Source organism: Anthonomus grandis, chromosome 2, assembly GCF_022605725.1.
Source record: "Anthonomus grandis grandis chromosome 2, icAntGran1.3, whole genome shotgun sequence".
Lineage (NCBI taxonomy): Eukaryota > Metazoa > Arthropoda > Insecta > Coleoptera > Curculionidae > Anthonomus > Anthonomus grandis.
In genome coordinates this window covers 16,830,619-16,970,422 of record NC_065547.1, presented here as the reverse complement: position 1 = coordinate 16,970,422, position 139,804 = coordinate 16,830,619, and the positions used below count along the sequence as shown (strand labels likewise).

General features: G+C 32.0%; 5 protein-coding genes and 2 long non-coding RNA genes across 16 annotated transcripts in view; 3 read left to right on the top strand and 4 right to left on the bottom strand.

Annotated features, from left to right (window-relative positions):
* Positions 1–11,179, top strand: part of LOC126733631 (uncharacterized) — a 30,317-nt gene extending 19,138 nt beyond the window's left edge. Inside the window, exons 2-3 of one of the 2 annotated variants that reach the window (XR_007659795.1) lie at positions 2,824–2,987; positions 11,054–11,179. This is a non-coding gene — a long non-coding RNA (uncharacterized LOC126733631). Of the gene's footprint in view, positions 1–2,823; positions 2,988–7,494; positions 7,641–11,053 lie in introns of those variants that run through there. The other variant, XR_007659794.1, reaches the window with a different exon arrangement.
* The window catches only part of LOC126733630 (uncharacterized), a 21,373-nt gene extending 6,053 nt beyond the window's left edge, over positions 1–15,320 (bottom strand). Inside the window, exons 1-2 of the long non-coding RNA XR_007659793.1 lie at positions 11,612–15,320; positions 7,421–8,054 (exon numbers count right to left, since the gene is read on the bottom strand). This is a non-coding gene — a long non-coding RNA (uncharacterized LOC126733630). The remainder of the gene's footprint in view (positions 1–7,420; positions 8,055–11,611) is intronic.
* An 11,959-nt stretch (positions 15,321–27,279) lies between these two features.
* Positions 27,280–37,771, top strand: LOC126733616 (uncharacterized). Of its 8 annotated transcripts, XM_050436983.1 has the most exons (6): positions 27,280–27,604; positions 28,287–28,431; positions 29,599–34,475; positions 37,247–37,276; positions 37,340–37,449; positions 37,512–37,771. In XM_050436983.1, exons 3-6 carry the CDS (start codon positions 29,599–29,601, stop codon positions 37,523–37,525), a joined length of 5,031 nt encoding a protein of 1,676 aa, XP_050292940.1. In that variant the 5' UTR covers positions 27,280–27,604; positions 28,287–28,431; the 3' UTR covers positions 37,526–37,771. The 8 variants fall into 8 exon arrangements, with proteins under 8 accessions (XP_050292940.1, XP_050292945.1, XP_050292941.1 ...); XM_050436988.1 differs by lacking the exon at positions 37,340–37,449 and having other exon boundaries at positions 29,599–34,440; positions 37,198–37,276; XM_050436984.1 differs by lacking the exon at positions 37,340–37,449.
* Positions 37,772–38,668: 897 nt separating this feature from the next.
* LOC126733629 (uncharacterized) lies at positions 38,669–40,373 on the bottom strand. The gene is made up of 4 exons (XM_050437021.1): positions 39,281–40,373; positions 39,081–39,222; positions 38,898–38,993; positions 38,669–38,839 (listed from the first exon to the last, which is right to left on the bottom strand). Exons 1-4 carry the CDS (start codon positions 39,341–39,343, stop codon positions 38,730–38,732), a joined length of 411 nt encoding a protein of 136 aa, XP_050292978.1. The 5' UTR covers positions 39,344–40,373; the 3' UTR covers positions 38,669–38,729.
* A 26,728-nt stretch (positions 40,374–67,101) lies between these two features.
* On the bottom strand, positions 67,102–76,835 carry LOC126750588 (spermine synthase). 2 transcript variants are annotated; one of them, XM_050460236.1, is made up of 7 exons: positions 76,415–76,835; positions 76,145–76,256; positions 75,257–75,379; positions 75,117–75,203; positions 68,005–68,162; positions 67,759–67,950; positions 67,102–67,705 (listed from the first exon to the last, which is right to left on the bottom strand). In XM_050460236.1, exons 1-7 carry the CDS (start codon positions 76,694–76,696, stop codon positions 67,538–67,540), a joined length of 1,122 nt encoding a protein of 373 aa, XP_050316193.1. In that variant the 5' UTR covers positions 76,697–76,835; the 3' UTR covers positions 67,102–67,537. The 2 variants fall into 2 exon arrangements, with proteins under 2 accessions (XP_050316193.1, XP_050316192.1); XM_050460235.1 differs by lacking the exon at positions 76,145–76,256 and adding an exon at positions 75,556–75,667 and having other exon boundaries at positions 76,415–76,832.
* Positions 76,836–89,057: 12,222 nt separating this feature from the next.
* On the top strand, positions 89,058–90,006 carry LOC126750266 (ribosomal RNA-processing protein 7 homolog A). Its single transcript, XM_050459825.1, has 2 exons — positions 89,058–89,192; positions 89,252–90,006. Exons 1-2 carry the CDS (start codon positions 89,156–89,158, stop codon positions 89,941–89,943), a joined length of 729 nt encoding a protein of 242 aa, XP_050315782.1. The 5' UTR covers positions 89,058–89,155; the 3' UTR covers positions 89,944–90,006.
* Positions 90,007–96,949: 6,943 nt separating this feature from the next.
* On the bottom strand, positions 96,950–139,576 carry LOC126750518 (tumor protein p53-inducible nuclear protein 2). Its single transcript, XM_050460160.1, has 5 exons — positions 139,554–139,576; positions 127,852–127,953; positions 112,382–112,616; positions 106,972–107,264; positions 96,950–102,330 (listed from the first exon to the last, which is right to left on the bottom strand). Exons 2-5 carry the CDS (start codon positions 127,948–127,950, stop codon positions 102,175–102,177), a joined length of 783 nt encoding a protein of 260 aa, XP_050316117.1. The 5' UTR covers positions 127,951–127,953; positions 139,554–139,576; the 3' UTR covers positions 96,950–102,174.
* Positions 139,577–139,804: the final 228 nt, after the last annotated feature.

Below are 139,804 nucleotides of genomic sequence, written 5' to 3'. Positions count from 1 at the left end.
CCATAGGGCTCTTGATATCTTGATATTTATGATTAATAGTGTTTTACAATTTTCTCCGAATCTGTGATAGCTATAATCAATTAGTTTTAACATTCAAATACCTCGTAACATTCCCTAGAACTTTTGTTTAAGACAAAAATTTGTCAGAGTTATAGTTTATTTAGAAAAAAATAAAAACCATTTTTTCACAATTTTTCATGGCTATACCCCTTTCGATTTTGGAGCAAAAAAAATTTTTTTTTTTCTTGGGTTTTTTTTACTTGAAATTGCCATCATAGGGCTTACATTATGATTTGTCGATTATAATTTTATCAAAAAAAAATGGTACCGTGGGAAAAAACGAGTTTTCTTTTATTTTTTTTCACATTTTTACTAATATCTCGACTTCTATAGCTTCGATTCAATTCGTTGATGGTTTCTATTATTCCTTATTTTTCTCCTGTTAATTCTTTTTATATTTTATTACAATTGCCTTTCGAAATAAAACTAAAAAATTTTAAAAATCGACGTAAATACATAGACTCTTATGGGACCTAATTTTACCTTTATATTGTGCCACTCGTATAAATCGTGGAAATTTTTGTTATTAGACTTTTTTACTAGTTTTTGAATGGTCTTTAACCAGAAAAAAGAAATTTTGAATTCGGAGCATATTTTGAAAAAATTGTCATTTTGACCCCGGATTTTGTTCGAAAATCGAAAAATGCAAAGAAATAGGTTTTCCGTTCATTTTAGAGTTAAATTGGTAATAATCTTTTTTAAAGATACTCTGAAGTAGTACAGGATAGTAAAATAAAAAATTGAAATTTTTCCATAGGGCTCTTGATAATTCGATATTTATGTTTAATAGTTTTTTCCAATTTTCTCCGATTGTATAATAGCTAGAACCGATTCGTTTTAACAGGCGAATACCCCTTAATATAGCGAAGAACTCTTATTTAATACAAAAAGTTGTCAGATTTATAGTTTATTAATAAAAAAATAAAAACCATTTTTTTGAAATTTTTTGTGGGTATACCCCTTTCGATTTTCGACCAAAAAAAAAAATTTTTTTTCTTGGGTTTTTTTAGTGAAAATTGCCAGTTTAGGGCCAAAAATTAGAATTTGTCAATAATTATTTTAAGAAAAAAAATGATACCGTGGGAAAAAACCAATTTTCTTTTGTTTTTCCCACATTTTTACTAATATCTCGGCTTCTATAGCTTCGATTCAATTCGTTGATGGTTTCTTTTATTTCTTATTCTCCTCCTGTCAATTCTTTTGATATTTTATGACTATTATTGTTGAAAATAAAAAGAAAAATTAAAACAAATCGACGTAAAATCCCGTTTGTTCTATTTCAAGAAATAGACCCTTATGGGAACTTCTCTCTGAATTTGGTATTTATGGTTTATTTAGGATACAACTAATAAATTATGACAGATAACTGACACTTAAGTTTCAGCCTAGGTCACGTGACTACCGTAACTTTTTTGCTATTGGACCGATTCTGTTCGAATTTGGTATTCAGGCTTTATTTAGAATACAATTAATATACTTTCACAGATATTTGAAATATAAGACAGTATATTGACACACAACGCGACTATATAACAAATTATGGTTCTTTGAAGCATGATACCCCAACAACTGGTCCTCTCTTTCCTTGGCAGGTAGACGTTAGCCTCACCTAAGTACACCTGATAATTTGCGATTTTTTTTAAGAAATCCTCTAAGGCCCATCACTGACAAGACCTAAAGGTTCCAAACTGGTCCCCACGGACCCAAAGTATAGGAGCGAAGCGACTATACTTGTTTTTTTAAATTCCCTTATGGCTTTTCACAGACAAGACCTAAAGGTTCCAAACTGGTCCCCACGGACCAAAAGTATAGGAGCGAAGCGACTATACTTGTTATATAGGAGCGTCTGCGACTATATTATGCACGCGAGCCCGGGCCCGAAAAATCGTGTTTTTTTGGAAATAAAAATTCATATCTTTGGCTGTATGGTTAGCGAAACGATGAAATTTGGCATAGGGTCTCTCAATACATTGGGAATGATGGATCCGTAAACGAATTTTTTTTCCGGTACCACCAAACGGAGTGGTACTTTCTCAAAGTCAAAAATTCGTAAAAAAATGGGTCAAATTCCTTTCAGACGCGAGAACTCAAATAAAAAGCCTTTAAAAGACTTTAAATTTTTAGGACATAAGGGTCGGTGGGGGCTTAAGAACTGTATACTTTTTGGGCCCGATCGGTATACAGGGTGAGTTGTTATAAGCGAACAAAAGTGACTAAAAAAAAAATTCAAACTTCTCCAGAGGCTAAAAAAAAATTTTTATAAAAAAAGTGTTTCGGCGAAAAGACTTCGTTTTATAAGAGATTTAACATACTTGGAGCTTTTTTTTGTAAAAAATTTATTTTACGAGTTCTGGCATTTTCAGTTTTTTGGAATTTTCCGCCAAACGATACTTATTTTGGGAAATTTTTTTTTTTCAAAAAATAACTTCATCTTTTACCTTTCATATGCCATATAACCGAAATTTTTGGGAACTATACAGGGCGAGCAATAATGTACTTTACCCATGAAGGTCCGACCCGAAAATCACATTTTATTTAATAACTTTTTAGTGGTGGCACCTGGACCATTTATATTCTCAGGGATTAAATACTTTAATAACCCCATTATTTATGTAAAATTACAATCTTCCAACATTAATAGGTTCTGAGCAATTCGAATTTTCGCGTTTAATTCATTTGTCACGTCCCTGTACATGGTGAAAAGATCAAACAACATCTAACGGATCCGAAATTTTGTTTTACAATACATACTAAAATTTCAAGGTTCCAGCGATAGTACAAGTACCCGAAAAATGCGATTTTATGAAAAAAGTCCATTTTTTTGCGTTTTTGCAGGTAATTGGAGGTGTCAACCTAAACTCTGATGAAATGGCTGGTGGGAACAATACTTTGACGCATGGTGGATACAAATTTTTTGCTCGTGACAGGTGGCCGGGACTTGGTCGGGTTTTTTGTAAAATTATGAATGAAAATGAACCGGAAACGATCAGGGAAAGGAAGCACCGAATCAGAAAATGAATGGGCTTTCCGAATCTGTGCATATCAATTGGGGAAATTGTGTATTGCGGCCAGGAAAATTCGGCAAACATTTTGACGTCTTCGAAAAATGCCGTTTTTTTGAAATGTCAGTGTCTTTATACCGGGGTGAGACGAAATGAAATTTGCCCGATTATTTTATTAAAATTATTCGAATATATACACGGGTCAGTCGTAATGATCTATTTAATTTAAAATAAAAATTTAGATATTAGGTGAGTTTTTACTATTTAGTTTATTATTAATAAATGTTAACAATTCTTAAACATTGCTTTTGGGATATAAATAAAAATTTTTTGAAATTATTGATTTTTAAGGTTAGTCGAGTATCATAACTTTTTTGGTATTGGTGCGATTTGGTTGAAATTTGGTACCTAGTACCTATTTCGGATAAGATTAATAAATTTTTACAGATATTTGACATGACTATGTTTTAGGGTCACGTGACTACCTTAACTTTCTTCCTATTTGTCCGATTTGATTGAAATTTGGTATTTGGGGTTTATTTAGGATGCAATTATGAATTTTTCACAGATATTTGACATTTGACTTATAGGTCACGTGACTATTGGTACTTTTTTGCTATTGGTCTGATTGGGTTCAAATTTGGTATTTGGGCTTTATTTAGGATGCAATTATTAATTTTTGACAGATATTTGACATTTGACTTCCGGGTCACGTGACTATTGTAACTTTTTTGCTATGGGTCCGATTGGGTTCAAATTTGGTATTTGGGCTTTATTTAGGATACAATTAATAAATTTTGACAGATAATTGACAAATTATATTTTAAAGTCACGTGACTTTCATAATTCTTTTGCGATTGATCCGATTGGGTTGAAATTTAGTATTTGGGCTTTATTTAGGATGCAAGTAATAAATTCTGACAGGAATTTGACATATTGAATTTTAAAGTCACGTGACTTCCATAACTTTTTTGCTATTGATCCGATTGGGTTCAAATTTGGAATTTGGGGTTTATTTAGGATGCAATTATTGATTTCTTACAAAATTTTAAAATATTAAGTTCTAGGGTCACGTGACTATCAAAATTTCCTATTTGATTGAAATTTGCTATTAGATGATATGTATATATTTGTAGATAATATTTTATATTACCCTATTCCTTTTATGTTAATTAGTTAAATTATTTCTTAAATTTGCCATTCAAAAAAAAAATTAAAAAATCATCTGTTCGAATACATAGGCTTTAAAGGAAACTTATCTTCTTTCATAATATTGTAGCAATATTATAGATTTTGAAAAATTTTGTCATAAAGCTTTTTCATTACTTTTTGAATGGTCTTTAGCCAGAAAAAAGAAATTTTGAATTTGGAGCATGTTTTGAAAAAATTTTCATTTTGGGCCGGATTTTGTTCGAAAATCGAAAAATGCAAAGAAATAGGTTTTCTGTTCATTTTAGAGTCAAATCGATAATAACCTTTTTGAAAGGTATCCTGAAGTAGTACAAGATAGAAAAATAAAAAGTTGAAATTTTTCCATAGGGCTCTTGATAATTCGATATTTATGATTAATAGTTTTTTACAATTTTCTCCGAATCTGTGATAGCAATAATCAATTACTTTTAACATTTGAATACCTCGTAATATTTCCTAGAACTTTTGTTTAGGACAAAAAGTTATCAGAGTTATAGTTTATTAAGAAAAAAATAAAAACCATTTTTTTGAAATTTTTAATGGCTATACCCCTTTCGATTTTGGAGCAAAAAAAAATTTTTTTTTCTTGGGTTTTTTTTAATGAATATTGCCAACTTAGGGCTTACATTATAATTTGTCGGTTATCATTTTAAGAAAAAAAATGCTACCGTGGGAAAAAACGAGTTTTCTTTTATTTTTTTTCACATTTTTACTAATATCTCGAATTCTATAGCTTCGATTCAATTCGTGGATGGTTTCTATCATTCCTTATTCTCCTCCTGTTAATTCTTTTTATATTTTGTTACAATTGCCTTTCGAAATAAAACTGAAAAATTTTAAAAATCGACGTAAAATCCCGGTTGACTTATCCCTATACATAGGCTCTTATAGGACCTAATTTTTTCCTCTATATTATGGCACTCGTATAAATCGTGGAAAATTTTGTCATAAAGCTTTTTTGTTAGTATTTGAATGGTTTTCAACCAGAAAAAAGAAATTTTGAAATCGGAGCATATTTTGAAAAAATGCTCATTTTGAGCCCGGATTTTGCTTCAAAATCGAAAAATGCAAAGAAATAGGTTTTCCGTTTATTTTAGAGTCAAATCGATAATAACCTTTTTTAAAGGTACTTAAAAGTAGTACATGATAGAAGGATAAAAAACTTTAATTTTTCCATAGGACCCTTGATAATTCGATATTTATGTTTCATGGTTTTTCTTTATTTTCTCCGATTTTATGATAGCTAGAACCGATTCGTTTTAACGCACGGATACCTCGTAATATTCCCGAGAACTTTTATTTAAGACAAAAAGTTGTCAGAGTTATAGTTTATTAAGAAAAAAATAAAAACCGTTTTTTCGAAATTTTTCATGGCTATACCCCTTTCGATTTTGGAGCAAAAAAAAATTTTTTTTTCTTGGGTTTTTTTTTACTGGAAATTGCCAACTTAGGGCTTACATTATAATTTGTCGGTTATCATTTTAAGAAAAAAAAATGATACCGTGGGAAAAAACCAGTTTTCTTTTGTTTTTCCCACATTTTTACTAATATCTCGGCTTCTATAGCTTCGATTCAATTCGTTGATGGTTTCTTTTATTTCTTATTCTCCTCCTGTCAATTCTTTTGATATTTTATGACTATTACTGTTGAAAATAAAAAGAAAAATTAAAACAAATCGACGTAAAATCCCGTTTGTTCTATTTCAATAAATAGACCCTTATGGGAACTTCTCTCTAATTTTGGTATTTATGGTTTATTTAGGATACAACTAATAAATTATGACAGATAACTGACATTTGAGTTTCAGCCCAGGTCACGTGACTACCGTAACTTTTTTGCTATTGGTCCGATTCTGTTGGAATTTGGTATTCAGGCTTAATTTAGAATACAATTAATATATTTTGACAGATATTTGAAATATAAGACAGTATATCGACACACAACGCGACTATATAACAAATTATGGTTCTTTGAAGCATGATACCCCAACCACTGGTCATCTCTTTCCTTGGCATATAAACGTTGGTACACCTGATAATTTTTGTTTTGTTTTAAGAAATCCTCTAAGGCCCATCACTGACAGGACTTAGAGGTTCCAAACTGGTCCCCACGGACCAAAAGTATAGGAGCGAAGCGACTATACTTGTTATATAGGAGCGTCTGCGACTATATTATGCACGCCACCTCGGGTCCGAAAAATCGTGTTTTTTTGGAAATAAAAATTCATATCTTTGGCTGTATGGCTAGCGAAACGATGAAATTTGGCATACGGTCTCTCAATACATTGGGAATGATGGATCCGTAAACGAATTTTTTTTCGGGTACCACCAAACGGAGCGGTACTGTCTCAAATTCAAAAATTCGTAAAAAAACGGGTCAAATTCCTTTCAGACGCGAGAACTCAAATAAAAAGCCTTTAAAAAACTTTAAATTTTTAGGACATAAGGGTCGGTGGGGGCTTAAGAACTGTATACTTTTTGGGCCAGATCGGTATACAGGGTGAGTTGTTATAAGCGAACAAAAGTGACTAAAAAAAAAATTCAAACTTCTCCAGAGGCTAAAAAAAAATTTTTATAAAAAAAGTGTTTCGGCGAAAAGACTTCGTTTTATAAGAGATTTAACATACTTGGAGCTTTTTTTTGTAAAAAATTTATTTTACGAGTTCTGGCATTTTCAGTTTTTTGGAATTTTCTGCCAAACGATACTTATTTTGGGAATTTTTTTTTTTTCAAAAAATAACTTCATCTTTTACCTTTCATATGCTATATAACCGAAATTTTTGGGAACCATACAGGGCGAGCAATAATGAACTTTACCCATGAAGGTCCGACCCGAAAATCACATTTTATTTAATAACTTTTTAGTGGTGGCACCTGGACCATTTATATTCTCATGGATTAAATACTTTAATAACCCCATTATTTGTGTAAAATTACAATCTTCCAACTTTAATAGGTTCTGAGCAATTCGAATTTTCGCGTTTAATTCATTTGTCACGTCCCTGTACATGGTGAAAAGATCAGACATCATCTAAAAGATCCGAAATTTTGTTTTACAACACATACTAAAATTTCAGGGTTCCAGCGATAGTACAAGTACCCGAAAAATGCGATTTTATGAAAAAAGTCCATTTTTTTGCGTTTTTGCAGGTAATTGGAGGTGTCAACCTAAACTCTGATGAAATGGCTAGTGGGAACAATACTTTGACGCATGGTGGATACAAATTTTTTGCTCGTGACAGGTGGCCGGGACTTGGTTTGGTTTTTTGTAAAATTATGAATGAAAATGAACCGGAAACGATCAGGGAAAGGAAGCACCGAATCAGAAAATGAATGGGCTTTCCGAATCTGTGCATATCAATTGGGGAAATTGTGTATTGCGGCCAGGAAAATTCGACAAACATTTTGACGTCTTCGAAAAATGCCGTTTTTTTGAAATGTCAGTGTCTTTATACCGGGGTGAGACGAAATGAAATTTGCCCGATTATTTTATTAAAATTATTCGAATATATACACGGGTCAGTCGTAATTATCTACTTAATTTAAAATAAGAATTTAGATATTAGGTGAGTTTTTACTATTTAGTTTATTATTAATAAATGTTAACAATTCTTAAACATTGCTTTTGGGATATAAATAAAAATTTTTTGAAATTATTGATTTTTAAGGTTAGTCGAGTATCATAACTTTTTTGGTATTGGTGCGATTTGGTTGAAATTTGGTACCTAGTACCTATTTCGGATAAGATTAATAAATTTTTACAGATATTTGACATGACTATGTTTTAGGGTCACGTGACTACCTTAACTTTCTTCCTATTTATCCGATTTGATTGAAATTTGGTATTTGGGGTTTATTTAGGATGCAATTATTAATTTTTCACAGATATTTGACATTTGACTTCCAGGTCACGTGACTATTGTAACTTTTTTGCTATTGGTCTGATTGGGTTCAAATTTGGTATTTGGGCTTTATTTAGGATGCAATTATTAATTTTTGACAGATATTTGACATTTCACTTCCGGGTCACATGACTATTGTAACTTTTTTGCTATGAGTCCGATTGGATTCAAATTTGGTATTTGTGCTTTATTTAGGATGCAATTAATAAATTTTAACAGATAATTGTCAAATTATATTTTAAAGTCACGTGACTTTGATAATTCTTTTGCTATTGATCCGATTGGGTTGAAATTTGGTATTTAGAGTTTTATTAGGATGCCATTATTGAATTTTTACAAATTTTTAAAATATTGCGTTTTTAAGTCACGTGACTATCAAAATTTCTTTCGTATTCGCCCGATTTGATTGAAATTTCCTATCGGATTATATGTATATATTTATAGATAATATTTTGTAGTACCCTATTGCTTTTAACTTAATTGTTTCTTAGATTTGCCTTTGAAAAACAAATTAAAAAATCATCGGTTGGATATGCTTTAAAGGGAACTTATCTTCTTTCATAATAGTGTAGCATTATTATAGATTTTAAAAATTTTTGTCATAAAGCTTTTTCATTACTTTTTGAATGGTCTTTAGCCGGAAAAAATAAATTTTGAATTTGGAGCATGTTTTGAAAAATTTTCATTTTGGGCCGGATTTTGTTTGAAAATCGATAAATGCAAATAAATAGATTTTCTGTTCATTTTAGAGTCAAATCGATAATAACCTTTTTGAAAGGTATCCTAAAGTAGTACAAGATAGAAAAATAAAAAGTTGAAATTTTTCCATAGGGCTCTTGATAATTCGATATTTATGATTAATAGTTTTTTACAATTTTCTCCAAATCTGTGGTAGCTATATACAATTAGTTTTAACATTCGAATACCTCGTACCATTCCCTAGAACTTTTGTTTAAGACAAAAAGTTGTCAGAGTTATAGTTTAGTTAGAAAAAAATAAAAACCATTTTTTCGAAATTTTTCATGGCTATACCCCTTTCGATTTTCGACCAAAAAAAAAATTTTTTTTCTTGGGTTTTTTTTACTTAAAATTGCCAACTTAGGGCTTACATTATAATTTGTCAATAAATATTTTAAGAAAAAAAAATTATACCGTGGGAAAAAACCAGTTTCCTTTTGTTTTTCCCACATTTTTAATAATATCTCGGCTTCTATAGCTTCGATTCAATTCATTGATGGTTTCTTTTATTTCTTATTCTCCTACTCTCAATTCTTTTGATATTTTATTACTATTACATTTCAAAATAAAAAGAAAAATTAAAACAAATCGACGTAAAATCCCTGTTTGTTCTATTTCAAGAAATAGACCCTTATGGGAACTTCTCTCTGAATTTGGTATTTATGGTTTATTTAGGATACAACTAATAAATTATAACAGATAACTGACATTTAAGTTTCAGCCTAGGTCACGTGACTACCGTAACTTTTTTGCTATTGGTCCGATTCTGTTCGAATTTGGTATTCAGGCTTTATTTAGAATACAATTAATATACTTTCACAGATATTTGAAATATAAGACAGTATATTGACACACAACGCGACTATATAACAAATTATGGTTCTTTGAAGCATGATACCCCAACAACTGGTCCTCTCTTTCCTTGGCAGATAAACGTTAGCCTCACCTAAGTACACCTGATAATTTGCGATTTTTTTTAAGAAATCCTCTAAGGCCTATCACTGACAAGACCTAAAGGTTCCAAACTGGTCCTCACGGACCAAAAGTATAGGAGCGAAGCGACTATACTTGTTATATAGTCGCAGACTATATTATGCACGCCACGTCGGGCCCGAAAAATCGTGTTTTTTTGGAAATAAAAATTCATATCTTTGGCCGTATGGCTAGCGAAACGATGAAATTTGGCATAGGGTCTCTCAACACATTGGGAATAATGGATCCGTAAACAATTTTTTTTTCCGGTACCACCAAACGAAGCGGTACTGTCTCAAAGTCAAAAATTCGTAAAAAAACCGGTCAAAATTCATTTTTGCACGAGATCTCAATTTTAACGCTGTCAAAAAAATTGAAATTTTTAGGCATAAAAGACTTTATAGTAATTCATGTCTGTATACTTTTTGGGCCCGATCGGTGTACAGGGTGAGTTGTTATAAGCGAACAAAAGTGACTAAAAAAAAAATTCAAACTTCTCCAGAGGCTAAAAAAAAATTTTTATAAAAAAAGTGTTTCAGCGAAAAGACTTCGTTTTATAAGAGATTTGACATACTTGGAGCTTTTTTTTGTAAAAAATTTATTTTACGAGTTCTGGCTTTTTCAGTTTTTTAGGATTTTCCGCCAAACGATACTTATTTTGGGAAAATTTTTTTTTTCAAAAAATAACTTCATCCTTTACCTTTTATATGCCATATAACCGAAATTTTTGGGAACCATACAGGGTGAGCAATAATAAACTTTACCCATGAAGGTCCGACCCGAAAATCACATTTTATTTAATAACTTTTTAGTGGTTGCACCTGGACAATTTATATTCTCAGGCATTAAATACTTTAATAACCCCATTATTTGTGTAAAATTACAATCTTCCAACTTTAATAGGTTCTGAGCAATTCGAATTTTCGCGTTTAATTCATTTGCCGCGTCCCTGTACATGGTGAAAAGATCAGACATCGTCTAAAAGATCCGAAATTTTGTTTTACAACACATACTAAAATTTCAGGGTTCCAGCGATAGTACAAGTACCCGAAAAATGCGATTTTATGAAAAAAGTCCATTTTTTTGCGTTTTTGCAGGTAATTGGAGGTGTCAACCTAAACTCTGATGAAATGGCTAGTGGGAACAATACTTTGACGCATTGTGGTTACAAATTTTTTGCTCGTAACAGGTGGCCGGGACTTGGTTGGGTTTTTTGTAAAATTATGAATGAAAATGAACCGGAAACGATCAGGGAAAGGAAGCACCGAATCAGAAAATGAATGGGCTTTCCGAATCTGTGCATATCAATTGGGGAAATTGTGTATTGCGGCCAGGAAAATTCGGCAAACATTTTGACGTCTTCGAAAAATGCCGTTTTTTTGAAGTCAGTGGTTTTATACCGGGGTGAGGCGAAATGAAATTTGCCCGATTATTTTATTAAAATTATTCGAATATATACACGGGTCAGTCGTAATGATCTATTTAATTTAAAATAAAAATTTAGATATTAGGTGAGTTTTTACTATTTAGTTTATTATTAATAAATGTTAACAATTCTTAAACATTGCTCTTGGGTTATAAATAAAAATTTTTTGAAATTATTGATTTTTAAGGTTAGTCGAGTATCATAACTTTTTTGGTATTGGTGCGATTTGGTTGAAATTTGGTACCTAGTACCTATTTCGGATAAGATTAATAAATTTTTACAGATATTTGACATGACTATGTTTTAAGGTCACGTGACTACCTTAACTTTCTTCCTATTTGTCCGATTTGATTGAAATTTGGTATTTGGGGTTTATTTAGGATGCAATTATGAATTTTTTACAGATATTTGACATTTGACTTCCAGGTCACGTGACTATTGTAACTTTTTTGCTATTGGTCTGATTGGGTTCAAATTTGGTATTTGGGCTTTATTTAGGATGCAATTATTAATTTTTGACAGATATTTGACATTTGACTTCCGGGTCACGTGACTATTGTAACTTTTTTGCTATGAGTCCGATTGGGTTCAAATTTGGTATTTATGCTTTATTTGGGCTTTGTTTAGGATGCAAGTAATAAATTTTGCCAGAAATTTGACATATTGAATTTTAAAGTCACGTGACTTTTATAATTCTTTTGCTATTGATCCGATTGGGTTGAAATTTAGTATTTGGGCTTTATTTAGGATGCAAGTAATAAATTATGACAGAAATTTGACATATTGAATTTTAAAGTCACGTGACTTCCATAACTTTTTTGCTATTAATCCGATTGGGTTCAAATTTGGAATTTGGGGTTTATTTAGGATGCAATTATTGATTTCTTACAAAATTTTAAAATATTAAGTTCTAGGGTCACGTGACTATCAAAATTTCCTATTTGATTAAAATTTGCTATTAGATGATATGTATATATTTGTAGATAATATTTTGTATTACCCTATTCCTTTTATCTTAATTAGTTAAATTATTTGTTAAATTTGCCATTCAAAAAAAAAATTAAAAAATCATCTGTTCGAATACATAGGCTTTAAAGGGAACTTATCTTCTTTCATAATATTGTAGCATTATTATAGATTTTGAAAAATTTTGTCATTAAGCTTTTTCATTACTTTTTGAATGGTCTTTAGCCAGAAAAAAGAAATTTTGAATTTGGAGCATGTTTTGAAAAAATTTTCATTTTGGGCCGGATTTTGTTCGAAAATCGAAAAATGCAAAGAAATAGGTTTTCTGTTCATTTTAGAGTCAAATCGATAATAACCTTTTTGAAAGGTATCCTGAAGTAGTACAAGATAGAAAAATAAAAAGTTGAAATTTTTCCATAGGGCTCTTGATAATTCGATATTTATGATTAATAGTTTTTTACAATTTTCTCCGAATCTGTGATAGCTATAATCAATTAGTTTTAACATTCGAATACCTCGTAATATTCCCTAGAACTTTTGTTTAAGGCAAAAAGTTGTTAGAGTTATAGTTTAGTTAGAAAAAAATAAAAACCATTTTTTCACAATTTTTCATGGCTATACCCCTTTCGATTTTGGAGCAAAAAAAAAATTTTTTTTTCTTGGGTTTTTTTTACTGGAAATTGCCAACTTAGGGCTTGCATTATAATTTGTCAATTATCATTTTAAGAAAAAAAATGGTACCGTGGAAAAAAAACGAGTTTTCTTTTATTTTTTTTCACATTTTTACTAATATCTCGACTTCTATAGCTTCGATTCGATTCGTTGATGGTTTTTTTTATTTCTTATTCTCCTCCTGTCAATTCTTTTGATATTTTATTACTATTATATTTCAAAACAAAAAGGAAAATTAAAACAAATCGACGTAAAATCCCTGTTTGTTCTATTTCAATAAATAGACACTTATGGGAACTTCTCTCTGAATTTGGTATTTATGGTTTCTTTAGGATACAAGGAATAAATTATGACAGATAACTGACATTTGAGTCAGCCTAGGTCACATGACTACCGTAACTTTTTAGCTATTGGTCCGATTCTGTTCGAATTTGGTATTCAGGCTTTATTTAGAATACAATTAATATACTTCGACAGATATTTGAAATATAAGATAGTATACTAACACAACGCGACTATATAACAAATTATGGTTCTTTGAAGCATGATACCCCAACCACTGGTCATCTCTTTCCTTGGCATATAAACGTTGGTACACCTGACAATTTTGGTTTTTTTTTTAAGAAATCCTTTAAGGCCCATCACTGACAAGTCCTAAAGGTTCCAAACTGGTCCCCACGGACCAAAAGTATAGGAGCGAAGCGACTATACTTGTTATATAGGAGCGTCTGCGACTATATTATGCACGCGAGCCCGGGCCCGAAAAATCGTGTTTTTTTGGAAATAAAAATTCATATCTTTGGCTGTATGGTTAGCGAAACGATGAAATTTGGCATAGGGTCTCTCAATACATTGAGAATGATGGATCCGTGAACGATTTTTTTTTCCGGTACCACCAAACGGAGCGGTACTGTCTCAAAGTCAAAAATTCGTAAAAAAACGGGTCAAATTCCTTTCAGACGCGAGAACTCAAATAAAAAGCCTTTAAAAGACTTTAAATTTTTAGGACATAAGGGTCGGTGGGGGCTTAAGAACTGTATACTTTTTGGGCCAGATCGGTATACAGGGTGAGTTATTATAAGCGAACAAAAGTGACTAAAAAAAAAATTCAAACTTCTCCAGAGGCTAAAAAAAAATTTTTATAAAAAAAGTTTTTCGGCGAAAAGACTTCATTTTATAAGAGATTTGACATACTTGGAGCTTTTTTTTGTAAAAAAATTATTTTACGAGTTCTAGCTTTTTCAGTTTTTTGAGATTTCCCGCCAAACGATACTTATTTTGGGAAAAATTTTTTTTTCAAAAAATAACTTCATCCTTTACCTTTCATATGCTATATAACCGAAATTTTTGGGAACCATACAGGGCGAGCAATAATGAACTTTACCCATGAAGGTCCGACCCGAAAATCACATTTTATTTAATAACTTTTTCGTAGTGGCATCTGGACCATTTATATTCTCAGGCATTAAATACTTTAATAACTCGATTATTTGTGTAAAATTACAATCTTCCAACATTAATGGGTTCTGAGCAATTCGAATTTTCGCGTTTAATTCATTTGCCACGTCCCTGTACATGGTGAAAAGATCAGACATCATCTAAAAGATCCGAAATTTTGTTTTACAACACATACTAAAATTTCAGGGTTCCAGCGATAGTACAAGTACCCGAAAAATGCGATTTTATGAAAAAAGTCCATTTTTTTGCGTTTTTGCAGGTAATTGGAGGTGTCAACCTAAACTCTGATGAAATGGCTGGTGGGAACAATACTTTGACGCATGGTGGATACAAATTTTTTGCTCGTGACAGGTGGCCGGGACTTGGTTGGGTTTTTTGTAAAATTATGAATGAAAATGAACCGGAAACGATCAGGGAAAGGAAGCACCGAATCAGAAAATGAATGGGCTTTCCGAATCTGTGCATATCGATTGGGGAAATTGTGTATTGCGGCCAGGAAAATTCGGCAAACATTTTGACGTCTTCGAAAAATGCCGTTTTTTTGAAATGTCAGTGATTTTATACCGGGGTGAGGCGAAATGAAATTTGCCCGATTATTTTATTAAAATTATTCGAATATATACACGGGTCAGTCGTAATGATCTATTTAATTTAAAATAAAAATTTAGATATTAGGTGAGTTTTTACTATTTAGTTTATTATTAATAAATGTTAACAATTCTTAAACATTGCTTTTGGGTTGTAAATAAAATTTTTTTGAAATTATTGATTTTTAAGGTTAGTCGACTATCATAACTTTTTTGCTATTGGTGCGATTTGGTTGAAATTTGGTACCTAGTACCTATTTCGGATAAGATTAATAAATTTTTACAGATATTTGACATGACTATGTTTTAAGGTCACGTGACTATTGGTACTTTTTTGCTATTGGTCTGATTGGGTTCAAATTTGGTATTTGGGCTTTATTTAGGATGCAATTATTAATTTTTGACAGATATTTGACATTTTACTTCCGGGTCACGTGACTATTGGTACTTTTTTGCTATTGGTCTGATTGGGTTCAAATTTGGTATTTGGGCTTTATTTAGGATGCAATTATTAATTTTTGACAGATATTTGACATTTTACTTCCGGGTCACGTGACTATTGTAACTTTTTTGCTATGAGTCCGATTGGGTTCAAATTTGGTATTTATGCTTTATTTAGGACACAATTAATAAATTTTGACAGATAATTGACAAATTATAGTTTAAAGTCACGTGACTTTCATAATTCTTTTGCTATTGATCCGATTGGGTTGAAATTTAGTATTTGAGCTTTATTTAGGATGCAAGTAATAAATTTTGCCAGAAATTTGACATATTGAATTTTAAAGTCACGTGACTTCCATAACTTATTTGCTATTGATCCGATTGGGTTGAAATTTGGTATTTAGAGTTTTATTAGGATGCCATTATTGAATTTTTACAAATTTTTAAAATATTGCGTTTTTAAGTCACGTGACTATCAAAATTTCTTTCGTATTCGCCCGATTTGATTGAAATTTCCTATTAGATTATATGTATATATTTATAGATAATATTTTGTAGTACCCTATTGCTTTTAACTTAATTGTTTCTTAGATTTGCCTTTGAAAAACAAATTAAAAAATCATCGGTTGGATATGCTTTAAAGGGAACTTATCTTCTTTCATAATATTGTAGCATTATTATAGATTTTGAAAATTTTTGTCATTAAGCTTTTTCATTACTTTTTGAATGGTCTTTAGCCGGAAAAAAGAAATTTGGAATTTGGAGCATGTTTTGAAAAAATTTTAATTTTGGGCCCGGTTTTGTTCGAAAATCGATAAATGCAAATAAATAGGTTTTCTGCTCATTTTAGAGTCAAATCGATAATAACCTTTTTGAAAGGTATCCTGAAGTAGTACCTGATAGAAAAATAAAAAAATGAAATTTTTTCATAGGGCTCTTGATAATTCGATATTTATGAATTATAGTTTTTTACAATTTTCTCCGAATCTGTGATAGCTATAATCAACTCGTTTTAACATTCGAATACCTCGTAATATTCCCTAGAACTTTTGTTTTAGACAAAAAGTTGTCAGAGTTATAGTTTAGTTAGAAAAAAATAAAAACCATTTTTTCACAATTTTTCATGGCTATACCCCTTTCGATTTTGGAGCAAAAAAAAAATTTTTTTTTCTTGGGTTTTTTTTACTGGAAATTGCCAACTTAGGGCTTGCATTATAATTTGTCAATTATCATTTTAAGAAAAAAAATGGTACCGTGGAAAAAAAACGAGTTTTCTTTTATTTTTTGTTTCACATTTTTACTAATATCTCGACTTCTATAGCTTCGATTCAATTCGTTGATGGTTTTTATTATTCCTTATTCTCCTCCTGTTAATTCTTTTTATATTTTATTACAATTGCCTTTCGAAATAAAACTGAAAAATTAAAAAAATCGACGTAAAATCCCGGTTGTCTTATCCCTATACATAGGCTCTTATAGAATCTAATTTTTCCCTTTATATTATGGCACTCGTATAAATCGTGGAAGATTTTGTCATAAAGCTTTTTTATTAGTTTTTGAATGGTCTTTAACCAGAAAAAAGAAATTTTGAATTCGGAGCATATTTTGGAAAAATGGTCATTTTGACCCCGGGTTTTGTTCGAAAATCGAAAAATGCAGAGAAATAGGTTTTCCGTTCATTTTAGAGTCAAATTGGTAATAATCTTTTTTAAAGATACTCTGAAGTAGTACAGGTTAGAAAAATAAAAAATTGAAATTTTTTCATAGGGCTCTTGATAATTCGATATTTATGTTTAATAGTTTTTTCTAATTTTCTCCGATTGTATAATAGCTAGAACCGATTCGTTTTGACAGGCGAATACCTCTTAATATAGCGAAGAACTATTATTTAATACAAAAAGTTGTCAGATTTATAGTTTATTTATAAAAAAATAAAAACCATTTTTTCGCAATTTTTCATGGCTATACCCCTTTCGATTTTCGACCAAAAAAAAAAATTTTTTTCTTGGGTTTTTTTAGTGAATATTGCCAGTTTAGGGCTAAATCTAAAATTTGTCAATAATTATTTTAAGAAAAAGAAATGATACCGTGGGAAAAAAACAGTTTTCTTTTATTTTTCCTACATTTTTACTAATATCTCGGCGTCTATAGCTTCGATTCGATTCGTTGATGGTTTCTTTTATTTCTTATTCTCCTCCTGTCAATTCTTTTGATATTTTATTACTATTATATTTCAAAACAAAAAGGAAAATTAAAACAAATCGACGTAATATCCCGTTTGTTCTATTTCAATAAATAGACCCTTATGGGAACTTCTCTCTGAATTTGGTATTTATGGTTTCTTTAGGATACAAGGAATAAATTATGACAGATAACTGACATTTGAGTCAGCCTAGGTCACATGACTACCGTAACTTTTTTGCTATTGGTCCGATTCTGTTCGAATTTGGTATTCAGGCTTTATTTAGAATACAATTAATATACTTCGACAGATATTTGCAATATAAGATAGTATAATAACACAACGCGACTATATAATAAATTATGGTTCTTTGAAGCATGATACCCCAACCACTGGTCATCTCTTTCCTTGGCATATAAACGTTGGTACACTTGATAATTTTTGTGTTTTTTTTTAAGAATTCCTTTATAGCCATTCACAGACAGGTTAAAGGTTCCAAACTGGTCCCCACGGACCAAAAGTATAGGAGCGAAGCGACTATACTTGTTATATAGGAGCGTCTGCGACTATATTAAGCACGCCACCTCGGGTCCGAAAAATCGTGTTTTTTTGGAAATAAAAATTCATATCTTTGGCTGTATGGCTAGCGAAACGATGAAATTTGGCATAGGGTCTCTCAATACATTGGGAATGATGGATCCGTAAACGATTTTTTTTTCGGGTACCACCAAACGGAGCGGTACTGTCTCAAAGTCAAAAATTCGTAAAAAAACGGGTCAAAATTCATTTTTGCACGAGATCTCAATTTTAACGCTGTCAAAAAAATTGAAATTTTTAGGCATAAAAGACTTTATAGTAATTCATGTCTGTATACTTTTTGGGCCCGATCGGTATACAGGGTGAGTTGTTATAAGCGAACAAAAGTGACTAAAAAAAAAATTCAAACTTCTCCAGAGGCTAAAAAAAAATTTTTATAAAAAAAGTGTTTCGGCGAAAAGACTTCATTTTATAGGAGATTTGACATACTTGGAGCTTTTTTTTGTAAAAAATTTATTTTACGAGTTCTGGCATTTTCAGTTTTTTGGAATTTTCCGCCAAACGATACTTATTTTGAAAAAATTTTTTTTTTCAAAAAATAACTTCATCTTTTATCTTCCATATGCCATAAAACCGAAATTTTCGTAAGCCATACAGGGCGAGCAATAATGAACTTTACCCATGAAGGTCCGACCCGAAAATCACATTTTATTTAATAACTTTTTAGTGGTTGCACCTGGACAATTTATATTCTCAGGCATTAAATACTTTAATAACCCCAGTATTTGTGTAAAATTACAATCTTCCAACTTTAATAGGTTCTGAGCAATTCGAATTTTCGCGTTTAATTCATTTGCGGCGTCCCTGTACATGGTGAAAAGATCAAACAACATCTAAAGGATCCGAAATTTTGTTTTACAACACATACTAAAATTTCAGGGTTCCAGCGATAGTACAAGTACCCGAAAAATGCGATTTTATGAAAAAAGTCCATTTTTTTGCGTTTTTGCAGGTAATTGGAGGTGTCAACCTAAACTCTGATGAAATGGCTAGTGGGAACAATACTTTGACGCATGGTGGATTCAAATTTTTTGCTCGTGACAGGTGGCCGGGACTTGGTTGGGTTTTTTGTAAAATTATGAATGAAAATGAACCGGAAACTATCAGGGAAAGGAAGCACCGAATCAGAAAATGAATGGGCTTTCCGAATCTGTGCATATCATTTGGGGAAATTGTGTATTGCGGCCAGGAAAATTCGGCAAACATTTTGACGTCTTCGAAAAATGCCGTTTTTTTGAAAAGTCAGTGGTTTTATACCGGGGTGAGACGAAATGAAATTTGCCCGATTATTTTATTAAAATTATTCGAATATATACACGGGTCAGTCGTAATGATCTATTTAATTTAAAATAAAAATTTAGATATTAGGTGAGTTTTTACTATTTCGTTTATTATTAATAAATGTTAACAATTCTTAAACATTGCTTTTGGGTTATAAATAAAAATTTTTTGAAATTATTGATTTTTAAGGTTAGTCGAGTATCATAACTTTTTTGGTATTGGTGCGATTTGGTTGAAATTTGGTACCTAGTACCTATTTCGGATAAGATTAATAAATTTTTACAGATATTTGACATGACTATGTTTTAAGGTCACGTGACTACCTTAACTTTATTCCTATTTGTCCGATTTGATTGAAATTTGGTATTTGGGGTTTATTTAGGATGCAATTATGAATTTTTCACAGATATTTGACATTTGACTTCCAGGTCACGTGACTATTGTAACTTTTTTGCTATTGGTCTGATTGGGTTTAAATTTGGTATTTGGGCTTTATTTAGAATGCAATTATTAATTTTTGAAAGATATTTGACATTTGACTTCCGGGTCACGTGACTATTGTAACTTTTTTACTATGAGTCCGATTGGGTTCAAATTTGGTATTTAAGCTTTATTTAGGATACAATTAACAAATTTTAACAGATAATTGACAAATTATATTTTAAAGTCACGTGACTTTCATAATTCTTTTGCTATTGATCCGATTGGGTTGAAATTTAGTATTTAGGCTTTATTTAGGATGCAATTGATAAATTTTGCCAGAAATTTGACATATTGAATTTTAAAGTCACGTGACTTCCATAACTTTTTTGCTATTGATCCGATTGGGTTGAAATTTGGTATTTAGAGTTTTATTACGATGCCATTATTGAATTTTTACAAATTTTTAAAATATTGTGTTTTTAAGTCACGTGACTATCAAAATTTCTTTCGTATTCGCTCGATTTGATTGAAATTTCCTATTAGATTATATGTATATATTTATAGATAATATTTTGTATTACCCTATTGCTTTTATCTTAATTAGTTAAATTGTTTCTTAGATTTGCCTTTGAAAAAAAAATTAAAAAATCATCGGTTCAGTATGCTTTAAAGGAAACTTATCTTCTTTCATAATATTTTAGCATTATTATAGATTTTGAAAATTTTTGTCATTAAGCTTTTTCATTACTTTTTGAATGGTCTTTAGCCAGAAAAAAGAAATTTTGAATTTGGAGCATGTTTTGAAAAATTTTCATTTTGGGCCGGATTTTGTTTGAAAATCGATAAATGCAAATAAATAGGTTTTCTGTTCATTTTAGAGTCAAATCGATAATAACCTTTTTGAAAGGTATCCTGAAGTAGTACAAGATAGAAAAATAAAAAATTGAAATTTTTCCATAGGGCTCTTGATATTTCGATATTTATGTTTAATAGTTTTTTACAATTTTCTCCGATTCTGTGATAGCTAGAATCAATTCGTTTTAACATTCGGATACCTCGTAATATTCCCGAAAACTTTTGTTTAAGGCAAAAAGTTGTCAGAGTTATAGTTTATTTAGAAAAAAATAAAAACCATTTTTTCGCAATTTTTCATGGCTATACCCCTTTCGATTTTGGAGCAAAAAAAATTTTTTTTTTCTTGGGTTTTTTTTACTGGAAATTGCCAACTTAGGGCTTACCTTATAATTTGTCAGTTATCATTTTAAGAAAAAAAATGCTACCGTGGGGAAAAACCAGTTTTATTTTGTTTTTTCCCACATTTTTACTAATATCTCGGCTTCTATAGCTTCGATTCAATTCATTGATGGTTTCTTTTATTTCTTATTCTCCTCCTCTCAATTCTTTTGATATTTTATGACTATTATTGTTGAAAATAAAAAGAAAAATTAAAACAAATCGACGTAAAATCCCGTTTGTTCTATTTCAAGAAATAGACCCTTATGGGAACTTCTCTCTGAATTTGGTATTTATGGTTTATTTAGAATACAATTAATATACTTTCACAGATATTTGAAATATAAGACAGTATATTGACACACAACGCGACTATATAACAAATTATGGTTCTTTGAAGCATGATACCCCAACAACTGGTCCTCTCTTTCCTTGGCAGATAAACGTTAGCCTCACCTAAGTACACCTGATAATTTGCGATTTTTTTTAAGAAATCCTCTAAGGCCCATCACTGACAAGACCTAAAGGTTCCAAACTGGTCCCCACGGACCAAAAGTATAGGAGCGAAGCGACTATACTTGTTATATAGGAGCGTCTGCGACTATATTATGCACGCGGGCCCGGGTCCGAAAAATCGTGTTTTTTTGGAAATAAAAATTCATATCTTTGGCTGTATGGTTAGCGAAACGATGAAATTTGGCATAGGGTCTCTCAATACATTGAGAATGATGGATCCGTAAACAATTTTTTTTTCCGGTACCACCAAGCGGAGCGGTACTGTCTCAAAGTCAAAAATTCGTAAAAAAATGGGTCAAAATTCATTTTTGCACGAGATCTCAATTTTAACGCTGTCAAAAAAATTGAAATTTTTAGGCATAAAAGACTTTATAGTAATTCATGTCTGTATACTTTTTGGGCCCGATCGGTATACAGGGTGAGTTGTTATAAGCGAACAAAAGTGACTAAAAAAAAAATTCAAACTTCTCCAGAGGCTAAAAAAAAATTTTTATAAAAAAAGTGTTTCGGCGAAAAGACTTCGTTTTATAAGAAATTTAACATACTTGGAGCTTTTTTTTGTAAAAAATTTATTTTACGAGTTCTGGCATTTTCAGTTTTTTGGAATTTTCTGCCAAACGATACTTATTTTGGGAATTTTTTTTTTTTCAAAAAATAACTTCATCTTTTACCTTTCATATGCCATATAACCGAAATTTTTGGGAACCATACAGGGCGAGCAATAATGAACTTTACCCATCAAGGTCCGACCTGAAAATCACTTTTTATTTAATAACTTTTCAGTGGTAGCACCTGGACCATTTATATTCTCAGGGATTAAATACTTTAATAACCCCATTATTTGTGTAAAATTACAATCTTCCAACTTTAATAGGTTCTGAGCAATTTGAATTTTCGCGTTTAATTCATTTGTCACGTCCCTGTACATGGTGAAAAGATCAAACAACATCTAACGGATCCGAAATTTTGTTTTACAATACATACTAAAATTTCAAGGTTCCAGCGATAGTACAAGTACCCGAAAAATGCGATTTTATGAAAAAAGTCCATTTTTTTGCGTTTTTGCAGGTAATTGGAGGTGTCAACCTAAACTCTGATGAAATGGCTGGTGGGAACAATACTTTGACGCATGGTGGATACAAATTTTTTGCTCGTGACAGGTGGCCGGGACTTGGTTGGGTTTTTTGTAAAATTATGAATGAAAATGAACCGGAAACGATCAGGGAAAGGAAGCACCGAATCAGAAAATGAATGGGCTTTCCGAATCTGTGCATATCAATTGGGGAAATTGTGTATTGCGGCCAGGAAAATTCGGCAAACATTTTGACGTCTTCGAAAAATGCCGTTTTTTTGAAATGTCAGTGTCTTTATACCGGGGTGAGACGAAATGAAATTTGCCCGATTATTTTATTAAAATTATTCGAATATATACACGGGTCAGTCGTAATGATCTACTTAATTTAAAATAAGAATTTAGATATTAGGTGAGTTTTTACTATTTAGTTTATTATTAATAAATGTTAACAATTCTTAAACATTGCTTTTGGGATATAAATAAAATTTTTTTGAAATTATTGATTTTTAAGGTTAGTCGAGTATCATAACTTTTTTGGTATTGGTGCGATTTGGTTGAAATTTGGTACCTAGTACCTATTTCGGATAAGATTAATAAATTTTTACAGATATTTGACATGACTATGTTTTAAGGTCACGTGATTATCAAAACTTTCTTCCTATTTGTCCGATTTGATTGAAATTTGGTATTTGGGGTTTATTTAGGATGCAATTATTAATTTTTCACAGATATTTGACATTTGACTTCCAGGTCACGTGACTATTGTAACTTTTTTGCTATTGGTCTGATTGGGTTCAAATTTGGTATTTGGGCTTTATTTAGGATGCAATTATTAATTTTTCATAGATATTTGACATTTCACTTCCGGGTCACGTGACTATTGTAACTTTTTTGCTATGAGTCCGATTGGATTCAAATTTGGTATTTATGCTTTATTTAGGATACAATTAATAAATTTTGACAGATAATTGACAAATTGAATTTTAAAGTCACGTGACTTCCATAACTTTTTTGCTATTGATTCAATTGGGTTCAAATTTGGAATTTGGAGTTTATTTAGGATGCAATTGTTGATTTTTTACAAAATTTTAAAATATTAAGTTCTAGGGTCACGTGACTATCAAAATTTCCCATTTGATTGAAATTTGCTATAAGATGATATGTATATATTTGTAGATAATACATTGTATATGACCCTATTCCTTTTATCTTAATTAGTTAAATTATTTCTTAAATTTGCCTTTAAAAAAAAAATTAAAAAATCATCGGTTCGAATACATAGGCTTTAAAGGGAACTTATCTTCTTTCATAATATTGTAGCATTATTATAGATTTTGAAAAATTTTGTCATAAAGCTTTTTCATTTCTTTTTGAATGGTCTTTAGCCAGAAAAAATAAATTTTGAATTTGGAGCATGTTTTGAAAAATTTTCATTTTGGGCCGGATTTTGTTCGAAAATCGATAAATGAAAATAAATAGGTTTTCTGTTCATTTTAGAGTCAAATCGATAATAACCTTTATGAAAGGTATCCTGAAGTAGTACAACATAGAATAATAAAAAATTAAAGTTTTTCCATAGGGCTCTTGATATTTCGATATTTATGATTAATAGTTTTTTACAATTTTCTTTGATTCTGTGATAGCTAGAATCAATTCGTTTTAACATTCGGATACCTCGTAATATTCCCGAAAACTTTTGTTTAAGACAAAAAGTTGTCAGAGTTATAGTTTATTAAGAAAAAAATAAAAACCATTTTTTCGCAATTTTTTATGGCTATACCCCTTTTGATTTTGGAGCAAAAAAAAAAAAATTTTTCTTCGGTTTTTTTTTACTGGAATTTATGGAAATTGAAACTTAGGGCTTACATTATAATTTGTCGGTTATCATTTTAAGAAAAAAAATTCTACCGTGGGAAAAAACGAGTTTTCTTTTATCTTTTTTTAAATTTTTACTAATATCTCGACTTCTATAGCTTCGATTCAATTTGTTGATGGTTTCTTTTATTCTTTATTCTCCTCCTGTTAATTCTTTTTATATTTTATTACAATTGCCTTTCGAAATAAAACTGAAAAATTTTAAAAATCGACGTAAATACATAGACTCTTATGGGACCTAATTTTACCTTTATATTGTGGCACTTGTATAAATTGTGGAAATTTTTGTTATAAGGCTTTTTTACTAGTTTTTGAATGGTCTTTAACCAGAAAAAAGAAATTTTGAATTCGGAGCATATTTTGAAAAAATTGTCATTTTGACCCCGGATTTTGTTTGAAAATCGAAAAATGCAAAGAAATAGGTTTTCCGTTCATTTTAGGGTCAAATTGGTAATAATCTTTTTTAAAGATACTCTGAAGTAGTACAGGATAGAAAAATAAAAAATTGAAATTTTTCCATAGGGCTCTTGATAATTCGATATTTATGTTTAATAGTTTTTTACAATTTTCTCCGATTCTGCGATAGCTATAATCAATTCGTTTTAACATTCGAATACCTCGTAACATTCCCTAGAACTTTTGTTTAAGACAAAAAGTTGTCAGAGTTATAGTTTATTAAAAAATAAATAAAAAGCATTTTTTCGAAATTTTTCATGGCTATACCCCTTTCGATTTTGGAGCAAAAAAAATTTTTTTTTCCTTGGGCTTTTATCCCTTAGGATTTTGAGTTTAAGGTTCATATTGAAATTTGGCTGTAACCAATTTTGGAAAAAAAATGCTACCGTGGGAAAAAACGAGTTTTCTTTTATTTTTTTTCACATTTTTACTAATATCTCGACTTCTATAGCTTCGATTCAATTCGTTATTGGTTTCTATTATTCCTTATTCTCCACCTGTTAATTCTTTTTATATTTTATTACAATTGTGGCACTCGTATTTCGGTTACTTTATATTGTGGAACTCGTATAACTCGTGGAAATTTTTGTTATTAGGCTTTTTTACTAGTTTTTGAATGGTTTTTAAACAGAAGAAAAAAATTTTAAAATCAGAGCATATTTTGAAAAAATGCTCATTTTGAGCCCGGGTTTTGCTTCAAAATCGAAAAATACAAAGAAATAGGTTTTCCATTTATTTTAGAGTCAAATCCATAATAACCTTTTTTAAAGGTACTTAAAAGTAGTACAGGATAGACAAATAAAAAATTAAAATTTTTCCATAGGACCCTTGATAATTCGATATTTATGTTTCATGGTTTTTCTTTATTTTCTCCGATTTTATGATAGCTAAAACCGATTCGTTTTAACGTACGAATACCTCGGAATATTCCTCATAACTTTTATAAAAGACAAAATGTTGTTAGTCTTATAGTTTATTTAAAAACAAATAAAAACCGTTTTTTCCAATTTTTTTTGTGGATATACCCCTTTCGATTTTGGAGCAAAAAAAATTTTTTTTTCCTTGGGCTTTTATCCCTCAGGATTTTCAGTTTAAGGTTCACATTAAAATTTGCCTGTAACCAATTTTGGAAAAAAAAATAGTACAGTGGGAAAAAAATAGTTTTTTTTTTTGTTTTTTTCATACTTTTACTAATATATCGGATTCTAAGGCTTTGATTCAATTTGTCGATGGCATCTTTTATTCCTTATTCTGTTAAACCTGTTTTAATTTTATTATAACTGCTTTTCAAAAAAAAGTACAATAAAAAAATCGACGTAAAAACCCGTTTGTTCTATTCTAATACATAAACCCTCATAAGAACTTCTCTCTGAATATTATGGCATTTCTATAAATTATGAACAATGATGTCATAAAGCTTTTTTATTGCTTTTTAAATAGTACTTATTATTAATTAAAAAAAAATTAAAACCAATTTTTCAAAATTTTTCGCGGGTATAGACCCCCTTCGATTTTGGATTAAAAAAATTTTGTTTTGTTGGTTTATTTGGTATTTATGGTTTATTTAGGATACAACTAATAAATTGTTTTGAAAAAAGGTTTTTAGGCTTTATATTTACAAAACTTCTTTATTAGCAATAAATGTTTTTAGTCAAACACTTATGGTTTTTTTCAATTAAATGTATAGTCATGATCCCTGACCATTAACGTTGTTTAGTAGCTCTTGAATAATTACTAACATTTTGTATTTTAACTTTTTTATAAGAAAAGCATTTTCTTCACTAACATTCCCTATGTCGCTTAAATTATAAATAAAAAACAAATTAGACTTGATAAAGGAAATCTAAATTTAAAAAAATGCTTCTATAAAAATATTGCGTTTGACAAGTTTACGTTGATGGTCACCACGAATCTCAAACACCATTGAAAGCAAAAATTGTTAACATCAACTAATATTATAATATTAATATTAAATATTACAATAATAATATTAAATATTATAACATTAATATTATATACAAAAACCCAGAAACCTATTCGTAAAATCCTACAATGAATATAACCCAAACCTAGCAAAAAAAAAGTTCGGCAGTGACGACTACGCTTAAATGTCGCCGTTGCGAATTGCTCCATTAAATCATCGCTACATAGAAGCACCTTAAAACTACAAGGACAAAGTTAACCGTGCTTTTGACAAATAAACGTATATGGAGCGGTATCCGGGGTAACCAGCGTAAATAAACATTCATTTTAGATTCCTTTGTGCATTATAAGCGTTATAAAATTTCTTTCGGGAAATTTTTAAGGTTTATTTTGTGCTTATTTTGAGGAATATTAATTATTTCGAAGTTATATTAATCGGTTTTAGTTATAAGTTTGTTCGTTTGTCATTTTTAGGTAAGTGATTTGGAGGCGTAAGCAGTTGAGTTTTATTGTGCTGGCGATTGCTTCCTTTAAAGTCCTCAAACAAGCAGTTTTTTGACAAATTTGGCTCATTGAATGTTTTAGATTTTATTTCGCCCAGTTAGTTTTATTCTACAAAATCAAAGGTAAGTTTTTATATTAATTTAAGTATATTATCTGTCATAAGTTATATTATCTGTCAATGTGGAAGATTTTGTTCAATTTTTCGGAACAGGATATGTTAATAATTTGATATTTGACACTATAAACGTCAACGTTCTAAAAGTAAACAAGACAATGTGGTTAACAAAAAGTCTTATTTTCATATTGTTATATTTTTATTTACTTAATGGAGGGACAAAATAAAAATATTTTAGATCAATAGAAAAGTCGTTAGCCCATGATAATACCATAGTATATTTCTAATATTATTGTGTTCATAAGTAAATATAAGCATAACAAATTTGTATATGGTCGAATACAACGTAAATTATCGTTTTTTTCTTAAAAACTGGTTCATTCAAGGATTTTTTTCTTTTAATGTAATCGATTTAAGGTAAGCTTGCTAAACAATCAAAAAAAATCTGAAAATCGTTGGGCAGGTGAATTGCTTAATGACCACACAGTAATTTTAATATCCATTTATATTATAAATATGGATAGGTAAAAAAGACAATTTAAACATTCATTTTATATTCCGTTTTTGCATCATAAGAGTAGTTGAAGTTCCTTTGGAATTTCTTAATGTGTCCTTTGTGCTAATTTTGAGGAATATTAGAATATATATCAACAGTTTTTAGTTAGACGTTTATATTCTTTCATTTCTAGATTTTCAAGCACCCAACACTTATTAAACTGATTAGATCTAAAAGTGCTGTGCTCCATTGACAAACCAAGCAAGGTTTTTGGAAAAATTTTACTCATTGCATCCTATAGTATTTGTCTTCCATAGTTCCAATCTACAAAAACAAAGGTAAGTTTTATCCAAATTATATATTATCAATATTATAAATTTTAAACAGCTTTAAAATCCATTATCCTAAATATATGATTACAGATGTAAAAGATGTGCATGCTATAGGTTATATAGGTTAGACTACTTAGGGCTTTAAAGGATCTAAATTAAAGGTATTTTATAACATGTATACTCGAAGGTGTAAATTAATTTTTAATTATATAAAATGTAAAGAAATTTAATGTATAAAACAAAACTAGAAACATTGTTACATACAATTTTTTTTTGTCTAGTGGTGTTTTAAAAGTATTTATGGTAACTTTAAAAGTTATTCCTAAAGCAACAATTAAAACTAATTGTTGTCAATCTACTTGCAGTTATTTACAATAATTACAATAGTTTATTGTGAGTCTAATCTTATAATATAAAGTATTCTTCATGACAATTATGCTAATTTACGTAATGGAAGTTAATTTTTAAATTATTCCTGGGTAACTATTGACATCTTTAAAAAATGCTTTTATTACTCATATGTGTGTATCTTACTGTAAAAAAAACTATTAATAATAGGAAATACTAATTTGTAAATTATAAAATCGCAAAGATCAACACACTGCATTAAAATGACTATTTTAATAACTAAAATAAAATTATGAGACCATTATTGAGGTTTTGTTCGTTTTTACAAGATGGAAATAAATTTAACTTTGAGGAAGACACAAATGAATTCCTCCTCTTCTTACTAATTATGTAATTGTAGGCTAAATATAAAAGGTAGAGCAATATTCAGAATGAAGCTGGAGAATTGTTTTAAATATTGTCAACCTTGCAAAAAGCTAAAGAATTTGGAAAATTCTTGACAAAAAAAACTTTTACAATCTTTTATATCTTATTGAAAGATACTTAATTTTTCAATATTAATTATAAAGCCTAGATACTTTATTTCATTCATCCAGTTTATCGTATTGTTCTATATATTGTAAGTTCTATACATATTTATATATCAATTCTTAATTCTTAATTTTAAATAAAATAAAATAATTCAATTCTTAATAAAACCTAAAATCATAAATCAGAGAAGGTCTTTGAATTCTTATAGAACATCAGGTTGATATAGATTTCAAATTAATTAATTACAAAAATAAAGCTAGGCTAATGATTAAAGTATGTTCAATGGATTTTTAGATGCCAAAAATGAGTAAGAAGTCTGCTAAGACAACAAGACTCCAGAATAAAGAAAAATATATGTCCAGCAAGATGGTAAAGAAAGACAGTGGTGACAAAAAGGAAAATTTAGAAATTCCTGGTAAGCCTATAAATTTGCAACAAAAGTTGCCCAAAGATATGGTTCCAGAGGATAGTACCAGCAAGGTAAAATTTAATGAAATTGTAACACAGTTTAATAAGCGAAAATCATTGACGGTTATTGATGACAATGATGCATTGTCATCAAAAATTGTCACTCAAAAGAAACAAAAAGTTAATGATTCCTTTAAAAAAATATCACCTATAGATAAAATTGAAAAGAAGCCAGAACCTACTAGAACCAATCACCCAACCAAGTTTGAACTAGCATTAAGAGAAGGCCCCACCATTGTATGCAGTTGTTGTTTGCGATTATGGTTTCCCACTTCATGTAAAAAAATAGATCTACAAGTACTAAAAAACAAATTTGGAAACCAATTCACTACACAAATTTGCAATGATGGGGTTTTCTTCTGCAAGTCTTGCTCATTAAATATTTATAAAGGACAATTGCCAAAGTTCTGGTCCGGCAATCATAATATTGTTCACCCTATACCAGTTGAGCTAAAAGATCTGACTATCCTTGAAGAAAGGATGGTGTCGGCCAGGTTACCTTTCATGCAAATCCGACAGGTAGGATATGCACGACAGTGTTACATAACTGGCCAAATAGTCAATGTCCCTATAAATATAGATACTTCGACCAAATTATTGCCTAGAAATGTAGAGGAGACACAAACTATTCAGGTTAAGCTCAAGAGAAAAATGAATTATAAAAATGATTATCTCCTGGAAACCATACGGCCCGCAGTTGTTCTAAAAGCGGCAAAATTTTTGTGTCAACAACCTCTTTACATACAAGAAGGCATAAAGCAATCAGATGATTGGGAAAAAAATATTAATGGCTACTTAAGATCTCAAGTAGAATCCTCTGCACAGATCTTAAATGAAGGCTCAAAAGTGGTGGAACTGGATTCTAAAACAGTGTGTAGTGAAAATTTTGAAGAATTGTTCGATAATGCGTTTTTCGAAACAATGGAAGTGCCCCTAGAATCTAAGAATGACGATAAAAATATTCAAAAAGAATCTTCAATTGAAAAAAACAATTTATACAATTTAGAGGAATTCTTAGATGAAGAAGAAGAGCCTTTAAATCCTGGGGGCCAAGAAACTTTGCTTGACAAATGTAACCTAGAAAATATCTGTTTTGCCCCAGGAGAAGGTAAAACGCCAATACATTTGATGCTTGACCAGTTTAGCGATGAACTCTCATTTCCTACACTTTTCTGTGGACATGCTAAGCAATTTCTTACAAAATTCTCCTATTCTGACCAGACGAAAATACAACTCCAGCACAAAGACAGGCGATTTGCAAGGACAGACTATCTGTTGTATACATTTAAAAAACGTCAACTAATCCAATTATCCAGTGCAATTGCAACATGTCTCAGAAAAAAGAGGAATGAGGATGGAAAATATACAGCTGGACAAGTAAGACAAGCAAATTTTCTAGACCAGCTGATTCGAAGTGACATGGGATTCCATTTTCTTAGTAGAATTGCAGGTTCACCTGCTTATTGGAAGCACGAAAAGACAAAATTACTGTGTATGATTCGCCAATTTGGAATCCCCACACTGTTTTTTACCGTGTCAGCAGCCGAAACAGCATGGCCCGAATTAATCAAGGTATTAGCACAAGTTGTTGATCAAAAAGATGTTACTTTAGAAGAGGCCGCGAGTATGCCCTACTTAGAAAAAACTCGCTTAATTAGAACAGATCCGATAACTTGTGCCAGATACTTTGATTATCGGTTCAAACTGCTATTTAAACATATGAAGAGTCAAAATGGACCCTTTAAACAAAATCCCATAGAGCATCATTATTACCGCATAGAATTTCAACATCGTGGGTCTCCTCATGTTCACGGGTTATTGTGGTTATCCAATGCTCCAAAATTCCAAGAAACACCAGAAAGTTTCAAAGAGTGTGCCGAATTCGCGAACCGGTATATTACTTGTAATAGTGATTTAGAAAGTGTCCGTGATATAATTCAGTTTAATACGCATCATCATTCTAAATCGTGTCAAAAAGAAGTGCGGGGACACAAAGTTTGCAGGTATGGTATCCCATTCCTGCCAATGGATAAATCGGTAATTCTAACGCCAATAAAAATTGACAAAACCAAGGAAGCGGATTTACGTAAGGCCATGTCTGAAAAGTTTTTAATGATAATGCGTAGGCTTAAGGATAAACCAGATTTATCATTTGAAAACTTTTTGGCTGACCTTGGTATGTCTAAGGATGAGTATCTTAATGTTATACAGCACAACATTTTTAAAACCACTTTATTTTTAGAAAGGCTGCCAAAAGATGGTTTTATTAACAACTTTAATGCTGAAATGTTCTCCATGATGAAGAGCAACATGGACATTCAATTAGTTTTTGAGCCATATGGTTGTTGCACCTACATAGTCAACTATATCAATAAGTCCCAAAGAGGTGTGTCTGATATTTTAATGAAGACTATGGAAGAAATTAAAAAAGGTAATTTAGATGTTAAGGGCAAACTTAAATCTCTTGCAGCAGCTTTCTTAAATGCGAGCGAAGTAAGTGCCCAGGAAGCCGCCTACAGCGTGTTACAACTACCGATGCATGACACCTGTACCTCCTATGTATACATACATACAAATCCAATCAGGGAAAGGACAAAAATGTTGAAACCATTAGCACAACTTAAAGAAATGGACAATGACGATCCCAATATTTATTGTGATGGTCTTATAGAACACTATGAACAGCGGCCTGATGAGATGGAAAACATATGTTTGGCTGAGTTTGCGGCCTATTATGATTTCTTTAAGAAACAAGCAGAAACAAAGGCTAATGGTTTACCCTTAAAAGATGGAAGTGGCGTTTTAGTTAAAAGGGGTCATGCTAAAATTTTAGCCTACCGTTGTTATGGACTTCAGCAAGACCCTCTTAACTATTATAGGGAACAAATAATGCTATACATCCCATGGCGAAATGAAGTGGATGAAGTTGAAAATGACAACATTGATCAACAGACCATATACAAAGATCGATACCAAGAGATTGTTGCAAATCGACAAAAGTTCAATGTCTTAGATGAACAGGTAATCGACGAAGCCCTGAAACTTGCCGAAGACCGATCAAATCAATTAGACGATGGTGGATTCGGTGGAGAAATCGATGATGAGTTTATGCCTTATGGACTAGACAACCCCATTTATGATCCATTCAATCACATCATCGATAAGAAAGACGACGAAGCGCCAGTAAAACATATCGCTTTCCCAACGCCTCATCAGATAAGCGATTCAGAGTATGAAGCCCTCATAAGCAAACTGAATCACAAGCAGTATCAGTTCCTTAATGTCGTGCAAGACAGTCTAATTGAAGGGGAAACTTTCTACTGCACACTTAGTGGTCCAGCAGGTACAGGCAAAAGTCACCTGATTACGGCAATAACCCAGTCGTTATTGCGCCATTTCAACTCAATACCGGGAAATAATCCTGAAAGTTTAAAAGTGTTACTTTGTGCGCCTACAGGTAAAGCGGCATTTAATATCGGAGGTATAACCTTACATGCGGCATTATCGTTACCCGTTAGTCAGTATGGTGAAGAACTAATTCCGTTACACCATGACACCGTTAATACTATATATTGTAATTTGTGTGACTTAAAATTAATTATTGTAGATGAATATTCCATGGTTGGCGCCAGATTGTTTGACCATATTAACAGTAGATTGCAGCAAATCTTTAAATCTGACGCCATCTTTGGAAATATTTCAATAATTTTATGCGGCGATAATCGTCAATTACCCCCAGTAAGGGATATGTATATTTTTTGCCCGGTAAAAACAAATCCGTATAAAGAATTATGCGGGACGTATCTGTGGGATCATTTTAAATATTTTGAACTTTCAGAAATAATGAGACAGAGTGAAGATAAGTCTTTTGCAGTTGCCCTCAATAATATGGCGTTTGGTAAAATGACCGACGAAGATGTGCAATTGATCAAGTCCAGGGAAGTCGACAGTATTGACCAAATTCCTGAAGACACTATGCATTTATTTTGCACCAATGCAGAAGTAGATGCATTCAATGAAATGAAACTGTCTACATTTAAAACCGAGCGAGCCGTAAGTCAAGCCAGAGACGTTATCAAAGGGAGTTGCTCAGAACGACTAAAAAATTTATTTCTGGAACACGCAAAAAGCTTAAAAAAGGGGGAGAGTTTTGGCCTAATGTTAAATTTAATATTGCAGGTAGATGCCAAATATATGATTTCAATGAATGTGGACACCAGTGATGGAATAGTCAATGGTGCAACAGGCATCCTACGTCAAATAGACTATGACCGAAATAAAATTCCATTCAGAGTGTGGATGGAGTTCTTCGATTCCAAGTCAGGCCAGGAATGCCGCAAGAGAAACGAATCCCTTAAGAAGTCTATGGGTGTGTTATACACCTGGACGCCCATAGAAAAAGCTGCACGAGCTATTAAAGTTCAAAAAGGCAGCAATGTTCACGTTGAGCGTCTTCAGTTTCCTCTTGTAATCAGTGAAGGAATTACAATCCACAAGAGTCAAGGTGCCACCTACAAACAGGTGGCTGTTCACGTTGGAAATCGCATGACGAGAACCAGTACCTATGTTGCTTGTAGTCGGGCCACAAAGCTTAGTGGCCTCTACATCATTGGTAACTTTAAGGCCCCCAAACCGGTAACCGAAAAGGATGCCGCTTATAAAGAACTGGTAAATATGCAAGAAAACAAACTTATAACATCCAGGTATGACACTCAGTATCTTAATGATTCCAATGTCAAATACCTTATTGCTTATCAAAATGTGCAAAGTCTACCAAAAAATTTTAATTTTATAAAAAATAATCCCATTTTTAAAGACGCACATTTCCTAATTTTTGTTGAAACCTGGTTACTTAAAAAGAAACAAAATTTAAAAATAAATGATTTTGAAGTGTTTGCCAACCTGAATAACGATCAAACTGTAAGTAAACCCTTTGGCATAATTTGTTTCAAGAAAAAAAATGTATCAGCAAAAATAAAGTCAGTGAAAAAATACACCAAAGATTTCTGTGGTATAGTGTTTCAAGCAATCACATTTTACTTGAATGAAATTTATGTCATAGCAGTTTATATTCCCCCAAAATTGAGCATTGCACATGCTAAATTTTGTTTGGAAGAGATTATTGATCAACAAAGTGATATCCTAATCATCGGTGATTTTAATCAAGATATTATCAATCAAAATGAAAATGGTTTGAAAAATTGTTTAATATCTAAAGGTTTAAGTTGCAAATTGAGTGTTGGCGAATCAACTACAAAATCAAAAACTCAAATTGATTGGCTTTTTAGTAATTTTAATAATTTGAGTTACAATATTTACAATACTGTGTATAGTCACCATAAATCACTAGTGGTTAGTATTTATGATAAAGGTTTTATTCCCAAGCAGGTAAAAAACGTTGATAAAAATAAACAATCTACAAAAGGCTCTACTGAACTAAAATTTAATACCAAGCAAATGCAAATTTTACCAACACAAAATTCATTGGGTATCTCTACTTACCAAAGTGTAGAAGATAATAATGACAATATGGTAGTAGATATTAGTTCAGATGACGAAAACAACCCCAACTTATTTACTAAACCGCCTGCTTTATTAAATACCGATATGGTATCATGTTATGCAAATAGCATCGTACAGTCATTTTTATGTTTACCTGAATTTCGCTTATCCATTTCAAAGCGAAATACAGCGCTAAACAGTATTCTAAATGATATTATGCTGACCAAAATTAATTCCACATTAAAAGTTCGACAATTGGTGTCTGGTCGAAATGGTGAAAATTTTGCTGTAAATCAACAAATGGACGCTCAATCATTTTGTCAATCTTTAATCAGAAGATTAGATGCAGATGATTTTAGCGTTTTCATAAAAGCTAATGGTCATGAACTTTTAAATTGTCAAAACTGTAATATTAATATGAATGAAAATGAACAATTAATATACACTCATTTTCTTTATTTTCCTGAAAACTGTGGCAATTTAATTGATTTTAATTCAATGTTAATGCTAAAAGACTCTGATAGATTATGCCCATACTGTAACAATAATCTAAAAACACGCTCAGTGGTTATATGCCATAAATATTTGGTAGTATGTCTTCAGAGAATTGGCCCTCAAGGGAATAAGATAAATACCAAATTTTACAATTTTGCCTCTGAAAGTGTTATTTTGGATGATCAAATATTCCGAGTAAAAAGTGTTGTTAAACATCATGGAAACACTATTGGATCTGGTCATTATACATCTATAGTTAATTATAACGATCAATGGTGGAAATGTGATGATAATCGCATAACTAGAATGTCTGGGTTTGATAACACTTTAGAAGATGTATACTTATTGCTCTTAGAAAAATGTTAAATTTTGTTAAAATACTAGGACAAACCTATTTAACATAAACAAAATTACAAATGAGCAAAGCAATATTCAATTAGTATGAGCAGTGAGTTTTGCATTGCAAGCAAATAAAACATCAGTTTACTCACATTTGTAGCTCAACATGCATCCAGGGGTTATCCGGCCCGACTGTAACCAAAACTCTTGACGCACTTAGATTCAGATATTAGGTTATGATCTCCCCCTACCCCCAAAAGATTTCACTATGTGATGTCTTTATATATTAGAGCCATCTTATGCGATAAGTGATTAAACCTAGCTTAATGGCCAATTTGTTAAATGCATGTAATTACTTATTGCAATGGGTGGCGGATTTTTCATTCGGCGAGGCAACTCTTGCTATCGTCTTGAGGTATCAAAAGTCGGAGTATAATGATTAGCGTGTGGTAAATAGTAGATAATTGTAGAAGTGCCTAGTGCTAATGGCATAATGTGCATGGCTTACTATTAATCATTCGCTTTCACAATGAAAATCCCTTTTCTAGTTTTATATATATTTTAAATATATATTTAATTATAAAAGTCTCTCTGGGAGAGTAAACTATACAATTTCATATTTATTTGTAAAACATATAATTTTGCTATGTGGTTACCAAGCACAATTAATTCTTTAATTTATATTTTATGGTTTATTTTCAATGTGATATGGAAATGTATGGTTTATCTGTAAAATAGCAAATCAACAGACCATGTCTGTTTTGTTTAAATATGCTATAATAATTTAAAACAGCATAACCTCGTAAAATCAGTTTTCGTTATACATGTTCATGATATAAATATGAGATATTATTATGTTAATTTATTAAGAATTTTTTAGAGAAAGTTGATGTAATTAATTCGCGATTTACAAAAAACTGATTTTCGCTCTGACAAGTGCCTCTCAAGTCCTGGATGATTCTTAAACAAATAAAATTCTTTTTTTAGCAACATTATCTTCTGATTGTGACAAATGTTTTGTCATTGTAATTTAATATTTTAATATTTATTTTTTTTTTAACCATACATTCTTTATTATATTGTATTTAGGAAATTAAGATTGATGACGATATTACTACTTTGGTACCGCTCTTTCCAGAAACGGACTTCCAACCTGTGGAGAATATAGGTATAACATTGCTTTCATATCATTTTTTATAAATAAATTATCTAATTATGCCTTTTGTTACAGAAAAAATAACCTAACGAGAAAAGTATATGCCCTATGCCCGCGTCCTCAACCCAATCCAACCCAACTCAGCCGAACCCAACCCAACCCAACCCAACCTGTGGAGAATATAGGTATAACATTGCTTTCATATCATTTTTTTAAATCAATTATCTAATTATGCCTTTTGTTACAGAAAAAAGAACCTAACGAGAAAAGTATATGCTCTATGCCCGCCTCCTCGACACCCTGCATGGGAGAGCAGAAGAACTTATTAACAATACTAGTGTTTTCTGAAGAGAAAAAAAAATGTAATAAAAAAATGTTATAATTCCATATATTTTTATAGTTACGTTTATCAATGTTACCGTGATAATTATCCTCTAATTCCTTTTAGTTTTTTAATCAGTCAGATTTTATAGTGTGACCATAATAAATTAAGATTTATATGCTAAATTTTGTGTTAATTTCTTAAAAGAGGCATAATATCTTTGGACAATCATGTGTCAATAATTTATATATTACATAACATAATAACTAAACAAGTAGAGTTCTATGAAATTCTTGATTAAAATATATAAACTGCTTAATAAATTACCAACACATTTCTTACTTGTAATAATTAAAATTATATATAAAAATTCTCCACTTGCTTATAACAAGGAAAATTTAATTTTATTGAATTTTCGATATTTGTTAATGTGAAATTGACAGCTTTAATCATCATTTGAAGAATATTCTCCTTTTTTATTATTTTAACAGTAAATCCAAGATTTTTATTTTCTGCCAACATATATGGGCTGATATTAGAGATATATGTTGCCTGAATTTTCAGGTTTAAGGTGGCCCTAGACTGGAATATTTGAGAGCGATGAATGTATGACTATAGAATGTATGTAAAGTCCAGTGCAACGATATATTAGGATGGTCACCCGTCAAAACACCAGCATTCCACCTGCCAAACAATGTCATCCACCTTCTATTTACATTGTTTGAGAAGTAAAATGCTGGTGTTTTGACGGGTGACCATTCTAATATATCGTTGCACTGGACTTTATATAGGAGCGTTTTTGTTGGAGTAACATAAATGTGCATTGCAGTAACATATATTTCTATTTTTTGTTGATTAAATTGATTTAACGAGCGATATACAAGTATAACACAAATATACCCCAGTCAGTGGCCATCTGTTAGCATATTATGAAATTTAAAAAAACCCTTTTACACTTTTCTCAAAAGATCACATTCACACATTAGTATTATCATCACATTTTAGTATTATACAGGCAATCCAGTACACAGAATATCCAGTCTATTCATATGTTTTATAGTTTTTTAATAAGACAACGATACTTATATAAAATATATATAATATGTTTAAAAAAAATCATAAATCAAAAATTTAAAAAAAAAATTAATTTCGCCCCCTGCCCCGACCACGGAAATTGCCCCTGAAGCCTCCTTTATTCGTGTGCTTAAGAATAGCACTGGCCACCGCGTCCGTCACGGCCGACAATAGCGTTTCTGAAAGAAAAAAAATATATAACAAACTTAAATACAATATAAAAACGTTATATATTACTTTGTTGGTGAAGATTGGCCCGCTCTCTACGCCTATGGACCCTGCTATTCCAGTAGCTACTCCTCGCTCTCCAGTTTCTTCCTCTATTATTTTCTTCTGTAACAAAATAAAGAATTTTAATGTTTTCCGCGGGAATTAGAAAGAAAATAAAAATGGCAATATCTCAGTGAATTTTATACTTACTATTGCGTTGGGAGGAAGATTCGGTGGGTTGGGAGGCTTCGGTGGGTTGGGTTGGGTCGGGAGGATTTGGTTGGGTTGGGTTGGGTGGGCTTGGGTTGGGTTGCCTTGGGTTGGGTGGTCTCGACTTGGGTTGAGGTTCCGACTATTCGATAAAATATAACGAATAACTAATTTAAAATATAATCTAATTAAATTCTTACCGGTACAGACTCCATGATCGCCTGTAGGCTTTCGGCCATTGCGTCTACGTCCATTGCTTGCATGGTACGAAATGAGCCAAAATAAAATTCAAACAATGGTTGTTAGGAACGCTGTTTGTATCGTTCAACTATAGTTACTGTTTGTATTGTATTATTTCTAAGAGACCATTAAATCAAATAATCATTTTGACGTCTTCGTTGCCAAAATGCCGTTTTTTGAAATGTCAGTGTGTTTATATCGGGGTGAATCAAAATGAAATTTGTCCTATTATACGCGGGTCAGTCGTAATGATCTATTTAATTTAAAAGATGGTTTTAGATATTAGATGAGTTTTATACTATTGAGTTTATTAAAAATAAATATTAATAATTCTTAAACATTGGTTGTGGGATATAAATAAAAAATTTTCGAAATTATTAATTTTTAAGGTTAGCCGATTATCATAACTTTTTTGTTTTTTGTGCGATTTGGTTGAAATTTGGTACCTAGGGTTTATTTCGAATAAGATTAATAAATTTTGACAGATATTTGACATTTGACTTCCCGGTTACGTGACTATTAAAACTTTTTTGCTATGAGTCCGATTGGGTTCAAATTTGGTATTTGGGCTTTATATAGGATGAAATTACTATTTTTGATAGATATTTGACATTTGAGTTTTGGGTCACGTGACTATTGTAACTTTTTTGCTATGTGTCCGATTGGGTTGAAATTTGGTATTTGGGATTGATTTAGGATACAATTATTACATTTTGATAGATTTTTGACATTTGAGATTCGGGTCACGTGACACTGTAACTCTTTTGCTATTGATCCGATTGGGTTGAAATTTGGTATTTGGGGTTGATTTAGGATGCAATTAATAAATGTTGACTGATATTTGACATTTGAGGTCCAGGTCACGTGACACTGTAACTCTTTTGCTATTAATCCGATTGGGTTGAAATTTGGTATTTAGAGTTTATTTAGGATGCAATTAATAAACGTTAACAGATATTTGACATAATAACACATTATATTGACATACAACGCGACTATATAACACATTATGGTTCTTTGAAGCATGATACCCCAACAACTGGTCCTCTTTTTCCTTGGCAGATAAACCTTAGCCCTCCCCCCCCGACTGACCAGACTTAAGTACACCTGATAATTTGCGATTTTTTTTAAGAAATCCTCTAAGGCCCATCACTGACAGGACCTAAAGGTTCCAAACTGGTCCCCACGGACCAAAAGTATAGGAGCGAAGCGACTATACTTGTTATATAGGAGCGTCTGCGACTATATTATGCACGCGAGCCCGGGCCCGAAAAATCGTGTTTTTTTGGAAATAAAAATTTATATCTTTGGCTGTATGGCTAGCGAAGCGATGAAATTTGGCATAGGGCCTCTCAATACATTGGGAATGATGGATCCGTAAACGAATTTTTTTTCCGGTACCACCAAACGGAGCGGTACTGTCTCAAAGTCAAAAATTCGTAAAAAAATGGGTCAAATTCCTTTCAGACGCGAGAACTCAAATAAAAAGCCTTTAAAAGACTTTAAATTTTTAGGACATGAGGGTCGGTGGGGGCTTAAGAACTGTATACTTTTTGGGCCAGATCGGTATACAGGGTGAGTTGTTATAAGCGAACAAAAGTGACTAAAAAAAAAATTCAAACTTCTCCAGAGGCTAACAAAAAATTTTTATAAAAAAAGTGTTTCGGCGAAAAGACTTCGTTTTATAAGAGATTTAACATACTTGGAGCTTTTTTTTGTAAAAAATTTATTTTACGAGTTCTGGCATTTTCAGTTTTTTGGAATTTTCTGCCAAACGATACTTATTTTGGGAAAATTTTTTTTTTCAAAAAATAACTTCATCCTTTACCTTTCATATGCCATATAACCGAAATTTTCGTAAGCCATACAGGGCGAGCAATAATGAACTTTACCCATGAAGGTCCGACCCGAAAATCACATTTTATTTAATAACTTTTTAGTGGTGGCACCTGGACCATTTATATTCTCAGGGATTAAATACTTTAATAACCCCATTATTTGTGTAAAATTACAATCTTCCAACTTTAATAGGTTCTGAGCAATTCGAATTTTCGCGTTTAATTCATTTGTCACGTCCCTGTACATGGTGAAAAGATCAGACATCATCTAAAAGATCCGAAATTTTGTTTTACAACACATACTAAAATTTCAGGGTTCCAGCGATAGTACAAGTACCCGAAAAATGCAATTTTATGAAAAAAGTCCATTTTTTTGCGTTTTTGCAGGTAATTGGAGGTGTCAACCTAAACTCTGATGAAATGGCTGGTGGGAACAATACTTTGACGCATGGTGGATACAAATTTTTTGCTCGTGACAGGTGGCCGGGACTTGGTTGGGTTTTTTGTAAAATTATGAATGAAAATGAACCGGAAACGATCAGGGAAAGGAAGCACCGAATCAGAAAATGAATGGGCTTTCCGAATCTGTGCATATCAATAGGGGAAATTGTGTATTGCGGCCAGGAAAATTCGGCAAACATTTTGACGTCTTCGAAAAATGCCGTTTTTTTGAAATGTCAGTGTCTTTATACCGGGGTGAGACGAAATGAAATTTGCCCGATTATTTTATTAAAATTATTCGAATATATACACGGGTCAGTCGTAATGATCTACTTAATTTAAAATAAAAATTTCGATATTAGGTGAGTTTTTACTATTTAGTTTATTATTAATAAATGTTAACAATTCTTAAACATTGCTTTTGGGATATAAATAAAAATTTTTTGAAATTATTGATTTTTAAGGTTAGTCGAGTATCATAACTTTTTTGGTATTGGTGCGATTTGGTTGAAATTTGGTACCTAGTACCTATTTCGGATAAGATTAATAAATTTTTACAGATATTTGACATGACTATGTTTTAAGGTCACGTGATTATCAAAACTTTCTTCCTATTTGTCCGATTTGATTGAAATTTGGTATTTGGGGTTTATTTAGGATGCAATTATTAATTTTTCACAGATATTTGACATTTGACTTCCAGGTCACGTGACTATTGTAACTTTTTTGCTATTGGTCTGATTGGGTTCAAATTTGGTATTTGGGCTTTATTTAAAATGCAATTATTAATTTTTGACAGATATTTGACATTTGACTTCCGGGTCACGTGACTATTGTAACTTTTTTGCTATGAGTCCGATTGGGTTCAAATTTGGTATTTATGCTTTATTTAGGATACAATTAATAAATTTTAACAGATAATTGACAAATTATATTTTAAAGTCACGTGACTTTCATAATTCTTTTGCTATTGATCCGATTGGGTTGAAATTTAGTATTTGAGCTTTATTTAGGATGCCAGTAATACATTTTGACAGAAATTTGACAGATTGAATTTTAAAGTCACGTGACTTCCATAACTTTTTTGCTATTGATCCGATTGGGTTCAAATTTGGAATTTGGGGTTTATTTAGGATGCAATTGTTGATTTTTTACAAAATTTTAAAATATTGAGTTCTAGGGTCACGTGACTATCAAAATTTCCTATTTGATTGAAATTGGCTATTAAATGATATGTATATATTTGTAGATAATATTTTGTATGATTCTATTCCTTTTATCTTATTTTGTTAAATTATTTCTTAAATTTGCCTTTAAAAAAAAAATTAAGAAATCATCGGTTCGAATACATAGGCTTTAAAGGGAACTTATGTTCTCTCGTAATATTGTGGCATTATTATAGATTTTTAAAAATGTTGTCATAAAGCTTTTTTATTACTTTTTGAGTGGTCTTTCGCCAGAAAAAAGAAATTTTGAATTTGGAGCATGTTTTGAAAAAATTTTCATTTTGGGCCCGATTTTGTTCGAAAATCGATAAATGCAAATAAATAGGTTTTCTGTTCATTTTAGAGTCAAATCGATAATAACCTTTTTGAAAGGTATCCTGAAGTAGTACAAGATAGAAAAATAAAAAATTGAAATTTTTCCATAGGGCTCTTGATAATTCGATATTTATGATTTATAGTTATTTACAATTTTCTCCGAATCTGTGATAGCTATAATCAATTAGTTTTAACATTCGAATACCTCGTAACATTCCCTAGAACTTTTGTTTAAGACAAAAAGTTGTCAGAGTTATAGTTTATTTAGAAAAAAATAAAAACCATTTTTTCACAATTTTTCATGGCTATACCCCTTTCGATTTTGGAGCAAAAAAAAAATTTTTTTTTCTTGGGTTTTTTTTACTGGAAATTGCCAACTTAGGGCTTACATTATAATTTGTCGATTATAATTTTAAGAAAAAAAATGGTACCGTGGGAAAAAACGAGTTTTCTTTTATTTTTTTTCACATTTTTACTAATATCTCGACTTGTATAGCTTCGATTCAATTCGTTGATAGTTTCTATTATTCCTTATTCTCCTCCAGTTAATTCTTTTTATATTTTATTACAATTGCCTTTCGAAATAAAACTGAAAAATTTAAAAAATCGACGTAAAAGCCCGGTTGTCTTATCCCTGTACATAGGCTCTTATGGAACCTAATTTTTCCCTTTATATTATGGCACTCGTATAAATCGTGGAAAATTTTGTCATAAAGCTTTTTTATTAGTTTTTGCATGGTCTTTAACCAGAAAAAAGAAATTTTGAATTTGGAGCATATTTTGGAAAAATGGTCATTTTGACCCCGGATTTTGTTCGAAAATCGAAAAATGCAAAGAAATAGGTTTCCGTTCATTTTAGAGTCAAATTGGTAATAATCTTTTTTAAAGATACTCTGAAGTAGTACAGGTTAGAAAAATAAAAAATTGAAATTTTTCCATAGGGCTCTTGATAATTCGATATTTATGTTTAATAGTTTTTTCCAATTTTCTCCGATTGTATAATAGCTAGAACCGATTCGTTTTAACGCACGGATACCTCGTAATATTCCCGAAAACTTTTGTTTAAGACAAAAAGTTGTCAGAGTTATATTTTATTTTTAAAAAAATAAAAACCATTTTTTCGCAATTTTTCATGGCTATACCCCTTTCGATTTTCGACCAAAAAAAAATTTTTTTTTTCTTGGGTTTTTTTTACTTGAAATTGCCAACTTAGGGCTTACATTATAATTTGTCAATAATTATTTTAAGAAAAAAAAATGATACCGTGGGAAAAAACCAGTTTTCTTTTGTTTTTCCCACATTTTTTCTAATATCTCGGCTTCTATAGCTTCGATTCAATTTGTTGATGGTTTCTTTTATTTCTTATTCTCCTCCTGTCAATTCTTTTGATATTTTATTACTATTACTTTTCAAAATAAAAAGAAAAATTAAAACAAATCGACGTAAAATCCCTGTTTGTTCTATTTCAAGAAATAGACCTTTATGGGAACTTCTCTCTGAATTTGGTATTTATGGTTTATTTAGGATACAACTAATAAATTATGACAGATAACTGACATTTAAGGTTCAGCCTAGGTCACGTGACTACCGTAACTTTTTTGCTATTGGTCCGATTCTGTTCGAATTTGGTATTCAGGCTATATTTAGGATACAATTAATATACTTTGAGAGATATTTGAAATATAAGACAGTATATTGACACACAACGCGACTATATAACAAATTATGGTTCTTTGAAGCATGATACCCCAACAACTGGTCCTCTCTTACCTTGGCAGGTAAACGTTAGCCTCCCCGACTCACCTAAGTACACCTGATAATTTTTGATTTTTTTTTTTAATTCCCTTATGGCTTTTCACAAACAAGACTTAAAGGTTCCAAACTGGTCCCCACGGACCAAAAGTATAGGAGCGAAGCGACTATACTTGTTATATAGGAGCGTCTGCGACTATATTATGCACGCCACCTCGGGCCCGAAAAATCGTGTTTTTTTGGAAATAAAAATTCATATCTTTGGCTGTATGGTTAGCGAAACGATGAAATTTGGCATAGGGTCTCTCAATACATTGAGAATGATGGATCCGTAAACGATTTTTTTTTCCGGTACCACCAAACGGAGCGGTACTGTCTCAAAGTCAAAAATTCGTAAAAAAACGGGTCAAATTCCTTTCAGACGCGAGAACTCAAATAAAAAGCCTTTAAAAAACTTTAAATTTTTAGGACATAAGAGTCGGTGGGGGCTTAAGAACTGTATACTTTTTGGGCCAGATCGGTATACAGGGTGAGTTGTTATAAGCGAACAAAAGTGACTAAAAAAAAAATTCAAACTTCTCCAGAGGCTAAAAAAAAATTTTTATAAAAAAAGTGTTTCGGCGAAAAGACTTTATTTTATAAGAGATTTGACATACTTGGAGCTTTTTTTTGTAAAAAATTTATTTTACGAGTTCTGGCATTTTCAGTTTTTTGGAATTTTCCGCCAAACGATACTTATTTTGAGAAAAATTTTTTTTTCAAAAAATAACTTCATCTTTTACCTTTCATATGCCACATAACCGAAATTTTTGGGAACCATACAGGGCGAGCAATAATGTACTTTACCCATGAAGGTCCGACCCGAAAATCACATTTTATTTAATAACTTTTTAGTGGTGGCACCTGGACCATTTATATTCTCAGGCATTAAATACTTTAATAACCCGATTATTTGTGTAACATTACAATCTTCCAACTTTAATAGGTTCTGAGCAATTCGAATTTTCGCGTTTAATTCATTTGCGGCGTCCCTGTACATGGTGAAAAGATCAAACAACATCTAAAGGATCCGAAATTTTGTTTTACAACACATACTAAAATTTCAGGGTTCCAGCGATAGTACAAGTACCCGAAAAATGCAATTTTATGAAAAAAGTCCATTTTTTTGCGTTTTTGCAGGTAATTGGAGGTGTCAACCTAAACTCTGATGAAATGGCTGGTGGGAACAATACTTTGACGCATGGTGGATACAAATTTTTTGCTCGTGACAGGTGGCCGGGACTTGGTTGGGTTTTTTGTAAAATTATGAATGAAAATGAACCGGAAACGATCAGGGAAAGGAAGCACCGAATCAGAAAATGAATGGGCTTTCCGAATCTGTGCATATCAATTGGGGAAATTGTGTATTGCGGCCAGGAAAATTCGGCAAACATTTTGACGTCTTCGAAAAATGCCGTTTTTTTGAAATGTCAGTGGTTTTATACCGGGGTGAGACGAAATGAAATTTGCCCGATTATTTTATTAAAATTATTCGAATATATACACGGGTCAGTCGTAATGATCTATTTAATTTAAAATAAAAATTTAGATATTAGGTGAGTTTTTACTATTTAGTTTATTATTAATATATGTTAATAATTCTTAAACATTGCTTTTGGGATATAAATAAAAATTTTTTGAAATTATTGATTTTTAAGGTTAGTCGAGTATCATAACTTTTTTGGTATTGGTGCGATTTGGTTGAAATTTGGTACCTAGTACCTATTTCGGATAAGATTAATAAATTTTTACAGAAATTTGACATAACTATGTTTTAAGGTCACGTGACTACCTTAACTTTCTTCCTATTTGTCCGATTTGATTGAAATTTGGTATTTGGGGTTTATTTAGGATGCAATTATGAATTTTTTACAGATATTTGACATTTGACTTCCAGGTCACGTGACTATTGTAACTTTTTTGCTATTGGTCTGATTGGGTTCAAATTTGGTATTTGGGCTTTATTTAGGATGCAATTATTAATTTTTGACAGATATTTGACATTTGACTTCCGGGTCACGTGACTATTGTAACTTTTTTGCTATGAGTCCGATTGGGTTCAAATTTGGTATTTATGCTTTATTTAGGACACAATTAATAAATTTTAATAGATAATTGACAAATTATATTTTAAAGTCACGTGACTTTCATAATTCTTTTGCTATTGATCCGATTGGGTTGAAATTTAGTATTTGGGCTTTATTTAGGATGCCAGTAATAAATTTTGACAGAAATTTGACATGTTGAATTTTAAAGTCACGTGACTTCCATAACTTTTTTGCTATTGATCCGATTGGGTTCAAATTTGGAATTTGGGGTTTATTTAGGATGCAATTGTTGATTTCTTACAAAATTTTAAAATATTAAGTTCTAGAGTCACGTGACTATCAAAATTTCCTATTTGATTGAAATTTGCTATTAGATGATATGTATATATTTGTAGATAATATTTTGTATTACCCTATTCCTTTTATCTTAATTAGTTCAATTATTTCTTAAATTTGCCTTAAAAAAAAAATTAAAAAATCATCGGTTCGAATACATAGGCTTTAAAGGGAACTTATCTTCTTTCATAATATTGTAGCATTATTATAGATTTTGAAAAATTTTGTCATAAAGCTTTTTCATTACTTTTTGAATGGTCTTTAGCCAGAAAAAAGAAATTTTGAATTTGGAGCATGTTTTGAAAAATTTTCATTTTGGGCCGGATTTTGTTTGAAAATCGATAAATGCAAATAAATAGGTTTTCTGTTCATTTTAGAGTCAAATCGATAATAACCTTTTTGAAAGGTATCCTGAAATAGTACAAGATAGAATAATAAAAAATTAAAGTTTTTCCATAGGGCTCTTGATATTTCGATATTTATGATTAATAGTTTTTTACAATTTTCTCCGATTCTGTGATAGCTAGAATCAATTCGTTTTAACATTCGGATACCTCGTAATATTTCCGAAAACTTTTGTTTAAGACAAAAAGTTGTCAGAGTTATAGTTTATTTAGAAAAAAATAAAAACCATTTTTTGACAATTTTTCATGGGTATATACCCCTTTCGATTTTCGACCAAAAAAAAAAATTTTTTTTTCTTGAGTTTTTTTAGTAAAAATTGCCAGTTTAGGGCTAAAACTAAAATTTTTCAATAATTATTTTAAGAAAAAAAATGATACCGTGTGAAAAAACCAGTTTTCTTTTGTTTTTCCCACATTTTTACTAATATCTCGGCCTCTATAGCTTCGATTCAATTCATTGATGCTTTCTTTTATTTCTTATTCTCCTCCTGTCAATTCTTTTGATATTTTATTACTATTACTTTTCAAAATAAAGAGAAAAATTAAAACAAATCGACGGAAAATCCCGTTTGTTCTATTTCAAGAAATAGACCCTTATGGGAACTTCTGTCTGAATTTGGTATTTATGGTTTATTTAGGATACAACTAATAAATTATGACAGATAACTGACATTTGAGTTTCAGCCTAGATCACGTGACTACCGTAACTTTTTTGCTATTGGTCCGATTCTGTTCGAATCTGGTATTCAGGCTTTATTTAGGATACAATTAATATACTTTGACAGATATTTGAAATATAAGACAGTATATTGACACACAACGCGACTATATAACAAATTATGGTTCTTTGAAGCATGATACCCCAACAACTGGTCCTCTCTTTCCTCGGCAGGTAAACGTTAGCCTCCCCGACTCACCTAAGTACACCTGATAATTTTTGATTGTTTTTTTAAATTCCCTTATGGCTTTTTACAGACAAGACCTAAAGGTTCCAAACTGGTCCCCACGGACCAAAAGTATAGGAGCGAAGCGACTATACTTGTTATATAGGAGCGTCTGCGACTATATTATGCACGCGGGCCCGGGTCCGAAAAATCGTGTTTTTTTGGAAATAAAAATTCATATCTTTAGCTGTATGGTTAGCGAAACGATGAAATTTGGCATAGGGTCTCTCAATACATTGAGAATGATGGATCCGTAAACAATTTTTTTTTCCGGTACCACCAAACGGAGCGGTACTGTCTCAAAGTCAAAAATTCGTAAAAAAACGGGTCAAATTCCTTTCAGACGCGAGAACTCAAATAAAAAGCCTTTAAAAAACTTTAAATTTTTAGGACATAAGGGTCGATGGGGGCTTAAGAACTGTATACTTTTTGGGCCAGATCGGTATACAGGGTGAGTTGTTATAAGCGAACAAAAGTGACTAAAAAAAAAATTCAAACTTCTACAGAGGCTAAAAAAAAATTTTTATAAAAAAAGTGTTTCGGCGAAAAGACTTCGTTTTATAAGAGATTTGACATACTTGGAGCTTTTTTTTGTAAAAAATTTATTTTACGAGTTCTGGCATTTTCAGTTTTTTGGGATTTTCCGCCAAACGATACTTATTTTGGGAAATTTTTTTTTTTCAAAAAATAACTTCATCCTTTACCTTTCATATGCCATATAACCGAAATTTTTGGGAACCATACAGGGCGAGCAATAATGAACTTTACCCATGAAGGTCCGACCCAAAAATCACATTTTATTTAATAACTTTTTAGTGGTTGCACCTGGACAATTTATATTCTCAGGCATTAAATACTTTAATAACCCCATTATTTGTGTAAAATTACAATCTTCCAACTTTAATAGGTTCTGAGCAATTCGAATTTTCGCGTTTAATTCATTTGCCGCGTCCCTGTACATGGTGAAAAGATGAAAAAACATCTAAAGGATCCGAAATTTTGTTTTACAACACATACTAAAATTTCAGGGTTCCAGCGATAGTACAAGTACCCGAAAAATGCGATTTTATGAAAAAAGTCCATTTTTTTGCGTTTTTGCAGGTAATTGGAGGTGTCAACCTAAACTCTGATGAAATGGCTGGTGGGAACAATACTTTGACGTATGGTGGTTACAAATTTTTTGCTCGTGACAGGTGGCCGGGACTTGGTTTGGTTTTTTGTAAAATTATGAATGAAAATGAACCGGAAACGATCAGGGAAAGGAAGCACCGAATCAGAAAATGAATGGGCTTTCCGAATCTGTGCATATCAATTGGGGAAATTGTCTATTGCGGCCAGGAAAATTCGGCAAACATTTTGACGTCTTCGAAAAATGCCGTTTTTTTGAAAAGTCAGTGGTTTTATACCGGGGTGAGACGAAATGAAATTTGCCCTATTATTTTATTAAAATTATTCGAATATATACACGGGTCAGTCGTAATGATCTATTTAATTTAAAATAAAAATTTAGATATTTGGTGAGTTTTTACTATTTAGTTTATTATTAATAAATGTTAACAATTCTTAAACATTGCTTTTGGGATATAAATAAAAAATTTTTGAAATTATTGATTTTTAAGGTTAGTCGAGTATCATAACTTTTTTGGTATTGGTGCGATTTGGTTGAAATTTGGTACCTAGTACCTATTTTGGATAAGATTAATAATTTTTTACAGATATTTGACATGACTATGTTTTAAGGTCACGTGACTACCTTAACTTTTTTCCTATTTGTCCGATTTGACTGAAATTTGGTATTTGGGGTTTAGTTAGGATGCAATTATTAATTTTTCACAAATATTTGACATTTGACTTCCAGGTCACGTGACTATTGTAACTTTTTTGCTATTGTTCCGATTGGGTTGAAATTTTGTATTTGGGCTTTATATAGGATGCAAGTAATAAATTTTGACAGAAATTTGACATGTTGAATTTTTTAAGTCACGTGACTTCCATAACTTTTCGCTATTGATTTGATTGGGTTCAAATTTGGAATTTGGGGTTTATTTAGGATGCAATTGTTGATTTTTTACAAAATTTTAAAATATTAAGTTCTAGGGTCACGTGACTATCAACATTTCCTATTCGATTGAAATTTGCTATTAGATGATATGTATATATTTATAGATAGTATTTTGTATTACCCTATTCCTTTTATCTTAATTAATTAAATTATTTCTTAAATTTGCCTTTAAAAAAAAAATTAAAAAATCATCGCTTCGAATACATAGGCTTTAAAGGGAATTTATCTTCTTTCATAATATTGTAGCATTATTATAGATTTTGAAAAATTTTGTCATTAAGCTTTTTCATTACTTTTTGAATGGTCTTTAGCCAGAAAAAAGAAATTTTGAATTTGGAGCATGTTTTGAAAAAATTTTCATTTTGGGCCGGATTTTGTTCGAAAATCGAAAAATGCAAAGAAATAGGTTTTCTGTTCATTTTAGAGTCAAATCGATAATAACCTTTTTGAAAGGTATCCTGAAGTAGTACAAGATAGAAAAATAAAAAGTTGAAATTTTTCCATAGGGCTCTTGATAATTCGATATTTATGATTAATAGTTTTTTCCAATTTTCTCCGATTGTATAATAGCTAGAACCGATTCGTTTTAACGCACGGATACCTCGTAATATTTCCGAAAACTTTTGTTTAAGACAAAAAGTTGTCAGAGTTATATTTTATTTATAAAAAAATAAAAACCATTTTTTTTTAATTTTTCGTGGGTTATACCCCTTTCGATTTTCGACAAAAAAAAAAAAAAATTTTTTCTTGGGTTTTTTTTGTGAAAATTACAAGTTTAGGGCTAAAACTAAAATTTATCATAAATTATTTTAAGAAAAAAAATTATACCGTGGGAAAAAACCAGTTTTCTTTTGTTTTTCCCACATTTCTACTAATATCTCGACTTCTATAGCTTCGATTCAATTCGTTGATGGTTTCTTTTATTTCTAATTCTCCTCCTGTCAATTCTTTTGATATTTTATTACTATTACATTTTAAAATAAAAAGAAAAATTAAAACAAATCGACGTAAAATCCTGTTTGTTCTATTTCAATAAATAGACCCTTATGAGAACTTCTCTCTAATTTTGGTATTTATGGTTTATTTAGGATACAACCAATAAATTATGACAGATAACTGACATTTGAGTTTCAGCCCAGGTCACGTGACTACCGTAACTTTTTTGCTATTGGTCCGATTCTGTTCGGATTTGGTATTCAGGCTTTATTTAGGATACAATTAATATACTTTGAGAGATATTTGAAATATAAGACAGTATATTGACATACAACGCGACTATATAACAAATTATGGTTCTTTGAAGCATGATACCCCAACAACTGGTCTTCTCTTTCCTTGGCAGATAAACGTTATCCTCACCTAAGTACACCTGATAATTTGCGATTTTTTTTAAGAAATCCTCTAAGGCCCATCACTGACAAGAACTAAAGGTTCCAAACTGGTCCCCACGGACCAAAAGTATAGGAGCGAAGCGACTATACTTGTTATATAGTCGCAGACTATATTATGCACGCCACGTCGGGCCCGAAAAATCGTGTTTTTTTGGAAATAAAAATTCATATCTTTGGCTGTATGGCTAGCGAAACGATGAAATTTGGCATAGGGTCTCTCAATACATTGGGAATGATGGATCCGTAAACGATTTTTTTTTCCGGTACCACCAAACGGAGCGGTACTGTCTCAAAGTCAAAAATTCGTAAAAAAATTGGTAAAAATCGAGTTGCTCACGAGATCTCAATTTTAAAGCGTTTAATCGAGCTGAAATTTTCAGGATATATAGGCTCTTGGGGCTTACGTGTCTGTATACTTTTTGGGCCAGATCGGTATACCGAGTGAGTTATTATAAGCGAACAAAAGTGACTAAAAAAAAAATTCAAACTTCTCCAGAGGCTAAAAAAAAATTTTTATAAAAAAAGTGTCTCGGCGAAAAGACTTCGTTTTATAAGAGATTTAACATACTTGGAGCTTTTGTTTGTAAAAAATTTATTTTACGAGTTCTGGCATTTTCAGTTTTTTGGAATTTTCCGCCAAACGATACTTATTTCGGAAAAAAAGTTTTTTCAAAAAATAGCTTCATCCTTTATCTTTCATATGCCATATAACCGAAATTTTCGTAAGCCATACAGGGCGAGCAATAATGAACTTTACCCATGAAGGTCCGACCCGAAAATCACATTTTATTTAATAACTTTTTCGTAGTGGCATCTGGACCATTTATATTCTCAGGCATTAAATACTTTAATAACCCCAGTATTTGTGTAAAATTACAATCTTCCAACTTTAATAGGTTCTGAGCAATTCGAATTTTCGCGTTTAATTCATTTGCGGCGTCCCTGTACATGGTGAAAAGATCAAACAACATCTAAAGGATCCGAAATTTTGTTTTACAACACATACTAAAATTTCAGGGTTCCAGCGATAGTACAAGTACCCGAAAAATGCGATTTTATGAAAAAAGTCCATTTTTTTGCGTTTTTGCAGGTAATTGGAGGTGTCAACCTAAACTCTGATGAAATGGCTAGTGGGAATAATACTTTGACGCATGGTGGGTACAAATTTTTTGCTCGTGACAGGTGGCCGGGACTTGGTTGGGTTTTTTGTAAAATTATGAATGAAAATGAACCGGAAACGATCAGGGAAAGGAAGCACCGAATCAGAAAATGAATGGGCTTTCCGAATCTGTGCATATCATTTGGGGAAATTGTGTATTGCGGCCAGGAAAATTCGGCAAACATTTTGACGTCTTCGAAAAATGCCGTTTTTTTGAAATGTCAGTGTCTTTATACCGGGGTGAGACGAAATGAAATTTGCCCGATTATTTTATTAAAATTATTCGAATATATACACGGGTCAGTCGTAATGATCTATTTAATTTAAAATAAAAATGTAGATATTAGGTGAGTTTTTACTATTTAGTTTATTATTAGTAAATGTTAACAATTCTTAAACATTGCTTTTGGGATATAAATAAAAAAATTTTGAAATTATTGATTTTTAAGGTTAGTCGAGTATCATAACTTTTTTGGTATTGGTGCGATTTGGTTGAAATGTGGTACCTAGTACCTATTTCGGATAAGATTACTAAATTTTTACAGATATTTGACATGACTATATTTTAAGGTCACGTGACTACCTTAACTTTCTTCCTATTTGTCCGATTTGCTTGAAATTTGGTATTTGGGCTTTATTTAGGATGCAATTATTAATTTTTGACAGATATTTGACATTTGACTTCCGGGTCACGTGACTATTGTAACTTTTTTGCTATTGGTCTGATTGGGTTCAAATTTGGTATTTGGGGTTTATTTAGGATGCAATTATTAATTTTTGACAGATATTTGACATTTGACTTCCGGGTCACGTGACTATTGTAACTTTTTTGCTATGAGTCCGATTGGGTTCAAATTTGGTATTTATGCTTTATTTAGGATGCAATTATTAATTTTTCATAGATATTTGATATTTCACTTCCGGGTCACGTGACTATTGTAACTTTTTTGCTATGAGTCCGATTGGATTCAAATTTGGTATTTATGCTTTATTTAGGATACAATTAATAAATTTTGACAGATAATTGACAAATTGAATTTTAAAGTCACGTGACTTCCATAACTTTTTTGCTATTGATTCAATTGGGTTCAAATTTGGAATTTGGAGTTTATTTAGGATGCAATTGTTGATTTTTTGCAAAATTTTAAAATATTAAGTTCTAGGGTCACGTGACTATCAAAATTTCCCATTTGATTGAAATTTGCTATTAGATGATATGTATATATTTGTAGATAATATTTTGTATTACCCTATTCCTTTTATCTTAATTAGTTAAATTATTTCGTAAATTTGCCTTAAAAAAAAAATTAAAATATCATCGGTTCGAATACATAGGCTTTAAAGGGAACTTATCTTCTTTCGTAATATTGTAGCATTATTATATATTTTGAAAAATTTTGTCATAAAGCTTTTTTATTACTTTTTGAATGGTCTTTAGCCAGAAAAAAGAAATTTTGAATTTGGAGCATGTTTTGAAAAATTTTCATTTTGGGCCGGATTTTGTTTGAAAATCGATAAATGCAAATAAATAGGTTTTCTGTTCATTTTAGAGTCAAATCGATAATAACCTTTTTGAAAGGTATCCTGAAGTAGTACAAGATAGAAAAATAAAAAGTTGAAATTTTTCCATAGGGCTCTTGATATTTCGATATTTATGTTTAATAGTTTTTTACAATTTTCTCCGATTCTGTGATAGCTATAATCAATTCGTTTTAACAATCGGATACCTCGTAATATTCCCGAAAACTTTTGTTTAAGACAAAAAGTTGTCAGAGTTATAGTTTATTTATAAAAAAATAAAAACCATTTTTTCACAATTTTTCATGGCTATACCCCTTTCGATTTTGGAGCAAAAAAAATTTTTTTTTTCTTGGGTTTTTTTTACTGGAAATTGCCAACTTAGGGCTTACATTATAATTTGTCAATAATTATTTTAGGAAAAAAAAATTATACCGTGAAAAAAAACCAGTTTTCTTTTGTTTTTCCTACATTTTTACTAATATCTCGGCGTCTATAGCTTCGATTCGATTCGTTGATGGTTTCTTTTATTTCTTATTCTCCTCCTGTCAATTCTTTTGATATTTTATTACTATTATATTTCAAAACAAAAAGGAAAATTAAAACAAATCGACGTAAAATCCACGTTTGTTCTATTTCAATAAATAGACCCTTATGGGAACTTCTCTCTGAATTTGGTATTTATGGTTTCTTTAGGATACAAGGAATAAATTATGACAGATAACTGACATTTGAGTCAGCCTAGGTCACATGACTACCGTAACTTTTTTGCTATTGGTCCGATTCTGTTCGAATTTGGTATTCAGGCTTTATTTAGAATACAACTAATATACTTAGACAGATATTTGAAATATAAGAGAGTATTTTGACACACAACGCGACTATATAATAAATTATGGTTCTTTGAAGCATGATACCCCAACCACTGGTCATCTCTTTCCTTGGCATATAATCGTCGGTACACCTGATAATTTTTGTTTTTTTTTAAGAATTCCTTTATAGCCATTCACAGACAAGACCTAAAGGTTCCAAACTGGTCCCCACGGACCAAAAGTATAGGAGCGAAGCGACTATACTTGTTATATAGTCGCAGACTATATTATGCACGCGAGGTCGGGCCCGAAAAATCGTGTTTTTTTGGAAATAAAAATTCATATCTTTGGCTGTATGGCTAGCGAAACGATGAAATTTGGCATAGGGTCTCTCAATACATTGGGAATGATGGATCCGTAAACGAATTTTTTTTCGGGTACCATCAAACGGAGCGGTACTGTCTCAAAGTCAAAAATTCGTAAAAAAATTGGTAAAAATCGAGTTGCTCACGAGATCTCAATTTTAAAGCATTTAATCGAGCTGAAATTTTCAGGATATATGGGTTCTTGGGGCTTACGTGTCTGTATACTTTTTGGGCCAGATCGGTATACAGGGTGAGTTATTATAAGGGAACAAAAGTGACTAAAAAAAAAATTCAAACTTCTCCAGAGGCTAAAAAAAAATTTTTATAAAAAAAGTGTTTCGGCGAAAAGACTTCGTTTTATAAGAGATTTAACATACTTGGAGCTTTTTTTTGTAAAAAATTTATTTTACGAGTTCTAGCATTTTCAGTTTTTTGGAATTTTCTGCCAAACGATACTTATTTTGGGAAAAATTTTTTTTTCAAAAAATAACTTCATCCTTTACCTTTTATATGCCATATAACCGAAATTTTTGGGAACCATACAGGGCGAGTAATAATGAACTTTACCCATGAAGGTCCGACCTGAAAATCACATTTTATTTAATAACTTTTTAGTGGTGGCACCTGGACCATTTATGTTCTCAGGGATTAAATACTTTAATAGCCCCATTATTTGTGTAAAATTACAATCTTCCAGCATTAATAGGTTCTGAGCAATTCGAATTTTCGCGTTTAATTCATTTGCCACGTCCCTGTACATGGTGAAAAGATCAAACAACATCTAAAGGATCCGAAATTTTCTTTTACAACACATACTAAAATTTCAGGGTTCCAGCGATAGTACAAGTACCCGAAAAATGCGATTTTATGAAAAAAGTCAATTTTTTTGCGTTTTTGCAGGTAATTGGAGGTGTCAACCTAAACTCTGATGAAATGGCTAGTGGGAACAATACTTTGACGCATGGTGGATAAAAATTTTTTGCTCGTGACAGGTGGCCGGGACTTGGTTGGGTTTTTTGTAAAATTATGAATGAAAATGAACCGGAAACGATCAGGGAAAGGAAGCACCGAATCAGAAAATGAATGGGCTTTCCGAATCTGTGCATATCAATTGGGGAAATTGTGTATTGCGGCCAGGAAAATTCGGCAAACATTTTGACGTCTTCGAAAAATGCCGTTTTTTTGAAAAGTCAGTGGTTTTATACCGGGGTGAGACGAAATGAAATTTGCCCGATTATTTTATTAAAATTAATCGAATATATACACGGGTCAGTCGTAATGATCTATTTAATTTAAAATAAAAATTTAGATATTTGGTGAGTTTTTACTATTTAATTTATTATTAATAAATGTTAACAATTCTTAAACATTGCTTTTGGGATGTAAATAAAAATTTTTTGAAATTATTGATTTTTAAGGTTACTCGAGTATCATAACTTTTTTGGTATTGATGCGATTTGGTTGAAATTTGGGACCTAGTACCTATTTCGGATAAGATTAAGAAATTTTAACAGATATTTGACATGACTATGTTTTAAGGTCACGTGACTACCTTAACTTTCTTCCTATTTGTCCGATTTGATTGAAATTTTGTATTTGGGGTTTATTTAGGATGCAATTATTAATTTTTCACAGATATTTGACATTTGACTTCCAGGTCACGTGACTATTGTAACTTTTTTGCTATTGGTCTGATTGGGTTCAAATTTGGTATTTATGCTTTATTTAGGATACAATTAATAAATTTTAACAGATAATTGTCAAATTATATTTTAAAGTCACGTGACTTTGATAATTCTTTTGCTATTGATCCGATTGGGTTGAAATTTGGAATTTGGGCTTTATTTAAGATGCAAGTAATAAATTATGACAGAAATTTGGCATATTGAATTTTAAAGTCACGTGACTTCCATAACTTATTTGCTATTGATCCGATTGGGTTAAAATTTGGTATTTAGAGTTTTATTAGGATGCCATTATTGAATTTTTACAAATTTTTAAAATATTGCGTTTTTAAGTCACGTGACTATCAAAATTTCTTTCGTATTCGCCCGATTTGATTGAAATTTCCTATTAGATTATATGTATATATTTATAGATAATATTTTGTAGTACCCTATTGCTTTTAACTTAATTGTTTCTTAGATTTGCCTTTGAAAAACAAATTAAAAAATCATCGGTTGGATATGCTTTAAAGGGAACTTATCTTCTTTCATAATATTGTAGTATTATTATAGATTTTGAAAATTTTTGTCATTAAGCTTTTTCATTCCTTTTTGAATGGTCTTTAGCCAGAAAAAAGAAATTTGGAATTTGGAGCATGTTTTGAAAAAATTTTAATTTTGGGCCCGGTTTTGTTCGAAAATCGATAAATGCAAATAAATAGGTTTTCTGTTCATTTTAGAGTCAAATCGATAATAACCTTTTTGAAAGGTATCCTGAAGTAGTACCTGATAGAAAAATAAAAAAATGAAATTTTTTCATAGGGCTCTTGATAATTCGATATTTATGAATTATAGTTTTTTACAATTTTCTCCGAATCTGTGATAGCTATAATCAATTAGTTTTAACATTCGAATACCTCGTAATATTCCCTAGAACTTTTGTTTAAGGCAAAAAGTTGTTAGAGTTATAGTTTAGTTAGAAAAAAATAAAAACCATTTTTTCACAATTTTTCATAGCTATACCCCTTTCGATTTTGGAGCAAAAAAAAATTTTTTTTTCTTGGGTTTTTTTTACTGGAAATTGCCAACTTAGGGCTTGCATTATAATTTGTCAATTATCATTTTAAGAAAAAAAATGGTACCGTGGAAAAAAACGAGTTTTCTTTTATTTTTTTTAACATTTTTACTAATATCTCGACTTCTATAGCTTCGATTCAATTGGTTGATGGTTTTTATTATTCCTTATTCTCCTCCTGTTAATTCTTTTTATATTTTATTACAATTGCCTTTCGAAATAAAACTGAAAAATTAAAAAAATCGACGTAAAATCCCGGTTGTCTTATCCCTATACATAGGCTCTTATGGAATCTAATTTTTCCCTTTATATTATGGCACTCATATAAATCGTGGAAGATTTTGTCATAAAGCTTTTTTATTGGTTTTTGAATGGTCTTTAACCAGAAAAAAGAAATTTTGAATTCGGAGCATATTTTGGAAAAATGGTCATTTTGACCCCGGATTTTGTTCGAAAATCGAAAAATGCAGAGAAATAGGTTTTCCGTTCATTTTAGAGTCAAATTGGTAATAATCTTTTTTAAAGATACTCTGAAGTAGTACAGGTTAGAAAAATAAAAAATTGAATTTTTTCCATAGGGCTCTTGATAATTCGATATTTATGTTTAATAGTTTTTTCTAATTTTCTCCGATTGTATAATAGCTAGAACCGATTCGTTTTGACAGGCGAATACCTCTTAATATAGCGAAGAACTCTTATTTAATACAAGAAGTTGTCAGATTTATAGTTTATTTATAAAAAAATAAAAACCATTTTTTTGGCAATTTTTCATGGCTATACCCCTTTCGATTTTCGACCAAAAAAAAAATTTTTTTTCTTGGGTTTTTTTAGTGAAAATTGCCAGTTTAGGGCTAAATCTAAAATTTGTCAATAATTATTTTAAGAAAAAGAAATAATACCGTGGGAAAAAAACAGTTTTCTTTTGTTTTTCCTACATTTTTACTAATATCTCGGCGTCTATAGCTTCGATTCGATTCGTTGATGGTTTCTTTTATTTCTTATTCTCCTCCTGTCAATTCTTTTGATATTTTATTACTATTATATTTCAAAACAAAAAGAAAAATTAAAACAAATCGACGTAAAATCCCTGTTTGTTCTATTTCAATAAATAGACCCTTATGGAAACTTCTCTCTGAATTTGGTATTTATGGTTTCTTTAGGATACAAGGAATAAATTATGACAGATAACTGACATTTGAGTCAGCCTAGGTCACATGACTACCGTAACTTTTTTGCTATTGGTCCGATTCTGTTCGAATTTGGTATTCAGGCTTTATTTAGAATATACTTCGACAGATATTTGAAATATAAGATAGTATACTAACACAACGCGACTATATAACAAATTATGGTTCTTTGAAGCATGATACCCCAACCACTGGTCATCTCTTTCCTTGGCATATAAACGTTACTACACTTGATAATTTTTGTGTTTTTTTTAAGAATTCCTTTATAGCCATTCACAGACAAGACTTAAAGGTTCCAAACTGGTCCCCACGGACCAAAAGTATAGGAGCGAAGCGACTATACTTGTTATATCTGAACAAATAATTACTCCACCTCCTAATAAAATACTATTAAACCATCAAAATAATGAAGAAATCAACAAAGATTACTAATTAAAACAACTAAGATTAAGATCATAATTGATGAAAAATTCGTAGTTTAATTCAAAAGCTCATCTATGTGATTCGAGAGATTTATAAATCTTTGGCAGAGTCGTTGCTATCATATTGTATTATAGTAAGTATGAGGTGGTATATACAAATTAAATTCTCAATCATTGAAAGTTGTCCAAAATTATATTCTCAAAATAATTTACAAAAAGAACAAACTATAATCAACTGAATTATTATATAATTCTGAGATCAGTAAGAGATCGACTTTACATAGTACAAAATGTTTTTCTCGTTTGTACAAAAAACTAATATCTCACAAAAACAAGTTTCTCATTATCAGGGAACCAGAAATAATATACATGATAATATGTGTACCACTTAATTACAAAACAGCTAAATTTCCATTTTATAGTTTACTTAGGGCCAATATATTACAATTTAATTTCTTTTCAGATTAGAAAGTTAAAAAATATTCGGTAATAAATATTCAGTATTAAAGGGAATATGTATACAGGGTGTTCATTTGAAAACTTCCCACCACGGATTTATCGAAAACCACTGTTTAAAAAAAAACGCCGAAATACGTCAAAAGGTTTGTCAAGGGCGACAACTTTCTAACCTAAAATTACTTCACCGCCTTTCACCCTCTGCCCTCCAGGGTCATCCCCTTAAAAATTTTAACCCTACAATGCATGATTTTTTAAATTTATTCAAAAAAAATATTTTTGGTTAGGTATTAGTGCTGTGAATGGGTAAAAAATATTTTAAAAAATCTTTTGTTTTTTTATTATATATTTTTTTAATTTTGTTTAAATGTATCACATATGCTACAACACGCACTTATGATACAAAAAAAAGGAAAAATGATCTTAAGTTACCAAAGTTACCAAAGTTACCAAAGTTACCAAAACAATTTTTATTTTTATTCAAACATAGGTGAACTTTGCATTTTTCACAAAAAACAATTGGCGATTTCAGCACGAAATTTTTCCATTGACATTGTGGCTGTGGTTCCTATTTGCCTCTCTACCCTCCGATAGAGAAGCCATGCGTTGATGATGGTAATGTCAACTAAATGATAAAAAATTCTGCAGTACCATTTTCTGGTTCTCATTGAGATTTTGTAACGCCCTAAAATACTATCTAAAAGATCCACTCCGCCCATATGTTTGTTATATTCTAACACTAAGTTTGGACATGGTACTTCCACTCGTTTTTTCTCTTTTTTATCAAACCTTTTCACTTCTTGAACTGGAGAAGAACCCATGTATGTAGAAAGTAATGTGACTGCTTTATTATCCAGCCATAAAACTGAGGCAAAAGGAGTATTTTGAAAAGAAGTTACATATTCTTCGAAAGAACCTCGCGTTTTTTTTTTGAAAACAGTATCACTAGAAAATTTGCAGTTGGGCAAACGATTCCTTCTCACTGTTCCTAGCGAAAGAATGCCATTTGAGAATAAATATGACATCAGAGGAATTCCTGTATAATAATTATCAAAATAGACAATGTAATTGCAGTTTTTGGGAATTGACCGGCACAAGCGTATAACAACGTTTGCTGAAGCCCCAAGGTCAGGCTCATTTGGAAAACGGTATTTCTCAGAATTTTCTTGGCCCGAGTATATTTCAAATTGGTACGCATATCCCGTAACACCAGATAAAACATATAATTTATAGCCCCACTTGTGAGGCTTTAGTGGCATATACTGTTTCATGTAGTGTCGGGCCTTTGTTGCACACATTTGCTCATCTACAGATAGGCACTTTTCAAATGGAACAGTTTGGAACGTTTTGTTCAAAGAGTCGATAACTGGCCTCAATTTATGCAGACGATCATGATCCACATGATCTTTAGGAAGCATTTTCGTGTTATCATTGAAAGCATTTAGCATTTCACAAATTTTTTCAAATCGATTGATACTCATGGTGTTTTTTATTTTTTCGAATCCATATTCCTCAGACCAGTATCTTCTGATATTTGACATATTTATTACCGACATATAGATGCAGATACCAATGTACTTCTTTATTTCTCCAGTCGTTATATTTGCCGGTTTCGAAATATTTTTTTTGATTGCTGTAGAGGTTCGATTCTTCAGTGATTTTCTCAAATAGCTCATCGGTAAAAAAGTATCTGAAAAAAAAATCAACAAATTACATACTAAACTGCAAAAGGAATAATTGACTTATTAGGTTTTACCTGAAGAACTGATAGGGTGTTGATAACTCCATTATATTTGTTGGAAGATTTTCATCACCTCAAACAAAAACATAAAAATCAGTTTTTATTTCAATAAGTGTTCAAAATGTTGCCCGCTAGGGTTTGCCAAATCTACAATTCGTTTATAATTTAAAACGGAAACTACCAACATAAACAGCAATTCCGAAGATTAAACGTGGAAAATACTAAATAACAACCTCAATTTTTTTCCGCATTCTTTTCATCAACACAGATATACTGGGCGAACTGTATTTATTGTTATACCTGCTTAGTTATTTATAGTTGCTAAGGAAAATAAAGAATTTATTTTGCCGTCAATTACATTTGTGACAGTCTTGGAATAGTGAAAATTTATTTGTGAAGAATTTACTTACAAAATGGTTTACACACTAGCCGAAAGAGTGGAAATTATTCTAATTTATGGTGCCCAAAATCAATGTGCTTTGCAAACTGCCGTCACGTTTAACGCCAGACATCCGGAGAAGATAACTTCGCATAGGTATGTTTTGGACCTTGTTACTAAGTTTACTGAAACTGGATCTGTTGCAAATAAAAAACGTGATCATCGGCGAATTTTGGATGAAGCCGCTCAAGTTGAAGTTTTGAGTCATTTTGGAATAAATCCTAATACTTCATTACGCAAAATTGTTGCTGCCACTGGTATTTCATTAGGCTCTGTTCACACCATTACCAACTTTCATAAATTTCATCCGTTCAAAATGAAAGTATGAAAATATTGCAAGAGTTAACCGAAGACGATTTCGATAGGCGAGTTGAGTTTTGTGAAAAAATGACTGAAGCGATTAATGATAATACTATTCATGTCAAGAATATCTGCTTCAGCGATGAATGCACATTTTATCTAAATGGATTTCTTAATAAGCATAACTGTAGATATTGGAGCAATGAAAATCCTCATGCATTTGTAGAAGGGCATATCCAGTACCCTCAAAAAATTAATGTATGGGCAGCCATTTTAGGAAATAAAGTAATTGGGCCATTATTTATTAACGGAAATTTAAATGGAGACATTTATTTGGATATGTTGGAAAATACCATCAATTCGCTTATCACTGAATCCATTGAAAACCAAATCGATGATGATGGAAACCCTATACTTGATGAGGCTGAAATATATTTCCAGCAAGAGGGCGCTCCTCCTCACTATGTTCTTCCCGTTCGGTAATGGCTAGACGACGAGTTTCCAGATAAATGGATAGGGCGAAGGGGGCCTATAGAATGGCCTGCTAGATCTCCTGATATAACGCCGTTAAACTTTTTTCTATGGGGTCATTTGAAATCTATTGTGTTTTCTCTCCAACCCGAAAGTTTGGATAAACTTTGTCAACGCATCATCGACAGCTGCCATGATATCCCACATGTTTTTGAAAATGTCCGTCAGGAATTTGAACATCACCTATATCATTGTTTGGCCAAAAACGGGCAACATTTTGAACACTTATTGAAATAAAAACTGATATTTTCGTGTTTTTGTTTTCTATCTGAACAAAACAAATTATAACAAATAATTATTTATTTAAACTAAATTAAAAAATAAGAGGAGTTACTCAGTTAATTTTTTCAAATAATCGTTTTTTTATTTTGTGTTTAATAATATATTTATTAAACACAAACAAATAAGTTTAAATACAAATAACTCAATAGGTACTTTTTCAACACTCAATCATTAGAACTACAACAGGAATCTCTCACCCGAAGCGCAATTGCGGGTGCGAACCGGTCGGCCGGCAGTTCGTTGTTTGCTTGATACTGGGAAGAAAGTCACTCATAGATTTTTGTCAAATCGAGTTTTTCATCAAATTCACCATTATTTATTCGCTCTTTACGATTCATTTAATGTTTGTTTGTATATAACCTGTGGATGTGCGCATAACTTGTGGATTGTGTACCTAATTAACAGTTCCTATATATGGAAATGGAAACCTTTTTGGACCAATGTGGCGTGGGTCATTTGTGGCCTATATTTCAGGGTAAGTACTTACATATAACCTTAAAAACTTTTGGTAGGCAATCGTATTGTATGCATATTAATTATAAGATCTTAAAAAACTTAATTGGTTTAATTTCACGTTGTTTATTAGCTCATGATTCCTAGTTCTTTTGGTCAAATATGGCGTCTTCCGGCCTTCCTTTATCTTTTTTTGTGTATAATGTGTACCGGATCACACCTTTCAAATAAAAATGTATTTGATCTAAATAAATGGTATATAAATATTCAGTTACAATAAAAAATTATATTGTCAGAATAAAGTACTGTTTATTCTAAAATATAATAGGTTATTTCAACTAAATAAACATTTACTTGGTTTAACTGTTGAAGTACTTGTGTATAATCATAGTACAATTATAGTAATTGGCTTTGTTTTAAATATAAAGTAGATTTACACACAACAAAATAAGTTATATTTTGCCATTTTTTAATTTAATTAAGACATATTGAAATAAATAAGCTAAAACAATGTTATTACCACATAAAAGACTATTCTCTTGAATACATATTTAATTTAAAGAAGGAAATAAAAACCTAATTTTAAAACTGAATAAGGTGATGTGGTGCAAAACTTTTTTTGTTGTATTGGTTCTATATAAGTTTAAAGCATATGTATTTTCCTTTTAGAGAATATTCTATAAAAAGAAACTTATTTCAGAGCATCATATAGACGACCTCGATGTCCTACAGAGCATTAGCGAAAATGATCCAACATCTTAATCCAACAACCAACCACAGAAAAATTAAGAAGTGATGAGGTCACTAAAAACTATTTAATGTTTTTTGATTTGTTGTCTTGTCTGTATTTTTTAAAGTTTTTATGTACAAACGATGCAGCTAACCGTGCTACCATCGTTGGTACAAAAGTGTATTTATTTTACCTCATAGTGTGGTATTTTGAATCCTAATTTTTTGTTAGATTTGTAACATAGATTAATTAGTTATAGGAGTCGATCAAAGTGTCGACTCCTTGTTATTATATTTTTCTATATTATAAGGATTAAAAATGTTTATGTTTTAATTTCTTATGGTTTTTGAATCTTGCAAATTTAATGTTAACTAGACTATTTTGCAGTTTAAAAATATTTAAGTTTAATAATAAAGAAGTATTATTAACATTATTTATTAGTATTTTTTCTATATACTATACTTACCTTTCCTTATAGTTCAAGGTTTGTAAATTATTATTTTTGGGTACTTTCGTTTAGTACTATTTATTCTTTTTATAACCCATATTTTATGGTAATTATACATATGTATGTTTTAGCATCAAAATTGTTATCCACACCGGATTTAAAAAATATACGGTAACTTTTACTAGAACCCTACAGGAATTAAATTTTAGATATGCAACCAAATAACTAATTTATTTATATTAAATAATGAAAATCTGGGTTCAAATAAATTTTTAAAAAAATGTGCACTTAAATGTTTTATCCAAATAACAAAAGTTATTTAAATTAAATCATCATTATTTATTGCAAATATTTCGTCTCCCAAACTAACTATTTTTAAGGTAATATAAAATACATTATTTTATTGAATCAAATAAATTATACATTTTAAAAAAAAAATTAATATTTAAACCGAATAAATGTACATTTCACTTAAACAACACCTGTAGTATTTTAAATAACACATTTGTTCAAATCAAATACACATTTATTGGACGACTGTCCATTAAAAAGTAGGTATGTATTTATTTAAATATATATTTATTTGATACAAACAATTTAAGTAAAAACGATTCAAATACATTTAAAAAAAAATTCAAATAAATGTTTGTTTGGCCATTATCGAACAAATATTTCTTTAAAATAACTCCAAGACGTTTTTTAGACCAATTAATTTTTTTTTCAGTGTGTATAATATTTATAATACATTTAGTATATTACTAAGGTAATATACATTTACTTTTGAATTATGCATGTCTTGTGTGGAATTTGATAGGATAGATTTGTGTACTGGCTTTGATTATTTATATTTTTACTTTCTATGTTAACGTAACGTAAAATTTTGGAAGTAAAATTGAAGTTTTAATACCTGAAAAACAACAAAATTTACACTAAAAGTCTGGAAATCATAAAAATCTATTTCATATTCCTGAAAGAATAATACGTCAATTACGTCATAGTCTTGGAACACATTCTGAAAAAAAATGGTTTTTAACGTCTGGAAGATCTAAAAATAACAAAATTAGAAGAAAATCGGTTAAGAAAATAGTTTAAAACTGTAGAAAGTAAGATCGAGTATATATAACACAAAAAAATGTTGCAAAAGCCGCTAAGGCGTAAAAAATGGGTTCCCAAGCATGGAATAAAATAAAAAGGTTACCAACATGCTTCAAGGAAATAAAAAATAATTCGATACCTAGAGGTAACTTAAAATCACTTCTTGGCTTAACATTGAAATTAAATCCAACAGTCTGGAACGTGAGAAAAAAATCCTGAAAGATGAAAAAAATTACTTTCAAATGGCGAGAATTTTAAAGCTGTCCATTTAAAAGTTGAAAAAGGTAAACATATTTTCAAAACAAAAATATTTTCAAAACATTTTAATTAAACACTGAACATACCTAATATGTACTAATCTTAAAGTTGGGTTGGTAATATACTGTTAGTAATAGGAACTAAAATACATTTAGTTATCAGCACCTTTACTACTGGGAATATAACTTTAAGTTATCAATTAGAGATTCCTGAAAGTTCATTTTGAACTTTTCGTTGAAAAAATATCGTTGCTTAGAATAGTAATACTAAACATTAAAGAAATTAACAAAAGTTTGGTACTTACAGGCTTAAAAACAAAATAACTGAATACTGGCTTAATATAACAAAGAATACTCTTAAAAATAAAACTGAATAATGAGAGTAGTTAAAAACGGCGATACTAAAAATTCCAAAAAAGACCAAAAAAATATCTTCCCACCACTACTGAAAATCCCGGACTTCCTGGAGAAAAACGATTGCAAGTGATTATTCTTTGGCTGTCGATAGGTCTACCAAACTGATTTGGCAAAACACCCACTCTTCCAAAAACGAAGGCACGAAGGCTTTATCAGTTGTAAACTTTAAGGGCGGGTTGAATTTCAATAGTTTTTGCTTGTAAGCTTCGATGGCTTGTGGCGAACAGGTTCCAGTAACCTATAGAATAAACATTTAATATTGCCTTTCTTTGAATTTCCCATTTAACTTACGTGCGTCATAAACTTCCCATCAGGCTTTAGCACCTTGAAGCTCATCTTCATTATTTTTATAATAAAAGACCACAGTTCAGGAGACTCGTTTTCTTCTATGGGGATATCGGTCAAATCGCCGAAAATGTAGTCGAACTTCCTTCCTTCTTTAATATACTGCTCCAAGGTAACCATACAGTCTCCAACAATTATCTACAATTATGGCATTTTAAATGCAAAGTTTTATTTATTTTTTGAAATGTTTACTTTGTAATTTGGTCCTTCAAGTTTGTCAAGTACGTCACCACATACAGATCTCATGTGTTTAGAGCAGGCTTTCATTACAACATCATCTATTTCTAACATGACTACTTCTTTAGGTTTTTCTTTTAGGAGTTCATATAATAAGGCACCATCACCACCACCTATGAAATAAGATACATTAATAATACAAACAGAATTACAGACCTTTCATTCTTTATAAAAATATAGTTTATTATCCTATGAGTGGATCAAAAGATTCTATTTTTATATCTACCCCAAAATATGAAGAAAACCACCTATTTTTAAATTATATGCGTAGTATGTTATATTCGTTTGGATTTGGGATTCAGCATTTCGCGTCGTCTTTTGTCGAAAATCTTTTTTAATTTTTTTGATTGTATAACGATAGCCCTATTCATGCGCCGAGGGTTGTTTGTGTTAGCATTTCTGGGCGTTGCTTTCCGGAGATGTTTTGGTCGCGAGACGAGGGAACGGGAGAAAGTAAAACCCAGCCATCGAGGATACTAGCTCTCCGTGCGGAGCTATTTACATCTGTGGTACTACTTTAAAAAAATAATTAATGGAATCGTATTTAATTTGTGTTGAAGTGGTTTTCTAAAGATTTTCTACAGGTTAGTAAATTTAAAACTTATTAGTTTGTTTTTTTTTAATTGGCAATGTGTAAATATATTTTTATCAATGTTTATAAATTTAATATTTTGCGTGAATAGAAGGAAATAATTTATGCATGTATTTATCTAAAATTGTTTCATGCTGAAGAGAAAATTAATATTTAAAGTGAGCGACTGAGATAATTTATTTACTGAATTTTTAGGTATATTTTCGAAATTAGTTTTTTTTAATTATTTGTGTGTTTCAAAAGTAAGCTAGAGCCTTGCTGAATCTAACTAACATTTTGACCCTGACTGGGTGAATATTCAGACGTAAATCATGCCACAAATAAATATATGTTTCGCGAATTTGTCCGTCTATCTGTGATAATACCTAGAATATTGACTCAACTATTCAACTCATAGCTGGGTAGCCTCCCGTATGGGACCTCAGTACCTTCTAGTGATGACTGGATAACTAACCCAACTCTCTTCAGTTTTAAATGAATAGTATGTATGAGGAATTAGAAAGGAACAGTAAATAAATTATCTATTTTTTTGTAACCGAAGGCAGAACTTATTACTCAGCATGATTCGATTTTTAGGAAATTGAGATCGAGGGTTTCTCTGTCGTGCTCTTTCCCCTCGTGAATTCCAGGCTGAGTACGGTATTATTTTTTTACCTAAATAAACTAAGTAGGTGTATTATCAAGACTGCATTTTCTTTAATACCATCCTAATAATTCAAATTTCCCTAATTTTGTCTTGTCAAGCGCATCCGAGGTAAGTAAAAGAGTGATTCTGTTACAAAACACAATGTAGGGAGGGTATTGGTTTCCTATTTATTTATTTTTTTCTCGTTCGATCTTTTCTTATTTAACTTATTTCTTAAATAAAAAAAAACTAATCTCATCCATTCTTTATGGACGAACCTGGGTTTGTTATACTACAAATAGTTTATTTTCATACAGTAATTAGGACTTTTTCCATTAAATTAATGAAGTTGAATAAATACTCTCCCCTTCCTTTAAGATATTTTCCTATGACAAATTAGCGCTGAAATCAGATCAAAAAACTTTTATTTACTTCAATTACAACTGCACAGTGTCACAAAAAAAAAAATAGAACATAATTTAACCGGCCAAAACATTGAAATTTCAGCCAATAAGAAAAATATAAACACAATGAACATTGGAAGATAGGTCCAAATAAAACTATTTCTTTAAAACCTATCCAAAAATTCTTGTAATGTATAAGGACAAAAAAAAATTAATATGTTCTTTATCCTTATATTAAATTTTCTTAACTGCATAAACTTAATGCTGCCTGGAAGATAATTATAGAATTTAATAAAAGTAATTACACAAATATTGTGTGTTTTAGTTAAATAATGTTAAGGTTAAACAATTAAAGACTTTGTCTTAGTGTTATACAAATGTAAATCAGCCAAAATCAGAAGCTAAAAGTAAATAATTTTTGGCAATAAAATCTATTATTCTTTGAAAGAATGCAAATTAAATTATTTTGGATAGAACCGAAGAAGAATACAAGCAACTGATATTGGATGATAATTATATTTTTTATTAGGTCTCTTTTTTTAAATAAAGGGCAAATCTCTCAAGTCTTAAGTTTTGAGGGAAAATCATTGATAAGGATGGCTACTGCAGGTACCAAGCCTTATTATTGCTTTTATAAATTTATTATTTAGGCCAAATATATATGTTCTACAGTTTGATACACTATTAATTAAATATACCTCTGGCTCAACAAAAAGAGCAAGAAAGATAGAAAAACAATTAATTTTTTGTGTAGCCATTTCCACCATCTTTTATTAAAATTTATGATTTTTGTTATTTTAATGGAGAATATGTAAAAAAGTTACTAAAATCATTTAGTGTCATTCGATTTATAAAATTTTATTATTTTCCAAATTTCTTTTGATTTTCTGTTGGCAGTAATAATTTTAATGTCCACATATTTTTGTTGTTCTTTTAGCTTTGCTATTTTAAACTGATTTCTAAGGTTTTTAATAATGTTCAATCCACATGTGGATTACTGTTTGACTGAATAAAAAACTGAAGAGTGGCTCTGATAGACCTAAGTTCCCTTGAGAACCATTTTTTGTGTTTACTTATAGTATGTACAATTTTTGTGGTAAGTGGAAAATGCTCTTCAATCATTTGTAAAACAATAGGGTGATTGTGCCGGTTAGCCGGCCACAACCATTTTTCGGCCATTTCTTAATAAATTTGCAACAAATAAGGCTAATTTCAGATATTAGGTATGATAACAAACTAGTTTTCGACTAAGCATCCCAGCCCTATATTATATTTCTAAGAGCCTAGCGGATGTTTAAAGTACTATTAGTGACAGTTCAAAATAGCGCGAAATTGGCGAGTAAAAAATTGTGCGTGAATTTAAGCAAACAAGTAGTGTATCGGTGGCAGAAAATAGTAAGTATCTTCTTTAGATATTATCTAATGCTGAAACTTTTTCCAATATGATTTTATTAGGATTTAATCTAGAAGTTTTTACTATAAAAAGGTTAATTTTTAATTTTTATAATAGTTAAGTTAGGTGGCCGGTAATCGGATGAAATAATTTCCATCTTACCCGGTTCTCGGCCAGGATGGCCGAAATCCGGTTATATCATTCCAATGTTTTTTGTCTCTCTCTATCTATACAGTTCCGCTATGACTATCGCTCTCTCTAACACATTATTTTGTAGCATTATCTCAAACTAATAGCCAGTTCTCGGCCATTTTTTTCTATAATATAAATGTATATATGCTTGGGTAAAAGACATGCCGAAAACAGGTCGATAATGATCCGGTTTTCGGCCGAGTCAATAATTATCGTTGAATTAAGTACTAAAAAATGTTTAAAGGGCCTATTCTTTTAAATTTTTGTAAGCAATTCTTTTATTACAGATGGAAAATAGTGGCAAGAAAGCGGGAAATAAAAAGAAAGTTCGTGAAGGTCGCGTAGTTAAACAGAAAAGATGTTTCTTTAAGTATTCTGAATAAAACTTGAATATGGCTCTACGCGAAATACGCGAAAATAATTTAAAAGTTAGGGAAGCAAGTAGACGATATGAAGTTCCTAGAAGTACAATTCAAGATCATCTTAAAGGAAAAATTCCCAAAATTTCCAGAAAAACTGGACCGGAACCACTTCTATCTATCGCAGTAGAAAAAAAAATTGTTAAATGGATTTTAACTATGGTAAAATGTGGTTTTCCCATTAAAAAATCTGATCTCATGGCTACCGTCGAATGCATTATTAAGGATTTGAAAAAACAACACCTTTTTAAAAACGGCAAGCCTGGTGAACGATGGTATGCTAATTTTTTAAGGCGTTACCCAGAAATTTCATTGCGGGAAGCCGAATCAATAAACAAAGCAAGAGCTGTAATTACTGAGGAATCCATAAGGTTGTGGTTTAGAGAACTAATGCATGCATTTTTTAACTGATCATAATTATTTAGAAATAGTTGACAACCCAAGTCGTGTTTTTAACGGCGTCGAATCGGGTTTTTCTATGTGCCCCAAGACCGGCAAAGTCTTGGCAGCAAGAGGTTGGAAAAATCCCTACCAAATTAAAAAAAAACAAGAAAAAGAAAACCTTTCGGTACTAATCGTTTTCAGTGCAATCGGGAATCTTTGTCCGCCTTTAATAGTATTCCCTTACCTAAGGCCACCCAGGCAGTTAGTAGAAACTATGCCAAAAAACTGGGTATTGGGTCGATCCGATTCAGGATGGATGAAATCGGACGTGTTCTATGAGTACATAGCAAACGACTTTTCCAAATAGTTATTAGAAAATGAGATAAAAAAGCCTATCATCCTTTTTATAGATGGTCACCGATCCCATATGACCATGGCTCTCAGTGAATTCTGTGAGCAAAATGACATCATACTTTATGGGCTTCCACCCAATACCACACACATCTTGCAACCCGCAGATGTCAGCGTCTTTAAGCCCATGAAGACAGAGTGGAAAACTACGGTCAGAAAGTGGCAAAATCGAATAAAAATATTAATTCTTCAATAACAAAATTAAATTTCTGCCAAATCTTTAAGGAATGTCTTAATAATATTAATATGACCCAGTATATCATCAATGGTTTCCGCAAGTGTGGCCTTTTTCCGTTAAACCCGAACAATGTTGATTACACCAAGTGTGTAAGAAACCCTTTGGAGAATCACAATACTGATAGAACTACGCAGGATTTAGTAGAACCATCACTATCTTCCGACAATATTAAAGGTTCCAAACAGGTTTTGGAAGCAATTCTCGAAAAATTAGTTAGTTACGGTATTAACGTTGATGTAATTATGGAAGAGATTAAAATTCTGGTGCTAAGTATTCCTTCTACAGATGTGACCCTGCCGAATGACATTGTTGTGACTCACCAACAAACATTACAAGACCCTCTTCCTCATATTACAGACGTCGTTCCAGATAATATAACTGGAACATATGTTAACATGGATAATATTGACATCATTCCTGTACAGAATATTATCTGTATGCCCATAGGCGATAAAGATAAAGAGTTCTACGTCAAACCCAGGGATGTCATGCCTGAAAAAACTTCTGATGAGGAAACAGATACAGAGTTCAATATAAAGTCTCATCAGCAGGTGATACCTGAGATACTTTCATCAACTTCCTATCATAATGAAAAGGACACAGGTTTGTGAAAAGCTACTTTTTGTATTATTACGTTATATTCTTTTTTCTGTCTTATTAGATACTAAGCTTAACGTAGAACCTTGGGAGATTACACCTGAAACATCATGTTCTCATAATGAAACGAACACAAAAACCGAGCTCAACGTAGAAGAATCAGGGGAGACTTTTACTGAAACATCATCATCAACTTTGTATGATGAAAATAAAACAGGTTTGTAAAAAGCTTGCTACTATTACTTATTACTATTCTTATTGTTATTTAATATACTTTTGTATTAGATACCGACCTAAACGTCCCGGGAGGTAACACCGGAAACAGTACCAACGTCTCACGCTGAAAAGGAAACAGTTTTGCAACACCAATCTAGTGAAGAATTAATATAAGAATCTCTTTTAGAAACTAACCAATATCATGATCAAAATCAAGGCTCGTTTCTTCGTCATTTGATGTAACCAGAACCTGTGACATATAAAAAGAAAGTCAGCAGCAATGAAAAATTACCAAGCGCTATTTCGTCTGTAGCATGGAGAAGACATTACGAGAAAAAGGATAGTGTTAAAAGAAAAAAGGCAGAGGAAATTGAAAAAAGAAAACAGAATAGAATGTCTGCCCAAAAACTTCGATTAACAGAAAAAAAGAAAATCAATGTTAGAACGATCGCCAGACAAAGATACAATAAAAGAAATGTTAAAAAGGCAGACAATGTTCAAGACAGCACTTACGAAGGGGTTGAAAGGAAGGAAAAAACAAAATGTATTACTTGTAATGAAGATTTAGTGAGCGATACAGAAATAGACGATGAAAAGAACATTGGATGTGATAAGTGCACAAATTGGTTTCACTTGCGATGCACAGAGTTTATTGGAATGACGTACATGAATCAGCATCAAAAGATTATATTTGTTTTTGTTGCTCTTAGTTTCTCTGCTTGCACTCTTTTATAGCTTCATTTTTTTGTTCCTTTTTTACCAAAAATTCATGGAATAACAATTTTAGTTCCTGCTACATTTTAAGGTATAATTTGTTGCTTTTATTTATTTATTTTTTGTTACTGTTTTAATGTGTAAAATTTTTATATTGATGCTTGGTTAATGTTAAAAATCCCTTAATAATTAGCTATTACTTTTAAAGCATCTAAATAAGAAAAATCTATTTTTGACAATCAGATTATCTAATTAATATAATATACAGATTTAAGTAAAACCGTTTTTTTTTTCTAATAAATAGGTATAAATAATAGTTTTATTATAAAATATAAGAACTTATAAGTAAAAAAACTCAATGGCCGAAAAACGGTAAGACATGTGGACGAAAATAGAACATATTGGTCGAAAACGGGTAGAATTTTGGCCGACAACAATTCCGGGTGTCCGAAAACCGGCAAAAGTGCGTATTTTGTATTTTTCTGTTATTTGTAAATTTTTGGGCATAGTTATACTTATTTTTAAAAAAAAAAGCAATTACTAAATAAATACTATTATATCATCAAGAACAAAACTTGATTGACATATTCGTCAAGACGGTTGGGCTGCACAATTTTTAAAGACAAAAAACCGTTAAGCGGCCGAAAACAGGCGCATTCACCCTACCTAAAAAACAATCAATTTGGGAATCCTTTATGTTATGAATTTATTTATGAACATAAGAGGCATTTTTCTAAATTTAATTATGCTTATTGCATTACTTTTATTATCCATGTTTTTCAAGTAGGGTGCTAAGGTACCAACCTTTCTCTAAACCTAACCTTTATGATTTTAGATAATTTCATCAAAGAAAACTTCTGTATATAAAACATACATACTCACCTAATATCACAACCTCTTTACTCTCATAGTTTTCCTTTCCCCTTTGCATCAATGTTTCTGTATAAATCAAATCCGATTCCGCCAGGTCTAAAGCAATTTATAATTCAGAATTGATTCAACTTTTACACTTTCTAACTTACTTTGTAAATCATCCAATACCAACATATTGCCCATGCTTTTAGAATGGAGAATTTGCACTTTTTGATATGGAGTGATTTGTTCAAAGACCAGTTCATCTATGTCATATTCAAGAATTCTTTCATCTATAAGAAAGATTAATTTTTTATCAGCAAATCTAGGGGACTGTTTTTAGAATGTTTTTTTAGAAATCTTCATGGAATATACAGAGCTATATGTGTGCTATTAGGAATATTTAAAGCAAACTTATTATACATGTAATAACATAAAAAAACAATAAAATATTGGCATGCAACATTACCTGAACTAGGAAACATTCTGGGGATTTTCTGTCGAACTATAGCAGGATTCATATGACTGGTTTTGATTGCCAGGACTTTGAATCTAAGCTCTTTTTGTAATTGGGACCAGGTCTAAAATAATGAAATGAACACATGCAGGGATAAATAAAATAGATGAATATAATTGTCATGAAAATATAAATTGGAGAAAATTGTGATCTAAGAGACTAAAGCAACCAAATTATTGTAATGTATTAATGTTAGATGATTTATTATGTAACTAAGGGCAGTATATAGAATTGGGTTGATTTTGGCTTTATGATAAAAAACCAGTATGAACTTAATAACAGAAAGTGAAACCTTATATAGTAATGAATGCTACAATGTTCTTGCATAATAACACAGCTTTACTCAATATTACCTGTTCAAAACTTCTGAGCCTTTAAGCAAAATATATTTTTTTAATTGTTAAAACAATGCTGGTCAAAATTGGTAATTTATGCCGCATCTCAATAAAAAAACCAAAACATTCTACTATTAGACCAGCATTATAAAAACTAATTGAGGAACTACTGAAAACACATAAAATAGGGGTAAAACAATTCGAACCTGAACTAGAAAGATAAACATCTAGAGGAGTACCTCTTTTAATAGGTGGAAACATTTTTGATCGGAAAGAGTTTGTTACAAAGCAGAGTCTTTGTTCTAAAAGTTTGCTTAGCTGAAACAATAACAATTAATATTCATTTATATTAAATTAAGAATTCCCCATTAATTTAAATCAAGGTTAATTGAAGCCAATTGTTACAATAATTTTAATAAACTCGTGACATTGTTACGTAAATACTACGTTAAAATAATAAAAGGTCAATTTCTCACCTGATAACTGACCAAGGGCTCGGAATCATCATTTCGGAAATACTCAATATTCAAAGTGATCAAACCATTATCATATATTCTCAAATTAACTAAGGCTGCTCTAACGGAAGTATATATTTTAACAAAACTTTCTGCGAGGTTAAATTCGTTGACTAGTTTCAATTCCTGAATAAACTCCCTCAGGACTTCTTCAATATTCTTGGCGAGGGTGACATAGGCCGATTCTGTTTTCACCATCGATGACTCGACGGAGAAATCGAAGAGAAGTGTATTGACTGCCATGGTTAAAAGCGAAAATGATTTTATAGTTTATTTTGTTGTTACTTATTTAATTTTAAAATTTAATGTGGCTTAGAGATTTTAAATTTTAAATTGAGTGAATACCTAACCTAACCTCACTTTTGAATTAAATGAGTTAAATGACTAGTTTGACAGTGTTGCCAGGTCGAAAAAATAATTGTCCCCAGATTTTAGGACAAAAAGTTCTCAGATTTTCCCCAGATATATTATTTTGTTATTTAATTTATGGCTGTAAATAAAACATATTTTTTTAAAAAAAGGTGTATATTTTTATGATATAAACGGGTAATAATAATACAAATAATATTTTAAAAAGACATATCAGTTCAAAAAACAACATAAATTCTAGAAATAATATATAGAAAGATAACAGTAAGAGAGTAGAGAGTAAAGTTAGTATTTATTCACTAGGGTTGTACATAGTAATATTATGTTTACATAATAATTGATTATTAATTTTAAAATCATAGCAATTTTGATCCGAAATTAGTCTTTTCGAATGCAAAATGCCACTTATTGATTCAGTGGATAACCGGTTCCTTAATTTAGTTTTATTTAAATTTATTACACTAAATTGTCTTTCAACACAGGCACTACTGTGTGGTAATGTAAGAAGTATGGAGATTATTTTTGGTAATTCTTTAAACAAATAAGTTCCATCTCCCTTCTTAGTATTACATACAATTTTCCAAAATTCTATATGATCTAATGTAAAGTCAATCTCAGACGACGTTTTTAAAGCTCTAAATTCAAGATCCAAAGTATTAATATCCTCTATAGATCCTGGAAACATTGACCCTAAATGGCCAATACTCTCAGTCGATTCAATTTTTTTTGGATCAATAATGCAAGATGCCAATTTAAGTATTTCAACTTCCTTTGAATTAAAAGGAAATCTTTTATAAATTTGGTGTGCAGCTTCTGTATAAAAGCTTAAACAGTTTATCCTTAATTGTTTTTTTTCGGAATATGCAATATTGGTTTCATTTAATGTTGCAGAGACTTTTGGACCCAAATAAATATTTTCCAATGGAACAAAGTGTTCCGGGTTTCGGTACTGTAATAATTTTAAATCAGTATTTTTTAAATAGTCTGGTTTCATATAAAAACTTAACAATAATTTAAATGCATTAGCCATTCGAGGATACAAACAATGAATTTTTGGTTTTTCTGACTGAAACTCCAAGTTAATGTCATTAAAAATTGGTAAGACATATTCCAAAAATTGCAGGTATAATTTATTAATAGGGTTTTCTAATAAATTGTGAATTTCACTTCCATTAGATACCCCATCAAAAGCTTCAGTGCGAAAATACATTGTTAGTGCTTCATACTGTTCCAAAACCCGTAATACTGCCGACTGCAAAGAAAGCCACCTTGTTTGTGATGATTGTAGCAGTTTATGCGGCTTTATGTTTAAAAATTGCTGAAACATTTTAAATTCTGATTGACGTTTAAAACTGTGTTGCATATAAGAGAAAACACAACGAATTAATTTTTCGACTGTATCAGGAATTTTTTTAGAAGCATAGCAGGCACATAGTGCCAGTGAATGGCAAATACATTTCATCACGAATAAATCGGGAATATCTTGTTGCAATAATGTTTTTAACGAGTGATGGGTCCCCATCATGGCATTAGCTCCATCCGCTCCAAACCCTACAATGTTATTTTTATATAAAATATTATATTTTTTTAAAAAATCGGTGATAACTTTATATAAATTTTGGGCCGTCGTATCGCTAACAGGTATAAGCATTAAAAACTCGTCTCTAACAATAAAATGTTCATTAATTCTTACAACAATAGCTAATTTTTTTTCCGCCGAAATGTCTGTTGACTCGTCTACTAAAAAGCGAAAATTTGAAAATCCTTAATTTTTCTATTAAATTTTCAAAATTAGACTTTCCTAAAACATTATTGATAATTGCCGTGCATTTTGTTCTACTACATGTCATTTGACTGAGCTGCTTTGGCTCAATACCAGAATTGCAAATTGATTTTGTAAGTTCCGTTAAATGGTCTGAAATAGATATCGGAAGATTGTGTTCGGCAACAAAAGCGGCAATTCTAATTTCATTTTGTTTTAGAATATTAGTGTTTGAAATTTTAAATGAGCTTTGAGTCAGAGTTTTTTGTTTAAATAACGTTTTCATGTTAAATGTATGTTTTTTTGAGTTATAATGTTTTTTTACAGCCGACAAACCTCCAATATAATCAGCATTACAAATTTTCCAAAAAAAATAATTGCTACCCTTCTTACTTTCACTAATCCAGCTTTTAAAATTTTCATTTTTCTCCCATTCCTGCCGATATTTATGAGCATATGACTTCTTTATCCTCTTTGCTGGAATGTTGTCTTCATTTTCATCTGATGTCGAAGATGAAATGGTTTTTTCTGTATATGTGCGGATGCTGGTACTGGTACTTATAGAAGCAGTTGGTTCTGGAGTTGAAGAACATACAGGTGCCAGAAAGTGTTCCCTTGTATTTGTAGACAGCGTAGACGGTTGCGTATTTAAAGATGGCGATGATGCCCTTTTATTTTTTTTAATCAGGAATTTTTACATGTTGTAAAAAATGCCTAAAAAATATAAACAATATTAAACCTAAGAACTATTAGCTACAAACATTTTAAAGCAATTGTTTCTTTGATTTTAAAAGATCCAACAAAGATGGAATCCAACAACTTTTAAAGGATCCAACAACGTTATGACTAAAAAAACAGGGGCTGGTAAGAAATAGCGACTATCGTATAGGAGAAAAAAAAATAGGAACAGAAAGCAGTCATTATAGGGAGTAAATTTCAAAAGAAAAAGTTGCGGATTTTGCAGTATTTTTTAAGAAATTAATTATTAAAATGTAAAAAAATCAGCCATTTTATAATAAAATTAAGGTTGGCTGCACTGAATCTCATACGTTTTTCTACAGTGTTGCCAGAAATACAAAATATTAAAATCCGCGGACAAAATTTCGGCAGTTATTTTTTTATCTAAATTAATTAATAACATGGATTTTCTCGCAATTTTTTAAAATCACGAGAAAATGCCAACCAGGGCCCAACCCAACCCACCCTGACGATGCTATAAAGAAAGTAATTATTGTAAAATTATAATTTTCATAACATTCAAAAATAACTAGACAAAAGACGGCAACGTCGCACTGAGCTTGGCGTAAAACAGCTGATTATTTAATTATTAATACGGAATGCGAACGTCGGTATAGAACATGGACGCATGGAAATGTAATTAATTGTTGATTTTTGTGTTTGATAGGAATAATTGTGCATAAAACCTGTGTTTTCCGCATCTAAAATTGTTTATTATTGTTCAAAGAATACTAATATGTGCCTTAAAATCAACAAAACTCATTTTATTCTATTCCGCTATTTCTTACCAGAACCAAAAAACATAATCCCTATTTTTGTAAATTATTTAACTTACCGATAATATTTTACCGCACAACATAGACCTGCACTTAAGCACTTTTTTTAATTTTTAGAATAATGAATAATGTTAAACAAATAATACAAACTGGAATTGCATTCGCTTGTCTCACTCTGACCAAGAAAATCCCCGGTATCGGCGCGGTGATTCCCCGACGCGACGCGATAGAAAATAAGTAAAGCAGTTTTAGAAACGAATATTATGCATAGGCACTGAAAACATATTTATTACACCTTTCGTTTAATTTTTTTTTAATGTTTTTTATATGTTTATGTTATTTCTATTTAACATTATCGTTTTGAATTGTAGCTAAGAAATCCCCAGATATACCTTCTTTTGTAAAAGTTTTCCCCACTTCCCAAACCGCATAAAAAATCCCCAGATCTGGGGAAAATTCCCCAGACCTGGCAACACTGAGTTTGACAAATTGTCGATTGTATGGTACCATCGTTGCCACTTAAGCGGGGCATACACGGGGAGACATACCTCGCTGCATGCGGCGAGGCGGCGTATCACGTAAATTGGTCTCAGCATCACACAACTTCACACACACTTAAGGTATCTCATGGCACTGCCACTGAAAAATCAGTTCTATTTAAAATGTCGTGCTACAATCAGCTTACCAGTGAGCAAATCTGTGCCATTGGTATATCAGTTACTATAGTAATTGATGGGGATGAAGAGAAAAAGAAAAGGCCCAGAAAAAAATGGTCAAGGAAATGGCTAACACAAAGAAAAATTTATTCACACATGAATTTGATACGCGAACTGCAACAAAATGAAAAAGGGGGCTTTCTAAATTATCTGAGGATGGACGTATCTAGTTTTAATCGTTTACTTGATCTAATTAGACCTGCAATTGAAAAACAAAATACTCTAATGAGGGAGGCCGTGTCTGCTGAAGAACGCCTGATAGCCACACTCCGATATTTAGCTACTGGGCGCAATTACGAAGACTTGAAGTTCTCTTGTGCAATATCACCTCAGTTGTTAGGGAAGATTATTTCTGAAACGTGTTGGGCTATTTATAGAGGTTTAAAGGAAGAATATATGACCGTAAGTAAATTTTATTTTATTTTAACAAAAGAATAATATAGTACCAAAGCATAAACTAAAACTAGAATAATTCTAAAAGTAAATTCAAATTCTAATAAAATATTTCTTTTTAATAAATGTAATAAAAGTACATGTACCAAATTAAAATTAAAACTAAAACAGTTATTTTAAAAGTAAATTAAAATTCTAAATAGAATTAATTATACTGAATAAAATTTATGGTGGTGCATTGAACGTTAAAAATGGAGATAATTCCGTAATTGGGAAATCATTATTTGCATGAACGTTTGGATGCCCTCCTCCATCAGTCGGATTTGCCTGATCGACTCCAAACCTTTCGGTACAATCACGTTGAGACGGGGGCGGCATGTAATTTTGGTATTGTTGTGAACGTGGAACATTTACTGAACAAAATTCATTCAATAACCCCAATTTACCCCATAGTAGACCGCATCATTGATTAATTTTTCAGTAAAAATAACAAAGAATTTTTAGTTCATTCATACCTCTTAAGTCATTGGCTAGTTTTTTGCCAATTATATCAAACATGTCTTCAGGTAGTCTGTCACCTGCAGATCGGCCCATATTGGTCAAAGTTTGATGAGCCAGATTGACAAGTTCTTTTTTTTTAATTCTTGCTCATCTCTCTGCCGCTTCAAAGAAAACTTTGTTGAAGCAGTTGAAGGCGTACTTGAAAGAGAAGAGGTTGGTCGGTTCGAATTGTTACAAGACCTTGGGGGTGGTGAACCAGCATGCTCATCGATTTGGCTGTTATCTTCCTGAAAATAATAAAAATAAGCTTGTTTATTATATTATTTTAGTTAACTTATCATACATATTTATTTTTGTAAATAAAAGTGTATCTAATTTATTTTATCTTTTTTCAGTTTCCATCTACAGAAGAAAGCTGGAAATCAGTTGCCCAGGACTTCCAAACTTTATGGCAATTTAATAACTGCGTCGGAGCAATAGATGGGAAGCACATACAAATAGTGAAACCTGCACATAGTGGATCATACTTTTACAACTATAAAGGAACATTCAGCATTGTGTTAATGGCAGTTGTAAATGCAAAGTATGAATCTATGATCGTACACGCGGGGACCAACGGACGAGTTTCTGATGGAGGGGTTTTACACGAAACAGCTTTTTACAAGAAACTTGTTAATAACAATTTGAATCTACCAAATGCAACTGTATCCAGTAAAGCACATCATGTACTGCCTTATATATTTATTGGTGATCAAGCATTTCCTCTTATGGTAAATCTTATAGCCATATCCGGATAAGAACATAACAAGGGAAGAAAAAATATTTAATTACAGACTGAGTCGAGCACGTCGCGTTGTAGAAAATGCTTTTGGCATTATGGCTTCAAGATTTCGTGTTTTTTTAACTACAGTCGCGATTGACGTGAAAAATGTGGATGCTATAGTACTGGCAGCTTGCACACTACACAATTTTTTACGACGCAATGCGGGCAATAATTATATACCTCCATCTTATGTTGATTCGGAAGACATAGAGAATGCTGTAGCAGTACCAGGTCAGTGGCGAGATGTCGGCAGAGCCCTAATGCCCTTACAGCAAATCCCACAACCATCAAATCTTAATGCCAGGGAAGTTCGTGAATCATATAAAAGTTTCTTCAACAACGAAGGCCGCACATCATTTCAAGAAAGAATGGTCGATGGAAGTAACTAACTTTGATTTTTTTATACTTACATTATCTGTCTCAACGGTTTCATCTATTTCGGACTGCGATTCAATGCTTTCGGTACCCTGCCTATGATCTTCGGTTTCTTTGATAAAGTTCATTATGTCAAAATACCATAAGCTTGGCACATATCGGTCGTCCGCTGAGCATCCAGTTCTTGTCGAGGCTTTAATTTTCTTGAGTTCTCGCCGAAAGCCACATCGGAAGTTATGGATTTTTTTGTAACATAATCCCTAGTTGCCAAAGGATTAACTTCTTTGCACTTCTTGATCAATTCTTCCAATGCTGCATTGCGTAAAATCCGGTCCTCATGATTTTTCGATTTTACATCCCATAAACATGGAAAACTTCGGTACATCTGTATAAATTCTTCCCAAAATGCTTTGTTTCCATCCATCTTTAAATATTTTGTACCTATTTATAACCAACAGAATTGATAAATAATAAATAAATAAATAAACTAAGCGTCGTTTTTTAATGCTCCCAAGTCACTATTTTTTGACGATCAGTGGCGCTACACAGCCATTCACAGTGAAACCAGTTGAGACTGTCGCATTGCAAGGCCCATGAAACCGTCGGAGTCGGTCTCAATGATACCGTCTCAATGATATATGATACTAGCTAGACCGCAACATTAACAACGAGATTTGTCTCTGAGACCTAGCTAGTTGTGCTATTTCCAAGCTATTTTCCTTTAAAAATTGCCAATGCTTTAATAAATAATATTTATTATTTTAGTTTTTATGATGCTTATTTTTTTTATAAATAAAATTATCTGATAATTATAAAAGAAACCCACAAATTTTTGACTTAAATATTCATTAATATTTTATTAAATAAAAACTCCAAAGGTTATAGGAAAATATAAAAAATTACACTGTAGCTTACACAGGGTCATTTTTAGAATTATTAGATTATAGATTATCATTTTGTTACTAAAAATTCAAAAAAATAATAAATATATTTTTGAATCATAAACATCACACTGTTTTGATGTTAGTGGTTTAGATATAAATCTATAGTTGCATTTTGGAATGGAAATTGACAACTATTTTTTGGTTTTTTTATGCAACGAAAATATACACTGCACCGCAAAATTAACCGGACACCCAAATTTTTTTTATAAGATACAATACAATCATGACCTAGTTTAAGTACCCATAACTCCTTTAAAAATTAAGCTATTGAATCGATCAATGACTGACTATAATTTCATGATCTCTGTGATCCTTTGGCGATTTCTACATGGCGATTAAATTTTTTGGAGCAAGCGAGTCCATAAGAATTCACCTACGAAAGATGTGACAAAACTTTTAAACATCTTGTAGAAAATACTGTCCAACACCAAAGGACCACAGAAATTGAAGTTATAGCCAGCAATTTTTTTCAATAATTTTCTTTTTCAAACGACTCAATAACTTAATTATTAAAGGAGTTATGAGTACTTAAACTAGGTCATGTTTGTATTGTATCTTCTGGAAAAATGTTGAGTGTCCTGTTATTTTTGCGGTGCAGTATAGTAGGTGATATTTCTTTACAGGAATGGGTGACCAAATTTATTGAGGTAACAAAAGTTACTTGGCGATGCACCACCACTGTAAAAACACCAGTTGCAAAATCGAGAAAAAATATTTTAAGAAAATACTACAATTGTCGCTTTAATGTAAAACAATCTCGCTCCACGAAGAAGTCTCGTAACATCAACTGTCGTGCGAAAATGAAAGTAGTTCTTGAAAAGCCTAGACCACAAAATTCAGAGGATATAAAATTTTGGCCATGTATCATTACACTTAACTTTGATCACAACCACACTATAAGTAGCGGAGAAGCTCTTATAAAAAGGCCAGTCGGACAAGCCACCAAAGAAGAGATTTTACAATTATTTAAAAAAGGGGCATTCAGCAGCATCTGCGTACCACACATTCATCGCTATTAAAATGGAAGAACTAGGCGATAAATATGAACGTTATGTTTTAGATAGATACGTTTGTCCAACTAAATCAGATTTTTTAAATTTGTGAGCTAAGCATTTCAAAGACAATTATGAGGTTTGTTCGTACTGCAAATCTCTTACAAGTTTAAAACTGTTTCCAAACCATTCTTGATGCGCATGTGTAAAATATTACAACTTCTGATCGATTTGAAACCGTCTGTGTGAACATCAAATACGGGTTGAGTGGAGAAAAAAAATAACCTCACTTTTTTATGCCAGTGAGAAATGGGAAAATTACTAAAACATAAACAAAACAAAAATTATACTACAACCTTGAAATAGCTGTATATTATTAATAGTTTAAGATTGTGTGATTATTTGCTACTTCAAGACTTACTCTAAAATGCTCGAGAAATTCTATTCTATTAAATTGAGACACAGGAATCAACATAATTCTGATTCCGATTCCGATTCCGACGATTCAAAAGCACTTGTTTCCTTAATGTTTATTTTTAGACTAATCCAACAATTTAAAATACAATTTTCAAAACGAATATCAAGGACTATACAACACGACAAAATACAAACAACAATTTAGAGGTTATGTTCATATTCCGAAGATCGGTGTTGATTGGCTACACGAATGCTCTGACACTTTGCTTGAAATAAATCCGAAAACAAGTCTGACTATCAGATGACGATCAGGAATTTGTGTAAGAACATCAAACTTTTGATTTGAAACCGATCAGAAGTTCCGGTGCGAACGCATTTTACTCTATTGCGCATGTGTATTTGTCGAAAACTGGTTTCTTACTGCTGTGAGAACAAACCTATGGTGAACGTACTGGGGAAGGAATGCTAGATACATTAGAGCGCAATTTAGATAATAATAAGTCAACCATGTCTAAAATAGTAAGATCTGGGAATCACTATGCCGTTTGTTTGTGTACACCTATTATGCAAAGAGCTGCATATAATCTTATTCAGTCGTCTGAAATATTATTCGTGGATGCAACTGGCAACTGTGACGTGCAAAATCATAAGGTTTATTTTTTTGCAACTGTATCTCCGGCAGAAGGTATTCCAGTAGGGTGTGTTATTTCTAGTTCGCAGAAAGAGGAATTATTTGATTTAGCAGTTTCCACCTTAATAGAATTATGCCCGTGAAAATTTTTCCAAATGTAATACTGACTGACGATGATCTAACTGAGAGACATGTGCTAAAGAAGCATTATTGGCCTAAATCAAAACTGCTGCTTTGTTCTTTTCATGTTTTAAAAGCAGTTTGGAAATGGTTAGGAGCAGCAAATAATCATATTCAGAAGACAGATAGGCGGTTTATATATAAAATGTTCAAAAATATTTTGGAATCTAAAAGTGAAGAAGACGTTGAATTAAATAAAAAAATAATGTTTGAGCAATGTAAATATCCACAATTCTTAAATTATATTAACAAATATTATTTGGCAGATAACAAAATCAAAAGCTGGTGTTTAAATTATAGACAGAAATGTATAACTCGTGGATCAGATACCAACAATTATGTGGAAGTTATGTTCAGAATTTTTAAAGACATCCCACTGGAAAGAACTAAGGCATTTAATTTAAACCAGTTAACTGATTTTGTTATTGTCAATTTTGAGTCTTATTACAAACAAAAACTATTGGATATTGTCTTAAATAGGGAAAGGAAACCTACCTTACGTCATTATTATCCAGATGAGAAAAATGTTTCTTTAGATAAAATAGAACAGCTTTCTAGTAGCGAATACCACGTCAAAAGTAGTTCAGATTCGTCAGAAGCCTACTTTGTTGATATAATATCTGGTATTTATTCTTGTCCGCAAGGATGCTCAGGAAAACTGTGTAAGCACCAATCGGCTATAATAAAACAATTTCATATAGTGGATGTTGCAAATATTTTGACACTTGCTACTAGAAAACAAATATATGAAATTGCAACTGGCACAAAACCGTTGGCAGAAACATTTGCCCCGTTAAAATTATCTGATATTGAACAAACTAGTACTCATAAGACCTCACATACAGAAACAAATAATAAAACATTAGAAGAAATTGACAGTGAAAACATACTAGAAAACTCCAGAATTCAAATAAATACACCATCAAATGATCTCGAACATCTTAGACAAAAGTGGGAAATATTGAGCAATCGAATAATGCATTATTTAGAAGACGATCCGACTGGTTTTTATCCTGCTGTTAATGCATTTTTGAGTAATTCTGAAACGCATGCCCATAGTTCCACAGCTCTAATGTCTGGACTGTACACTTCATTTAAATATAAAGGTGCCCTTTCGAAACGTAAAACACATGTTTTACGTAAGGGTAAAAAAATTTTAGTCCAACTAACATCCGTGTCCCGAAGGAAATCCGCAATGACCGGACGTAGAAACTTAACAGCAGGAAGAAAAGTAGAAACTTTGGGCAAAAAAAAATAAAGCCCCTCATGCTCTTCAGAAATGTGTTGCGAGCAATATCGGTTTAGGTGGAAATAAATTTTAAAAATAAAGCATTTTATGGTTCTGTTATTTTTTTTTAAATTAAAATATGAGCTAAAATATCGCAGTAAAAATTCCTATACTACAATGTCTTGCCTTGTCTACATAGTCTGTATTATTTAGTTCAACTTATGTAAGGCTTAAAATATGTTTATGTAGAAAACTAAAGATCTAAGTTAATACTTTTTATAGATATGTAACTCAATCTTTTTAGCGTATATTAGGTGTATTATAAAATATATTCCTGCGCAAAACTTGAAGTTTTATGTAAAACACAGTTTATATAAAAACTTTCAAACGTACCTAGTATGCATAAAGTAAGTAACAAATTCGTTATTGAATAATCCAAAAATATTCCATATTTGCCTTATAAGTTACACTGTATTATATATTTTAATGCTAAAAGATGCGTAATTAAAAATTATTATATACGTATTCGTGGAAGTTTCCGAAATATTTTTTAATTACGAGATAATAAATTTTTGTCCGTTATGTAAAATGCCATCGTGCTGGTTCCGCGTGTATTTATTGCCTACGCTAAAACGAATCAAGCCGAACGAGCTTAGCGTTGGCAGAATATGAATATGCCACCGGGGGTTACCAGAGCCCAACGGCCTTAGAGAAACCAATAAGGCTCTCTGGTCTGAAGGACTTAAAGTAGCTCGATACACTGAAAGTGTTACCCAAGTATTTGAACCTGGCGCGCGTGAGTGCTGGGCACTCCCCGACTACATGGTCAACGGTTTCATCCTCCTCACAGCACCATCGGCATTCCGGGTTGTCCGCAATACCGATAGTATGGAGATGGCTTCTTAAGTGCCAGTGACCGGTTAAAAGACCTGTCACTAGCCGAATTTCGCGTCTTTTTAGGCGTAGTAGATTTTTGGTGAGACAGGCCGAGGGCCCACCTATGTGCGCTTTGGCCTGTCTCATACCAGGGGATTCAGTCCATCTTCGGTGGGTCCACTTGTCCAGCAGACCCTTCATTGACGCGACCGCAACGCATTTGGCGATACCAACTATGGGTTCCGGCCCCATCGGCACATTCGCGGATCCCTATCTGGCAAGAGAGTCCGCTTCCTCATTAACTGCATGGCCTGCGTGGCCAGGTATCCAGACGAGCTGGACCCTGCATCCAACCTATACCAGTTTTTTCAGGACTTTTATGCACTCTAGTACAAGCTTGGAGCTTACCTTTGCGGCCGTAATAGCCTTAATGGCAGCTCTGCTGTCCGAGCATATTGATACGACTGTATCACTGTAATACTTCGGCCTGGAAGACAGTGGCGTGCTCCCCCTAATTAAAAGGTTTATCCCCTATATATTTTTCTCACTTTGATAAACGTTTGACATTTAATGTTTTCTTTTCCTTTTTTAGTTGCGTTTAATCCCGTAATAAGTATAAAAGCCGATGCCGCTCATAATGTTGTCACACATTTTTTCTGCTAAATACACAAACTCACAAACTGGTTAAAATCGAAGCCAAGCAAATGCCTAGCGAACAGCGAACTTTGTGCAATCATTTCGGATTCGCTCAGAAAGAATTTTTTTTCGCGAAAGAAAGAATTGCGGCCGAACGAAACCAGAACCTTCGTTACTCGTTACTTCGGCGTTCGTTCGCTCAGTGAGTACGCACCTTTACACGAGATCCTAGACACGCCCCAAATTGTCATAAAACATGTCATAGCAAAAAAGTTAGGTTCGAAAAAGTGGTTCACTATTTTGAAATTTGAATTCAAACAAAAATTGTATTTAGTAATCAAAAAAATGATTTCTCAACCAAGAAAAGTACAGGGATATAACGGTAATATAACTATTCATCAAACAAAGAACTAAGGTATTAAAAACAATAGTTTTTTTTAGTTATTTCAGTGAAACTATCCCAAGATACCAGCACATCCCGGGACTTCTTCGTAAAACCAAACTCCGCGAAATTCGCAAGAAAAGACAGACCTGCAGATAGAACTTTGTTTGTCCAAAACATCCCTCCATACCTATCTGAAGAAGCTTTAAAAAAATTATTCACACTTACAAATGAACCTCATTCTGTGCAAATTGAAAACTCTTCACAAGGTTGTGGTAAGGTGGCTTATGTAGTATTTAACACTCAGGAACAATTTAAGAAGGCTTTGAATGCAAATAGCTTAACCCTTGGTGACTTTCCTTTACATGTTGGCTTAGAAAAATGGATTTCTGAGTATAACAACTCGATAGTTGACCACAACAAACTTTCCACTGAAATTACTAAGTTAATGCAGACATTTGATAAACAGGAAGCAGCTGAAAAGAAAAAGACAACAGAAGTTGACGATGAGGGCTGGACAGTTGTAACTGGAAAGGGACGCAACCCTGCAGTAGCAAATAAGGCGAGCACCCAAATTAAGCTGAACAAAAAGGTGGAGGAAGGCAAAAAGAAGAAAGAATTGAAGAACTTCTATTCCTTCCAGATAAAAGAGAGTAAAAAGAAGAATTTAGAGGTTTTGAAAAAAAATTATGAAGAGGCTAAGAAAAAAGTTAACTTAATGAAGAGTCAGAGGAGGTTTAAACCTTATTAAGGCACTGTTTAATATTTGTACTGAGTGTAAAAGATTATTTTTTATTATAAGTTTGTAGTTTTATTGTTGTTGTCTACATTGTTAATGGCATTCATGGCTCAGTAGAGTATGTTTCATACTTATTTTTAAAGGTTATATACCTATGAGATGTGGAAGGAGTTATAATCATTGAAGTGTTGTTGACATAATTAGTATCATAGAATTCTATACCAGGTGGTGTGTTGCCAAGAGGAACTTAGGAAAACCCATGTAAATTTTAAGGGGGTCAATTATTGGCTTCCCTGTACATTTTATAGAAAAAATTTAATTTAATTTTTTGAAGAGACAAATCTGGCAAACCCTTGTGCAAAGTTTCAAAAAATTTTAATAAGCACATCTTGAATTATTTAAGTAAATGTAATTGCAAAATTAGCAAATTTTCAGTTCAGGTAAAACCAAACAGGCACCAGTAAAATGAATATTGTCATTGACGTGAGGAAAAGTGTCAATAAATCAGTGACAGTCGATATTTGAAAACAAGTATGAATTATTCAATCGACGAAAAAATAATATTTATTATTCATATTATAAAATTATTATTATTATTTTTATTATTAAATTTCCTTACTTTGAATGTATGGTTGTGAGATTTTATCAATCTCACAATGAAAAAAAAACATTTCTTGTATTCGGCTGTATGTCAGATTTGATAAAGCCTTATAACAAATTGTTTGCTGGTGGTTGGTGTTGTCTGGCTTTACCAGAACCAAAAGTTTGGTAATTTTGCAATTACATTTAATTCAATAATTCAAGATTCGCTTATTAAAATTTTTTGAAACTTTGCACGAGGGTTTACCAGATTGGTCTCTTCAAAAAGTTATCTTACATTTTTTCTGTAGAATGTACAGGGAAGCCAATAATTGACCCCCTTAAAATTTACATGGGATTTCCTATGTTCCGCTCGGCGACGCACCACCTGGTATAGAACAAGATTACCTTGCCTGAAAATTTAACCTGGAACTCTAATATTCATAGTACCAGCAACTCTGAATATATTCATTGACCATTCAATAGTTTGTGAAAAAAGTATATATCTCAAAAGCAGATGTTTTCTTAAATATATTTATGTCTAACATTGTGCAAATAGGATCTAAATTATTGTAACGAAATTCAGGTTGATACAAAAAACACACTTTTATTGTCAACATCAAAAACTATAACCTAACTGGAATTTACTAGACAGTTGTTTAGTCAAACAATTAAAACTGAATAAAATGTCATGAAGCTCATCTTTTTTAAAGCCTGATGGAACAATTTCAAAATATTTAGAATTTTCTTCATTGTTTTTGTTGAAAGAGACCAATAATTTCAGGAGAATACTGACAGTCAAAGCAAGCAAGTATACAAATTCTAGAATATTTAAAATACAGGGATTTACAATAATATAACCTAAATTGGAGCCAAAATAGGGCCCTCAAACAAGATGAACTACTTAAAAAGTAGATACTATAGATGAAAATATTAAACCAAGTGTAAGTAGAATCCTAAATAAACCCTATGAATCAACTTTAACTACAGAACATGAATAAAATAGTACAAAAACTAGGAGAATAATTAACCATCCATTTGGTACCAGATCATTTGATCTTCCTGAACAACTTTCAGCTGTTATGTTATAGTCCATAAAAAAGGGTCCAATGTCCGATAAATCCCACGAATACATTTGTTTTTTGGGGATATTGTGTCCGACTATGATCAAAGCGATGTTCATTTTCTTGGCTCCAATACCGGCAATTCTGAACATTTGGTTCATTGTTGAGGGTAAATATTTTTTATTGTAAAGAACTGTTCCGCTCGGCGACGCACCACCCGGTATACATACAAAGATAGAAAATAGCGCTAGGTGTGTTTTAATAACCACCACAATAAATAATAACAAGACATAGTACAATTTTCTTAAAAATAAAAACTTAAACAAAAATGATTCAGAGTACCATACCAGAATCGAAGTTACACCCCTATTAAGATATCAGCAGTCTCTAAATATTTTTTAAATTTAGACTTAAAAGAGGCCATGCCTAAATCTTTAATTTCTGCAGGTAGGCTATTATAAATACAGGCAGAAGTATATAAACTCCTGGACAAAATTATCGCACCACTAATTATTTTTTCAAGAAAATTTAAATAAAAATAAATATCAGTTAAAACAGTTATAATATCTTTTCTCGTATAAAAAGCAGAACTGGACAAAAACTATGTTTATGCTTTATCATGGAACATGCTGCTCGTGAGGAGTGAGAATACATCCGCAGGAAAGTTTTCATAATTTGATACGAGGAATGCTGCGAAGACTTCAAGCGGTCATTGCAGCTAGAGGTGGCAATACACGTTATTAAGAATTCATTATGGGTCTATTGTTTTATTTTTGTATCAAAATTGAAGTTAGTGAAAATCGATGCTTTTCCTTGTATTGAATTTAGTTACTTAAATCTCGTTTTGTTAAATAGAATATAATTGTTTTTGTTAATTAATAATGCATAGTTAACAATGCTTATAAGTTTGCTTATTTTTTATCTTTATTAAAAAAAAATCTCTAAAAATCAAGTGGTGCGATAATTTTGTCCACGAGTTTATGAGAACTTTTCAGGTATTCAGTCTTATGCTGGGGGATTGCCAGAGTGCTTTTAAAGTGAATATTTACATTATGTGTATCTCCCCTTTGAATTCTGACAGATATTCTGGTGCATGAAAATTAATTAATTTATGTACAGTGCAGCTTATAACCAAAATTCTTCTTTGCACCATATTAAGATTATAGACCTGCCTTACATGCATTAACTTAGATTTCTACTAAATCTTACACAGGACTTTTGAATTTTCTGGATTTTCTATTTATTTTGTTTAGTTAAAAAAAGGACCATGTACATATTTAAGTATCCAGTAACACTAAACTCTCTGTAAGGATTTTTTTTGTACTAGCAAATATCCTTAAATTCATATAATGACTTTAATATATAATGTGACTGTATAAATCTTATTTACAGTATTGGTAATAAAAGTTGAAACTTTTAAAAATTTAAAATTTTTCCAATGTTTTAAATTTATATTTTATTTTTGTACATCCAATCAATAAACATATTTATAAGTAAAGAAAAAAGCATACCAGAATTTCAACCTTATCTTGTTTCAGACAATAAGAAATACTTTTATTACAAATTTTTGTGCTGGACAAAATGCTTGGAACTTTTTATAAAAGATGTATTTTACAGGCAGTCTTTGACACACCAGTGTGCAAGCGGGTTCTTTTTATTTTGTGTTACCATGGGAAAAGGCAAGGCCTATTCCAGCGACATTCGCCAAAGGATTTTAGATTTTTACAATCAGGGTGTTAGGCAGCGTAATATTGCTCAAAGACTAAACGTTCCTAAGAACACCGTGTCACGGATAATTAAGAAATATCGTATATTTGGAAATGTGGTACCAGGTAAAAGCACTGGAAAACCTAAATCCACGACTGCCCGTGTAGATAGGCGAATTTTAAATATTTCCCAGAATGACCCATTTTTGTCATCCTCCAAAATTTTACAAAAATTAAATGAAGGTGAGCCTTCCAATATATCTGCAAGAACGGTAAGAAGGCGATTGTGTTCTGGTGGACTTAACAGCTACAAACCTGCTAAAAAAACCTTTGCTGCGGAAGAAAAATGTCAAGTTACGCCTACAATTTGCAATGGATTATCTTAACTGGACTGTACAAGATTGGAAAAAAGTGCTATTCAGTGACGAATCTAAGTTCAATCTGTTTTCCAGTGATGGAATACTTCATGTAAGACGACCGAAAGGTGAAAGACTCAAGAAAAAGTTTATTCGACCTACGGTTAAACATGGAGGTGGTAATGTGATAGTATGGGGATGCTTTTCTTGGTATGGTACTGGGCCAATACATAAAATTGTGGAGAAAATGGATCGATTTATGTATCGGGATATTTTGCGAAATATAATGGAGCCTTACACATTTGAGTCTATGCCAGTAAATTTTGTATTTCAGCATGATAACGATCCAAAACATTCGTCAAAATTGGTAAAAGAATGGTTGGACCAAGAAAAGATCATAGTTTTAAAGTGGCCGGCCCAGAGTCCAGACTTAAACCCGATTGAAAATTTATGGGAACATCTGGATCGCAAAATTCGGGCATCTGGAACAGTCAAAAATGCTGATGAACTATTTCATAAGCTTGTTGAAGTCTGGACTCACATTGACAGACAAATAATTGAAAATTTGGTTGAATCAATGCCCAGAAGAATGCAGGCACTAATTAATGCCAAGGGTTACCATACCAAATATTAATTATAATATTATGGTTTCAATAAGTTATGTTTTATGTCGTTTTTGAATAAAAATCATTTAGTTCCAAGTATTTTGTCCAGCTTTTTTAAAATTTTTATTCCGAACTGGTACTGGTGCTGAATTTTTGTCAGCATTCAAATTAATTAACACTAGTTTTTCGTGTACAACAACTTTATAAAAGAAAATAAAATGCTAATTAAAAGGCACACAAAATAATAAATTTTCAAAATTCCAACTATTATGGCCAATACTGTACATGCGCATTAAATGACATTCGATTATCCATACAAAGGCCCAGGTTTTTTACTTGATCTACCCATTCCAATTCAACACCATAAATATTTAATTTACTTGGTGGTTCATTATTCAAGGTACTTTCATTGCTTGAGAACAAACAGGATTGGACAATAGGAGTATATACAATCCTATTGTATTGCACAAATACAATATAATAAGATGATTATAAGTAAAATACAAAACATTCTTACTTACAAAAAAATATATATACAAAGAAAACAACTTAATATTTACAGACTTTGAGAGAACAATAATAAACTATAACTATTTAAAAAATGAATTGGTTGCTCATATAGTCTGATATCTCATAGTATGCCTTGTTTATTAAAAGGTTTTTTATTTTGTGTTTGAATGTATTTACATCCAGGCTTTTTATATTATTAGGTATTTTATTGCAAAATTTAGGTCTATGTTGATTCCATCCATTTGCTGATTTAGTTATATAAAATAACTTGGGCCAATAGTATTTTTGCAATGTGTCATAAGTCACATAGTATGACTAAAGCAAGCCTACATTTTTCTAGTGCAGAGATTAATGTGACAGCACCATGGCCATAGTTGGAAGATTCAGGTTGAAACCAAATTGTGCCCCAGTAAATTATTTATTGTTTTTAAAGTAAAAGTCGGCGTTTAATTGCGGATTCAATTGTCTTAGCTATTACTGGTATAGAAATAGGGCGGTAGTTTGATGGATTATTCACAATACCCTTCTTGTGAATTGGAGCTCTTAGAGTATTTGGAAAATAGCCAGTCTCAGAACAGGAATTCACTAAATAAACCAAGATTTCAGTATTGGTTCCAAAATAAATTTTACCAATGAGTTACTAATAACAAACCTATCTCTGGATGGTATCGATCTTATTTCACTTAAGGAGTAAATGCAATTGATTGTGTGAGGTCTGAATTTTTTCAGTAAATTATTTTAATTTAGGATTTAGAACAATTTTTTGTTAAAAAGTATGAATATATTTATTTGAAAGTTGTTTAGAAAGATTGCCATATTAGTATCTAAGTCATTGACAAAAAGAGTATTCTAGTTTGTTCCATATAATTAATCAAACAGATTGATTTTTTCTGTGGTTGAAATTGATTTAGAATTCCTATCTGTGCACAATTATTTTTTAAGTTATTGTAGTTCAAACAGCTATCTATAGTAGAGAAATGAGACCTACATAAGTAGAGAAAAAATAAAAACCCTAAGTCTCGGTCTCAAAATATTTTTTATATGTCCCGAAGGATACATGTTTCGCTTAGAAAAGCATCATCAGACATACAATAAACAGAAAAATACACGTAATTACAATAAAACCCCACACTAAAACAAAATCAAAGTTTAAAATTAGTTAAAATTACCTTATAAACTAGTAATAACACTCACGAGATTTTTTTAAAAATATAGTTGCTTTAAATTCATTGGGTTTCACATTGCAAAGTATATTGTCATGTGTACAACTGACTTGTTGGTTAAGTAATTGTTGTATTGAAACCAAAGGAAATGATTAAATCTTGTAACATTATAGAGTTGTTGCCTTTTTGAACTGAAGTTAATATTAAAATCACCATATATTCTAATTTTTTTATATGATTTATCAAGAAGTTCAAACCTAAGAATAAGTGTTTCAATAAAAATATTAATATCCCCTAAGGGACTTCGATAAATGCATAATATCAGAATATTTCAATGTAACCCCAGTTATTTCACAATGAATGTTAATGAAAATTCTGCTTAAATCTTTTATTTCACAAGACTATATTAGTTTTTAGAAAAATTGAGGTGTTGTTCGGCAAAATGAATTTCCAAGAGTGTAACTGTGAAACCGGTGTATTTCTGTCAGTCCAGGTCTCTAAAACACACAGAGCATTAATAGATGTATTATTATTGATTATAAATGCTCCTAATTCATTCAACTTGCCATTGAGACATTGTATATTAACATAAAATATTAAAATATATATATAATTATATAAAATATATATATATATATATAATTAAAATTTTAAAAGTGGTGTGTTGAATTGACCTGACCAATGCAATCTGAGAACACATACTGTGAATGGGATCAATTTCCGTACCATTTGGATTCTTTGATAACCTAATAGATTTTTACATCATGCACCCACGAGGTAGTCCTAAACTCTTCAGACATAAATCTAATCCATGAACCTGGGAAGTGAGTTTCACATCCCTGGAAATGAAATTAAAAGGTTCTCAAAATTCATCATTTCAAAATATTTGGAGATCAACTCTAACAACTTGGAAACTCAACTCAGTGTCTTGAAAAATGATCTTCAAATACTTCTCCACAACTTGCTTCCAAAGAATTTACATTTGAATATCTTGTGTTAGGTGCCATTTACGAAATTAAAATAAAACACAAATAATTCTTGTAACATAAGTACCTTTTATTTTTTTTATCATTTTTTTTATAACATTTTCTCAGTACCATTTTATAGCCACAGGTAAACCAAAGATAGAACTTTTTTACATGCTTAAAAAAGCCATACATTCATTTTGTTTTGTTGGATGTATCTTTTCACACAAAAATCGATACTGACTAAAGAAACAATTAGCTTTATGCTATAGCACTAAATATGCTCACTCGGCTACATTCTTTTTTTTCCAATGGTCTCATTGGACCATTGTATTTTTACTCATACATTGTTTTTTTTTTAATTATTAAGACTAACATCTATTCGTGCATCATACATTTTCTCAGGGTTGCTTACGTTTTGACTTCAAAAGCAATTTTTAAATTTGAGAGCCAGAAAAACAAATAAAGGTTGGACAGAACAATTGGTGCATAGAGGTTTATATATCTATTTAAAAAAAGCATTATGCACTTTAAAAATATTAATTATAATGTGCTTTCTTTTTTGTTTTCACTAGGCTTTTATTGCCACAATTGTTAATCTGAGCCTGTGAATATTTCTATAAGTTATTTTATATTTTTTTTGTACTTTTCTCCAATGGCAAAATAAACAATGAAATTAAGCCTACTTATAATCTCTACCGGGTGTGCTATAGGGTAGATTTAAGAGGTCTAAAATAAATATAACATAAATAATTTAAATAAAAAATACAATACTATATAACAAGATTTCGGGTCCGTTTAGAACCATCATCAGGACACTTGGCTAGATATATCACAGATTGCTCTGATGACACCTTTTATGTTTTGTTAATTAATTTTAAAACTTTTGTTATACGCTACTTTATAAAATACGAACGATAACTTACTTACGATTATTATTATTATTATTATAATTATTATTATTATCATAAAAAGATGAATATACTTTATAAGTTATACACGACACTAAGAAACTATGAGAAGAGATGCTTCTAAACGGACTGTACTCGGAATTGCTGCATACGTTAAACATAATATACATTTTCAAATAATAAAAATATAATTCCATCTCTTACAAATGTATCACTTACCATACACAACTCGGGAAACTGACCAAATGATTTTCAATGCCCAATGTTGTAACGAACGATTGAAGAAATACTAACTACAAATTCATGTTAAAATAAAAACGGTTTTTGCCGCAACATTCTTGTGTACAGAAAGATAATAAATAATTAGTTTTTGAACACACCAGTGGTCCTTTTGTACACGACATTTCGAATTTTAACCCAAATCAGACTGGGGTGACGTAGGGTTTCTTTAATTTATATTTCCGTACGTCACAGTAGGTGCTCAAAATTCAAAATGTGATGGTAAATTTTTTAGCCTAATGAACACTAGAGAATAAGTTTTTTTTATTATAGAAGAAAACGGCTAAGTTCAATAAAAGCTATGTCTAGTGTGAAGGATTGTTGCGGTCCTCGAGTTTAAAAATTAGAAATCTATGGAACCGTAAGTTAAACTGATATGTGTGGACATTGATGAAGGCTCCAATTGCAATTTTTGCTTAAAATAAACTCAATCATGATCGGTATTTTTTTTTAATTCTTTTGATTGATAATTCTTTGTTTCATATTACTAATATTCTTTTAGGTTCATTTCAAAAAACACTTTATTTTAGCGTCTTCTTCAACTTCCTTGAAAGCCGTATTTTATTGACTTGGAAAATTGGAAAAATGTAATTATTTTTTTAATGAAAATTTGTCATGTTTTGGAATTTAATTCCGATAGTTTCGACTTTCTTAAAAAACTGAGAAAACTTAAAAAAGAAATCCATTTATCAGATCAGTGGTGGAAATTAAAGTTATGGGAAGTCAAATCAAAAGAATTCCAGAGACGTACTAAGTTCAAATAGCCGGAAATTTAATTCCAAGTCCTAATTTCAAATCCTGAAAAGTTAATTCGAATACCTTGAAAAGTTTATTTATTTCTATTCCAGCAGGCAATTGTCCAATTTACTGATTCGAGTACTTGTTAGTAAGTTTGCCTGCCCTGGTAACAAAGAAATTATTTCCATAATGGGTGCAATATGCAATGAAGATATCTGACGGGTCTGTTTCTTAAAACACACAGACAAATTTTACCGAGTATATATAGACAGTCATAGAAGGCTGACAGGTGACGATATTTACGAGAGGGTTGGAAAGTGTAGATATTAAGTTCAGACTCAAACTCGTAATAGATAATGGGAAGTGGAACATTTCTTTTAAAGGCAATATATCTTAAAATGTGTGCCGAACCTGTTAAACGATCTGAATATGATTGTTATAATGAGTTGATCAAATTCATGAACCATAATCTAGGTGAGAACGAACTAGTGCCTTGTAAAGAATCTTAATAGAGGCAATGTCCTGGCAATCCTCGGTGCACCTCTTAATTAAACCCATCATTGGCATAGCCTGTATCAATTGTTGTGATATGAAGAGAAAAATTTAAATGACAGCCTAAGGTTATACCAAGATCTTTTACACTAGATAACAGTATTAGAGGAGTGTATTAATAGTATAGACATGATTAAGTTCACCTGTACCACACCACAAAAGTATGGAAAGACATTTACTGAATTTACTTAAGACCATATTATTAGTGGTGCACCATGTAGCAAGCCTATTCAAGTTAAGCTGAAGTTTTACGCAATCATCCAAACCCTACACGATAAACCTTGAGATCATCTGCAAATTAATAACCATTCATGAAACGACTCCCAATACTATAGATGAAATTGTAAAAAAGTAACAAACAAATGAGATCCTTGGATCCTTGACCAAATGGAGCCTGTACTTCATTTGATTCAAAATTGCACAGTCTACCAATCTATCTACGGAGGGTTAGATAAGCTTTTCAGCCACATATATAGGTAACCGATAAGGCCGTATGTAAACTTCAAAAGTTGGGTTTTAATGTCCAGGCAACTGGAAAATCAATACCTGGAGTTGACTTTTCAGCACTTTTAAGTATAATAAATGGACTGAAAAGCCAAATTAGAAATTTAACTTCAGAAACCTGTAAAATGACAATTAATTTAAATAACAATTTGAAGTGAAAAGTCTATTAAAAAGACTTGAAAAATTTACTCTGGAAACTTAGGAAATGGGTTTTAAATGCCTGGAAATGACATTCAAAGATCGTCAAAAGTCATCGACTTAAAACTTTTGGAAATCAACTCTAGAGCTTTGGAAACTCAGAACATTAACTCAAAACATTTAAAAATCAATTCGAGAGACAAAAATTATCTTTAAATATCTGAAAATTAAACTGCAAAGTCCTAAAAAATCAATTCGAAAAGCTTAAGAAATTACTCCAGAGAATAATATGGAAGAAATGTGGTTTTTCAACTAAGACGGGTCGAAGTTGCCAGCCTGTGGCGGCCATGTTGTTTCCGTGACCTTTGTTTAACCTATTGTTTGTTACTCAGTTTACCAAATTACAGCATGTCCAAATGATATATTTTTTTTAAGATGAACGTTGTAAATAAATAATAAAAATAAACTGTAGAGTGACCATGAAATATTTCCTAATTTCCCAATAAAACTAGAATAAACCTGGATAGTGGTGTGTGCTCAAATGTTCCCACAAGAAACTTCAAACATTTTTAAAATACTTTTAATTAGTTTTGAGCTATCTAAAAAAGCTACACAACGTCATACAGCATACAAGACCCAGCGAGAATAATAGAATATTATTGATAATGGACAACCACGCTAGCCACTTCATCCGAGAAGCAATAAAGTAACTTCTATAACTTCTCTGTAAAGTAAATAACTTCAACAACAATAGGAGAATCTCGCCAACCAGATCTCAGCTTACATGAAATTAGGGAAGCTAATATCTTGCCAGAACCAAATTCTTCAACCTCTGGAGTATACATCGCTAAGCCGTTATCACTAGTAGACAGTACTTCCATGCCTTCAACTTCATCTTGTCAATTAATATAGCTTAATTGCCGAAAAAAACTACTTTCTCTGATTCTTTCCAGCGCACCGGTGAAAGATGCTCCTGAAGAAACAGAAAAGGAAAAAGTAGACAAATAAATAAAAAAATACAGATTACAAAAAATATTTAAAAAAAAATTAAACAGCAAAACACAAAAAGACAGTTATACGATTCTTCTACTTCAGAGAGTTCATTAGCAATACCTTATCACCACGGTGATAAAGATATAGATCTAGAGAATGAAGAAGACGACAAAATTTGTTTGATTTGCAATGAAGAAGGCAAAAACAATAAGTTATAGTTTCGATGTGGCACGTGCTCTAAATAGACCCAATCTGAATGCACGGATCTAAACTTAAAAGAAAGCAAAGGACAAAGTATGGGTGTGCGACTTTTGTTACAATTAGAATTAAAAACAAAATTGTTCAAACGAAGCGAACGACAACCTAGTTTCGCAACACATTGTTTGTTGTTTTTCCGTGCTCTATCTGTATTGTTATGGCATATCATATTAGATTAATACTATATTTTGAAGGTCGATTACTGTGACAAGTAGAGTTTACAATATCAATAAATAAATATTTTTAGTTTGGATAGAGAAGCATCCAAGATAATTGGATCCCGCTAAACTATTTCGTGTGGGGTTTTTTTGATGTTGCAGGCCTATGCCAATAAACCGCAATTGACCCATGCTCTTAAGGCTAACATAACCTAAGTCATCGGTCAAATTTAAACGATGTTATAGTCATTACATAATGGCATATATGAGCCTTTCAAATAAAAAATAACTTCGTTAATATCTCACGAGCAGCTTGTTTTATTCCATTTTAACATCCACTCGCCCTTAAAAAATATCCCTTTAATTTCCTAGAAAAAATATTGGAGCCTATAACATTTCCCAAGAAATTCAATTTGATGAGGACACTTACTACTAAACTTCTGCAAGTCTGTTTTTCTTAAACTTAGCCATTTTTTATGAATGTTGCGACACAGATCAATTAGTGGAGCTCCCAACATGCCACAAAAAACAAGAATAAACATCAAAACAATATACAAAAAAATACGGTTTCTCTTGAATCCACCCGATGCACAAGAACTCCACTAATTACAATTAATTATATAAATATATACATTAGAAATTTGTTATTACACTAATACTAACCACCTCGCTCATATATTTTTTTTTTTAATATTTCTATATTCACGTCGTCATGTTTGAGATCAGATCCGCAATGTCAAAGTGGTTGAGGGGGAAGTCCACCCTTAACATTTGCGGTTATTGTTGGCGTGCGAACGGTTGGCTCCCTGGCTGCGCTCCTTGCGTCTGGGGTTCCAGTTGCGTCCGTTCGCTTCACGAGCCTTATTCGCCCTCGACAGGTACCCACGGGCCGCCTGCTGGGCTACTTTTTTCATTTGCACCTACAAAAAAGAAGAAGAATTCAAGTAAGGACACTCAGTCGGTCTATCAATGAGCTTAGAAATAAACAGCAAGCGTGTAATAATCGCACATTTTTTTGCATTTGAGTCTAAATGATTAATGGTGCACCACCTCACATCAAGACCATCAGCATCATTTTAAAGGAAGAGGCAGCCTCTTTTGGAAGTAAGTGAGTGAAAGACCTGTAGATCGTGTGCACACATAAGGAATTTGAAGTTATATATAAAATGACAGATATGGTTAACAAATAATAAAAATAAAGACAACGTGATCCCTGCGGAATATCAGGCATAACTTTTATTCCCTTGGAAATGAAATTATGAATGCGAACAACTTTGTTCGTTACTAATATATGCTGAAACAGAACGATTCAACTCCATTTACTCCACAGAATACCTTGGAGAAATCAGTATTTATAGTATATTGAACAAATAGCAATCGACGCAGAAGCTACTCTAGCATCAAAACTTGATACTCTTAGTGAAGGAACGACTTACCTCAGAAATTCTACATTATAAAGAAAACGAACGAAAGCTGAGATGAAACAGTGGAAGGAGGAAAAAAGTAAGCTAGAAGCGAATATTACAGATCTAGAATTATTAAATAAAAATGTAATTATAACAATCAGCATCTTAGGATCTGAAAGCAACAATTATGCATCACAAGACAAGGAATTGAATCGCTATCTTAGTTACAAGAATAGAAAAATATAAAGCATACTGAAAATGCAGTTCACATCGAAGTATTTAATAAAACGAGAAAACAGCGGCTTAAATTACCACTAGAAAGAATCATAAAATACTTGTACTAGGTATACATTAGAGTGACATCTCTGTTTAATCCTGCGACCAACCAAACGTTTGACATAAATTGTCAAAGAAGTGACAATATGTTTTGGCGAATATGACTGCAAGCTAAAATCTAGTGTATTTAATATGAATGACTATATTATACTTTTTTGACAAATCATAATGCTGTGACTCGAAAACAAGTATCTACAAAACTGGAAGAATTATTGCGAGCAGGTCTCATACTGATCTTATTGTGGTTAGGTGCAGTTTTCATAGTGATAGACCAGTACTTAATAAATGTATATATTTATCACTATGGAATCTGACACAATATTTGTTCCAGTTATAGCAAATTTACGCGAATCTTTAGAATAAGTGTGTACTATAATTCATCTTTTCGCAATCGTATTATGAAGAATATTAATGTTACAAATTTTATACCACCCCAGAAGATAAAAACGAAAAAAACAGTTCCTATTTCACGCCTACCATCTACACAGTATAACCCTTCCCTAAATCAACGTCTTAAAGACTGCTCACTACAGTTCAGCAATACTCGAATACTGTTTTACTAGTTCTACTTAATGTCCATTCCATAAAAAACCTAAGGTTTCCCCCAAAAATTATTCTCCTAACTGAGCATTCGTTAAAGGCGATCGAACCTACCCAATTATGTAATTGTATCTAAATTCTGTAGAACATAAACGGCACGGCGCATAAAGGATGCATAATGGTAATTAATTAATTGTTTTTGAAACAGAGTTATTTTCAGTGTGTAATGAAATACGATCATCTTCTTAATGACACCTAGTTGGAATTCTCAGTTATTTTTGCAAGTCTAAAAATGTCTACATTATCTTCAAACATCCCGATCTCCGTTATCTAAACTTTCTAATCTTTGACTTGGAGCATCTTTTATCCCAGCTATCTAAACTTAGGGCGTATTATTCTTACGGGAGACTGATATTAATTATAGTGACAACACCTCTGTTTCTATTGTACGTCTGAAAAACTGGCTTACCTCTTTTAACTTGACAATGCGTGTAAAATCTCCGACTAGAATTTCCCAATTGTCATCTAGTACTATTGATTATGTTTATTCGAACCTCTCTAGCAACAATATAAGCTGTAGTGTAGAAAGGACGGGACTATCGGATTATGACGCAATCTTATGTAGCCTCATTGAGATTTACAATAAAACTAAATCTATATCACGGTATGGACGATTATACACAACTTCTAACTTTAACCAGTTTCAAGAGCTAAGTAGTTCCATCGACTGGCACATTCCGTCTAATATATTCAAAGCCCTATCAATCTTTGACGAAGAAATAGTGCATCTATGTAATTTAACCTTCCCAATCATCAAATTAAATTAAAATCTTAAGTTATTCATGGTTCACAAAAGGGCTTAAGATATCTTTGAAAAATCTTCGCTAACTCCATATGATTAAAAAGTACTCAAATTTCCCCGGATTAGTCAATACTTATACCAATTAGGCTGACTAAACGATCATAGTATTCCAATCAAAATTAATTGACAAATAAACAGAGCGAGACCTGGAAAATACTCGTAGTTAATGATAGATGTCGAAAGAATAATTATCATTTAGAAGTTATGCCAGAGGTATCGCCCAATAAACTAAATACATTCTTTTGTAACATAGTCCATGCTCTTTAAAGGGATTCGAACTCTACTAGATCCGACACCAGTTACGTAAAAGATTTGTTGATCAAGAATTCATTCTTTCAACTAACCTAGAAAGTTAAAAAACTTTACAACTCATTAAAAATAAAAATTCCTCTCTGGATTGGATGGCTTATCAGTGCCAATATCTTTTTATTTACCTGATGAAGTATTTCCAAATTGTTTAAAATTAGCGAAAGTAATTCCTATTCATAAACGTGGAAACTCTGAGGAGTCTTTGAACTCTAGACCTATTCGTCTGTTGTCTAACATTATCCAAATTGTTGGAGAAACTGGTATAATCTCGCTTGATAACTTTTCTGATATTAATCGATCCTCAAGATCTCCCAACCTCACTTAGTTTTCAAGAAAAACGAAGAATAGGCGATGCAATTTATTACTTTATTTTCCAGCTTTATAGCCAGATTAACGGTGGTGGCGTTTCCCCAGCAAGATTTTGCTATTTATCAAAGGCTTTTGATTGTGTAAGCCCCAAGATTCTGCTGCGAAAATCAGAATTGTATGGCAAAAGAGGCACAACTTTGTCTTGGTTTAGCTCTTACTTAAAAGATAGCAAGCAGGGCATTTACGACGAATCATCCCATTCTGAATATGGTTCAAGGGCTCGGTCTTCGAACCGATACTGTTTCTGCTTTATGTCAGTGACATAATTTACCTTAACATTCAAGGAAAATATTAACTTTATTTGCTAAATTCTTAAAAAAGTGGTTTGATTCAAGACTTGCAACTTGACGCGCGTTGACTGCGCAAAACGTTTTGCAACGTTGCATTGCATTCAGTGTGCACGGAAAAGTGCGCACAAACGATCTTCTTTGCGCGTCTTAATTGTTGTTCTGCCAATTGTCGCTACATCAAAAGAAAACCGAGGCTCGTGCACGTCTTTTGAAACGAAGTTTTTGATGTGAACTATTAACATACGTTTTGATAGTTCACTTCCCGAACTGTGCCATCAAACCAATTACATTTACCACCTAAAAAATAAAAAGTCTGACGCTTGACAAGAAATAGCTATGTCCTAAATGTGCATGTCGATATTATCACATCGAAAATAATGAAAAAGGGCAAGAATCGATTTTTCGCTTCGTTGCTGCAACGTTCACAAATGCTCAGCGCGGCTTGGCGCGCCTGGTCGGACACCAGGTCTGGACACACATTTTTTGAATCAAGAGTTGAAGACGATCTATATTGCCCTAAATGAGTCACACCTTAGGAATGGCTTCTGAGGGAATATTTGAAAGTGTCTTATCTTACAACTTTATTCTACAAAAACGTGCCATTCGTTATGTATATGGTATCCAACTCAGAGAATCATACAAGCCCTTAATATAATTAAAAATAAACTTCTAATTTGAACCAATTGCTAACCAACTTCCATCCAAGACATAAATTTATAGTAGAAAATCCGCGGATGCATCATTGTAATTTACCCATACCTACATCTACTTTAACTAAACAAAACTGTCTTCTATAACGGCTTTACTTTTAGGAACAATTTTTTTTAACAAATAATGCATATAGGAAAAACTTTTTGCAATTTTGCAAGGAAAATGCAATTATGTCAACCTCCCAGTATTTATTTTCAGCAGGACTAAATGTAGAGGACGCTGTTGCATATTACAGAACATATAGTAACCAATTTTAATAATACTTGGAATTTTTGTAAACTTAGCCCATGCATTTGACACTGTAATACATATAAATTTTTTCAGTAAACTTGAAAATATTAGAATTAAATGCAATGTGATAAAATTGTTTAAGGCATTTAACAGAAAAAATACAAAAGGTAAAAATAAAAGATATATACAGCAAATCTCACACAATAGGAATTGGAGTACCTCAGGGAACTGTTTTAGATCCTAGGCTTTTCTGTTTATCTATAAACGACCTTTTTTCTGCCATCTCCGATATAGATTGCTAACTTGTATGCTATGCAGATGATACCTTATGCAGATACACCTAACACAACTTCACACTACATGATGTGACATGGGTTTTAAAGGCTTGATGATGCTCTGGCTAGAGCAAAACACGTTCAGCCTGTTAAACGTTGTGAGAACGTGACTGTGTGGTTTCTTTGTTTTCATCAATTTTGGTTTTTTAAGATAATATTGACTGCTCTTTACCTTCTGCGCCCTCCGGTTTTTCACCACCTGCGCATCGTTGAGTTGCAACGCGCGACTGCATCGGTGTTGTGCCGTAGCGTTGCGCGCGAACCGATAAACCACCATCTCCTCCTCGGCCAGCTCCTCCTCTTCCATCTCCTCTTCTTCGGGCACCACCGAGGAGGCGGAGGAGCCCGGTTGCTGCAGCGGCTGTCCAGTCACCCGGTGCGAACCGACGCTCCGTTGGTACACGCTCATCGACGGATGCTCGATCAGTAAGTTTTCCAACGGGGAGGTTCTCAATTGGACCGGACCTACGATATAATTAATTAAAGTTAACCTAGATTGTACATTGTATTCCTTTGGGGTTGTAATTCTAGGGTATCTTCACTAGTATTACAGATCCCAAGCAACACACGATAGTTAAATAAACGTTTATGTTTGGTTTATACCAAGAGTGCATTTTTGGTAAAACTTTAACGAGAAATATCGGATAAAATGTCCGCGTGATACACGTTGAGGAAATTAATATTATATTTATGTTATTCACGTTTAACAAGAAGGTTTATTACATGTTAATAATACATAATTATTACGTCATAAAAGTTAAACGTTTATAAGTATGGTATATTATATAGTATTTAAAGACGTTTACAAAATGCGTTTAATGGAATAAGCTTCTAAACAAACATACTTACCAGCAACAAAACGTTGAATTTTTATTTATAGGACACCAGTATAAAACCGTTATTTTAATCGTTAAGTAGTTGTTGATTTGGAAATTATAATAAAGGTTTCTATCTTTGACCTTGACCTTGCATTGTGGTATATTATACCAGACGCCCAGGCAGTTTATCGACAAACTTTACAGGATGATAAATAGGAAAAAACATTTATATGACTGTACTAAACGTCTTACTTTCGGATCTCCATAGCGTTAATTTAAAAAAGTTTTTTTTTTCAAATAACATTACTACCAATGAAGATATTTTTTTTTAATTTGCAAATGTGTTTTATGCATTATGGAGCATTTTTTAACGCCACACAAGAGGCGACCATAAGGAATTTTTCGTGAATATTTTTTATTAAAAAAAAAACAGTACACTACTGAGTTTTTCTAAAATAAATTTTATTTTTTAAATCCTTGTTTAGTTTTGACCTAAATTTGTATTGTTGGGCTTTTTTTAATTTGAGGCACTGTTTTAGGGTCAAATAATAAACACCATTTTTGAAATTGTCAAATCGATAACATTTATTCAACAATTATTAAAATTATCTTTCTCAAGTTAACTATTTTAAAATAAATTAACGTTATCTTCTTGGAAAATCAATGCAATTTTTTAGCATTTTATACGACAACTGGTAGAAAAAGCAAACCGCAAGTGATTTTTAAGTGTAAATTCCTAATAAATTAAAATTTTTTGGGCACTAAATTCTAGTAGTCCTATGGTTGGAACCTTTGGTGTGATGCTCAAATTAGGAGGACAGTTTTACCACTAACCAAAACTCTTTATTTTTAATCTCGACACGTGTTTCGCTAACGAGATGTTAGCATCTTCGGGAGAAAATTATAACTTGGAATAAAAAAGTTTTAATCTTCTCCCGAAGATGCCTAACATCGTTCAAGCTAGCATCAAAGAACTAAATTCTAGTTTGAATAATTTCATTTATTATAAACATTAAGCTAAATAGAAAATTATTTCTTATTTAAAAAAATACAATAAAAACAGCAACCGTAACAAAATAAAATAAGACAAAATATTTACATTAAGTGTTCTACATGACGGCCATCTGATTCAATACATAATCTTGCTCTTTTTGGTAAGGAACAGCGAATTCTTTGAAATATCCCCACTTTGGGAATTTATTGCAAGCCTGCTCAATTCTGTCCCAAAGCTGTTCTAGAGTATCTATGGGAAAGACCTTAAACTTCCGATTTTAAATACCCCCAAATGCAAAATCACAAGATTTAACTCGGGGAATCTAGGAGGCCAATCAATGAGACCACGCGCTCCCATCCATTGATTTTAGAACGCCTGATTTAAATACTGCTAAACGTTTATACCAGAGTGTGCGGGACGCATATTCCTAAATAACCGTCAATCCGTCCATTCGGGTACAGCAGAAGCGAGACTGCTAAATAACAGACTATTCGTCCGGACCTGCTGCTCATACGTCGGTTATACAGACAACGTACAGGAATAACTTGGTTTTTAACTTTTGCTATAGATTTAAGTTTATTTAAGGTTTATTAGCAATTTTTTAAACAAATAATGTAATCACTAAAATACATTCTTCTGCTCAGCACATGAAATACGCATCGGTAACACTAATTTTGAAGTAGGTAAATATTTTTGTAGAATTTTTCTTTCATTCAGATCATTATCGGTCATTATTACTAAAGGCTCCAATTTAACAGTAATAATACTAATTAATGCTTCCACAGCTGCCCCAAAAATATTTGATTTTTGAGTGTTGCTAATAATAGTTGCCAATGGTCTCCGATTGTGTTACAAAAAAATAGACCTTGTGATCTTGAGTATCCCAGTTTGCAGTGGCATCTACAAATATTATTTCGGACGCCTGTGATATTTTTTTAGCTCTTTGCATTAGTTTTGTACTTATAACGACATCATATTGATTTTCGACTTGTACTGTTTTAAAAATAACCCCTTTTTCTGAGGCCAAAATTTCTTCCAGTGTTTGCAACATGTTAGGCACAGTACGTTTTCTATAAAGTTCTTTAAATTTTTTCCTATATATTTGACACATCTTTTTCTGTTGGAAACTCTGCGCTCAAATATTACCTCGTTATATTTAGAATTCAGTTCTGACACTTTTTCCATATAATGTATGATATGCTGATGAAGCAGAGCTTCATCAACTTTTTGTTGCTTGTTAACAAACTAATAATTTTTTGTTTTACCCCTACGCCTAAAGGTCGTTCTCTAAGAGCTTCTACTACATTGTGTCTATGATTGTGTTGTCCCTTAAAACTGTACATGGATAATCTTTATCAACCGGTATTTTAGCCTTGGACTTCTCAAAGAAACGATGAATTGTAATTATTAACCTAGCTGGACAACTTAAATTTCTGAATTTCTTCTTTTTTACTTTTTCCTGATTTTGAACATCTTGTAGAAAAGTGGCAATAGTAGTGTCTTTTAAAAATATTTCTACACCTAGCGGTACATTTACATGTTTTATTTACGCTCCATATTATTTTGCTTAAATCTTCAAATTCTTAAATCCATTTCTGAAATTAAAATATTATATCAGAATATTTAATAGGAATCACTTGACTTCAACTGAAATAATTTTTACATTCTTATTTTAGTTTTTTAAAAATTTATCCCACAATCAAAATTAATAATTTACATAAACTAGCAAGTTTAGTAGATGTTTTTTTCATATAACATTATAAAATAGAGCTTACCTTAAGTAATTCGAATAATAAAGTGGGTATCATAATAGTATCTTCCTTAAACTATACAGGATGTTACAAATTCGGGTATATGCATGGGGATCTTGCAAACTGTAAGAGATGCGAGGTAGATTAAATTAGGGCAAAGTTGCGCAAATGGATGCCCAATTAAACGCACTTTAAAAAATTATACCGGCAATAATTGAAAAAAACTGAATTTTTGTAAAATCGTTTTTACTGTTTTCTGAACTTATTTAAAAAGATATTTAAAAATTAATGACACTTTCTCATTTCCACTTTTTATTGTCTACGAGTCAAACTGCATTTTATTGGGTATTAATACGCAACTGGTTTAAACGCAACTTTGCCCTAACTTAATCGACCTTGTATCTCTTACGGTTTACGAGATCCCCATGCATACACCCGAATTTTTAACACCCTGTATAATAGAAAACACCTTAATGATATCAATAATAATAGAGCAGTTAAGCGATCAGGTAGTTCGACGGGCCCTAATAAAATAGTACCAGTTACTCCTATTCAATGCATATTAAAAATTCCATTCTTAGTAAAAAGGTATTCATCGCTAAACTAAATCTTTCAAAAAAAATTATGATCTTGATGTTTTTTTTAATTAGTTTAGACAAATTCTAAACGGGGGCAAAAATTTCGTTCCAAAAGCGCCTAAGCTTTTAAAAAATAAAATAGATAGAGAATTTTTTTACATAAAATATTCCACATAGAGGATTTTGACAAAAATTATTAACCGCAGCAAGGCTTCTTACACTAATTTCAGGATTTTCTTTCACAGTTCACATTTCAGCAGTTCAAAATAATTTTCTCATCATCAACGTTAACAATGAAGTGTCTTCCTGTCTCATGGTTCTTTGGAATGAGAGGCGAGTGATCCTGTCTCTCTCTCAGCCGTGGTGAAGTGCAGTAAACATAGAGTGCAATGGATGTCTGATGGATGGATTGAGCTAGGCTAGCAATACACTTCGATTCACCATAAACTAAATGCATGTCAGCATATTCTTTGTTATTAAAATAAACTATTATTAAAGTTCATTTCATAATTTTTTTTAATGTCATAAAATATTTCCACTAGAATATTTACAGTTAAGTTACTGTAAGAACTTCATCAAGCTTGTTTTTATTTCCGTCATTTTACTTTAAGCCTCCTACCAAAATTTAGAGAAACTAAATAGTGAAATATGTTGCTTAGGTATTTATTGAAACAAGCATTCCCTAAAAAAAGTTTTATTTTTTTATGCAAAAACAGTGCATCACTTAAGAATACAAATTTGCTCAAAATAAAATTTAATGCAGAAAAATGCAGTGGTGAACTGTTTTTTAATTAAAAATTATTTAAGATAAACTACTTATAGACGCCACTGGTAGGAATTATTTTTTTTCTTGTACGTCGAAAAATACTTGTCCCCAGATGCATATAACACTGCAAAATCCGCAAAATTTAAAAAATTTCTACATTAGTAGTTATTAAAAAAAAATATTTTTTAACACCCTGTAGATACGAAAATAAGACGTTTAGTGCTTAGATTCATATAAAAAAAAATCTAATTTTTTCTTGAAGAATCACCGTGTAAAGTTTGTCGTTAGAGTTCCTGGACATCCGGTATAGTAATTGACATAACAAATAAGGAGCCACCAATAAGAATTTAAAAATGGTATGGTCTCAGGTAAATTAGACTTTGAACACCTGAACTGTTGTTGCGTGATTCAAATCCGCGCCCAATGAAAGATTGAACCTTTCCGAATACGAAACAATTCAAGTGTTCAAAGTCTAACTTACCTGAGGCCAGACAATTTTTTTTTTTAAATTATGATTGGTGACTCCTTATTTGTCACAACGATTGCTATAATTTCCAAAGTGATTGATTCACTAAGCTCTACTAAACCCTGCTAATTTTGCAGCAGGTTCTTAGACTAATAAGTTAGAAAAAAAAGCATAGTATTATACTGCAGGGAATTTATAATGGTTCTTACCTGTTTGTGAACTAAAACAAGGTGGCGGGGTGACGAACCAGCTCTCCTCGAGGTCGTGGGGTTGGAGGCGCGTGAGAGAGTCGTCGGATCCGGTGCGGTTCAGTCGTACCCTCTCGAGTCCTCCGTCGCTGAAGTTGTCCTCCTCTTCCTCCGAGGAGTAGACCTCGGAGTTGCCCTCCGAGTCGCAGTCCACCAGCGTCCAGCCATCGTCGTGGTCAGTCGTACGCAGCGCCACCTAAATTAAGAAGTTAAGTTTTTTTTTACAAATAATTAATGCCTTTCATTTCATAAAGTTTTTACAATAATAATGTACAGGGTGGCACAAATTCGACCCTCATCATTGGGATCTCGGAAACCGTAAGAGATGCAAGGTCGGTTAAATTATGGCAAAGTTTGGTAACTTGAAAAGTAGTAACTTGAGTAACCGGGAAAAAAACGAAATCTGGAAAAATCGTTTTTATTTTTTTATGGCGTTATTTAAAATGGTATAATAAAATAAATAACACTTATGTTATTAAGGGCACTTTTTCTCCTCTACAAGATGGCGTTTTCAGAATTAAAATACGACGTTTCGTTTTTGAGATACCATCATCAACTTTTTTTTTCAAATACGAACTTGAATTTCTATTACCTTTTTTTTTTATGGTAAACACAAGCACAAGAGGAAAGTCCTATGTCACTCTTGGAGTGGTGCTTGCGCGAAGATATTTGTGGGCATTTATCTTGAATCGCTGTAAGTTGTATGCGTCGGGAAATATGTGAGGTGGAAGCCCGTTTCACAAAGAAGATGTTCTCCAGATGAATGAGTCCCGATACAGCGACGTCCTTGGGGTAGGCAGGTGGACTCGATGTTGATGAGCCGCAACTGCTAGACGCGTCCTTCTTGCCGGAACTGCCCTGGGTGGAATCAGGCCTGCCAGCTCAGAGGAGCACTTACCGTGATAATAACGGTAGAATAAACAGAGATCAGCCACCTTTCTCCTGTGCTCCAGACTATCCAGACTCTTTGTCAGTTCTGGTTTGTCGATAAGACGAATAGCTCTCTTCTGTATAGAATCCAGCAGGTTTAAACTATGCTTGGATGCAGAGCTCCAGACATGCGAGCAATACTCGAGGGAAGGGCGTATTTGAGCCTTATAAAGAGTCAGCAGCTGTTCTGGTGTATACAGTTTTTTCGTTTTGAAAAGCACTCCGAGTTTTTTGGAAGCCGCCCTGGCGACCTCGGCAACGTGGTCATGCCAAGACACACTGTTGGTGACCTCGACTCCTTGAAGATGTAAAGATGATTTCATTGGCAATGTTTTCCCAGCCATAACCAGCTCCGGGCCACCAAGGTTAGTCTTCATCGTAAATACTGCAGCCTGCGTTTTTTTAGCGTTAAAATTGACTAAATTGTTATCGCCCCATTCCAATATTGCTCTAATATCATTGTTGGTTGAAGCTACTTGTTGCTGCCTAAGATTCTGAGAACTTGCGGTTGTCGTTGGTTTGGCGGACTTAAATGTGGAAATAAGTGTGCTATCGTCCGCAAAGCTGTAAATTGGATTGATAGTGGTTCCTAGCAAATCGTTGATATATACCAAGAATAGGGTGGGGGATAGAATGCATCCTTGAGGGACTCCAGCGTTAATGTTAAATTTGTCGGAGAGGTATCCATCGAGGGCTACTTGGATTGTTCGTTGTTCAAGAAAACTTTTGATCCAATTCAATAATGAGTTTTGTATGCCGATTGAGGAGAGCTTGGTTAGTAGTCCATCATGCCACACTCTGTCAAATGCCTTGGAAATGTCAAGAGCGACTGAGCGGGACTCGCCGTGCTTCTCCATCGCCTCCGTCCACAAGTGTGTGACGTAGGCCAGAAGATCGCCGGCGGATCTAAGCTTTCGGAAGCCGTATTGATGATCGCTGATTAGTCCAGATGATTCCAGATATCTTAACAGTTGTTGGTTGACTGCTTTCTCCATAATCTTCGATATTACTGGAACTAGTGCAATCGGGCGGTAATTGGAGGGCATCGTCTTCTTACCCTTTTTGGGTACAGCTTGCACTCGAGCAGTTTTCCAGCATGTTGGAAATTGACCCTGCTTATACGATGCCGTAAACAGTCTACATAAGGGGGAGTCAATTCGTCTGCACAACGTTTTAGTATTAGGGCTGGAATTCCATCGGGTCCAGTAGCTTTGTTGGTATCTACGCTTTTAAGAATTTTATTTATAATTCGTTGGGGAAACGAAATTTCTCCCATCGATGAATTCACCCTTGGCAAATATGGCGGTGTTTTGCCTTGCGAGTGCAGAGTAGAATTGGACGCGAAGAGTTTACCCAGTAAGTTGGCTTTTTCCCTTGCTGTTACCGCCATAGAATCATCATTTGCTGTTAGGGGTGGCAAGGCCGACTTAGCAAATCCTTGACTACTTTGGGCAGTTTAGCAGTTTGTTTTATTAACCTACATTTTTATAAAACCTATGACATATCAAAGTTTTTTATTTTCAACCGAGTTAATAAATAGCAAAAACTGAGAATTTCCATAATGAAAAAAAATCTTAATACGGACCTGCTTTTATTTTATTTTTTTTAATTATAAGTATCGACTTATTATTAATAAAAACTAATCCACCTCATGATGCAATTTTATAAAATACCTATGACATATTGACATATCATCAATATTATCATCAAATTTAATATTAAAAACTCACATTTCTCACAAAACAGTTAAAATTACCGATTATATAAATAACTAAATAAACTATACTTTAAACATTTAACATCTTTTAAAAAAACTACTGTAACAAAAAGCAAAGAAATATATTAGTAAATATGACGTACTTTTTGTCGAATCCAGCTACCCAAAAAGCCATATAATAATTAAACTTTTAACACTAATTAAATTTTGATTACAATAAAAAAAAACTACATGAAAAGCTCAATTAATCCTCCTTTAACTTCGATGCATTTCTGAATCCGCCGGCGCAGATTACTCGTGACTGCCCGTTGGATCATTCTTCCTCTTTCCAAATTGAAATTCTGGCGTAAAACATTTATTTTCAATTTCGTGTTTGTGACCCAATATCTTCAATATTGCGGAGGGTTGTTGGGTGGGGTCAGAAATAAAACAGAAACCTGTTTACCTAAATGTCGACGTTTCGACTTATATTAAGTCATCCTCAGGACACTGAAATGGATTCAAATAATTACAGAGATAAAACAAAGTAATTTCAAGTACATAAAAAACACTATTAAAATAAATGTCCTTTAAGTTACAAAAATTGAAACAACAAAAAACAAAAACCACGACAAAGTTAAATTTACATTCAGGTACAATCCGTTTAAAAAAAATTTTATAAAAAAAAAACAGTATAAAATTATTTTTTTTTTTTTTATACATTACACCTCTTACCTAAGTCTAGGTTTCTTAAGTTATATTTAAAACACATTAATAATAGAAGCGTAGAATTATTTTTAACATGGGTTAAATTGTATGTATTATTGTGGGCAAACTAGAATCAACAATAAGCCAAGAAACAAATGTTTTTATTCTAGACTTAGGTAAGAGGTGTAATGTATAAAAAAAAAAAAAATAATTTTATACTGTTTTTTTTTATAAAAATTTTTTTGAAACGGATTGTACCTGAATGTAATTTTAACTGTGTCGTGGTTTTTGTTTTTTGTTGTTTTAATTTTTGTAACTTAAAGGACATTTATTTTAATAGTGTTTTTTATGTACTTGAAATTACTTTGTTTTATTTCTGTAATTACTTGAATCCATTTCAGTGTCCTGAGGATGACTTAATATAAGTCGAAACGTCGACATTTAGGTAAACAGGTTTCTGTTTTATTTCTGACCCCACCCAACAACCCTCCGCAATATTAAAACATTTATATTTTGAGAACTTTCTTTAAATACATGGTCTTTTAAATATCCCCATAAAAATAATTAAGAGGTGACAAATCGGGGCTTTCGACAGGCCAACGAACTATTCCTTGGTTTCCAATCCCCTTATTGGGAAAAGTTTGATTAAGAAACTGGGACATAGCAATACCATTATATGGTGGTGCCTCATCCTGTTGCCACCATAATTGCTGAACAATATTCAACGGCTCGTCCTCTAGGGCATCAAACATATCGTTTTGCATCAAGTTTAGGTATCGTTCGGAATTCAAATTTTTATTACAGAAAACTGGCCCTAAAATTTTGTTTCCATATAAACTAATCCAAACATTAAATGACTCCCGTCCCTGTCTTCGAATTTGCTGATTTTGAACGGATTTTCGACTGCTCAATAATGCTTGTGTTAAAAAAACCACTCGTGGAGAAATTCATCCGTCCATATTATTTTATTCAAAAAATTTTCATCTTCATGTAACATTGCATTATGCCAATTGCAAAATTCAAGCTATCTTGCGCTGTCTCGACATATGGTCGATACCTATTTTTTTTTAAACTCTCTGAATCTGCGTCCTAGGCATATTCAGTTCCAAAGAAAATTGGCGTGAGGAACCGCGAGGATTTACCGCAACCTTTAACAAAATCTCCCACTTATTATATTATTGTAAAACGTGGCTTTAAAATATTAAGGCTGCTCTCTACCTTTTTTTCGTTCTGAGTTCAAAATTCGAAAATATAATATTTACAAATATTGAAGCATTTGTCTTGATCTTGTTCCCAACATCTAGCCTAACATCTACAGTATCGGATAAAAATTAAGCGACGCTATAATATTGCTAAAAAACTTTGTGACTGTACCTCGTATAATTAGGAACAATTTTGTAGTATCAGTACATACCTTTGTTAATCGTATTTAAACATTCTTTGCCTCTTGTGATGAATAGCAAGAGATTAGTAAATTGTTGTACGTTTTTATGCATTTTTTCATGGACAAAAATAAAGCGACTTGATCGATATTGTTCATACCATTAGTAGATAAACATCGGTTTTGGTCGGTATCAAATCTATATTTTGTTTAAAAATGCCTCGTGGTAAAAGTTTTTCTATTGATCTTAAAGAAAGAATTATTGCATCGTATAAGATAGGAACACCACTATACGTAATAAAACAAGAACTAAGGGTTTCAAAATCTGTTGTGTCGAGGACCATTCAGAACCATCGAATTAGAGGAAAAGTAGTTAACCGAAAACAGACGGGTAGACCGAGAAAAACTTCAAAGAAACTGAATAGAAAAATTAAAAGGATCTCCCAGGCAAATCCTTTTCTGTCAGCAAAGCAAATTCTGGCTGAAGGTGGGGGCTCTAATGTTTCCTCTCGAACGTTACAGCGCAGACTAGTTGAAGCAGGCTTAAAAGCATGCAAACCTGCCAAAAAACCGCTTCTTAGTAAGAAGAATATTAAATTCTTCTCACACAAAAAAGCACGTCTTCTGTTTGCAGAACAACATGCTCACTGGACACCAGAGCAATGGAAAAAAGTACTTTTTGTACTGTTGGTGTGGGGTTGTTTCTCTGGCTATGAAATGGGACCAATTTACCAAATTGAGGGCATTATGGATAGGTTTAAATATAAATATATCCTTGAAAATGTCACGCTACCTTATGCGGAATGGAATATGCCACTACGTTTTGTTTTCCAACAAGACAATGATCCAAAACATACAGCAAAATGTATAAAAGAATGGTTTAATGAAAATAAAATAGCCATTCTTAAATGGCCAGCCCAATCGCCCGAACTTAACCCGATCGAAAACCAGTGGGAAATTGTGGATAGGCAACTTAGAAGTAAAACCTATAAAAACAAAGAGTACATTTTTGAAGAAATTAAAAATATTGATCAAGATATAATTGATAATTTAATTTCTTCCATGCCTCAAAGGTGCCGCCAGGTAATCGCAAATAAAGGCTTGTGGACTAAATATTAAGGGCGCAATCTGATAATGTTTTCTTTTATTTTTATTGTAAGCGTCGTTTAATTTTTGTCGTGTAGAAATATTTAACTTTTCTTTTTCTTTTTATGATCTTGTTTATACGGAAGAATTTTGGTATGTTATGTAATAAATATGTTTATTAATGAGTGTATTTGTTTTATTGAGTTTTAATTCTTCTTGCGTTTTTGTTTTTTTAATAAAAGAAAAAAAACTGTATCGTCGCTCTATAGTTGTCCGATACTGTAGCTCTAACAAGCCTAAAATTTTACAAAACGCGATGTTATGCTCTTTATACATTTATTCCAGGCCCTAAGACCGCAAAAGTTTGGTATTATTACTATTGTCTAATATGAATTAGACAGTCGTAAAACGTTTTATGACCTTTACGTGGTCCGAACGATTTTGGTAAAATTTTAGGACTGTATTTTGTGTTGAAAAGTCGCGAGGTGGAGAGCGCATGTCATATTTTGACGGCAAGCGAAGGCCATCTTTTGTTTAAAAAGATTACAAATAGGGGAAGTCTTTATCTCCAAGAAAAAATGCATGTAGGTCACTTAGGTAAATGTATTATGCATTTCATTCATCATTTTCAAAAAACGTTCACCAAATAAAACAAAAATTACCCGTTATCGGGAATAAAAACAACAAGTTGGGATTGTTGTTTTTATTCCCGATAACGGGTAATTTTTGTTTTATTTGGTGAACGTATATGTTTTTTGTAATGTTCTGTATCTGATGATGGCTGTTTACACAGCCGAAATGCATAATACATTTACCTAAGTGACCTACATGCATTTTTGCTTGGAGATAAAGACTTCCCCTATTTGTAATCTTTATATACACATTCTCCTACAAAATATGGACTTCTTTCTTTATAGAATTCATCTTTTGTTTGTTTCAGCGCCGCCTTTTTAATTTTGTTTTAATATTGGCGATCAAAAAATATCAACGCGTTGAATTTCCTCCACATTTGCTTACATTCGCCAGCTTATTGATAGTTGTTGATGAAATTGCCAATTGCAAAAATATACGGGGTGCATTAGTTTTTATTAATAATAAGTCAATACTAAATACTTAATTAAAAGAAAAAAAATAAAAGCAGGTTCGTATTAAGAATTTTTTTTTTAATTATGGAAAATCTCAGTTTTTGCTATTAAATCGGTTGAAAATAAAAAAGTTTGATACGTCATAGGTTTTATAAAAATGAAGGTCAACCAAATAAGGTAATAGAAATCCAGGGCCGTATTTGAAAAAAAAAGTTATTGATGGTATCTCAAAAACGAAACGTCGTATTTTAATTCTGAAAACGCCATCTTGTAGAGGAGAAAAAGTGCCCTTATCAAATGTTATTTATTTTATTATACGAGTTTAAATAACGTCATAAAAAAAAAGATTTTTCCAGATTTCGGTTTCTTCCGGATATCTTCGGAACTATTCGAAATTTTTTAAATTTTATAACGGAATTTTGTTAAGTATCAAATTTAGCAAATTTGCCATAATTTAACCGGCCTTACGGTTTCCGAGATCCCAATGATAAAGGTCGAATTTGGGCTACCTTGTACAAACAGTACAAGTCTTTTCCAAAATGAACAAAAAAAAACATCTCGACGGACAATAAGAAAAATATTATTAAAGCAAATAATACAAGTGGCTTAATAATCAAGTTAATTATATCTGAAAAACAACAAGTAAACAAATGAAACCCTAAAAAAAATTAATCCAAAAGTAAGAAAGCAAATTAGTATGTATAAGAAGTAAGGGAGAGTTGGGTAATGGTGCGCGGTGGGTAATCGTGCGCACCGTGATATTTTGTATTTCGCGGGCTATCCGAAACGCTAAACCAGTGCTGCTCTCTGCAACGGAGTGCCTAAAATGTGTGCGCGACCGTTGGCGCTATCAGTGTGTTTACGATCGCCGAAAGGTTAACCGATTGAATTTTTCTTTGTTTTTTATAAGTTTTCGGGGTCAGAAAATAAAACGGTAAGTCGATAATTTTTGTCCAATCGTTTTACATTACTTATATTTGTAAAATCTAGAGTATTGTGAATATTTAGGCACCTTTAAATCATACATTGTTTATATGTTTTTGGCCACATCATGTTTTTATAAAAGACAATAACAAAGGGGTAATTGTGCGCAGAAGTGCACGATTCCCCTTCACGTAATTAAATGCTAAGAAGTAATAGTACTATTTAATGTTTTCAGATGCCTAGAAATTACACACGAAAGACTGATATCCTTTATTATACGACGGAAACCTTGCAAAAAGCCCTGGATGCTATAAGGACCAACGGAAGAAAAATTAGGGAAGTAGGAAGATCCTTTAAAATACCAGAATCTACCCTTAAAAAAAAGTTGTTGGAAGATGATCTTAAACTAACTCGATTGGGCCGTAAAACTGTATTCTCTAAAGAAATAGAGTGTGAATTAAAAGATTATTGTTCTGCTGCTTTCAAAATTGTTTTTTGGGTTGACACCTGATGGTCTAAGAAGGCTTGCATTTAGGTATGCAGAACAAAATAATATTATTCACAACTTTAATCGAGAAAAGGGACTAGCTGGCAAAGCATGGCTTTATGGATTTCTAAAAAGATTTCCCGAGATAAAACTGCGACAGCCTGAGGGCCCGAGTTTAAATCGGATTTCATCTTTTAATAAAGAATCTGTAGAACTATTTTATTCTAATCTTAAGATTCTTATGCAAAAGTTTAAATATCAACCAAGCAGACTATTTAACATGGACGAAACAGGCATTACAACGGTTCAAGCTAAATGTCCGAAAGTTTATGGTGCCAGAGGAGTAAAAAAAGTGGGCTCTGCTATATCTGCTGAAAGGGGAAGGACAATAACTGGAGTTTTTTGTATGAGCTGCTGGGAATTACATCCCCCCCATGCTTATATATCCGCGAGTAAGAATGCCAACAACTCTCAACAACTCTGCAAAAAAAATGGACCCTTAGGTGCCTTGTACAAATGTTCAAAGAAGGGTTGGATTAACTCTGAGCTATTTGTTACGCGGTTGTCTCATTTTGCAAAACATGCAAAGCCTACTGCATCTGATCCTGTCCTATTGGTTTTAGACAACCATTCAAGCCATATTTCGATTTCGGCTTATAATTTTTGTAAAGGAAATAATATTAATATGGTTTCTTCACACCTCAGATCGTCTTCAGCCATTGGATCTAACTTTTTTTAGTCTACTTAAAAATGCTCTCTATAGAGAATACGATCTTCATTTATCTACTTCTGGACATCAAAAAATAACAGAATATGACGTATCTGAATTATTAAACAGAACATTCATGAAAGTCGCCACCATGGAGAAAGCTGTCTCAGGGTTCCGCACTTCAGGAATTTATCTACTAAATCCAGACAGATTTAGTGAGGATAATTGTTACCCCTTCTAGGCAAAACACAAATTGCACTGTTGTTAGCAGCGACGAAAATCACCTACCCTTATCCAGACCAGAAGATAATATTTCATTGCCAAATAGTTCTGAACCAGAATTAAAGGATTCTTTGCCAGACGCTAGACAAACATCTTTAATTGACTATAACAATCCTCAGCCAGATACATCGAAAGAGAACTCTTTCCTTTCTATGGCTCCTATACCAACAAAAAAAGTTATTAAAGGAGTTAAAAAAAAAATGCTAAAAAAAAGCAATGTTCAAAAATCCTTACAAGCACTCCGGTTAGGGAAGAACTAGAAATCGCTAACGAAAAGAAGAGGGTAAGGGAAGAAAACTTAAAGAAAAAGGAAAAAGGAAAATCACTCCAAAAGAAAACTATAAGAAAATATTTTGAAGAAGAAACATAAGATACAAAAACACTTAAAGGAAAACAAAAAAGAAAGAGAGAGGCCACACCTGAGATATCCGATGATTCATTGGAAAATAAATTGTCTGAGATATGCGACGATGATGAGTTAGACGATATTGATGAATTTAACTTCATGCCGCCTTCTTCAAAAACTCCCTCAAAACCCAACGAGATATGTTGTATTTGTGGAGAAGTTGGCAAAAATCGAGAACTATGGTACCGCTGTGTTATGCGTGCTTCTTGGAACCACGCAGCCTGCATGTCTGCTGATACTCCAGAAAATTACATCTACGACTACTGTTTAAATTAAGGCTTTATACTGCTGTTTAAATATTACTACTAAAAAATTAACTACTTTAAATGTTAATATTTAAAAATTAATAATTTTTTAAAACAGATATTTCCTGCGCACGATTACCTAACCCTTGCGCATCATTGCCCGTCGGGACGGGTAATTATGCGCAAATGGTTTTTTTATTTTTGTTTAATTTTATACTTGCGTAGTAGATTTTTTTTTAATAACATTTTACATATATATACATTAATAAGTACTACATCTCATACCATTTTTAAAACTAATTTATATGTTATAGTCTCGCCACAAATACAATTTTTGCTTAACTGCGCACCATTCCCCAACTCTCCCTTATAATATGTTTATTACGAAACATTGTGGAATTGCTTAGCAAACAAATAATTCTAATGGTCTGATGTGTAGTGTCAATCTACATATTGCATTGCAAAAAGTTAACCTTTCTCATATTGATGAGGGTCATATGTAATTTTTTAATATTTTAAAAACTACACAAATGAAGTACTCTACGATCCTCCATTTTATGCTAATTAATGTTTTTATAACAAGAGGATAAGTAATCAAATTTTCTTAAACAAAGAAAAAACGTATACACGCGTTCGGAACTTGCAAAAGTCTTTTATTCTCTTGGAACTTATGTCAATTTGCACAGTATATATTAATTTTTGTAAGAAAATAAATATAATTTTATAAAGGGCATGGCGATATACTAATAAATTTTGATTTAACTGGGCCTTGAGAATTGAGGGTGGTCTGGATTTTTAGTAGTTTAGTTATTTATTGCAAATTTCTTCTAGACGTTTTTGAAACTTTTCAAAGCAAATTTAGTTATTTTCGTGATTTCTAGAGGGTTGAAGTTTTTTTTTTCAATTATAGAACTTTAATCCCCTGAAAAATTTTACAAACAAAATTATCAATTAAATCAATTTTTTATTTATGCCAGGTAGTATAGGCATTAAATGTCAACAGGATGGGTGCAAAATATTTGAAAATGGATTATTTGAATATTAAATTGTCCTTAAAGTGTTGGGCGCCAAGAAGCGTCATTCAATATTTAATGACAACGTTAAGTGACTTTTTTTCTTTTTGCTATTTTAAATCCTGAAGAGCCACTACCTGCAGAAAATTTTAGGCAGTAAACGCTCATATTGAAAGTGTTTCATTGAAGTTTAAGGTTCTTCTCTTACTGCCTAGTAAGCTAAGACTTAATTGGAAAATGAGATTATGATCCCACCTCAGTGTACTTTAAAAAGTTTAAAAATTAACTGAAGAGTCCACCTTTTTTTGTAATTATTCCAGACAACTAAATTTCTACTTCATACAAATTAGTTTCCGAAAAAATTACTTACAAATACAGTCGTGGCCAAAAGTACGGAAACTTTTTTAATTTGTATTTTTTTTTAAGAAACCAGGAACTATAATAAAGTTACTCATATTGTGATAAAGTATATATAATATATTACCTAACTTAACATATTAATTTGAAATTAAACGTATTATAAAAAGAACATGAAATAAAATTAATATTTTCTTGGCAAAAGTTTGGAAACTGAAGAAAGTTATTTATATAAATTACATCAAAATCTGCTAATATTTTGTGGCATATCCCTCCGAATTTATTACTTCTCTACATCTTCGTGGCATAGAATTGACAAGTCTTGTCTTCAGTCTTGTTCTTGTTCTCAGTCTTCACTGGAAATGGCAGCCCACTCAGTTTGCAGTATTTCCTACAGTTGAGCCTTATTTGAAATCGAATGGTTTCGAATCTTCCTGTCCAAATGATCCCTTTAAATTCTCTATGGGATTCAGATCTGGGGACTGTGAAGGCCAATCCATTAAAGCAATGCTCTGTTCATTTAACCAGTTTTTCACAAATTGGGACTTGTGTTTAGGGTCGTTGTCTTGCTGAAACAACCATCTCAATGGCATTTCCTTCTCAGCATAAGGCTATGTTGTTCTCCAAAATGTCTTTGTATAGAAAACGGTCCATTATTCCATCAATTTTAACCAGGGGGCCAACACCTGATCGGGAGAAACAACCCCACACCATTACGCTTCCACCACCATGTTGCCTACGGTAAAGGCATTTGGTATTTGTGGCTGTAACTTGTACCTTTTGGTCGCCGGATATAACGTCTCCCGTCACTCCCAAATAATTGAAACTTACTTTCGTCACTAAACAATACAGTATTCCAATTTTGGTGAGACCAGGTAAGATGATCTCGTGCAAATTTTAAGCGATCCTTTCTATTTTTCATTGATATTAGTGGTTTCTTTACAGCAACTCTTCCAAAAAGCCACACTTCATTTAGCCTTCTTCTCACCGTGCGAGCAGTACAAAAATCCCCATTTCACTCATTTCTCCAGAAATATCTATAGAAGTTTTCTTTGGGTCATTCATCGATATTCTTTTCATTACCTTCATAGCCCCTTTGGACAACTTTCTTGGTCTTCCTTGCTTGTGGGCTACCGAAACATTTCCTCTCTCTACAAATTTTTTAATTATTTTTGAAACAGTGCCTTTTAAAATGTTTAAATTTTTACTTAATTCAATTTGTTTATAACCCTTTTGGTATAGTTCAACTATTTTACTTTTTAAATCACTAGATAAGTATTTACACTTAGGCATGATGCCTGTCTTCACTCAAACAAAATCGTACCGCTAAACAGCTTGTAGTAAACAATTATTATGATTTTATTAAAGGTTTCCATACATTTTGCCACAGAGAAATAATTCATCTTTCATCAAAACTAAACAACATTCTTTTGCTTTACCTCCATTGGAATTTATTTGCTGATAAGCTGTTTTTTGAAAAAGTTAAAGTTTCCATATTTTTGGCCACCACTGTAAGCACAAAATTGCCCTTTAACAACTACCTAGCCTATCTTCCTTTTTCAACTACCTAGAAGAAGTTAAAAAATGATTTTAGCTGGTTTTAAATATCTGCTTAAGCCAAATTATCTACTTGTAGTTTTGTAGTAATATTTAAACAAAAATCCTCTTAAGGCTTTGAGAGCCTGAAAGAAAATTGAAATATTAAGGAAGCAAAAGAATTACTTTAACTACTTTGAAGAACGACAAAATTCAAATATTCAAAGGTAGAAGCAAGTAGATTTATATACTTAGAAATGTTTAAAAAGTTTGTTTAAACTGTCTAAAAAATAACCTCTGGAATCAGACTTTAAAGAATTTATTTAATAAAACAAAGATGATTCAATAACATTTTCAAAAAAAATCATCATTTTTTACATTTACTATCCAAACAAACTCCATACAAAAAAATCACAATAATTAAATTGACTTAACACCAGGCTCTCACATAAGTTCGAGGCTCTCACGAACGAAATCTTAAATATAAAATATAAGTCAACAATTTATAACAAAATACATATATTTGTCGGTAAAGCGACTACAATATTTAATCATTGTAGATGATTGATCAACACGGATAAATTACTGGTCCTTCGCTGGGTATGGGGGCCTGGTTAAAGTATCAATAAACTCATAACAAGAACCAGCTTAGTAGCATTGGAGGATTAGGCAGACACACCCACTATCCTTTCTAAAGAACTGGTAACCAAGAATTTGATAATTTTGTAAGCTCTCTGTTTTTGAACATAATATAAACATCATTCTCCTGAAATACATTTTTTAAACTCATTGAACCCTGTATTCAAAGATCAAACGATTCATTTGTCCTAATTTTATTATCAAATATCGACTCGACCTGCTGACATATATAGTCAACTATAATTTCATTCTACTATCCCAAAGTCCAAACTATACCCTACAAAATAACCCAGAAAGAAAGCAGTGATAAATCCTGATCATTATTTATGTCTCATGTAGAGAAAAAATAAATAAAATTATTATACAGAAGCAAGAAAAACAGAAAAATCAGCCATTTACCATTTGCACATACGCTATTGTTTTTTAATTTTTACAATATCCTCATGATAACTTATATGAAGTAAGTTTTTCACATAGACGTTACGATACAAGATTCAAGTATTTTTGTGAGAAAACTCACGCATAGCACTAAACTCATACACATAGCTAGGTACATTAAGGTACATAGATTTTGGGAATCGGAGGTCTATTTACAATCTAGAAAGTATGAATGAAGTTAATTTTGAACTTTGGTGAACCATATCTCACAGGGTTGAAGAAGTACCACTTGAAGATAAGAAGTATAAATCCAAAGAACTTTTTTGAAGATGTAGCAATTTTCAGAACCAGTTTGGCAACCTCTAGTGGGTCATATTTATAATCTTGAAAGTGCTAAAAGGCTCTCAGTGATACCACATATGGTACAGGGGTACAGGAACTCTGAAAGCCACAAAATATAAAATCTTACGAATATTCAGCTTTTTATGTAGTGTTATCTAAGACAAATATTTGATCTTTAAAATAATCCACCTACTTGATCTAAGAAATAATAGGAGTATTCCTCCAACACAAAGACCATAGTCCGCTTAGAAAATAACCGAAATATTAATTTTTTTCTAGTTTTATTATATTTTCTTTTGGCAACATTCTAAGACAAAATTAATGTATCAAGTAGATTATGATAGGATGATTATATAGGTGGGCTATGGTTAAAAACGCGTACCTACAGTATCTATTAAATATTATTGATTGTAAACATGCACGAGTTTTGTGAAATAATATCGCAAGTAGAAAAAAAGGAAATATTTGTATAGAATTTTTGTTATTGTTGAAAAATGTTCAACACTTTAAAAAACAATTAAGAGAATAAAACTTGATAAACAGATATGAGACATAGACCAATTTCGGGAAGACCTCGCAAGATTCGCGGAATTACAATTTAAACGCTTTAGTGAATTTAGAATCGAAAACTGGCCAGCAGATCAAGAAACCAACAAAGAATAAATGGGTGTTCAGAAACTGTCCGCATGGCACTGAAAACGCAAGGCTACATATCAAGGAAGAGCTCCCTACAACAACACCTCTAAAAAAGTAATGAAGAATGGAGTTTTGTGATCTCAGCAATATTTTTATATCTGACACGAGTTCAAATATCCAATTTTCTTACTATAATGGAAATTTGATGGCACAAAGTGTCACACATAGTGCAAAGTATTGTTATATTTTAAATCATTTTCTTTTTGAAACGGAGTGGCGTTTTCAGCAGGGTAATGCAAGATGTCATACTTCTGCCTCTACTCAAGCTTGGATACAAAAACATCAACTGACAATTCCATGGCCAGCAGCTTCACCAGATCTTAGTGCCATTGAAAATATATGGGAATTAATGAAGACTGAAATGAAATAAAGAAAGCTTATTTCGTTCGGTTTTACGGGCCTGGATAACTATCACCGAGCAGCATCTTAGTCACCTAGCTTCTGGTGTATCTGGACTTTCAGTTATGTGTTATGTTATATTATAGTGTAATAGTTTATGTGAAAACTCATTAAAATAGATTATTCTCTTACCCTATTGCTACTGGTTTCCGTATTATTGACCCCTCCGGCCGCGCCGCTACTTTCAGTTGTAGTGCCTCCCAAGAAGTAATTTGCTAAGTTTTGGAGCATTATCTGAAAAACAAAAATAATTATGATTTAAAACAATATTTTATGTAATATATAAAAAAACAATAAATTTCACTACTTTTCCCTACAATAGAACTAATTTCAAATGGCTTATTAAACCCTATATTAATTTAATGACCGTGTATATGATGATGACTACCGTAGAAAGTGCAACGATATCCGCCGCGAATTAGTTCTATAATGGATCAGTTCCTGTGCAAAAAATAAATTATTAACCCAAAGTGAAAACTGCACTATAAAACAAATGAACGTTTTGTGTTTCTACTGCCCGATGTTCACTGGGCACACAATATAACAATGATCTCTATCGCTTAATTAAATATACAATTTCCTATTATACGTGGTGTTATCGTAACCCACATATAATTGCGCGCTTTTTAAATATATTATTATTATACCCACCTTGATATTGAAATTTATTTGTTTGTCTGGCAATAGCCCGCAATAAATTTCAAAAAGCTTAAATGCGCCTGACCACCATGCCTGTTTGTTTAAGTTTTTATATTTTTATTTTTTATGCGTCTGAGGTCAAAATACCCATTCTTTAAATATTTTTCGCGATAAAGCGAGAAAAACATATTTGTAAATATAGAAAAAATGACGGCGCAGTTGTGGATTAGTAAGTAAGTTACTTAAAAATTTGTGAGAATTTATTTTTGCGTAGAAATTGCGTAACCGCATAGTGAAATTGCGTAGATTTTGATTTCGCAATAGACTTGTTTGTGTAAATTGAAATAATTTGCAAAAAAAAAAATGTTGAAAATTGTCTCCTGATCCAGGACCACAAATACTCACTAAAACCAGCATCTCTATTTAAGTCCAGTGCAAAATCAAAGCATGCAACAAACTGTCATCTAAAATGTTTAAACCTAATCCAAGTTTTCACATTTTCAAAAAAAAGGTAAGTTTTAACATATTAACATAACCCTGATAAAATACCAGCTTTTCTCTTATATGATTGTGCTTGTATTTTTGCTAAACCGTTAACAGTTCTCTTTAATCTGGCTCTAAAACAAGAATGTTTCCCGAACCTCTGGAAGTCATCAAAGATAATTCCAGTACACAAAAAAAATGATAAAAATCTCATCGAGAACTATCGGTCAATTACAATAATCAACAACTTTTCTAAATGTTTTGAACGTGTTCTTTATTCGGCCTTATTTCCTTCAATGAGGGGTCTTATAGATCATCGTCAACATGGATTTATGAAAGGTAGATCTACCACCACAAACTTAGTTTGTCTTACAGAACATATATCTGAGTCAATAAATGCCAGGTCACAGGTTGACGTTATTTATACAGACTTCTCGAAGGCTTTTGACCGTCTGGATCATGGTATTCTTCTAAATAATCTTGACCAAAACTACGGTTTTTCTTCTCACCTAATACACTTTTTTAGCTCTTATCTTACGGGTCGTCTTCAGCACGTGGAATGTTATGGCAGTAGTTCGGCTCAGATAGTTGCAACGTCTGGAGTTCCACAGGGCTCCATATTGGGGCCGCTCTTCTTCAACACATTTATTAATAGTATATCGGAACAGCTCACTGTAAATAGTTTGTTATATGCGGATGATACAAAATTGTATTATGGCATCAATAGTATCTTAGATTGTATGGAATTGCAAAATAATATTAATCTCCTCAATGCATGGTGTAAAAATAACAATCTTCCTCTTAATGCTGCCAAGTGTAAAGTTGTTTCTTACTCTTTGAAGAAAAACCTGATTATGTATGACTATACTATGGACAGTGAGACTGTCCCGAGATCAACGGAGTTCAAGGATTTGGGGGTGACATTCGACAGCACTCTTTCCTTTCAGCCACACATTCAGGACATTGTTAATCGGAGCTACAGAAAGCTGGGTTTTGTCATTAGGAACGCACATAGCTTTAATAAAATCTTTAGTCTTAAAATTTTGTATTTTTCTTATGTGAGATCAATACTGGAATATGCTTCTTCTGTGTGGTCACCATTTTATATGAATCATATACATGAACTAGAAAATGTTCAGCGTAAATTCTTAAGTTCCTTTCATATAAATGTGACGGAGTGTACCCAGAAATTGGTTTTTCACATCAAAAATATTCTCCAATGCGTAGAGCATGTGGCACTTTTAACTCTGTTCAGGATCAATGTGACATATTCAACTGCAGTTTGTCCGAAATTAAAAGAGTACGCTTTTCCTAGATAGTAGACATAAACAAAATTATTTTTTATTCAAGTATTGTATAATATTGTAGGAAACTATTGCTATTAATAATGTATTCTTTTTTTTTCTCTAGTTTTGGATTGTAATTTGTATAATATTGAATATTTTTCCCCCACTCAATAATTGGAATTTTTTCTGTGGAGTGGTGTAATTAAAATAAAATAAAATAAAATAAAATAAAATAAAATAAAATAAAATAAAATAAAATAAAATAAAATAAAATAAAAATAAAATATTGCATATTTCTTGAAATGTAGCTTAGGGAAAATGTAACATACTAGACCGTTATTTCACAAACAAAAATACAAATCGCTTGAAATAATTTTATTAATTACAATAGAATTGTTATTCGAATTCTACAGATAGGCATTTTTAAGATAAACATAATGAACAGAAAATCATAATGAAAAACAAACAGAAATCAGTGAATCATCTATCTTTGCCAGGTGTTCTTCCATAGAGGTTAGGTCTTTAAAGTCGTTTTGGCTCATTTCTATGATATCAAAAGGTTGATTCACTTTAGCGTCGGAAATAACATATTTCCATTCAAAGAGTACATGCAATTTTCTTTGCTTTCTCGATTATGGCAAAATCTCGGTCACAAGTCAAAAAGCTGTGACCTACGGAAAGGAACTTTTGATTAATCTCAGCAAAGTATGCACATTTTGCAAGATAGGAGTAGGTGTTTAATATCTTAAGGTGGTGGTAATACCTTAGATGTTTAATAAATAGAGCCTGCTGCATATCAACGCAAAAGACAACAGTACATGAGATTTTTAGATTTAACTAAATCCGCTTCTGTTCTGGTTCGCAAATTCATTTGTCTTAAAACTGTATCAAAAAACGTTTTACTCATAGCAATATTAGGATTTTCAATTTGGAAGCATCGATACAGTTTTCACAAATTTAAATCAGGACTGAAATATTCTTTCTGTGTTCCTCGAGAATAGTGTGACTCTTGTCTAGGAAATTTGTTGATATGTTCCATAACCAAGTTGCTACTCTCGTGTGTTTGATTCTTGCCGTTGGTCTATTATTCACAGATTCTCTAGCAATTAAGACTAAAAATATTCAATAATTTACATTGCCGTATATGGACATTTGCATATCCATACACGGCTAGTGGGTTTCAATTTGAAGGGACAAAAATAGTTTTGCCTTTGAATAAAAAATTTCGCTTTTCTGCGGGCATTTATAATTAATTGGATTTTTTCGGAAATTTTTTAAAAATTTCAATACACTATCCTGAAACTTGAGGATGGTGAGATTTTCTTTTAATTCCTAACTTTTTGACCTTAAAACACCAATATGCAGGGTGTTTCGTACAATTACACTTAATTTATCGTTTTTGGAAGATATAGAAGGTTTAATTAATTAAATGGATCCCAAGTGCCTTTGTGATGTCTAGTGGCATAAATCCCCATTTTCAAAGTAACTTTAAATTCAAAAATTGAATTACCTAGTAACAAAAATTAAACAAATTTTATCTCATTTTCTCTGTATATCAACCACTATATCGAGGGTTAGAAGCAAATTGTCACTTATCAATATTTTAAAGGCGTGCAGACAGAATTTCATGCAAGTGTTGTCAATGGCAAATTAGTTCCATACGGCGACGCATATGGCAACAATGCTGTGGTACCTAATGATTTTTTCACTCTTTTCTTCATCATTGCCTATGGTTCACCTCATTTGTTACACACAGATCTAGCGGAAAGACAAATCTTGCTGCGGAACTGTCAATTGTCAATATTTAAAGTGCATGCAGACAGCATTTTATGCCAGTGTTGTCAATGGTTACTGGGTTCCATACAGCGATGCATGCCAGGAGTGCTGTAGTCATATAATGCTGTTTACACTGTTTTCTTCAGCGTTACCAATAGCTCGCCTCGTTTGTTACACGCAAATCTACCATTAAGACAAACCTTGCAGCAGAACTGTCACTTATAATATAAATATTTAAAAGTCGTGCAGACATCATTTCATGCCAGTGAGGTGAATAGGAAATCAGCTCGTCACAGCGACGTAAATGACCATAACTTCTTTTCGTCAGTAAAATGTCTAGCTTCCCTCGTATGTTATACACGAATTTACTTCAAAGACAAGTCTTGTAACGGAACTGTCACTTATCAATATTTGAAAGTCGCACAAACAGCATTTCATGCCAGTGTTGTAAATCGTAAATTAAATTAACAGAGTAACGCGTATTGAAAAGTTGCCAAGACGGTTGGTTCAGTTCTGGGACCGCCATTTTTGTTTTAGGGTTTATTGTCAACTTGACTTGGTATTACCCTTATAATAAACAAAACTAAGCCGCAGCCTTTGTTCAGTTAACACAGGTCACGTGATACAATATACAGGCTGTTTCGGGAGGAAAGGGAAATATTTTGGGAACATATTCAGAAGGTCAAGATAAGATAAATTAACCCATATGTTTTCATCCGTTCTTAACCGTTTCTGAAATAATCGGCTCTAAAGTTTTTTTTTGTATATTTTTGGAATAATTACGTTCTCTGTATTTCTAACTCACGTTGCAGGTATTTCATCATTGTTAATACCTATTTTAATTGACTGGTAGTTTTGACAAGCATGGTTGTCAGTTTGATTGATTCTGAGCGTTTCAATTTAAAAAGACCAAAGTTTCCATTACGTAATGCCTCACACATTCACCCATAGGGAGTATGCTGACGTGATATTCGTGTATGATTTTTGTAATGGTAGCGCATTACGTGCTGTTGATGAATATCGACGTCGTTTTCCAAATCGAAGAATTCCTAATCGAAAAGTTTTTCAGACAGTTTTTGCAACTGTTCAGGAAACAGGAATGTTTCCAAGCATAAGAATTAATTCTGAACGAGACGCGGGACTGAATGTGGAATATGAAGAAAATGTTCTGGATATGGCTGAAGAGAACCCGGGTGTTAGTACAAGCCGGATTACAAAAGAACTTCGATTAACATCACATGTGGACGTTTGGAAGACACTTAGGAAAAACGGTTTTAAGCCTTTCTATACTTAACCGGTTCAACATCTCCAGGAGGGTGATTATGGCTCAATGGTTCAATTTTGCGATCCAACAAAATCGACCTACATAAATACACTTTATTTAACGATGAAGCTCATTTTACCCGTAATGGAATTAATAACCGACACAGTGAACATCGGTGGTCAGATGAAAATCCTCATGCCATGTTTGAACGAAACTTTTAACATCGATTCAGTGTTAACGTGTGACCAGTTATTTGGTCCTTTTGTATTAGATGAGTGTCTTACTGGAGAAGGATATTTACGCTTTTTAGGCCATTTAATACACATGTTGGATGATGTTCCGCTACTTGTTCGACAACGAATGTATTTTCAACACGATGGAGCCCCGCCTCATTTTAGTCGCCGAGTGTGTAATTTCTTAGACAATCGTTTTGATCGTTGGATTGGCTGATCGTTGGATTGGCAGTGGAGGACCTCAAATTTGGCCACCGAAGTCACCAGACTTAAATTTACTGGATTATTGCCTCTGGGGGTGGATGAAAGCTCTAGTGTACGAAGCATTAGTAGAAACCGTAGAAATGCTTCAAATATTATTAAAAATAATCCCCAAGCAATTAAACGTGCAACACGAGCGCTTAACAAACGTGCTGCAGCTTGCCTTGAAGTTGGTGGGGGTATTTTCGAAAACATTTTACATTAGTGGAATTTTGTTTTTTTACTAGTATTTGTTTGTGTTGCTCTTAAAATAAAAAATCTTACAAAAAAACTTCTGAACCGATTATTTCAGAAACGGTTGAGAATCGCATCAAAACATATGGGTTAATTTTTATTATTTTGACCTTCTGAAGATGTTCCCAAAATATTTCCCTTTCCGCTCGAAACACCCTGTATATTGATAAGCAAATTGTCACGTGACAGTTCTGTCAAAACTATTAAAAGTTGACGTGGCGAGTCAATATGGCTGCCGAGACTACCATACCGGAAGAAAACAAAAATTTAATAAATAGATTTAATAAAAGCAGCCGTCGCCTCGTCAAAATATATAACAATAATTAAGAAATAGAAATTTATATGTATTGAGTCGATTGACTTATGCTAATCACTAACGGGCCTTGAAAATACAAAAATGATAATGCTTTTTCCATTATACTTTATATGATTTGCATTTTTAATGGTTAAAAAATTAACAGTATGAAAATTAGTTATTCTAGCCAGGGAATGTTGCTTAATAATTGCGATCGATGTCAAAAGCCTTTGAAAAATCTTAAGTGATGCTTCGTTGCTAAATTAAACCAGTATACATGCTTCGGCCAACGCATTCTATTATTTCCGTCCGTGAACTTTGCTATTATGTTCTCGTCTCAAATTATTTTAAAATTAGAGGCAGGTATTATGATAATGTCCATCAAATCGCCTAATATGGAAACCCGTAAAGTAATAATAATTGGTGTTTCGAAACACTCGTTCAACGTACAAACAATTCAAATAAACATAATCGATTTTGAAATACTCTTTCATTGGACGGGTAATTTAATCTTCAATGCAACTTTTCATAAACTTTCAACCAACGAATAAAAATATTAATGACGAGAACATATTTGAATAGCGCTAGTTTTAATAGATTCACTCGTAACGTAACATTACTCCAAATTTCATCATTCTGTAATCTCTGATCGCAGACCTGTTGTCTCATATACTACCTACGTGATGAGCAACCAAAATATTATCGTTATAATTAATTACTTATTTTTCGCACTTTGCACCTAAATAACTCATTTGAAAGAACATTTTCAAGGTTTTTTTTTAGAAAACCAAAGGAAACAAATACTTTTATTATTATGTGATGTTAGATCATATTTCGAAATAATCAAAATATTCTTATTTTTTCCTTATACATTTTTTTCAGCTTAAAAACCAACACTAAAATTTCGTTCAAGAAAGTTTTCGTTTTTCCCCGGTACGTGTCAATGGCCGTACTGAGTTGCTACGTCTAATTGTAGGCGGAGCTTATAGTAAAACTGTCACATGACCGTTTGTTTTTCAATGCATAGTCGAACACGTGACTTGCGTCAATTGGACCAAGGGATTGGATTGTTACAAGAGTCGTTTAAAGAGTACTTTTTTAACGTTCTTGCTAAAATTGAGTAAATTGTATAAGATATTATAGAATATCCTAAAACAAGCACTTTTGCCAAGATAATACTTGTCAGGTCAGACCTGATGTCTCATTTATACATCCACGCGATAAGCAAACAAAACAATCTCATAATTAATCATGTCTATTGTTTGCACTGAAACTGATGTTTATTTTTGATAATTTTAAATATCGATTGTTTTTCAGAGTTTTTGGTAGAAGAAACCTTATTTAGAGAAAGTTTAATTTTAAATAAAATTACATCATTCACTAAACAAACATAATGGTAATTAAATATTTACGTAAAACCCAAAAAATCATAAAAGCGATTGTTTGCATCTACAAACATTTTAGGGCGGTGTCGTATGACGTCACCGGTATGTGGTCTTATAATGTCATAAAAGTTTTTTTTTATTTATTTTGGCCACAAATAAAGAATAACAGTTTTTTTTATTCAACTTCATCGGCCATTTTGATCCTTTTTGAGAACATCCTTTTTTTTCCTCACTTTCAGGTCAATAAAGTCTATTTGAGAAGTTTTGCTTCAAAACTTAAAAGGAAAGTTTCTACCATCAAGGTACTAACATTAAGATCAATTGCACAATAAAACAAGTTTTTTAACGATTTCTCCGAAACGGTTTACGATAAAAGGGAAAGAGACTTTTTTTTATTTTAACACCCTCTATCTTAAAAACCAACACTTCGTGTTAAAATCGGTCCAGAAACTATGTTAGTTTTTTTGATAATAAATTATTTGTTCTACACTACAAAAATGTTGATTCTCAAAAACTAGTGGAAATACTTCCATTAAACACAAAAGCTTGATATTCAAAAGAGTGTGCACTACAAATAATGTACAATAAGTGTCCATGAGTGACGTGTAATCTTTAAGATGGTTACTTAATTCAAAATGCTATATCTCAAAAGCTAGTAAGGATATTTCCATTAAACAGAAAGCATGATATTCAAAAGAGTATGCACTATGAATAATATTTATGGTTTAAATTAGTCCCAGTTAACCCTTACGCTCCAGCATGTCACAATTGTGTGAGTCTTATTAACATGGGATATATAAACACCAAAATGATATCTTAACTGTCCAAAACGATACGACACGATTGTGCAAGACATCTCTTTATGCTTTTAACGCACGGGCTGGATTTAGTAGCCATTTTTACTTTGGCAGAGGAGCATGAATTACCGTTTTTTTTTGTTTTTTCGAATTCTTGTGACTTGTGATGGCGAACAACGGTGTTTTAACTAAAATTAATTTAAACCGTGTTTTTAATGTCAAATTATTTCGGTAATGCATTGTTTTCCCTAATAAGCTCAAAAATATTTCAAAATATTTTGCGCCGATTTTTAAAAGTGCGTACTATGTCGCTGTATCACAATTGTAACGGCTGGGACCAACCAATACAAAAAAAAATTCGGTACCGTTTTTTAATAGTTATATTTTTTCTAGGATCCAAGAAATTATTGAACTTGGAGAGGCTCGCAGCCAATCCAGATGACGTGTATGAACTCCTTGATGACCTTGAGTTCGATTTCGAGGTGGAAAGCGATAATGATGATGAATTTTTTGCTCCACCCAAACGCGTTTTATCGGAAGATGAAGAGTCCGAAAGCAGCAGCGACAGCAGCAGCAGCAGTAGTGACGAGGACGCGCCTAGACCTAGTACCAGCCAAAAAAAGTCTTCAGCTCCAACATGGGTAAAGCAGCCATTTGAAATCCCTACTATGTTTGATAACCATGAACCTGAGCCAGTTTTGAGTCCATGGGGTTATTTTAGTAGATATTTCAATGATGAGTTTTTTGAAATGGGGGCAGCGTTAACTTCTCAGCATTACTTGCAACAACATGGTAGGGAAATCACTCCAAAATTGACTGATGAAGAAATTAGGGAATTTTTTGGTATGCATTATGGGATGTTTTAAGTTTCCTAGAATCCACCTTTACTGGAGTATCAAATATCGATTACCTCTCATAGCTAATGTTATGGCGCGTGACTGGTTTTATAAACTTCGAACGAATTTTCACGTAGTCGATAATCTATCAGTATCGGATGATATCAAAAAGAAGAATCATCTCTGGAAAGTTCAACCAATGATAGACCGAGCTCGACAAAGATGTCTTGAAATTCACAGGCCAGAGAATGGTTTTTTTGTCGTCTGTTTGTCAAAAATAAACCAAGGCCGGTTGGACTTAAGAATTTTGTCATTACAACGTCTTGTGGTACAATATTGGACTTCGAAATATACCAGGGTTTCTTGACGCCATTGCCAGATAAACAACTTGGTTTAGGGTCATCAGTTATTCTTCGTTTAATACAAACCTTGCCGCCTGGAAGCTTAATTTTTTTTGACCGATATTTATCCACAATACCATTATTTCAAAAATTAAAAGAATTAAAAATGGAAGAAACGGGAACCATAATGACAAACAGAGTAAAAGAACGTGTATTTCAAAAAGATGCTACTATGAAAAGAGGCGACGCAGAAGTGCACGTAAAAAGTGATACGAAAGTATGTTTGACAAAATGGAAAGAAGATAACAAATCAGTCGTCATGGAATCTACGGCTTTTGGAATAGAACCAGTAAAAAACTATACAGAGATGGGATAAAAACACAAAAAAACATATAGAAGTATTCTGTCCAAATGTAATTAAAGTTTATAATGAAAAGATGACTGAGGCTTATCGAACATACTTTAATAAAACCCGAAAATGGACATTTAAAACCATTCTACACTTATTTGACATAGCTATTGCGAATAGCTGAATGGAATATCGAAATGACTGTAAAAAAAATGAATATAGCTCAAAGCAAATCTTAGATTTTTTGCAGTTTCGACTAGCATTAGGAGAATGTATGGTTTGTGGAACAAAAAAAAGAAATCTAAACTATGAACACGCTCAAACGGATGAAAATGAAGAACCTTCTGCCAAGAAGGTAAAATATACACCCCTACCTTGTGAAGATAAAAGATTCGATGGGTTTGATCATTTGATCACATGAGGATCAAAAAAATCCCAACACTTGTCGCCTGGATTCCTGTCAAAGTAGATCAAGAATCAAATGTATTAAATGTAATGTTTACTTATGTTTACAAAAAAATCAAAATTGCTTCAAAACATTTCATGTTAAGTAGTGTATTTTCGTAGAAATAAACATTTTCAATATATTTGTCGTTTTTTTCACATTTGTGCCAGTATCATTTTGACTCCTATCCAACACAATCGTCCCCAAGAGTCCCTAAAATCTTATCAAATGTGTTTTTTTTTTCTGTTAAAACTGACGAAATATTAGTATTCTTCAGCAGTGCTGTCTAATAGTGACGTGTGATCTTTAAGATAGTAATTAATACATTTAAAATACTATATCTCGAAAACTAGTGGGGATATTTTCATTAAACAAAATGCATGATATTATATTCAAAATAGAGTGCACTACGAATAATGTTTATGATTAAAGTTATTTCCAGTTATAATTGATATCATTCTTCAGCAGTGGTGTTCAAGAGTGACGCGTAATCTTTAAGATGGTTAGTAAGGATATTTTCATTAAATAAAAAAGCAAAAGAGAGTTATAAATCATGTGTATGGTTCAAGTCAACCCCAGTAAAGATTGACGTGATATTATCATTCATGAGTGACGGGTGATCTTGAAGATGGTCACTAAATTAAAAATTGCATATTTCAAAAACTAGTGGAGATACTTTCATTAAACAAAAAAACATGATAGTCAAACAGAATGCACTACAAATAATGTTTATGGTTCAAACGAATCCCAGTAAAAGTTGACGAAATATTAAAATTATTCAGCAGTGGTGTCCAAGAGTAACGAAAGATGATCAGTCAATCGAAAATGCCATGTCTCAAAAGCTAGTCAGGGAATTCAAACTTCAAAAAAGTGTGCACTACAAAAAATGCTCATGGTTTAAGCCTATCCTAGTTAAAAATGATGAAATATTACCAGTGGTGTCCAAGAGTGACTAAGATGGTCACTAAATTCGAAATGCCACATCTCAAATGCTAGTCAGAATATTTCCATTACGCAAAAAGCATGATATTCAAATAATGTTTCTAATTAAAACTAATCCTAGCAAAAATTGATGAAGTATCAATATAAAAATAAAATTAAATTATATAAAACACTGACCGATCAAAACCCTTTGTTTCATAAAACTAAATTTAAGAACTACACAGAAAAAGACACCTACTTACTATTTTTTTTTAATTCAAACGATTACCTCTCTTTTAAAAGCTAAAGCTCCACACAAAGACACTAAACAGGAAAAATATAGTTGCAATTAGTCTCTATCACAAAGCAGGTAGTATGTATACCTAAAAGTACACTCTGGGTTCGGTCGTACAACTAAATCTAAAAATCTTGAAAGTCGCGCATAAAAATAAATGCCACCCCACTCCATTTGGCTTTTGATAAAATAAAATAAGTTGGGCCACAGGAAATTTTAAAAATGTCTAGAATGGTAAAGTACTT

Excerpts from the sequence above, each read along its gene's own strand:
- LOC126750266 (XM_050459825.1), top strand. The coding sequence starts at position 89,156 with ATGATTTCTCAACCAAGAAAAGTACAGGGATATAACG. Across the intron at positions 89,193-89,251 it reads AAAAGTACAGGGATATAACG|TTATTTCAGTGAAACTATCC; the intron begins GTAATATAACTA and ends AGTTTTTTTTAG.
- LOC126750588 (XM_050460236.1), bottom strand. The coding sequence starts at position 76,696 with ATGGCAGTCAATACACTTCTCTTCGATTTCTCCGTCGAGTCATCGATG. Across the intron at positions 76,257-76,414 it reads AGCCCTTGGTCAGTTATCAG|CTAAGCAAACTTTTAGAACA; the intron begins GTGAGAAATTGA and ends TTATTGTTTCAG. Across the intron at positions 75,380-76,144 it reads TGTTTATCTTTCTAGTTCAG|ATGAAAGAATTCTTGAATAT; the intron begins GTTCGAATTGTT and ends TCTTTCTTATAG.
- LOC126750518 (XM_050460160.1), bottom strand. The coding sequence starts at position 127,950 with ATGCTCCAAAACTTAGCAAATTACTTCTTGGGAGGCACTACAACTGAA. Across the intron at positions 107,265-112,381 it reads TTGTTTTAGTTCACAAACAG|GTCCGGTCCAATTGAGAACC; the intron begins GTAAGAACCATT and ends ATTATATCGTAG. Across the intron at positions 102,331-106,971 it reads AAAACCGGAGGGCGCAGAAG|GTGCAAATGAAAAAAGTAGC; the intron begins GTAAAGAGCAGT and ends TCTTTTTTGTAG.
- LOC126733629 (XM_050437021.1), bottom strand. The coding sequence starts at position 39,343 with ATGCAAGCAATGGACGTAGACGCAATGGCCGAAAGCCTACAGGCGATC. Across the intron at positions 39,223-39,280 it reads CGATCATGGAGTCTGTACCG|TCGGAACCTCAACCCAAGTC; the intron begins GTAAGAATTTAA and ends TTTATCGAATAG. Across the intron at positions 38,994-39,080 it reads ATCTTCCTCCCAACGCAATA|AAGAAAATAATAGAGGAAGA; the intron begins GTAAGTATAAAA and ends ATTTTGTTACAG.
- LOC126733616 (XM_050436983.1), top strand. The coding sequence starts at position 29,599 with ATGCCAAAAATGAGTAAGAAGTCTGCTAAGACAACAAGACTCCAGAAT. Across the intron at positions 34,476-37,246 it reads AACAAACTTATAACATCCAG|AAACGGACTTCCAACCTGTG; the intron begins GTATGACACTCA and ends CGCTCTTTCCAG. Across the intron at positions 37,277-37,339 it reads CCAACCTGTGGAGAATATAG|AAAAAATAACCTAACGAGAA; the intron begins GTATAACATTGC and ends CTTTTGTTACAG.